The 112,649-nt window shown below is 45.7% G+C and overlaps 9 protein-coding genes across 20 annotated transcripts; 5 read left to right on the forward strand and 4 right to left on the reverse strand.

Annotated features, from left to right (window-relative positions):
- Window positions 1-1,728: 1,728 nt before the first annotated feature.
- cxcl8a (chemokine (C-X-C motif) ligand 8a) lies at window positions 1,729-3,068 on the reverse strand. Of its 2 annotated transcripts, none has more exons than XM_061679063.1 (4): window positions 2,819-3,068; window positions 2,556-2,688; window positions 2,351-2,437; window positions 1,729-2,121 (listed from the first exon to the last, which is right to left on the reverse strand). In XM_061679063.1, exons 1-4 carry the CDS (start codon window positions 2,880-2,882, stop codon window positions 2,109-2,111), a joined length of 297 nt encoding a protein of 98 aa, XP_061535047.1. In that variant the 5' UTR covers window positions 2,883-3,068; the 3' UTR covers window positions 1,729-2,108. The 2 variants fall into 2 exon arrangements, with proteins under 2 accessions (XP_061535047.1, XP_061535046.1); XM_061679062.1 differs by having other exon boundaries at window positions 1,729-2,124.
- A 9,487-nt stretch (window positions 3,069-12,555) lies between these two features.
- fbxo10 (F-box protein 10) lies at window positions 12,556-21,552 on the forward strand. The gene is made up of 10 exons (XM_061679081.1): window positions 12,556-13,700; window positions 14,670-15,461; window positions 17,192-17,341; window positions 17,818-17,954; window positions 18,204-18,274; window positions 18,366-18,518; window positions 18,617-18,967; window positions 19,059-19,369; window positions 19,440-19,627; window positions 19,720-21,552. Exons 1-10 carry the CDS (start codon window positions 13,098-13,100, stop codon window positions 19,898-19,900), a joined length of 2,937 nt encoding a protein of 978 aa, XP_061535065.1. The 5' UTR covers window positions 12,556-13,097; the 3' UTR covers window positions 19,901-21,552.
- Window positions 21,044-25,812, reverse strand: polr1e (RNA polymerase I subunit E). Its single transcript, XM_061679082.1, has 12 exons — window positions 25,735-25,812; window positions 25,409-25,512; window positions 25,251-25,327; window positions 25,087-25,172; window positions 24,924-24,976; window positions 23,979-24,123; window positions 23,006-23,116; window positions 22,829-22,925; window positions 22,436-22,566; window positions 22,275-22,356; window positions 22,047-22,178; window positions 21,044-21,730 (listed from the first exon to the last, which is right to left on the reverse strand). The coding sequence occupies exons 1-12, from the start codon at window positions 25,796-25,798 to the stop codon at window positions 21,565-21,567; spliced, it is 1,248 nt and encodes a 415-aa protein (XP_061535066.1). The 5' UTR covers window positions 25,799-25,812; the 3' UTR covers window positions 21,044-21,564.
- A 741-nt stretch (window positions 25,813-26,553) lies between these two features.
- LOC133403806 (zinc finger and BTB domain-containing protein 5) lies at window positions 26,554-35,570 on the forward strand. 3 transcript variants are annotated; one of them, XM_061679090.1, is made up of 4 exons: window positions 26,554-27,463; window positions 27,651-27,867; window positions 28,256-29,050; window positions 32,647-35,570. In XM_061679090.1, the coding sequence occupies exons 2-4, from the start codon at window positions 27,658-27,660 to the stop codon at window positions 33,793-33,795; spliced, it is 2,154 nt and encodes a 717-aa protein (XP_061535074.1). In that variant the 5' UTR covers window positions 26,554-27,463; window positions 27,651-27,657; the 3' UTR covers window positions 33,796-35,570. The 3 variants fall into 3 exon arrangements, with proteins under 3 accessions (XP_061535074.1, XP_061535075.1, XP_061535076.1); XM_061679091.1 differs by having other exon boundaries at window positions 26,554-27,413; XM_061679092.1 differs by having other exon boundaries at window positions 26,554-27,287.
- A 117-nt stretch (window positions 35,571-35,687) lies between these two features.
- grhprb (glyoxylate reductase/hydroxypyruvate reductase b) lies at window positions 35,688-41,352 on the reverse strand. The gene is made up of 10 exons (XM_061679093.1): window positions 41,074-41,352; window positions 39,158-39,490; window positions 38,747-38,880; window positions 38,579-38,651; window positions 38,107-38,223; window positions 37,913-38,001; window positions 37,727-37,831; window positions 37,524-37,659; window positions 37,106-37,236; window positions 35,688-35,838 (listed from the first exon to the last, which is right to left on the reverse strand). Exons 2-10 carry the CDS (start codon window positions 39,328-39,330, stop codon window positions 35,717-35,719), a joined length of 1,080 nt encoding a protein of 359 aa, XP_061535077.1. The 5' UTR covers window positions 39,331-39,490; window positions 41,074-41,352; the 3' UTR covers window positions 35,688-35,716.
- On the forward strand, window positions 40,582-52,212 carry uba6 (ubiquitin like modifier activating enzyme 6). Of its 3 annotated transcripts, XM_061679089.1 has the most exons (31): window positions 40,582-41,162; window positions 41,312-41,406; window positions 41,868-41,896; window positions 41,977-42,071; window positions 42,170-42,281; window positions 42,430-42,510; window positions 42,599-42,721; window positions 42,859-42,982; window positions 43,085-43,188; window positions 43,280-43,342; window positions 44,001-44,077; window positions 44,180-44,246; window positions 44,387-44,530; window positions 44,624-44,770; window positions 44,862-44,942; window positions 45,043-45,120; window positions 45,497-45,678; window positions 45,743-45,848; window positions 45,953-46,042; window positions 46,123-46,203; window positions 46,271-46,399; window positions 47,143-47,194; window positions 47,269-47,332; window positions 47,413-47,482; window positions 47,569-47,640; window positions 47,723-47,846; window positions 48,852-49,045; window positions 49,197-49,324; window positions 50,084-50,171; window positions 50,260-50,354; window positions 51,143-52,212. In XM_061679089.1, exons 1-31 carry the CDS (start codon window positions 41,122-41,124, stop codon window positions 51,282-51,284), a joined length of 3,078 nt encoding a protein of 1,025 aa, XP_061535073.1. In that variant the 5' UTR covers window positions 40,582-41,121; the 3' UTR covers window positions 51,285-52,212. The 3 variants fall into 3 exon arrangements, 2 of the variants coding, with proteins under 2 accessions (XP_061535073.1, XP_061535071.1); XM_061679087.1 differs by having other exon boundaries at window positions 42,859-43,188; window positions 44,177-44,246; XR_009768733.1 differs by lacking the exons at window positions 50,084-50,171; window positions 50,260-50,354; window positions 51,143-52,212 and having other exon boundaries at window positions 42,859-43,188; window positions 44,177-44,246; window positions 48,856-49,045; window positions 49,197-49,286.
- On the reverse strand, window positions 51,961-68,545 carry polq (polymerase (DNA directed), theta). Of its 4 annotated transcripts, XM_061679084.1 has the most exons (35): window positions 68,293-68,545; window positions 68,130-68,208; window positions 67,824-68,056; window positions 67,071-67,264; window positions 66,631-66,810; window positions 66,420-66,550; window positions 66,182-66,338; window positions 65,993-66,104; window positions 65,719-65,920; window positions 65,504-65,645; window positions 64,756-64,902; window positions 64,155-64,367; window positions 63,926-64,068; window positions 63,667-63,856; window positions 62,860-63,002; window positions 62,538-62,731; window positions 62,154-62,278; window positions 61,610-61,853; window positions 59,604-60,972; window positions 58,141-59,440; window positions 57,930-58,061; window positions 57,172-57,362; window positions 56,722-56,929; window positions 56,454-56,647; window positions 56,120-56,248; window positions 55,872-56,046; window positions 55,685-55,805; window positions 55,322-55,425; window positions 55,157-55,239; window positions 54,987-55,088; window positions 54,797-54,908; window positions 54,212-54,336; window positions 53,587-53,722; window positions 53,416-53,516; window positions 51,961-52,570 (listed from the first exon to the last, which is right to left on the reverse strand). In XM_061679084.1, the coding sequence occupies exons 1-35, from the start codon at window positions 68,361-68,363 to the stop codon at window positions 52,457-52,459; spliced, it is 7,596 nt and encodes a 2,531-aa protein (XP_061535068.1). In that variant the 5' UTR covers window positions 68,364-68,545; the 3' UTR covers window positions 51,961-52,456. The 4 variants fall into 4 exon arrangements, with proteins under 4 accessions (XP_061535068.1, XP_061535070.1, XP_061535069.1 ...); XM_061679086.1 differs by lacking the exon at window positions 51,961-52,570 and having other exon boundaries at window positions 53,092-53,516; window positions 67,209-67,264; XM_061679085.1 differs by lacking the exon at window positions 51,961-52,570 and having other exon boundaries at window positions 53,092-53,516; window positions 65,788-65,920.
- Window positions 68,546-70,007: 1,462 nt separating this feature from the next.
- On the forward strand, window positions 70,008-86,876 carry ptpn9b (protein tyrosine phosphatase non-receptor type 9b). Of its 3 annotated transcripts, none has more exons than XM_061680086.1 (13): window positions 70,008-70,057; window positions 75,148-75,313; window positions 75,453-75,542; window positions 75,662-75,786; window positions 75,883-75,988; window positions 76,368-76,478; window positions 76,715-77,595; window positions 79,313-79,409; window positions 79,516-79,585; window positions 79,684-79,762; window positions 79,859-80,009; window positions 80,429-80,636; window positions 83,551-86,876. In XM_061680086.1, the coding sequence occupies exons 2-13, from the start codon at window positions 75,260-75,262 to the stop codon at window positions 83,772-83,774; spliced, it is 2,196 nt and encodes a 731-aa protein (XP_061536070.1). In that variant the 5' UTR covers window positions 70,008-70,057; window positions 75,148-75,259; the 3' UTR covers window positions 83,775-86,876. The 3 variants fall into 3 exon arrangements, with proteins under 3 accessions (XP_061536070.1, XP_061536068.1, XP_061536069.1); XM_061680084.1 differs by having other exon boundaries at window positions 70,017-70,057; window positions 75,170-75,313; XM_061680085.1 differs by lacking the exon at window positions 76,368-76,478 and having other exon boundaries at window positions 70,017-70,057; window positions 75,170-75,313.
- Window positions 86,877-90,940: 4,064 nt separating this feature from the next.
- On the forward strand, window positions 90,941-99,131 carry melk (maternal embryonic leucine zipper kinase). Of its 2 annotated transcripts, none has more exons than XM_061679625.1 (18): window positions 90,941-91,072; window positions 91,260-91,371; window positions 91,460-91,545; window positions 92,449-92,565; window positions 92,632-92,775; window positions 92,882-92,950; window positions 93,188-93,280; window positions 93,436-93,534; window positions 94,366-94,434; window positions 94,535-94,633; window positions 94,770-94,856; window positions 95,937-96,068; window positions 96,153-96,314; window positions 96,393-96,666; window positions 98,050-98,146; window positions 98,230-98,386; window positions 98,466-98,569; window positions 98,655-99,131. In XM_061679625.1, the coding sequence occupies exons 2-18, from the start codon at window positions 91,272-91,274 to the stop codon at window positions 98,830-98,832; spliced, it is 2,067 nt and encodes a 688-aa protein (XP_061535609.1). In that variant the 5' UTR covers window positions 90,941-91,072; window positions 91,260-91,271; the 3' UTR covers window positions 98,833-99,131. The 2 variants fall into 2 exon arrangements, with proteins under 2 accessions (XP_061535609.1, XP_061535610.1); XM_061679626.1 differs by having other exon boundaries at window positions 98,053-98,146.
- The last annotated feature ends 13,518 nt before the right edge of the window (window positions 99,132-112,649 follow it).

The following is a 112,649-nucleotide window of genomic DNA, read 5'->3' on the forward strand; positions in this document are numbered from 1 at the left end:
CTTCATCTTTTTCCTTTCAGAATAACCTCTCTGTTACGTGAAACAACTTACATTCCTTTTTCTTTTCCACTTTGCCCACACCCTTCTTAATCCTGTTTGTTTCTTTTTCTGCCTTTCTCTTTCAATCCACAAATCCGACACTAATCCCATTCATTACCTCGACACTCGACTGTCCAATTCACAACCCCGAGTTTTGGTGGCACACTCATCTTATTCTAAATCGGTTTTTGGGGGTCCCAAAATCCCCAACGTCTACCGAAACGTTACCATTTGAAACCGCGTCCGATTTCAAGTCAGTCTACGGCGGGACAAGTAGGTACCTTGTTACCCTACTTCCAGGATTTTCTCTGATCCTGGTCTGTCAGGTCCCTTGTTACCCTGACGTCAGGTCCTCCGTTACCCTGACTTTTAATCATGCAATTTTAACAACACAACGTCTTATTAACTATAAACAACAAAACAACTGTACCACAAGTCTCCCAAATTTCGCCATTTCCAATGTGCAGAATTCGTGGACTGGATGCACTGGAAAGCAGAGGAATGAAGATTAGCCCAAGTAAGACAGAATATATGTGCATGAATGAGAGGAGTGGTGGGGGAAGAGTGAGGCTCCAGGGAGAAGAGATAGCGAGGGTGGAGGACTTTAAATACATGGGGTCAACCGTCCAGCGCAATGGTGAGTGTGGTCAAGAAGTGAAGAAACGGGTCCAAGCAGGTTGGAACGGGTGGAGGAAGGTGTCAGGTGGGTTATGTAATAGAAGAGTCTCTGCTACAAGGAAGGGCAAAGTTTATAAAACAGCGGTGAGGTCGGCCATGATGGACGGATTAGAGACAGTGGCACTGAAGAGACAACAGGAAGCAGAGCTGGAGGTGGCGGAAATCAAGATGTTGAGGTTCGCTCTCGGAGTGGCCAGGTTGGATAAAATTAGAAAGGAGCTCATCAGAGGGACAGCCAAGGTTCGATGTTTTGGAGACAAAGTTCGAGAGAGCGGACTTGGATGGTTTGGACACGTCCAGAGGAGAAATAGTGAGTATATTGGTAGAGGGATGATGAAGATGGAGCTGCCAGGCAAGAGAGCGAGAGGAAGACCAAAGAGAAGGTCGATGGATGTCGTGAGAGAAGACATGAGGGCAGTTGGTGTTCGAGAGGAGGATGCGTGGAAAAGGATGACGCGCTGTGGCGACCCCTCACGGGACGAGCCCAAAGGAAAGAAGAAGAAGAAGTGTGGCTCCGTACATGCGGCGAAAACTCTCACAACGCCTTTTATTGACCTTTCTTTATTGATCGATGAGAAGAAATGACAGGGTGACTGTATACTGCCTTAAAGTGAGACGTCTGATGTCCATTTTGACTTCAGCGTCAAAGAACAAATTGGGTCCCTTGCCGTATCAATACATCACAGCATATCGTATCAAACCCCGGATACAACGCTGACGTGTCCCAAGATGTGAGCAGTATCCAGATTACATCAGAGCTGACCGCATGCTTACAAATAGTAATTCGCTTGGGTTGAACTTCAATGAAATGATTCTATTGTGCGTGCCTGGGAGAAAACATTTGCAATAAAAGATGAATGTAGATGAATTGATTCTTTAGGGGTCCATCCACCCATCTACTTCCTACAAATGTTGTTGTGGCCAATGAATGGACATTATCGGGGTCATCTTCTCAAATACATTTTTGCACTAATTGCATATAACATGACAGATGACAAAAAAAGCATATAGTTTGACTTCATTGTTTTATTCATTGATAAGGTCTTGGGGAAAAAAATACAACAATTGCATTCAGATGGATAAAAACTTCATAAATACAATAAATATATTGAGCATAAGTTAAAACAATAAGAATAGTAACAGTTGATAGCCGCTCAGCTGGAGTGAAAAGGCAGACAGTGTGAATGACCAAACAAGTGCCTACTGGAAAATAAATAACATGTTTGATACAAACAATTTTGCCTGTCGATAGCTTCATACAGTTTTCAAGTAAGCTGTTCTCCTCTGTTTTCAAAGAAGGCGAGTCCTTGATCAAATGAACACTTTTGGGTACTTGTTCAAGTTTTCGTGAAAGCAGCAAGTGGAGAATTGGTCCCCCTTTGCACGGCCGCTCAGCGTCTTTTGCTGCTGGAAAGAGAGGAGGACATGCTCGTTTTAATTTTGGATTCAGTTGACACTGACTGGACAGTTTATTACGAGGTACACACGTGCAATGCAATGCGTTCCGAGTGTGAACTTTGTGAAGACGACATTTTTCACGCCCCTCTTAAATTGGAGCGCATCAGATTATGCGGGTGCAATGTATGCCTGTGTGATGCATGGTGTGAAAGTAGTCGAATAGACTTGAACTTACTTCTCGATGATCCTCTGAATGACTCTCGTCACCCAGGGAGCACGGGGGTCGAGGCACACCTCCTGGCCGGTCTTTTTAAGTGTAGCACTGCAAGCAAGGAACAGAGACGCTTTCAGAACGAGCACACTTGGCTCAACGGTGACGCCCGACAAGGCCGTTCAGTCCGGTCAGTCCGGTGTCACAACTGGGGGAAAAAAGCTCTTACATGATCTCGGTCTCCACGCAGTGGGAGTTGGCGGGAATCAGCTCCACCTTCTCGATGTGGCGGCCGATGGGTCTGCTCTCCGTCTGGATGCAGCGGCAGTGCAGCTCCACTCCCAAGCTTCTCAGAGCCATTCCTGCGAGGAAACAGCGGAGAATGTGGTTCAGTGAAACATTTCAGATGACCCGTCTGCGTGCAGTGACAAGTCGAAATATGCAACAACAACAATTTCACAGCTGCATGATACAATAACAATGTACGCGTACCTTCACTGATGGCCACAGAAGCCAGCAGGACCACCAAAGCACTGAGGATCACTTTGCTCATCATTTTGTCCTTCTCAAATTCTACAATGGATCAAACTTTTTTTTTTTTTTTTTTAAAAGAAGTTTCCCTTCAAAAAGCTCGCTGAAGAAGTGACAATGCGGTTTGTTGACTTGCCGTCCTTCCGTCTCACTATTTTCTCAGTCGCTTCTGAGCTCTCTGCTGTTCGAATGTAGTGCCGAAGAGGAGACTTCCTCCTTTTATAGAGCCTCGCGGTGAGTCGGCTCACATGCTGATTGCGCAAACTGGGGTTGTTGGCAGCCGAGTGGGAATTTACAACGGGGGGGAGCGTGGAAGGTAATTTCACTGACAGGTGATCTGCGTGTGGCACACTCATAGATCAGTATTTGTCACTGATAAAAAAATTATCATTTGGAAAACACGACTAGAATTGTGTCATCCAGCGGCATATGTGATCGGAATGTTTGGCATGATTTGATTCACAGGTGACATATGATTAAAGATGTGCTTGATATGCAAAAGAAAATGGTCATCAGGAAAAGTCAGTCGTGCTGACATAGTCCTCCGAAAAAATACACAGCCCGGCGCGCCAGACATAAACACACACAAGGGGGGTCACGGGGTCAAATAGATGGACGTCTCCCTTTGTTTGCTTGTCAAAGACAACAAAAACAACAACAACCCATAATCCCAGTTAGTAATTCACCGGTTTACCTGCAGAGACTTTAAAACCGCTGTTATTTGAGGCCCCTGTAACATTTCCAGTCTTTTGTCACCGTTGTCACACTTTCTTTGGAACGAGATGCAGGCATCAAATTCAGTATTATAGTTTCTTTACCACCAGAAAAAAAAAAAAACACCATAAAATATAAATGTCATACATGACTCCCTTTACTGTGCAAGTACCACATACAGGCAAACCTCTGAGGGTGAAGTTAACCACTTTACAGTGGTTAACTTAGTTCTGCTGTCATATGTCAGTCAAGAATGTTCAAATATTACCTTAAAAAAATTCTTGTAGAGGATTAATGATGGCGACACATTTTTCTGCACACAGTGGCACATGGAAACAGAAGTTCAGAACATTCAGATAGATTTTACCATCTCAAATATGTTTTTTCGTTTAAGTTAAATGGTTATAATTCATTGTAAATTCTCCCATAGTCAACCAAGGGAATTTTGTCAAACACCCAACAATTTCAAATATTTCCTATATTGCCATTTATTTTTAAATCTGTTTTTTTTTTTTTTTTTTTTAATTGAACTCGACCAGCATGCACTAAGATTGTGTTCAGCCTTTGCTGTTTGACTGAAAGGTTCCTTATATTGGGGTTAAAAGGAACCCATTGCACACACATGGAATAGAATATCATTTCGGGTAATGATATATTTTTGAAATGTCACAAAAGTACACTTCAATGAATTATCCTTAACGGGTTAAATTAAATTAAAATCTTAATTGAAACTCTTTGTGTTAACATAATTCTTTTTAACATGAAAATGTATCCACTTTACGTTGGTGAGTAAGGGAACATTTGTGACGCAACAGCTGAAGAGCTGTGGAAACAATAAAAAAAAAAGATTTTGAATGCACCATCATATTATTTGAACTGATACATTTCATTGTAATTCAACTTGATTGCAAATATTGGGAATAAAGTTGCATCAAAATCAAACTCATCACTGAATAATATGATGAAGCGGCACTTACTAATAAGTGCACTAAAATGTGAGAATTGACAAATGATCAAATGTGACGACTGATAACGACGGCTGGGCGAGTCAAAAAAAAAGTAAAACAAGTAAAAGCCTCCTCTCAAGTTCAACGAATGCAGTAATTGTAATTACCTGTACATGAGAAAGGTCATGACAAGCGTGCTGTGACGCAAACACAGCAAGCTGAGACGCGTCAAGCTGGCGGTCATCAAAGTCATCAGTTACGCTGCAACAGGAAGTATGGCGCAACCTTCGAAATTATTTGTGCTTGGCTGTGGCGCATACCCTTCATTTTGACTCATTGACAAAAGAATATAAGGGTAACAAAAAAAAGGAAGCGAAATGTTTGTTATTTCCTTATTGCATGGGGAAAAACTGATAGAGGAAGTAAATGTGAATGTCTCATGAATTTAAATGGAGTAGGGGATTAACTTTATTGGGACATAATGATTTCACTGATATTGTTATAGCTGATGTATTGTGTACTGTTATTCAACAATAGTCACATTCTAATGCTCTCCTGTAATATTTTGTAGTGTGCAGAGGGCATAGTATTGTTTACCTAAGTTACAGTGGATGTTTTGAAGCACCTTTGCGAGATGAATTTCATTTCACGAAGCAGAATCAACACACGTGTCCGTACGGTTGTGACATCCCATTTGGGAACATGATCCACACTGAAACTTTCTGTTGACCTCAGCCAAAACTTCCACATTACAGCAGATAGGCACTTAAATATAATAAACATGTGAGACTCACAGAGGCCCGGCCCCATAAACATGGCTCATTGTTTGAAAGTACTTTATTTCAATTCGACAGCATGACGGGAATTCAGGGGTAATGTTTGTCTGCTCGTTGGGCTTAATTATTGCACGACTGGATTGGTTGGGACTTTCGGCTGTGGAAGCCGCAGTCATTTCTAATGAAGCTTGTGACTCAGGATGGGCATAATAATGGATTAATTAATCATTAAGAATTTAGTCTGGTAATTTTTAGGTATCTTGCTGTCTAAAGAAGCCCGACACGATGTCAGCTAAGGGATGCCGAGTTGCATTCACACAGACGTCCATTTTGGGGCAGCATTACACTGGCACACAAACACGATATCCAACATTCGCAGACTCTGACTCTGTGCAAGAGGCGGGGTACACCCTGAACTGGTCGCCAGACAATCGCAGGGCACACATAAACAAACGACCATTCGCACTCACATTCACACCTACGGGTAATTTAGAGTCCAATCAACCTACCACGCATGTTTTTTTTTTAACCCGGGACCACAGAACTGTGTGGCAGATGTGCTAACCAGTCATCCAATGTGCTGCAGAAATATAAGGTAAAAATATATATTTTTTTTTATTTCATAAACCTAAACATTCTAACATACTTATTTTGTTTTGCATTTTAAAAATGGAAAAACCTATTGACTTTGACACCCCTGCCATAATTGATCGATCGACTACTGCCTCTTCATTTCTATAGCAAATATGACACAATTTGATTTTGGTTTAATTTTTAAAAGTTCACCCGATAGTACTACTTTTTTCATATTCCTTATCTTTGTTAAGGTTTTAGAATTTGCTTACTATTCATAACAAATTCAGATTGCTATGTCAGAAACTGCACTGGGGAGGGGACATTAGACAATACAAACTGTCCAAATATTGAAAACACAAATTATTATGCGAAAATCCATCCATCCATTTTCAACACCGCTTATCCCAGTTAGGGTCACGGGGCGCTGGAGCCTATCCCGGCTGACTTCGGTCGTCTGTCAGTCGCAGGGCACACACAGACACGGACAACCATTCGCACTCACATCCGCGCCGCCACTGAGTGGGACGTGAACCCACGCTGCCCGCACCAAAGTCACGCAAGTGTACCAGTGACTACACCATCAGTGATTTATGCTCAAATATACAATCAAATAGTAATATGTTCTACCTGCTCCTGTGCCACCATGGCCTCTACCTCTGCATGTGTCAACATGTCTGGACTGATGATGAAATAAAAATGTTGATTAAACCCATGCGGCCAGAATATCGTACAGTGTATCGGTGTGGTTTGTGCAGAGCAAGCGTTTGAGCTGCACGCAGCCATTGCATGTGGCTTCTAATCAAACTGCAATGTTTTGTTATGATTGTCAGCCCAGTGTGAGAATTGCACTTCTTTTGACTAATAATTAGCATTTTCGGCCTTTCGGGATAAAGACCATTTATTATCTGTATACATGCAATGAGAGGTAGCTGAAAATGACTATTCTTTACCTTACACATTTAACCAAAAACATCCCTTTGGATCAGAAAACCTTCTGACAGCTGGGTGCCAAATTCTGCGCCAGCAAATCGTCTGCAACACAGTCACCATTACTGTTTATTTATTATCTCAGGGTTAGAATTTTGAATTGTGGCTAAATTATTAGACCAGTGGAGTCCAAACAGTTTTGCTCGAGGAACAGAAAACAGAAACTCAAATACATAAAGATCAAAGGATCCACTTGGAAATTCTTCGACTTTAATGTATTAAACGTGCTTTGGGGGTTTAAAAATAGCCTCTTTTAAACATGCTATGTTCGATCAATCATGCAATTATACATTGTTTACATATTCTAGTTTTTTTTTGGGGGGGGGGGGGGGGGGGGTTTAAACACTGCTGAGTCACCGCTTTCGGTTTAAGATGATAAGGCAAATAGTTTAGAATTTTTCACGACTTTGGTGTGGCCGGCTACCCTCCATCCCACGAGAATAGATCCGCCCTACTGACCATTTAGAACCAAAACACGACAGAAACAAAAAACTGAAAGAAGAAAAAAAAGAGCAATCTGTAGTAAACTGACCATTTTTAGAGCAGTTACTTGAGGGATCATTGATGTGATTTGTTCCCAAATTGGACCTTGACACGGAGCAGAAAGTGGAGGAAAACATTTCTGCTACCAAAAATGAGTTATCTGTATTCAGTGTTATGAAGAGTAATTTTTTTTTTTACTATTTTAGTTGTAAATAGTGTATTTACATCTTTGCATATCTGGTAGAGCTCTACAGTTTAGTATTAAAACCACTTTATTAGTAAGTGTACCACCCATTTTTTCGACACCCACACTTCTCACGGTGCCCACCTCTACCCTTTTGTTATGGAACTTGCCTTGCGGATTATGTCATATTTCATTTTTAGTATACAGTATGCCGCAGTCCGCTGAAAAATGGACAGCAGGCGGCAAATGGCCCCCGAGCAGTAGTTTGGACACCCCTGCCATAGAGCCATGGACTATTGCGGCATTAACTTAAACAATTGAGACATATTGGGTGATTTTTTGTGCATGTGTGAGTGAGTGTGAAGGAAATGCATCATTCATCGTGAGACTTTTATTGGGATCTTTCCAATGTTACAAATTATGCTCATTTATTTTGTGGTCTTTAACAACATGTTAGTTCCAACATGCAAAATGAGGTTTGGAGCGCATCACATTTTAAATCACACTAAATCTCCCTTGGGACTCAAGTCACGTGTCCGGATGAACTTTTTGTGTATAATTCTATGCATTCGGTGTTTCCTACAAAGCTAACGCTAATGTACAGCATAAAATATCTTTGCAGCTGCGGTTGTTCCGGCTCGGCATGAATTCTCTTCAGCGCTTAGCACCATTGTAAATACCGCAACAGCCCACTGCGCACGAAGCATGCAGGGAAGAAGACTGTGAAACAACACTAAGTACAGATGATTTGTATAATTATTTGACTATGCAGCTTGAGCCTCTCTTTTGTGAAAGACAATCTACCAACAGGATTTAGACAACTGCATTGAAAAGAAGTCGATACTGCACACGAAGAGTTCATAAGGGTAAAACTAGATGCTGGGAAAATCAGATGTGATTCATCGAGTTCACATTGTTGAGTTTCCGGTCACGTTTTTTTTCCCTTCTTTATCTTTGAGGTGTAAACTGATAGGCATACTGGAGCTTTACTGTGAAGTGCGTGAGCTGATATACCTTTTTGAAGAAGAAGAAGAAAATAATACAATATCCACAGACTTACAATGTGTCAACTTTTGTTGTTGTTGTTTGATTTGATCCAAAGTGAGGCAACATAAGAAAGTCAGAACATGCTCAACAAAAGGCTGATGAGCTGCCGCTGGGGATTTCTGGAGATGACACCGAGCTTGTGGATTTGCAAACAGCTGGAGGAGGAGTCCAGCTCCTTTTATGGTCCGTCAAAGTTTTGAGGAAGGGGATCCAACTGGGCAGGCTGCCCTACTTGCATTCCACGTGAATAACACTTTTAAATGTGACGTCTGATTTCGTGCCTGGGCATGTTTGTTGGCTCAACATAAGTTAATCATATGCACTGAGTTTTAAGCATATTATACCCACTGTGAGTGAGTTCTGCACACTCTGGTGTTTATTATGAATTTGATCATAACCAACAAATGAAAATGATTACATCCGTGACAAATCAGTTATCTTATGTGAACATTGTGCTCAGTTATTATTGTCTTCTCTTAACACTTATTGTTGAGGCCTGTCCTTCTGTACACTGGCGGAATTATGACTTTTGCAATTTTATTATAGTATAGTGAATGGGTGTGTCTTCACTGGAAATGACATTGACACAAGGTGTGAAGACTAACATAGCAATTCAATTTTAATATACTGTGTATATAGACTGTACAAACTGTATATTCATAATATTTTTCAATATAGAGACATGTGGTGTTCCAAATGAATATTCAATTAGAATGTTCCATAGAAATAACCTGGATCCTTTAGAATAGTGGAAAAGATTGCATTCCATCAAAATTGTCCAATACGTTTTCAAATACTGCATAAAAATAATGAATATCATTTCAAAATTTGGCCAAGATATGATTCGTTTTAAACCTAACTACAGTATGTTGTGAAGTATGTTTGAGGGTTGCAAATGTTTAAAAAAAAAACAAAAACAAAAAAAAAACTAATATATTCAATAGAGTCTCCAGTGGAACAGGTCAACCAAACCATTCCAGGACTTTGGTTGACGTTCCAATTTTTTTTCAGACTTTGTCCAACATAACTCATGTGAATTAATCCAAACTTTTGCCATCACAAAACCTTGATGAAATGTTTTAAATACATTCTTTAACTGTCACTAGTGTAAAAAAAAAAAAGTTAACATCTATATTATTAATCAGTTTAAAAAAAAAAAAAAAAAAAAAAAAGCACTTGACAGATGAAGGGGAACTTGCGCATTGTTTTTACTGTCACAAAAGCGTGTGTAAAACACTCTACTAACGTTGGCTGACCTAGATAGTGGCTAAAATCAGCAGTCGACCGCACCGATTGGACTTCGGCCTCTCTTCCGGCTCACAAGCTTCGCTCGCTCCCGCTTATCTGTGCGGCTCGCAGCGTCGACTCCTGGCTCAGCGATCGTCAGCTCCAGCTGGCACGGCGTTGAAAACTGCTTTTGGGACAAGCTCTTGTCGTACTGCTTTCAATGCGCGTCCGCTAACTTCACAAAACCGCCAGTGACTGTTATTGTCTTCGCTTAACGCTTATTGTTGAGGCCAGTCCTTCTTTAGGAAATAAGTGTCGCCAAAAAGCTACTGAATGAAAGCCAAAGAAAAAGCAGAGCACACTTGCAGAGTTAACCCACAGATTAATGTCTGATGCGAAGACGTTTCTCGTTGGAGGGGAGCTTTTCTGCTCGTTTGTTGTTCCAGGAAGCTGGCTACTGATTAACAAGAAAAGAGAGAGGCATGATGGAGTGAAGGGAACCCGCAAGAGGAGTGTGGAGTGATTTTCACAAATTGAGCAATAGTTTTGGTAAAGTAAATACGAGCCGAGTTGGCCCCCACCATTCCAGCAATAATCGCTTCCTCTCTTCCAGGAAGACTTTGGAATGTGGGATTTTTTTTGTCTATTCATACAGATGTCACCAAAACACTTGAATAAAATAAAAATATATATACACCGTAGAACTCCAACTTCTGCGTCCCTAAAAATGTTATTAAAAACTAATATTTGGGATTGTTGTGAACATCACAAATACTTTATGGTGTATTAATAAATGGATGAGGAAGTAGTGTAGTGGCTAAAATAGTTAGACATTGCCACCTTCTGGTAAGAAAGTTCTCCTAAAATCCAACACAGTAATGTGCACTTGTTTCCTTGTTGTCATGCTTTTTTGTATTTCTTAAATACGGTGGGTATAAAAAGTTTACACACCCCTGTTCAAATGCCACATTTTCGTGAGTTTAAAAAAATTGACCAAGTTGAATCGTTTCAAATCATTTTCTGCCATTGACCTAAAACCTGAACTCAATTGGAAAAAGCAAATCAAGTAAAAATAAGCAACTGAGATATTGAGGTTGCACAAGTGTGCACACCCCCTTATTACTGGGGCTGTGTTCAGAATCCACCAATTGCATTTAAACTCATGTGAACTTGGATTCAGCACACACCTGCCACCATTTAAGGTACCTCCAATTAAACCAGAATAAAGTTCAGATACTAACACTGATGAGTATTTGGAACTGTTCATAATTCCCTCACTTTAACTAAGGTGCCGGTTCCATCTGGGGGGGGGGCAGCCAGAAAGCATGATGCTGCCACCACCATGCTTCACTGTGGGCAGGTTTGGGGAGTAATGGAATACATGCAAGTGGATTACGTAGTCAGATTACAAAAAAGGTACCTGTATTCCATTACAGTTATAGAAAAAGATTAGATTACAGGAATATTCATTAAAAATGTTAATTACTTTTCAGGATTACAATTTTAAAACAGGGTGAGGCCGGTGGTTGATTTTGAGCCGCAACCTTTTGCAGAGTTAGCAGCGCATCATTGAATCATAAAGTGGGAGGTGTGTGTGTGCGTGTGTGGACGCGCACGCGTGTCAGCGAGGGGAAGGGTTGATACCGCTAAGTGCAAAGGTTGCATTCATAAGTTTAATTACTCCTCTTTTGTTGTCTTTCACTCAGTATACAACACACCCTGAGTCATGGGGATAGGTTTTCAAAACTTTGTTATGAAGCTACGCAGCACGGTGAACAAGTGGTTAGCACATCTGACTCAAGGTTCTGAGGTTTTGGATTTGAACGCAGAGTGCTCCGTCCGTGTTCCTCCCGCTCCAGCATTCCAAAAACATGCATCTTTAACATTTAGAGAACAAGACACTTATTGATATTGAATTTCTTTTGTCATATTTGCTATTGGCACCTATGTGGAGTTTGCATGTTCTCCCCGTGCCTGCGTGGCTTTTCTCCGGGCACTTCGGTTTCCTCCCACATCCCAAAAACACGCGTGCTAGGTAGACTGAAGACTTTAAATTGCCCTGAGGTGTGAATGTGTGCGCGAATGGTTGTTTGTTTCTATGTGCCCTGCGATTGGCTGGGAGATCCAGTTCAGGGTGTACCCCGCCTCTCGCCCGAAGATTGCTGGGATAGGCTCCGGCACGCCCGCGACCCCAGTGAGGATAACCGGAACGGAAGATGGATGGATGGATGCTATTGGAGAAATCCAAAAGTAATTTTATATAATCTAGTTACATGACTTTAATATTGTGGTAGTTGGATTACATTACTGACTGCATTTTATTGTAAAGGTAACTAGTAACCGTATCGGAATACATTTTTAAAGTAACCCTGGTGTTCTTTAGGCGATGAGCCGCGTTGTGTCTGTGCCTTCATACCTTTTGTCCGCCAAGGTTGAGTCAAGGCAACTTGACTGTTCTTGTTTGTCTTCAACAACCAAGAACAAACAAGATCTTGTTTGTTGAAGACAAACAAGAACATTTCGCCTTTCATCCAAAATGCTTCGTCAGTTCTACATTTTCAGTGTGGAGTCCGTCTGTTTACGCCTCGGTGGGTGTGACAATAACAATAAGGTGTTGTTGCTGTTGTTGCCCAGTGTGGTTAGCGAAACAAACTTCCTGCGTACCAAAACAGCTCGTTAGGACCTTTTGAAAGAGGCCATTTGGGGGGGTGATGTCAGGACATTCTTAAACCTCCTCGTCTCTTTTGAGATGGCTTTTCCAGTTTTCACATACAGAATATTATATTGATGATACGTCCTCAGAGTCAGGTCCATTCTCAAGAAGGATTTTAAGGACTTCATCATATTGAGGATCTTGGCAGCACACGGATGAGGGGGGGGGCCGGCCGGCCGGCCCCCCCCCCCCCCCCCCACTCACTGCCTAAATACGCACGCCCCTGTTGGCGTCTTGGAAAAGCGAGCCCAATGAAATTGTGACCCGGGCTGCCTGCTGTGTTCCCGATTGCGCCGCTATGGCGCCCGAGCCCGTGAACACGTCGAAGCGGTGAACTAGATGGGTAGGATTTCCGTTTGTAACGGATCTCCGTCGGCCATGTTAACTCGCTAGTTAGCACGGTTGGCTCCCAAGTAGCTTGCTAGGCTACACGCTCCATCGGTAGAGTAGCGAGCGTCACACGCGCTTTGTTCGGTGTCTTTGGCGTGCTTAACATTCGCGAGGAACATCGTCGCTCCCGCCTCCGTTCGTTCGTGTTTCCGCGGCGGCGGTGTAACCGCTAACGGTTTGCCCGTCGTTCGTGTCCATGTGCAGCGCAGCCGTCATGGAGGCGGGCGGCCTCCCGGTGGAGCTGTGGCGGCTCGTCTTGGCCTACCTGCCCCTCGCCGAGCTGGGCCGCTGCTGCCAGGTGTGCCGCGCCTGGAGGGAGCTGGTCCTCTCTCTGGATAACACCCGCTGGAGGCAGCTGTGCCTCGGCCGCCCCGAGTGCCGGCACCCCAACTGGCCCGGCCAGCCTCACCTGGAGCCGCCGTCGTGGAGGGAGGCCCTGAAGCAGCACGCCCTGGCCACCCGCACCTGGGCGCAAAACGGACCCGAACACCAGTCCACGGCCTGCCTCCTTTTATTCAGGCGGCGGAAAGACCGCCGGGTGTGGCACGTGGGCGCCGGGTTGGAGTTGGAGACCCTGCGAGGCGCTCTCGGGGTGGCGGCGCCTTACGACCGGCTGCTTCTCCATCCGGGGGTGTACGAAGAGCAGGCGGAGGTGGCCCTCAAGGTGCCCGTGGAGCTGGTTGGACTGGGCGGGCTGGGTCAGGTGGCCCTCATGGTGTGCATGGAGCAGCAGTGCCCCACTGCCAGGCTGTGTAATCTGGTTTTCATGCCACCCTGGTTCTCCACCGTGGTGTACAAGGTCAGGTACTTTGGGATTGATCATATATCTTCTGACATGTTGCACTCACCACTGGGCTGATTGAGTCTCTTTAGGTGTGCTACGCAGGCACCCTCTAGTGGCGCATGAAAGAATCACTGCCTATGTACACTTGAGTTGTATTAACCTGATCACTACAATATATTTGCATTGAATCTTGAAATACTCTTGGTTTTAAACCTTTAAAGTTATGTGTAATACATTATGATTGAATTCATGTTCAAGTACAGTATTTTCATGTCCTTATTCAACGTTCAGTCTGTGCATAACGTAGCAGTGGCACACATATTAGATATACTTTTTAGGAATAAGACTTTCGAATTTAGGTTAAGCCATTTTTGTGGGGAAAACTGTTTATAAAATCTGGTAAAGTTAAAGAAAACTAGCAAATCTGGTGTGGATTATCATCCAAAATGAAAGGAACAAATCATCAAGAAACATGCAGTAGACTTTATTTGCTTTCGTGGGCCACATAAAATGATGTGGCGGGCCTGCTCTAGCCCACAGGCCTTGAGTTTGACACCTGTGATCAAACGTATCTTTAATGGTTGCTGCTGTTCTATTATTGGTGCTGAATTCATGCAAGATTGTTGGGCCTGTCCATCTTATTTCCCTCAAAAAGTAGGAAAGGTTACCCGGTACAGAATTTTGCATTGAAATCACTTTTGTTGACGTTGTAAAATACAGCGTTGTCCTTGAATTGTCAATGTCTTACTATATATATATATATATAGTATCTTTCGAGAGGTTGTTTTATTATTTCTGCTCATTTAATGTAGGAATGTTAGGCCTCGGCAAATGTCCGAATTGCTATTCTAGGTAAAATGTTGGTTTTAGTAGGCAGGACTTTTGTTGCAGCTGATGCACCGGATCAAGCCGGTGTTTCTCAAGAAACGGTCGACGATTGTGTTTTTCTCATTTGTGTTCTTTTTCCGCCCTTGTTTGCTGTAGGCGTCATGGGGTCATGTCCAACTGGATAACTGCAACTTTGAGGGGGCTCAGCTGCAAGTCCGCGGGCCCGGGACTTGCCAGGCACGTTTTTGCTCTTTCTCCAAGGGCAGCTCTGTGCATTTGCTTAGCGTGGCCCTCAGCTTACTGGACAGCTGTGACTTCTCCGGGAGCGATGCAGCTTCTGTCACAGTGGAAGGTTCGCCGGTGTCGGAAAAGAACTGGGCTTGTAAATATATGGCTGCCCTTGCCAGGACATTCTCTCCGTGCGGGAGCAATAATAGTAGCCCCCACAGGGCGAACTCCACTGGCGGATCTTGCTCTGATGCTACTGTTAAAAAAGAGCACACAAGTATGAAGGACAGGCAGCGGGGAAATGGATTGGAAGCAGCTGACCAGGGCACAGTGATTGAAGATGGGTGGAGTGATGGTGAGGATGATGGGAGCCGAGAGGGAGGAATCACCCAAAAACTATTTTCACTGGATTATAAAATCCCATGCGACAACCATGGACTGTCCCACTTACTGAAGCCCTGTGCGCATGACTCCTTGCCATTAGCCTCCTCCCCAAATCCCCCACGTGTGACTCCGGAGCTCCTCACCCTTCAGCAGGAGCTGGAACGGGACCCAGATGCTCAGATGTTTGTGTCGTCCACTCTTGGCTGCCTCGTTCAGCGTTGTCTCTTCAGGGAGGGGAAGGGAGGAGTCCATATATCTAATTACGGACAAGCTCGACTGGAGGCCAACATTTTTCGCTGTCTGAACTATGCCGTCAGATGCATCCAGAACTCCGTAGTAAATACAGTCATGATAGATACAAGGGAACCTTTGGAGTCAAACAATCCATTGCAGGCCAGATGGCGATCAACCTTCAATTTGATCAGATTTAAGAGACAAATTTCCCATAAGAAATAATATTTTTTTGGGTTGAACTGTCACCATCATAAAACCTTCCATTCATCCATTGGATTTACCGCTTCTCCTCACTAGGGTCGCAGGCGTGCCAATCCCAGCTATCTTCGGGCGAGAGGCGGGGTACACCCCGAACCGGTCGCCAGCCAATCGCAGGGCACATAGAAACAAACAACCATTCGCACTCACATTCACACCTACGGACAATTTCGAGTCGTCAATCAACCTACCACGCATTTTTTGGGGGATGTAGGAGGAAACCGGAGTACCCGGAGAAAACCCACGCAGGGACGGGGAGAACATGTAAACTCTACACTGGCGGGGCCGGGGATTGAACCCGGGTCCTCAGAACTGTGAGGCAGATGCTCTAACCAGTCGTCTACCGTGCCGCCTATAAAACCTTTTTACAGGCAATTTTCAAGTAGTGTCATGCAAGAGTGAAAACATGTTAACCACAACATTAAGATATAAGAAGTTATTAATTTTATTTTATTTTTTTAACAAAACTGTAAAAAAGAACTTAACCACTGTTAAACAGAAGAACAAAACGCTTCGTAATAACGAGAGGCGACATGCATAGTCAGACTGGAAACATGAAATGAGACACCACTGGAGTCTTATCACATTGAATGTTTTGCATATCTTCTGCTATTTCCAGGATTTCCCTAAAGTCACGATACTTTTTTTTCCTCCATTTTGTTTGCAGGTATCATTCGGACAAACGTGAGGCCATCAGCATTCGACAGCTTAGGCTTTGCGGTTTTTCCAAGCACATCGCTCCCTTTGCCATTGCTTGCCAATTGACAATAAAGTTGTGTTGCAAACGGCAGTTTCAGTAGCTTTATGTCCGTCACACTGCGCCAACGCAAAGTAGAATTTACGCCTACCTACTACTTTATCTGCTATCACTGATGAAAACACCCAACTCCTAGAGCTAGAAGCCAGGCCTGGGAAGTTTATCCAAAAAGGCTGCACTGGAACTCGGCATAAATAAAAGCTCGATTCAGCGGAGTTTAAGGCTTTACCCTTGCGCGAACGCCTGCTCTAGCAGTTCAGTGGTTTGGCAAGAACAGATCCTGTTTCCAGAAACTTAGCGTAAATTGTACTACGCGTTGGAGCAGCGTGACGGCCGTAGAGCTTGTCAAACTGGCACGGAACTGCAATCTGGGACGTCAACCATTTTGCCAGGAGGCAAATTTGCAGCGCTGCGCCAATGTGAATTGGCGAGCCACGGGCAAGGGAATTTTGCATGCTTGCAAAAACTGCAAAGCCGAAGATGTCAACTGCTGATAGCTTCACGTCTGTCCGAGTTATGCTTGAAACAAAATGGAAAAAGAGAAGTGTATCGTAACCTTTGGAACATCTTGTACTTAAATCTTCTCTTCTCATGTTCTTCCTCTTTTAACATCCATTGTTGATTTATACATGATTGAGGCAAAAAGCCAAAGAAAATCCAAAAATTCAACTCTGAAGTTTTGTGCAAGGAGTGTTCAACCTCAGAGGTTCCCCTGCATCGTTTTGACTAATTCATATTCCTATCGCGAGCAAAATTGAAGCTTTTTTTTAAAGATAACAACCCAATCAAGCGAGCTCTGTGTGAACTTCTTTTCTAGCTAGTGATGCTGCGAAACGAGGTGTGTGAGTGCAGAGCATCGGGCGTGTTCCTGCGGCTGTCGGCTCAGGGCCTCATCGCCGAAAATGACATCCACTCAAACGGGGAGGCGGGGCTGGACATCAGGAAAGGCGCTAACCCCATCGTTGTGGTAACTGTCACACAGATCCGATGTTCTGCAAAAAAAATGCCTGCGCTGTGAACACAATTTGCTGTGTGAATGCCGAACGCCTGTAATTGCATTATGAAACCCAAAGAACAACATTTGTGGCTTTTCTCATATATTGGGCTTTTTACAAAAGACATTTATAGACAAGCTCCCGGTTGTGAATGCAGAAGAAAGAGAGATTATGTGGCAACAATACCGTGCAGGTTCTTACTCGAGTCGCCTAATCGCATTGGTCTGATGTCATTCTGATATTCGCTTGCTATTTGTGAGTTGCGATGACATGCTGTGAGGATTTAACCATTGATCATTTTTGACAGATCATCATTCTTGTGTAATTTCTGAAGAACTTTATTTACATTTTTACGGAACCCTTTTTTTTTTTTTTTTTTTTTTTTAATGAATGAGAACTGATCTTTTACACCCTGCTCCCCCTTTTTTTTTTTTCTTCTATCCCTCAGTGTAACAGAATCCACAGCGGCTTGCGCTCTGGGGTTGTTGTGCTTGGCAATGGAAAGGGGTCACTTCGGAGCAACCGGATCTATAACAACGGGGAAGCGGGCGTGTACATCCTCTTCAGTGGGAACCCTGTGGTCCGGTAGGTGCAATCTCGCCTTGCCTTTAATGATTTGCTTTTTTCTCGCGTTGCGGTAAAGCATTTCTGCATGCAGACAATAGCGCACAAAGAAACGCACACATCAGGATCATAGTGAGTATTGGAGGTGTCAGAGTGAGCGGGCCGGGGTGCAGTGCCTCGTCGAGAACAAGGCGCCTTGCGTATTCCGTACCTATTGTGTGGTGTTCGTTTTTCACGAGTTCCTTGCTTCATGTTCACACTCTCTCTTAGTGGAAACCACATCTTCCAAGGGCAAGCAGCAGGGATTGCTGTAAATGAGAATGGCAGAGGGATTATAACAGGTAAATCCACCATTGTGTTTTTTGTTTTTTTAACAGTGTGGCACAGGTTAGCACACAGGAGCTCTCGACAGACATGTTTTTTCAATTCCAGAAAATGTCATCAAGGACAATCAGTGGGGAGGTGTGGACATCCGCAGAGGTGGTGACCCAATCTTGAGGCATAACTTCATCTGTCATGGAAACTCTGACGGCATTGTGGTGGGAGAGCGAGGCCGGGGACTCATTGAGGGAAACCATGTCTACTGTATGTTATTCCCTGATTTGATGTCAATATCAACAGGCACAGTCTTCTCCATGCAGATGTTTGGTTTTTGTTTTGTTTCCTTCCTTTTCACTCATTAGGCAACAAAGGTTGCGGTGTGTGGGTTATGTCATCCAGCCTCCCACAGCTTCTTGGAAACTACATCACCCATAACTGCATGTATGGCCTGGCCGTGTTCTGCAGGAAGGACCCAGACAACATCAAGGCCAGGGAGGGGAACTGGCCAGGGCACGACGGGATCGGCGGGGACGACGGCGGCGACAGGAGGGGCGTAGTTGAGGAAGACGGCAGGGAAGAGCAGGAAAACCTACATGAGGAGGGGGAAATGTTTGCATGGGAGAGCGACCTGGACAGTGAAGATGAGCGCCACTCGGCACGCCGCTCCATCAGTGTGGCGCTGGTGGAAAGCAACTGCATGAGCTTCAATGGAGGTAATTAGACAGCCATCATACGTTTGTTTTTTTGAATTCACATTCTCTATAGTCAATGTTTTTCCCCATATTTCTCTCCCCCTCTGCGTAGCCGTCGGTCTGTATGTTAAAACCAGTGAGCCACTCAACGTTTATGCCAACCTCGTCAACCGCAACAGGGGCGCTGGCGTTGCCGTGCTGCAGAGCAGTCAGCTAACCCGCTTGGTTGCCAACTGCATTGTTGCAAATGTACGAGGGGGCGTCACAGTGGAGAGAGACTCCCGTGCGGAGCTGCGCTGTAACGGTATATATGAAAACAACGACCACGGCGTCGACTTTGCTGGGATCGGACAAATGGTCGAGAATGACGTGGTTGGAAACTGTGGCTACGGGATCCAAGTGTCTGGAAGTGGTGATGTCAAGGTGTTACATTTTGACATTATCTCCAAAAGCATGTTCCGAAATTATATGAGCGTCAACTTGTCATTTACAGTTGCTGCGCAACCGTGTCCAACCGGCACTGGGTTGTGGCATCGCAATACTGGGACCAGTAAAAGCGGTGGTCACTGATAACCAGCTGTTCCAGGGCCACCCAGAAAGCAAAAAAAGCCTTTTACACTGGGACCCTGGCAATGAGAGCTGTGTGTTACGCAATAACAGTATTTCAAGACACAACAGCAGGTAACCCAGGCAACCCACGGTGTGCCAGAGTCTCTCCTACAATGCATGTGCACTGAGCCAATCTTTTTTTATCTTTTTGTTTTCTTTCATAGCTGTACGTCTGTCCCTCCTTGGATTCTGGAAAACCCTCCCCCCCGCCCGCCTGCCAGCTCACCTTCAGGCCTCTCCTCCTCCCAGTACCCCTCACGACTGGGAATCTCCATGACGACCAGGATCAGCGCCACCGTGGAGAGCGGTTGCCACAGTGGCAGCATGTTCTGCTCTATCCTGTGATAAAACTTAAAAGCACTGAAAAACAACATCGAGGGATGATTTTGCCAAGTTTGACTGTCGACATCATCGCTGCCTTCTGAAGTTGTGCTCTTTGGTTTGGATGTAGACAGGAAAAAAAAAAAAAAAAGAACAAAGTGGAATTTTTATCACACTGGTGGAAGATTGTCGGCCGCAAATTTAAAGGGATCGTCTTCAAGCTCTCTGGGATCATTTCTGCAGCAACAGAAGATTCCTGAGGATTTTGATTCATTTCCAGCATGGAATGGTCAATAGTTAGTGGAGGCTTAATGTCAACTGAATACTCGCAATTCTTATATGGTACCAAACAATCTGCAAACTCGCTGATTATTACTGTCGGAGGTTACATGAGCCAGCTTATGCCGGCATTTGGTTTAATTACAAAAAACGTCTGACAATTGGCACCGCCGGCCACAACGGCCATCGAAATATTTTATAGTCACTCATGTCTAGTGTTGTTAAAAGAGAATTTCATTTGCGTAATATCCGATTGGCATCATGTCTCCCTTCTCATTACTGACCTGTTCTTAAAGATTGCATGGCCAGCAGTCGCTAGATTTGGCGAACCTGACGTACAAAAAAAACAAAAACAAAAAAAACACAAAATTAGGGTAACCTCTGATTGCGTCATGTCAAAGCAAGAATCCTTTTCCTTTTCTCAGCGCTCTACAAATGGTAATCTAAGCTGACTTTTCTCACAAAGCGGTGGTTATCTTTGGCTTTATCACAAAAGATCAAAGCATTAAATCTGAACTCTTATTTGGTATTGACACTATCAACTGCTTGAACACTGTATGTAAATTCAATTTGGCACTACACGTAGTCATCAGGTGTTCAACTCTGCTTTGTCCACCAGTGGTCATCTTTGAAGTGTTTCCAAATATTATACTCACCGTTTATGGCTTTATTTATGTTGACTCCTTCAAAGCTTTGGGTTCTGCCCTGCATTCAGTCATGAAGTTTTTGGGAAGTAGCGTGCTATGTGTAGATGAAGTCTCTTCATTTTTATATTATTCAAAATCAATGTGAGGGTCGGTCCAGTTTTAAAATATTCTTTTTTTTTTTTTCCCATGCAAAGACGTGCTGTAACCATACGCGTTCTGTCAGTGTTTACAACATTGTACATTTTCAAAGCCAAACAAGTCAGAGATAATGTTGCCTTTAATGTTCTACAAGGTGAAAAGCTGTGCCTTGTTTGACCTTTTTATGTAACGGTAGCTTGAGCTTTATATGAAGAAAAAGCTCAGCTCTTGCGACAGCCTCTCTTAACACATCCACTGCCATTGACGGCTTTAGAAGTCAAATATCCATGTTAACTGGGAAGGCTGGCAGTGAATGAGTTGATAAATGTCGTATCTCCTTGTGAGTCTGTGCCACTGCAACCAAATCAAATTCTTTGAATTTTTGCCACAGACTTACCAGGTGATAATTACCTAAAGAGGGTAGGAGATGTTCAGTGTGCAATATGTAATGTCAACTAATGTGCCTACTCTACGTTTTCAAACGTCTTAGATGTAGTTATCGAAAACCCGTTTACATTTGTCTTTGCATCCATCAGAGCGACAACTGTATCATTTGAAATGATATTTCCACTTTATTTGTTCACGAAATGAATAAACAGTTCTTCTATTCGCCTCTGTGGGTCCTTAATGCATCTTCTTGCGTTTGCGTCTCTCCACAAATGCGTCATATTTGACAAGAGGGAGGATGAGGGAAGCCTTTTTGCGTTCATCATGCAGGCCAGCCACAACGTTCTTTCCACGGGGGGGCTTCGCCAGGGTCAACCCCATCGACTTTGCAACTTCAACTATCCTGTAGAGCCACAGAAAAGTCACTTACTGCCTCCTACAGAGTTACATTAGGTACACCTGCACAATATAAAATGGTCCAATATAAACAACAGCTGTATCATTAAATATGCCTTTTTTTAATTAAAGAACGTTTTTCCTGTGATTGTTAGAAATGTTTCTAAAGTGTGATAAGCCAATGTGCATATTCACCAAATCAGGAGGCGGCTCACATAATTTGTAATGTTGATTCAGCTCACATTGGGAAGGTGAATCTAACGTTTCGCCCAGTAGGTCAATACTTTTTGTAATATTTCCCATCGAAAGACCCCCAACCTTACCTGGCCTCGCTGAGTGCCATGTCCTGATGCAGTAATGTGAGGTCAGCAGTCATGTCACCCATATGGAGCAGCAGAGCCAGGCAGTATGCTGCTAATTTGACACGCATTGAAGTAGACACCATGTTCTGGAGCCTGAAAGGTGACATAAAATCCCACTTTGATTACATTTAACATGGAGGTGAATTAAAAGTGTTGATAACGCCAACTAGGGAACGATCAACATCATACCTGCCATTGGTGAAAGTCTCCACTGTGAATGTCCTGAATAGTGTGTTTTGCACAATGCGAGGGCAGCCTTCCTTCATGCCAACTGCAAACCCAAACGCATTAATTTTAGAGGAAGGAACAAAGTGCAGCTTTTGGGGATAGCGAACGGCAAGTTGACTGACACTTGTGGCTGAGGCTCTTCTGGCGCGACAGTTTGAGAAGCATGGAAAGGTAGAAAGCGCAGCGCGCCATCTTCTCTCGGGCTTCGTCGTCACCGGGCAGGTTCTCCAGGTGCTTCACTACGCACAGAACCCTGAACCCAAGGAAATTACCGACAAACGTTTAGAATACTCAATGAAGTTGGCCTTTTTGCTTCAGTTCCACCGAGAAGTACAGCCGGTCCAATTCACCAGTGAGCAATTTTGTTTCTGACGTGAAATATGTAATCGTTCGGAAACATTCGTGTGTCCATCTATAATGATGTCGTCGCACGATTTACATCTGAATCTTACTGTGGCGTGCTAAATTGAACCGCAGCACTTGGTGGAAATGGGACTTTTGTCATGTCACCCTACCCTCCGCTCTCTCTCATCGTCTGCAGCTCTTCAGCAGTGAGCGCCGCCATCTTGGAACCGGCCTCCTCCAAGGCCTTGAAGTCCACTGGACTGAGTACTGCGAGTACTCATAAGGAAGAGAAAAAAAAGAAAAGAAGACTCGAACACTGTTGTGGTTTGGAGCTGAATGAAGGATACGGTTCTCCAACGGGTAGACATTCTCAAGCGTGTCTGCATGCGCGTCACACGGAGGAAGGTGGCGAGCAAAATCTGCCTGCGACTCCATCTCGGCAGCTTCCTGTTGCAGAGCTGTGGAGAGAAAGAAGTCTAGCGTCTCGCTAATCGACTTGATTCGATTCATAAAGGTATCGCAGTCACTCCTGTGTGTTTTTATTTATGTACTATGTCGTACCTCTCTTTGCAAGGATCGTATTGACGTTAATTGGCTTTTTATTTGAATGTTTACTTAATCATCATCATTTCAGTCAAACTTTTACCCAATGTATTTCTTGTTTTTTTGTATTTGTAATTGAACTTGGGGATCATGGGAGCTGGTACACTAAATGGGATGTTGTTTTTGTTTTCCTTTAATACCTGCAATTAAATCACTGTGAAGCGCTTTTTTGCTTTTAATCATAAAAAGGAAAATTGATAGTTTCGTTGAATCTGATCAGTCAAATGTATTTATCAGTATGTTCATGAATCTGTCGCTTATTTTGTCCATCAATCAATGAATCGGATTTGTATTCGTTTTTCAAAAATGTTGCAATTAGTATTTCAAATTGACAGTGCAGAAAATGCACAAACATAGAATGATTATGATTCGGTTACTGGTTTGGTCCGTAACATCTGACAGAAAATGGCCAACCATTCTGATAACGGTTTTCCAAAGTGAAAGAAAATGTTTGCAAATGTCTTATTTTGATGAAACACAAAGATAATCAATCGGATTTATTATTATAACAAGTAAAATGCTTAATATCTACGTCTTTATTATTTGAATAAACATACTTTTGTAATGTTTACTGTATGTAGAGAGGCTGAAATTTTGACCATTTGAAGTTAAAAAATGTTCTCCAAACCATGAATCGATGATCAAAAATGGTCATTGATTAATTTGATAAGGGACTAGTTGTTGACTAACGGTTGCCCCTGCCCTCCTTCTGCTTACCATGCAGACCCTTCTCATCGATGACCGTGTTGGCAGCCTTCACGACCGCCTGGTGCAACATGTGGTGGTCCACCATGTTCAGCCTGCGAGAGTTCAGAGCTTTCTTCTGTTTGTTGGTACCAAACGCCTCAATCAGAGAGTCAACCTGAACAGAGGACACATTGACTTTCAAATCGTTTGCGAAAGTGTGTTTTATAATTTTTCAGGCCTCATTTGATGAGTTGAGTTTACATCCAGTCGGTGTTCCGGTCGATTGTGCCGGATGCATCTTCAAGGTGTAGTGCATAGGATCTGAAAATCTATATTTTAGGTTTAAAATGAGCCAATCTTTCTTTTTTTTTTTTTTTTTTTTTTTTCCCCCTCTCAAAGTAGAATCGATCCCATTGAGCTTGAAATGTCTGGTCACATCACAAACTAGTCCAAGCGGGAACCAATTGACCCCCTAAATTGAACTGCTTAAATGTATAATGGCGTTTCGCTTGTAGTTCTTTTAATGATTGTGTGTTATTTAAGAATACAGTATAACCCACTCAAATGTGGGGCTTATGTTCCAGACACCCCACCCCCGGGAAATTCCTCATAAAAATAGAAATGCCTTATTTAAATACACCGTAACCATGTTTTTATAGCATTTACGGTACTTAATTTTTTTCTTCTTTAGGTGTTCAAAAACACTTTTAAAACAATACAAACATAATATATTGAGAGAGGGCAAGAACAATGGAAAACAAAAAATATTTTCTAAGTTTAAAAAAAAAAAAAAAAAAAAAGTAAGATCTGTGATAACGTTTAACACCACAAAACTGGGACAGTGAAAACTGAATCACGATACAACAGGGGTTTACTGTACTGCTTATTATTTAGCATATGGAACAGAAGTTTGTTTTACCACCAGATCCCAAACACGATTTCTTAGGTAAATAAGAACATGACAAACTGAGGTACCTTTTCTCTGTATGTTTCAGTTGTCTCGTTATTATCCACCACTGTGTTTTCTCCTGGTGTAAAGATTCATTTTGTTAGGCAAAATGCGCATAATCTTCATAAAGCCAAGTACTGCTTCTAATACTTCCGGATCCACTTGTTACAATATATGTTTTCATCTTACCTGGTATAACGGGTTGCAAGTTGAAAAGCTGGGCACTGTGCAGTTCCATTTGCATGGTCTGCTTGTTCAATACGCCAACATAATAGCTAAACAAGAAAAACATGATACTCTGTAAACAACGACAAATAGTGATTTTCGCGTATGAATAACTGCATTCAACCTACTTGCAAAGACTGTTGCATTTAAGGGCTTCTGTTCCGAAATTTTGTCCAACATAGGACAACCTTTTTGATTCGGCCACCTAGACCAAATGAAAAGACGTCATGCAAATTCTCCACCTTGACACGAAAAAGGGACGAGATCGAGCTCACGAATGGCGCACCAGTATCCGCCTCGTTTTTTTCCTCGGGTTGACCTTATCTGCACTCGTGTACATCGTGAAGTCCAGTTTCTCGGCATTTCGGACGCTGCCGTTGGAAAATCGAACTAGAGTAGAAAAATTAGGGGGGGACATATCATCGATTCCATTAGTAGGAGGAGGCTTATCAATAATAACTCATTTGGAAAAGTGTCGACTGTTGTACAAGAATGGAGTTTTGACAAATCTTTGCAAAGAAAAGAACATTTACAATGAAGACACAACACAACGCACTCCTATATATCTATAGTTAACAAACTCTGGTCATTAAAACTAAGAATAATAATTACATATAACTGCTTTTTCTGAGTCTTTATCTTCCTCGCAGCACACTATCGAACAGGAGGCCGCCATGTTGGTTATCTTGTGTTGATATTTTTTTTTTTGTATTATTTTATTTTGGGACCAAGTGGCAGATAGGACACGCCTCCTTTCAGCTGCGTGCCTACGGCGACGCTAAGCTAGGAGGGTCAAAGTCGTCGGCGCATTCCATGTGTGTGGACGGCAAGAAACCCACACGGTTTCGTCAAACAGCGTATAATTATGACAACTGCACAAGGAATAACCCTTCATAGGTTTTATTTTTTGTTTGTTTATTTTCAAATGAATGTGTTGCTAGCACACGCTTTAGCGTTGACAACAAAATAAACCTCATTACAATCAGTTGAGAAATGAGCAAGTTCCGATCAATGTCATTGCCTTCGATGGGAACGACGACCTCTCCAACATGGCCGCCACGTAGGCACGTTGGTTAGCCGGGCTGCTACAGGACCCTGGCTAATCTAGACTTCATACCTTTGGGCGAGAGGTTTCCGGGTGACGAATTCTCGGCTTTTTGCCACCTCTGCAAATTACCGTGCTGATATTTGGGTTAAAATATATTTTTTTACATCAATGTAATTGTATGAATAATACATATATTAAAACAATACAGTCCCCGAATGTGTTTCAATTAAATGGTGGAACATTTCTTGCTCACGCCTGTCATCTTTGTGCCCATTCCTGTGGTTGTGTGCGACAGTAGTGACACCTAGCGGTCGATCGCTGAAGTGCGGCTGCAGACAGACACAATTGCCTCAGCGAGGTCAATGAGCACAGCGCCGCCCTGCGAGTCTGGTTGGGAAAATCCGTCTGAGTAGGACAATGAAGTAGAATGAGTGCATACTTGATTTTAGAATACACAGGTCCGTAGCGATCTGTTTTAAGAGTAGCTGGTTTGTGTAAGAGTCCGCCTGGGCGAAACTACGAGCCGCCGAGGACGTAATCGTGAACAAGAGCCACTTGGCTCTCTCGCCCCCACAAGGCAGGAAGGCAGGCTGCCTTTTCGCTACGAGCCAAATCAAATCCCGGGGGGGGGGGGGGACGTGGATCGCGGCGGACCGGCAAAGATCTTGGAAGCAGCTTGGGCGACATTGAACTCTCCGAGACGCATCGAGGCGGCTGACTGAATGCTTCTCCTCCCGTCATTGTGTTGACAATTAGCCGGGCAATTAGCCAGCTAACTTTAGCCTCGCCAGGGCCCCAATTGTGCTGCTGCTGTTTCATCCAGCCTTTGACTGTGCCAGCCGGTACTTGAAAATATACCTCGCGTCACATGCAATGTTCGCTGTGTCTGTCGCTAAACTGAGCAGTTCTCTCTCTCTCTCTCTCTCTCTCTCTCTCTCTCTCTCTCTCTCTCTCTCTCTCTCTCTCTCTCTCTCTCTCTCTCTCTCTCTCTCTCTCTCTCTCTCCCCCCCCCCCTGTGCGTGTGCGTGCGCGCGCACCACAACGGACTCGCTAGCTGTCGCGCCTTTAAAGCATCGGCACTCCTGCGACAAAGCTGTCGTCCAACTGATGCTGTCAGGTGCAGTTTATACCGAATAAGACTCATCTGGAATGGCCACGTGCCTTTTGTGGGTTATATTGCCATATATGAGGACAAGTATCGGGGCGCTTGGCCGTCACACTTGAGGAGATTGAACTGCAAATGGTCAAGTCGTCTTTTTGAGTATTCATCCACTGGTGCATTTTACATTTTGAGTGCGTATAGGTACAGCATGTATGAATGTAATCATCAAATATGTAACTCTGGGCTTGAAAGTGATGGGGAAAAAAAGTGCCTCCCATTTGCATTTGACAAATGGTGACTGACTTTCAAACAAGACAACACTAAATTAAGCTGACCGGATTGGCTCACTCCATTAACCTGTTGATATCTTATCGTCAGGAGGACTATGGACTTTCCGAGCCACTTTGAGCAGATCTTCCGGCAGCTCAACTATCAGAGGATGCACGGTCAGCTGTGCGATTGTGTCATCGCGGTGGGCGCCCGACATTTCAAGGCCCATCGCTCCGTGCTGGCAGCCTGCAGCACCCACTTCAGAGCCTTGTTCACGGTCGCAGACGGGGACGGCGGCATGAATATGATCCAGCTGGACAGCGAGGTGAGAACCCCCGTGGTACGTACTGCGGTAGCGCCGCGTTCCATCGCAAGGCTGTCGACCGAGTTCACTTTCAACGACGCTGGTCACAGAATATCCAAAATTCAAGTCCTTTTCCCACAAAAAGTAAACCCATAGAAATGGTTGACAGTCCTATCAGCGGGGATGGACGCAGAAAGTAGAAACCTACTGCACATTCCTCAGCATAAAGCAAAACGTGCCGAATTCTTCCTTTCAAGATTGCTAAATTGAGGTCTACTTAGGTTACGGTAACAGTTTTATGTCCAACATTTGGATGACGTTGAAGGCGTATTTCTCTTGAGAATTTGAGCTTTCAGGCATCCGACTTTGCCGGTTCCAGGCAAGCCAACGACATGTCGTGCGTTTGCAGGTGGTGACAGCGGAGGCGTTTGCCGCCCTGGTGGACATGATGTACACGTCCACGCTAATGCTGGGGGAGAGCAACGTGATGGACGTCCTGCTGGCCGCCTCCCATCTGCACCTCAACAATGTGGTCAAAGCCTGCAAACACTACCTGACCACACGAACCCTGCCCATGTCCCCTTCGGGTGACAGAGCCCCGCCTCACCGCCAGCAAGAGCAGCAGAGGCACAGGCAGCACGCGGCAGCTTTGGTGAACCCCGCTTTAGCCGCCGATGCTAACCTGGCCGCAACTGCCGCCACCTCAAAGTTGCAGCGCTCCTTCTTGCTGCAGCAGCTCGGCCTTAGCTTGGTGAGCTCCGCTTTAGGCGGCATGGAGGACGACGGCTTGGGCGGCAGAGCGGCGGAACAGAGAGACTCGTTCCCTATTCGCCGCTTCCACAAGCGCAAAGCCTCACCGGGCCTATCGGAGGAGAGGCCCAGACAGAGGCAGCGGCCGTCTGCCCCGAACTTGGGATTACTTTCGGAAGAGGGGGGGAACGCAGACCGAGTGGAAGGAGCGCTCCTCTCGCCGGACTCCCACAAGATGGGGGACGACTCCAAACTGGACGCGAGCATGCTACGCGCCCCTCAGGACGATCCTCAGATGCCGAGCCAGTCGGACGGCGGGCGGTGTGAGGGGGACGCCGCGGGGATGACGCAGGGAGGGGTGGGCAAGGAGGAGGACATGGAGGATGACGACCGCAAGACCAACAGAGTCAAGATCAAATCGGGAAGCGAGGAAGAGGAGGAGGCAGAACAGAAGGTACGTTTTGTGGTCGAGTGCAGAGGATTGTTCAGATCAAGACTCTGATTAAAAACGTAGTTCCTAACCACGACCTAAACTTACCGTGAATTGCGATTGCAGTGAGATAGGAAGGAATCATAATGAACCAAGCAGACATTGACGACAAAGCCTCTATAAAATGTGTGCTTGCGTGATGATAAAGTCCACAGCGTTTTAATTGGACAATCAATTCCGTGGTAAATTGTTCTAATTTGGATCAAGAGCATAATTTGAATTGCAGTCCCTTGTGACGCGTGAACTTGTGATTGAGAAGGCCTAAGAACTCAACCGAGTACTTCAATAACGCCGAACGTATCATGTGGTACATGAGTTTTTGAGCCTTCCTCGTGAGCAGTGTGACAATTTTTTCCATGAAAACCCCGATGTATACAATTTAGGTACATGCAGTGCACGGATAATCCACCGGGGGCAGTAATTTGCCCACGAGAGGGGTTTCCAGCGATGCTACAAGATCGCCGTTACGAAGGAACGAGACACGGGTGGTTTCTCCAGAAGAACTTTGTCAATTCTGAAAAAATTAAGGTAAGAAAAACATTCACATTTTTGGTGAAACATCAATAGGAACAATTACCGGGTCGATGCAATAATGTATCAAATTTGATATTGTCATTTTATTGTATTTCATGCATTATACATAACACCAAGCAATAAACATTAATTTATTTTTTTTTCAAGTCAACTAATTAAATGTTGAAATGACATTTGGTACATTTTGAACATCTTGCTGTATCACGAAGATTGATGACTAGTTGGGTGTTGTACGACTGCTAGTAACTTTCTTTTGCTTACTGATTTTCACCCAAAAAAAAACAGACCAGTTCAAGGAAAAAATACACAATCTTTTTTTTGTGTGTGTTTTTAGATGGCCAAAAAAATACAGTGCTGAAGATGCTCTGAAGAGGATTCTGGATGGGAATATAAGTGACGTAGAGCCAGTTCGGTGAAGATGATGATGATGATGAGGAGGAAGGGACTCCTACTGCAAGGATTGGGGAAAACCCAGATAGTGATGATGACCAAGGCCCAGAAGTTCCAGAAGAGGACACAATAAAACAAAAGGACAAAAACCCAAAGCAGTCGGCAAGGGGCAAAGTGAAAAGGAAGGAGTATCGGTGGAAAAGAAAACAGTTTGAACCTCCATCTGTTGCGTTTGTGGAATGTATTGAGAAAGACTCCGAAGAGAGGCTTGACTGGACATCATATAAGTATTTCAAAGATTTTGTGACTGAGGAAATGCTACAGGAAATTGCAGAAGAAACAAACTTGGGCAGAAAAATGGAAAGTCAGTGAACACAAATGCCCAAGAAATGGAGCAAGTTCTGGGTATGTACATGCACATGAGGTTAGTACAGATGCCCAACGCACGAGCTTACTGGGAGATGGAGACGAGGTACCCCCGAGTTTGTGACGTGATGTCACTGGGTCGATTCCTGAATTTGGTGGTGCTGATTCACTTTCAGGACAACCTCAACGTGTGTGAAGATGCAAAAAAAGATAAAGTGTGGAAACTCAGGCCATGGTTAGAGAAACTACGCCAACGCTTTCTTTGCATACCTCCTGAAGAATGTCACGCTGTTGACGAAAACCCCCACAAAGAGAAATGTGATCTTGGTGCTACAGGAGATGTTGTCCTGAAAATGACCTCAACCCTTCCAGCAGGAAAAAAATCAAAAATCTTTCCATCAGTTCCATTGGTGGAGCACTTGAAACAAAGAGGAATCTACTTCATAGGCACAGTCAGAATGAACAGGGTGAAGAACTGTCAACTGATGGATGAGAAGGAACTGAAGACAAAGGGAAGAGGGTCTCTGGATTTCAGAGTAAACCAGGAAGATAACAGTATCGTGAGATGGTATGACAACAAAGCAGTGAAACTGCTCTCTTCTTTTGTTGGCATTGAACCACTGGGCAGTGTGAAGCGTTGGGATCGGAAAGCCAAAACCTACGTCATGGTTCCCAGACCAGACATCGTTGACACATACAAAGAGGTTCATGGGAGGCGTTGACCTTCTTGAGATGCTATCTGCACTGTACAAGTTCAGCTTCAGATCCCGAAGATGGTACGTCTACATTTGGTGGCACACCGTTACAGTGGCCGTAATCAATGGATGCATCCGCTACAGAAGAGACCTGGAGAAACTGCAGCCCAGGCAGAAACCCCTGTCCCTGCGAAGGTTTCAGGCTTCTGTTGGCACCGCCCTCACGAGCGCAGGAAAGGTCAAAAAGTGTGGCAGACCACTGTCCTCTCCAGAAGCACCGCCAACCCCTCCCCGCAAGAGGAAAATCACAGAAGCGGCCTTGATCATTTCCCAACATGGGAAACCCGACAGAGACACTGCCTAGGCCACTTTGCCCACGTGTACTGTGAGAGATGCAGAGTGCATCTTTGTGTGAACAAGGGCAGAAACTGTTTTCAGGCCTACCGCCATGCAAAATAAAAAGCTTGTGAACTGCAAAATGACTAAAAAGAACTGAAATGTTATGTCTTCCAGACTTCCACCCTGATTTTCTCATTGCCTTTTTATGTTTGGAATTAGGCGGCACGGTGGGCGACTGGTTAGCACATCTGCCTCACAGTTCTCAGGACCGGGGTTCAAATCCCAGCCTCGCCTGTGTGGCATTTGCATGTTCTCCCCGTGCCTGCGTGGCTTTTCTCCGGGCACTCCGCTTGCCTCCCACATCCCAGAAACATGCGAGCCAGGTTGATTGGAGACTCCAAATTGCCCGTAGGTGTGAATGTGAGTGCGAATGGTCGTTTGGTTCGATGTGCCCTGCGATTGTCTGGCGACCATTTCAGGGTGTACCCCGCCTCTCGCCCGAAGTTAGCTGGGATCGGCTCCAGGATCAAGCGGTACAGAAAATGGATGGATGGATGGATGTTTGGAATTACCAATTCGTTGGATTTGTTTGTGTTTTATGTTGTTGGCTGTTCAAGAAAAAAGAATCTTCGAGCATTGTTACCCGATGTATCAAATATGGTACAAATTGAAACTCATGTATGGGAATTGATATTTGAAAAAAATATTTTGTTTGTTTGTTCAGAAGGACCAATAAAGGCTCCCGTTTCAAAGAATTGGAATTTTCTGTCAATTTACAGGGCCACCAGGGACCTTTAAAAACAATACTTAAAATTAGCAATGAATAGATTTTTGTTTTCTTTTCACTTCAATCAGATGTACAGTATTCAAATCGTAAATGCATGTGCACACACATTTGTCTTTTTAAATTCTTTTAATCGTGTAAAGCACATTGAGTTACCTTGTGTAGAAAATGTGCAATATATATAAATATGTAAGTATATATAAATAAATTTGCTTCACTTTACTTTTTTTTTTTGACAGACGACCAGGTCTCATTTTCAGAAATTTCCACTCCAAAAAAAAAAAAAAAAAAAAGTTTTTAACTCTGATAAAAGTCTTAAGGTACGCTGTATCTATGTATGTATGTATGTGCTATAGCTACATCACTGACATATATTTGTAATAAGCTGTAAAATGGTGATTGAGAAGATTTCCTTTCACGTGAATGTCCACTGCTCGTCTGGTCTCCCTCAGGTTCTGGTCAAACAAGAGCCGCTGAGCTCGCCCGAGCCCGCGGACGAAATCAGCGACGTGACGTCGCAGGCTGAAGGCAGCGACCCGGCCGAGCCGGCGAGCCAGGAGGAAGAGGAGAAAGTGGAGCCGAGTCCCGAGAGCAGCGACCGCAGCTTCGCCTCGGAACCGCAGCCCAGCTCCGACTCGCTGCTGCGGTCCGGCTCCCAGCTTCTGCTCAAGAGCGGCATGGGAGGAGGCGGGGGAGGCTTTGCTTGTAGTAACGCCTTAAACGGCAAACCTGATTTTACTATTTCCAGCTTCGTCGGCCCAAAGAATTTTGGGAGCGGCACCGGGGTCTTGATGGGTGGAGAGGATGATCTTCCCAACACCACCACTGGTGATGCTGTTGCTCATAACTTCCTGTTGAGGCAAGAGGCTTCTGGACCGTCCGGTTCTGCCCCATCCACTTTGCTACAGTCCAGTCCAGGCAGCAGTGAAGGCCGCACCCGTTTCGGAAACAACTTACAGGCTGATTCCCTCTTCCTTCATCCCCTTCGTGACACTTATGGGAACGCCGGAGGAAGTAGGGGTAGTGGAGGGTGTGGAGGAGTTGATCCATTTGGTTTGGACTTCCAGCGCTCCAACCTGGGGTTCCACTCCGTGGAGCGACCTCCACGGGGTGCCAGTGGAGCCACGCCCACCGTCCTGAGCTACCCCGGCTTCAGGCGCATGGCCCCAAAGATCAGCGACAGCGTGGGGCGGGACGAGGGCGGCGCCCCCCAGGACTCCGCCTCTTCCTCGTCCAGCCTGGTGCGCCCCATGCTCCTCAGCGAGTCTTCGGGGTACGACGTGGCGGGCGGTAGGCCCACCTCCCTCCCGCCTCAGCTGACTCGAGCCTCTGCGGACGTGCTGTCCAAGTGCAAGAAGGCTTTGTCGGAGCACAACGTCTTGGTGGTGGAGGGCGCGCGCAAATACGCCTGCAAGATCTGCTGTAAAACCTTCCTGACGCTGACCGACTGCAAGAAACACATCCGAGTGCACACGGGAGAGAAGCCCTACGCGTGCCTCAAGTGCGGCAAACGTTTCAGCCAATCGTCACACCTCTACAAGCATTCAAAGACCACCTGTCTTCGCTGGCAGAACAGCAACATGTCCAACGCCCTCCTCTAATAGCGTGTGTCGTTCCCACGAAGGATGCTCGAAGCCAGTCTTAATCCCGGAGCACCGAGAATGGTGGTGGCCAGTTTTGTCTTCAACTAAGTTAGCTAAGGACATGATAATGTCAAAGCATGTCTGGTGAAATGTCATGTTTATTGGCCTATTAAGTTACACGGTGTTGATACGTAGTGGAGCTTTACGTGCAACCCAGAGACTTGAGCAAACGGTGAATTACGTCATCGATTAAATCAACTGAACCCCAACTCGAGGGCCGAGGGGATGGATTTGCGCCTTTGACTTTTGAATTTGCTGATGGGACTTTAACCCTTGGCTACCACAGAAGTGCACCTGTCCGGTAAAAAGTGTGGTATCTTGCATCCAGCCTTTAGTTTAGGAAATATTATCACAGTTCACTGGAAAAGGCAAAATGCCCTTTATTTTGCATTTCGAAGGATGACTAGACTCTCTAGCCTTAATTGTTACTGACGGGGAATGAAAGTAAAGCGAGGTCAGCGTTGCGTGAAAGAAAACTGCCATCCGGCAAGATTTCAGAAATTTAAATATCGAGCATTTGTGGATCAAGATAGCAATTTTGTTTGTTTCTTTGTTTTTCCTCTCGCCGATAAAGTCAGCGTATTCGTTTAGTGTACTTCATTCAGCGCTTTTAAACGTGTCTTATGCGACTCACATTGTGCATGTGTTACACTGACAAATCATTGCTTTTCTAGCAAATAAGAGTGATTCGCTTTTTAAATTATATAACTTTTAAGGTGGGCGATTTGAAGTGTTCTATTCAGCCCACTTTTGTGACCTTTAAAAAAAAAAAGAGAGAGAGAAACATTGACCTTTCGTGCTTTTGCGCCAATTATGTGTTAATGAATGTGACCGATTGACTAATCATCCAAGGCTGCTTGTTGCTTGTCCAACGTTCAAATCACGGAACCTTATTAAAGATGCCAGAAGTCTGGCAGGTTGTAAATAGGAGCGGACTTGTTTGGTCGAAATCATATTCGTGCAGTGTTACGTAAGTGAACTGAAATGGGGGTGGAACTTTATTTGAAAAAAGCTGTTGTTCTTTTTTGTATCACTGAACACTGTGAGAATCACACAATTATTCCTGTTCAGCACCTTATTTGTACTGGAGTCATTATCATGAATGTGTTCCTACGAGAACTGAATTTGAAACATCAAAAGCGCTCTAAAAAGTATCTGAAACACACTCTAAAACAGTTAGAAAACATGAAAGTGCTATATTCAGCCACAAAATGTTTTAATATAATATTTCCCTATATTTTTTACTGATTTTTAAGTTTTTTTTTTTTTTTTTTTTTTTTTTTTTAAAATAGCAAAACTCATGGGAACAAATGTGAATTTTAGTTCACAACAATTGTTGAATGAATTGTGTGAACCAGCTCCAGTTGAACTGTTTACCAACATAAGTCACATAATGAATAACTTTTCATGCTTGTTTGTGTGATGCTCTTCTTGTAAACATGGGCTATTCTCTTGATTTCTTTGGATTCTTATTGTCTACAATCAAAAATAACTGGTTAGTAGTGATAGACCTCTTTGTTTGTGTCGCTCATGTTGAACTTCTTCATTCAAGCGCCAAAGTAGTGATGTCTGTTACGTAAGAAAATGTATTCTTAGCTTTAGCATCAACAGAAAAAGGCCAAAATTGATTATTCCTGTTGCTGCCTTATGCATTTTTTTGCAAACTGTCAGGGTTTTTTGTGTTAAGAGGACCAAGTTTTTGTTGAATGTATTGTCCATTCAGTTGTACATGCACAGGGAATTAAAAAAAAAAAAAAAAAAAAGAAATTTAGTCGTATGTGATATTTTCCCATGAACAACTTTTCGATAAAAAAAATACTAATATGGGCTGCTGCTTCATTTAGGTTTGATTTTATTGCAAGTTCTCCTGAGCAGAAGCTCACAGTTTGAGCTCTTTGATCATTGGTTGACCGCGAAGGCCGAGCAGGAGGTTGTTTGCCGCCAGGCTGGACATGGCGTTGCGGGTGCTGTAGGAGGCACTGGCGATGTGTGGCAGAATCACTGTGGGAGGAGCGAACATTAGGCACGTGATTATGGGTAGGGATGCAATATGTTGACAGACATTGAGGCTTCTGGGCATTATTTTGAGTGTGTCTGGGAATTTTCGTCCATCTGTGATGTCACTGATGCTGGAACTGATCGAGGGCCGAGCTCACCATCACAGTGAGGGCTCCAGTTTTTCTCAACCAAACTCAGCCAAGCCTGTCTGGACCTTGCTTTAGTTTAAATTAGTCAAATGAGCGATCCAATCAAAGCAAAGCTCATTTACACATGTCACATATTCATGAGAAATCCAGCCGTCTCATCTGCCAGGCGTAAAAAGACAAACTAGATAGAATAACTTGAAAAAGGACTGAGCATTTTCGACCCAAATTATCTCGCAAACCCGATAAAATGACGTCAAAGATGATCAAAAATCTGATGGCACGGGACCTTTAAGATTAAAGGTAAACTAACGGGCCGAGCTCAAGCCTTGCTTGATTCCGAAATGTTGTCCCACCAGGTTTTTTACCCAGCAGTTACAAGATAGATCATCTCATACTGAAGTAATGATGATCTTGTCTCCTGTTGAGTTGAACACAACGCTACGATTCTGTTTCTCTCTGAATAGATTTGGTGTTGACCATTGTAATAGCAGTATCAGCTTCCCAATGGTGATGTCCATCGTCACGCAGCATTGCAGTGCTATTGACATTTTCTTCACCCATCCATTTTCAACAGCGCTTATCCTGGTAAGGGTCTCGGGGCGCCGGAGCCTATCTCAGCCGACTTCGGGCGAAAGGCGGACTACCGCCTGAACTGGTCGCCCTCACTGAGTGGGAACGGAGCCCACGCTGCCCGCACCAAAGTCAGGCGAGTGTACCACTACACCATCAGCGACCACATTTTTCTTCAAACGTTTCCAATTTTTAACAATGCCAATGTCATACGTTTGTCCAAAAGTAAAATCTTTCAAATTAAAGAGGCAACTAATGGGTTGAGTCCAACACCTCATTGATAATAAGTGTGTCTTACGCCTCTTGTTCATGCGAACGGCAACAGGTGGATCCACAGTTTAATTGTACCTTCTGACATCAAGTGGAAGAGCATTTAATTGTTCTGCACGTCGCTGGCATGGATAGATGAACAAAGATAATTATTTGTAATAAATGCACCTTTTCTGAGCGATTAAGTGAAATTGGATCATTTCCTGTGGCACACCTGATGATCCTTCACGGCGCGGCACAAAAGCCGGAATCACCACTCTGAGCAGCGATGAGGAACGTACCACAGTTTTTGAGGGTAAGCAGTGGATGGTCAGTGGGTAGAGGCTCAGGGACGGTCACGTCTAATCCCGCGCCCGCAATCAGATTAGTGGCCAGTGCCTCGTACAGGTCCTCTTGATTCACCACACCGCCTCTGAAAAATCAATATATGATTATTAATATCTGCTACTGCGCATTGCTGTTTTATCAATATTTGAATTGTTTATTGTTTTTATATCTGCCATGTTGCTCTTTTACGTATTTGTTTTATGTGATGAGGACCAGAATGGGAAACAAGCCCTCTGAGTTTGTGTTTTTATCCTCGGTGATGATGCTCGACTGTATGTGGGGAAGTGCTAATGTGTGCTCCCAATCGGTGTTTAGAGTGAGGTGGCTGACTGACGGCGAAACAAGCTGAAGGCGTGTTCTTATTTCAGTTACCTGCTTGTGTTGATGAAGATGGAGTTTGTTTTCATCTTGGAGAAAAGGTTCTTGTTGCAGATCAGATGCGTTTCAGGTGTTAAAGCGCAACACGCCAACAGGAAATCGGACCGCTTCGCCAGCTCATCAAACGAGACTAGGGCAAGGAGGTGCCACTTTAGTATTTGGAATTCCAAGTTTAAAAGCACCAGACTGGTTCTTACCGTACTCTGCATTAATGTCACTGGCCAGGTCGGGGCGAGGAGCCGTGTCTGTGTAGATGAACTTTTTCACTTTGAAAGGAGCCAGGCGTTCAGCGATAGCCACACCTCAATAACCAAACAGACACCGAGTCAGACGCGTGGAAATATTTGCCATCGTTTGACGTGTTTGTCGTCCGGAGCTCTCACCAATCCTCCCCAGGCCTAAAACACCCACAGTGCTGTTGGCCAACTCATGTCCACACAGCCACAGAGTTCTCCAAGTCCCCCAGCCTCCACTGAATCCAGGGTTAAAAGGATCTCAAGTGTTAGAAAACAGGTTACAATGTGCGCGTGGTGGATTTTGGGGACCCACAAGAGCACGCGTGTGTGTGCAAAATTACGTCTTGGCTTCGTGTGTGGCCTCGATGAGCCTCCTGGAAGTTGCTAACAGCAGAGCCACAGTCAGTTCAGCGACAGCGTCTGTCAGAACGTCAGGTGTGTAACCAACACGGATTCCTCTGCGGGGACACACAAGCGTATTGATCTCAGCTGACTTTGGGCGCCGATATCTGGGGTACGCCATGGAGCGCTTGCCAGCCAATTTACAGGGCACATAAAAAAAGAACCTTTTCAACATTCGGCCTTCTGGTCCCAAAGCCAAGTCTCGACAGACTGACACACGATTGCCAAGACTTGAAACCAGAAAAGAAGAAAGTTCGTTGACTTCAATATTCCATAAGTAGACCGTATTGGTTTGGGCTATCAACTGTATATCTGCACTGACTTTACTGCCAGTAAGTAGTCGGGTTCAAATGGCTCAGCTCTCTGAATCCGAACTTTATGGCTTCGAGGAATGTGTGACATGAGAATCACCTTCTCTTCAGCTCCTCCAGAGAGAGGTGGTCAAAGCCCACAGACATGGTGCTGAGGACCTTCAGGTTGGGACCTGCAGGAGCACAAGCAGCACGTTCATTCTTGCGCGGATATGAGAGGCTGCGAGATCATTTCACGGACTGGACGTCGAGCGGGCGGTCCTCAAACCTGCAGCGTCCAGCAGTTCGGCATCAATCTTCTCGGTCAGTACACAGAGGAGGGCATCGACACCTTTGACCTTCTGAAGAAGCTCCGCCCTCGGCACTGGGACGTCATCGGAGTCCCACAGCTCAAACTGCACTCTGGTGAAATCATTTTTGCAAATCAAAAATATACAAAGTGAAATCAAACCAATCAAGTCAAAATATTACTTTGAATTGTAAATTGTAACTTTTTAGTTCAGTCACTCTCACGTGGCGACACCCTTTAGTCTACGTCTTACTTAACCCCGCCCCCAACCTCCCAGTTTACGCAACTTTGCACTTTGTGTTTGAATTCTTAAAAGAACTACGTGGTATCAAAAACTGACCATTTGGGCTATTTCTTACAAATACACTATCAGTAATTTAGGTCACTCACTGTCCAGATTCGTGGAGGATCCTCAGGCCCTCTGGTGGGATGTGGCGGGTGACATACACCCGAGGTGGAGTTGACATGTCCCTCTGTGTGAAGCCTGCCGGAGCCCCAGTGAGAGTCAGCGGCTTGACGGACGCCCGCTGGAGCTGACGCAGTGCCACGCGACTGCACCACATTGCCAACAGAAAGTAAAGCAGAGGGGAAGTGACAGTCCGAGAGACGGCGGCGGTACTTTGGGGTTGTGAACCTGCTGTGTCCAGAAGTTGGCCTCCGGCTGAGTGGGAGGGGCCTGAAGGTCACTGGCCAATATGATTAGAGGGAGGGCGTCTCGAAAGTCTGAAGGTGAAGGGGATTGTGCCATGTTTTCAGGATTAAGCAATGTTATAGACTCATTGTATTTGACACACACATAACGCTATTAAAGCTTCCGAGGACAACATTAGGCTTGTTTCATCAACAGTCTGAATGAGGGTCAGGGCAATGTAAATGTTTCACTTGGTTCTTGAACTTTGCTCCTTCAAACAGGAAACAGCCCAAACTCCAAACATCTGGTCGCAATTAGTTGTGCAATATTACTTGATCCAACAGGAGTGGACACACACGCACAAAAACAAAAACACGAATCTGCTTGAAGCATGTTTGTGGCCATTGTTAATATGCTATTGCGTCATCACTCAACAAACCACAACTTTGGGTACTGCTGCACAATCTAATGAGCTCCAATCCAAAACCCGTGCCGAACGTTTCTCTCGTCGAGCTCAATAATACAACAATGCTCAGTTTTGATTGACGCTGTCATGAAGATATGATTGAATTAATTAACAATATGCATATTGTTGATGTAGCACACTGTTATGCAATAGAGTTTTCGTAACCTATTTGCTTTAAGCAACATTTTAAAAATGGTCAACAGGCATGACTATATTTTCACTCTATTAAAAAAATGCAAATCCGATTTAGAAAATGTGATGCGATACTATTAACAAGTGCATATCCTAATCAAATAATTATGGTAAATAAAAACCGAAGTTTAAAAAAGATACAATTGGAAGCATTTTAAATAATGGATGGGTAATCAAAATGAACAAAGTTGTCGAAAACTGAGAACGTGTATTTCCAACGTAATTGTTTATGTTTTGATGATGTTCGGGAAGTTCTTTTTTTTTTTTTTTTTTTTTGCAACAAGACGAACGTTGCTGTTGTCGAACAATTTTTTGAATTGAGGTGCATTCAATGTCAGTAGGTCTTTGAAAAACGAGCACCATAATAGGCGTGAAACGTACGCCAACGCCAGAAGAATTTTACACTGGAGAGCTCATTCGACGATGTCGATCACGTGAGCTCGGTAACCCGGAAACGTTCCAAATGTCTGACCAATCACAAGCTTTCATTTCACCACCGTTCCTCGCTCACACTGACAGGTCTACGTATGAAAGATTTCTTCATTTCAGTTTGAGCAACGACTTCTAGCTCGTCGTTTACAAACAATCGTTCATTTATCAGCTGCCTCTTTCGGCAGTGAGTCTCGATAGGAATTCTCGATATGTGATCAGGCGCAACGAAATTGCGCATGCGCCGTCTCCTCGCCACCGGCACCAGGCGGGCACCGACTGGCACTTGGCTCGCTCGCTAGCTAGCTAGCTGCAGCTACTCACATGGAGCTTTCCTAAACGACATTCTTCAGTACATATTCTGCGTTGTTCTCTTTGCTAGCAAAGAATAGCCGTTTTCATAGTCTGCTAAGTAAGTCAATAATTGTTAAATGACACTTGAACGACAACTACCGTGGGCTGGCATGTAGTTAGCCATTCCGCTACAACCACGGGGCGTTTTATTATTATTATTATGATGATGATTTCAATTTGTTAGAAATAGCAATAGCATTGTGTCAGTTAAGCCGCTGTGTTTTGATATGTCACCTCGATATCTCTGTAGCAGTTGATTTGCCAGCCTGTTCCCCTCTCAGCATGGCTGAAGACTCGATGGAAATCGATGACTCTCTTTACAGGCAAGTCTTGTCATTTGGCCAGCAGAGGCCCAGCGACTCAGCGCCGACGGGGACTCCGTGACCCCAAAGCTAGCAGTCGGGCACGAACGCATTGACGACTGTGGTGTAAAAACGGATGGCCTCCCCTTTCCTTTCCCCCTTCTGTGCAGTCGCCAGCGTTATGTGTTGGGAGACAGTGCAATGCACCAGATGGCCCAGTCCGCAGTGTTTCTCAGCGGAATGGGAGGGCTGGGAATAGAGATAGGTAGACTATCGCGCCGTTGTAATATGCACTCGCTGACCACAACATTAGGTACACTTGCACAATTGCGATATTGTACTGCTTAGCACAAACACAATAGCCGTGTTAAAGATTGTGCCTCACAATGATGATGCTCGTTATTATCAATGTGGCGGTTATTTACAGTGGTGTACAACAGCACTGCATCCTCCTGATAGGTGTTCCGATATTTAGTTTGCCATTTTGAGCTACCTGTGTGAGGAAAATATCAAAGAGCGATTCCATATCATGTAGTTCTACTGCACTCCTAAAATAATAACCATTGTTAAACGAATGGCTTTTTGTCATGAAAGTTTTTTTACTTTGTTTTAATTGGATATAATGAAATGATGCAAGCGTACCCGATGAAGTGGCCATTGTGTCTACTACATACATGCGTGTCCAAGGAAATGGTGTCTTGACAATAAGTGTCTTTGTTTTCACAGCAAAGAATATTGTCCTGGCTGGCGTGAAGGTATGTGCTCGCTTAACATTTAATTTGGGTAGTCTTGTGAATATGGCAGCCTGGTGGTAGTACGTGTTCTGTATGTACAGGCTGTCACCCTTCATGACATAAAGCAGTGTGAGACCTTTGACCTTGGCTCCAACTTTTTTATTCACAAAGAGGATGTGTTGAGCCAGCGGAAAAGGTAACGAGCATCAGCGACTTCCAATCTGTCTTTTCTCACACGTCACAGAGTTGTACATTCGTGCCGATCTCGTTTATTCTTTTACATCCTTTCTTAAGGGCAGAGGCGGTTTGTCCTCGAGTTGCGGAGTTGAACCCCTATGTCCATGTTGACACATCCACCTCTCCTCTGGATGACAACACCGATCTCAGCTTTCTCCTAAAATATCAGGTATGTTAGATTAGATTTGCTGGTGCACCTAATGGAATGAGTAAAATGGCCACTGGACAAGACTGGGATTTTCACTAAAGGATATAACTCAAGACCGCATCTGCTGAAATCGCTATGTTTAATGTCCGACAACTCTCTTTTTTTCTAGTGTGTGGTTCTGACGGAAGCAAGACTGAGCCTTCAGAAGAAAGTGAACGAGTTCTGCCACTCGCAGCGCCCCCCCATCAGAGTAGGCCTTAAACACATTAGAACAACAACAGAAGTCTCACCTACACACGGTCTGTGAAATGTTAATACGGACGACTCTGTCTCGGCAGTTCATTGGCTCTGACACGTATGGCATCTGTGCGCGGGTGTTCTGTGATTTCGGAGACGGGTTTGAAGTGTCCGACCCCACAGGGGAAGAGCCCAAAGACATTTTCATCCAAAGCATCACTCGTGTGAGCACTTAAAAGTTTTCCACCCAATATTTAGAGTGGCTTTGGAGGAGCAAGCTGGATTTTGAGCATTATTGCTCAATAGTAGCCAATTGTGGCTCTAAACAGTTGGAGACGCCTTCATTTGTTTTTCTGCTCAGGATAATCCTGGTGTGGTAACCTGTCTGGACAACCAGCCTCACGGGCTCCAGAATAGCCAGAGCGTCGTCTTCAGAGAAGTCAATGGCATGGTGGAACTCAACGGCACCTCACGAAAGGTTTCAGGTATTTGGAATATTTCTGGCAAGATTTCTTTTTCTGCACAAGCTGTCATGATAATGAAGGTAAGTGAGAATTGTATGTTCTTGTATTTGTTTCTATGGTTAGTCCTTTCCCCTCACAGTTTTGCAATAGGAGACACATCCCATCTACAAGCATATGCACACGGAGGTTTCTTTGTCCTTGTGAAAACCCCCAAAATGTACACATTTGTAAGTCAAAAGCCTCCATTCATGAAAAATGGTTATTACTTGAGAAAAATCCATTTTGTTTTTGGCTCTGAACATATCCAAAACATTTCAGGAAACACTCGAGAGACAGTTGTGGGATCCTCAGGTCTTGACTCCAGACTTCAGTAAACCAGAGGTGACTTTAACAGCAAGGGTTGGGGTTTTACTGTAGTGTCACAGAGAAGCACCACACCCTTTCTGTTATGCTGCAAAATATCAGTATACAGTATTCCCCCGCGCTTCGCAGGGGATGGGGACCGAGCCCTGGTGCACAGAAATCCACGTGTAATTGGAAGAAGAAGAAAGAAAAAAGAAAAAAAAAGCTTCATAATTGGCTCGAGTTACCACGAGATGACGACAAAGCATTAGTTTTGTCAACTCATTTCAAGATGGTTCCTTGGGACCGAGTTGCAACAACATTGCAGCAAAGCACTACTTTTGTCTGATTGCAGCTTGCCAACTCATTTCAGCAGAATTCCTTCGCACCAAGATGAGCAGAAAAACAGCGACCGGGAGAATTTTTCAGCGAACGTTCAATTGCGAATATGCGGGGGCCCACTGTAGTTTGAAGTAAAAGTAACCTGAACCATTTACTTCTTGCTGCTGTTGATCCTTTTCCTTATTTTGTCTTTGCAGAAAGACTGAGATATTCAAAGGACATATATATAAATATTTTTTAGTTTTCAGATTTTCATGAGACCAAAATGACCAAATTAGAAAGACAAATGTTGAATTTATTGTGAGACAAAAATATCAATTGCCTCATCATAATTTCCCTGCCATCTTTCCATCAGGCACCACTACAGATCCATGCTGCCATGTTTGCTCTGGAAACCTTTCAGGAACAGCACAATAGATTTCCCAACGCTGGGTAATCAAACCTTTTCACTGTCCAATCTCCATTTTGTATGGAACACATTTTTGTCGCGCTGTGTCACATTCATCTATGAAAGATTTTCCTTTATGCCAGCAGCTGTTTACAGGACGCTGAGACGTTACTGAAGTTAACCGAGGAGGTGAATGCAACACTCAGGAACAAAGTGAGTTCTTTTATCCCAACCTTCTTGTCCTCAAAGAAATACTTAGTGAGTTTCATGTCACTCGTGTGAGCAAAAAAGCTTTTAAAATGTTAGTTAATCTCACATTGGGCGTGTTGCTATTCCCGCCTTTCTACCTTTAGGCTGCTGTGAATGCAGAGTTGGTGCAATGGCTGGCGAGGACGGCGAGGGGGACCCTTCCTCCATTAGCGGCTGCCGTAGGAGGCCTTGCCAGTCAGGAGGTTCTTAAAGCCATCACAGGGAAGTTTGCACCCCTGCAGCAATGGGTAGGTCATACCTCGCCGAGGTTTGACACTGTGACGTGATGTTTGATATTTTGTTGGCACTGCATATAGTAAATTTGTTTGTCTGCGGTGTAGTTTTATTTTGATGCCATTGAGGTAGTGAAGCCACTTCAGTCTGTCTCTGCTGATGAGTTTCTTCCTCGGGGAGATCGTTATGATGGACTGCGAGCCTGTATTGGTGAATCGTTGTGTGGGGAGCTGCACAAGCTCAGGGTCTTCATGGTAAGTTTTGTTCAGCTCCTCAATAAAATGTAAGATCATTATTCACTATTCAGAGTCATTCAAGATATATGCTGTATTTCCTCCCCTGCAGGTGGGCTGCGGTGCCATAGGCTGTGAAATGCTGAAAAACTTTGCCCTGCTTGGAGTGGGATTGGCTCAAACCTCGGGAGAGGTGCGCACTTAAGTTTCCCCTGCTCGGTTTTGAACACATCTCTGTCGTGCAATGATTTGTATTTGTGTCGGAAAACGTATTGCGTCACATTTGTCTTCAGGTGTGTATCACAGATCCGGACCTCATCGAAAAGTCCAACCTGAATAGACAGTTTCTTTTCAGACCACAGCATATACAGGTGTGAGGATCATTACGTTTGCTTAATTCTTTCAATTTTAAAGTCTTGTTTGAGTTGCATTAATGATTTATTTCAGACTTTTTTTGTATTCATAAATATCGACATATTTGTCATTATTTCACGTTTTTATTTATATTAGTGCTTTATTTAAGTACAATGAGTAATGAGCATTGGCTTCACTGTATTAAACTAATCGTTTAGTTGGAGCCCTAGTTCACATGCTTTTTCCTCCCACTGTAAGTCAAGGTACCACTGTAATTCAAATATATTCATCTTAAATGTACACACCATATTACAATGGAGATGTTCCACTTACTGTCCTCAAGCTCAATATTGTGGGCCTATCCGTAGTGTTTGTTGTTCCTCTTCGTCTCAGAAGCCAAAGAGTACGACAGCGGCAAAAGCCACTCTGCAGATTAACCCAGACCTGCAGCTGGACGCTCACCTCAACAAGGTGTGTCCCGCTACGGAGAGCATCTACAGTGACTCCTTCTACGCACGCCTGAACCTGGTGGTCACCGCACTGGACAATGTGGAGGCCCGCAGATACGTGGACAGGTGGGTCAAAAACAGGCTGCGTCCTCAAGCAGAGCGTGAATTGTGCCGTGCTTGTTTTCTCCAGCCGCTGTGTATCCAATCAGAGAGCACTCCTCGACTCTGGGACCATGGGAACTAAAGGACACACCGAAATCATTGTGCCAAATTTGACTGAGTCCTACAATAGCCATGTGAGTATACTTGCAGACGCACACTTCCTGGTGTTAGCGAATATTTACTCTCCTTGAAGATACAGAATACATCCGTTCTTAACTCCCCTAACTTTGTTCAACAGAGGGACCCCCCAGAAGAGGAAATCCCCTTCTGCACCCTCAAGTCTTTTCCTTCTGTCATAGAGCACACCATCCAGTGGGCCAGGGACAAGGTGGACCCCGCAAAGCCCCCTTATACCAAACATGGTGATTGTTAATGCTATTTTCCTAATTTTTTTTCTTTCCCACCTAGTTTGAGAATGCATTTGCCCAGAAGCCCTCCATGTACAACTCTTTCTGGCAGACCCACACATCGGCTGAATGCGTGCTACAGGTGCAAAAACAATGCAACGCAATGAAGTGCTTGCTTTTCATAATGATTCCTTTACATTTGTGTACAGAGGATGCAGGCGGGTGAAAGTTTGGAGGGCTCATTTGAAGTCATTAAACTGCTTAACAGGCGGCCGCATTGTTGGGAACAGTGCATAACCTTGGCTCGGCTTAAATTTGAAAAGTATTTCAAGAGAAAGGTAAGGACTCCTCTGCGGTCCTTCAAAATTGTTGTGCAAATCATTTGGTGCACCTGCTTCACTTACACTGAAATCCTATATTGAAAATGTTGACGTCACAAGGAGTAACATTTTCCCATATGCTTTTTATTATGGTGGTTATATTTTGCAGTGCTGTAGAAATATACTCCACAATGTGCGTATGAGTATTACAAACACCTCTCAATAATGTAACATTCAGAAAGGTGTTTCAAATACTCGGCCCCCATTTGTGTACAGTAGCTAAAGTACACTATTAGGACAGAAGTATTCGGAGATGGCTCTTACAATACCTGGGGGGAAAAAAAAAAAAAAAAGCCATCTCTGACACACGTTAAATTCCTACCTACGGCTATGGTGTCCCTGAGAAAAAGACCCTGTACCGCTAAGTGGATCCCTGCTCCTGGTTTTGCCACCAACTGCCGTGTTCGCTACTGTGGGGGGGGGGGGTTACATGCAGAGGACACATTTTGTGATTCGACAAGTATTCGTGACCATAAAGGTGGGGGGAAAAAAACCGATGACCCGGGAGATGGAATCTATTTAACTGCGAATAATTTAGTCCACATTGTGCAGTAGGAACACCTCCTCATTTAAAATGAGCATTATCTTTGCAAAGGTGGATTGGACTTTCCGGCACTGCTCTTGTATTTGATTTCGTTAGGGATCGTGCAGGTGTACCTTACCTCTTTTAAGATTTTGAATGAAATGATCTCTTCATGTAGGCCTTGCAACTTCTGCATGCTTTCCCACTGGACACGAGGTTAAAAGATGGAAGTAAGTTATCAACAAATTCCCTTAGGAGCATATTACGGACTGCAGCAAAACACATCTCTATCTGCGTTTATCAGGTTTATTTTGGCAGTCCCCCAAAAGACCACCAGCTCCCATCGATTTTGACTTAAAAGACCCCCTGTGAGTGAACTGCTTCCACATCACTGCACTTGTGTACTGGGCAACTCATCTTACCTCCCCGTTGCCCTCTTTCCCGTCAGGCACTTCACCTTTATTGTCAGCACGGCCCGGCTCTTTGCTGGCATTTACAACATTCCTTACTCAGAGAAGGTCGGTCGCCAACGTGTGCACGTTCAGAGCATATGTAGCACGATGTCCGCAGACTGCGTCATGGTTGTGTTTTCACTCCCCTTCAGGATCTTTGTGAACAGGCGGTGGCTGAAATCCTCTCCCATCTGAAGATCCCCGAATATCAACCCTCGGTCAAAGTACGCTTCAATGTCACTGATACGGATTTTACTAGAACGCTGAATGAGCCCAATTAATCTTTGTTCAACACCACCTTCACAGAGTATTGAGACAGATGAGGCGGCAAAGAAACCTGATCAGTTGAAGATGCCTCTTAGCAGCGAAGAGGAGAGAGCGGCCATCAGGCAACTGCAGCACGCCATTGCTGGCGACGTTGTCAAAGCAGGTAAACTGAGGAAAACCGCTCATTTCCTCTGTCTTCAGATATTTATAATGTACCTACAGGGGCTGGGCGACTCATTGATTTTATCGATCAGTGATAAATAGATCATTTTTTTGTTGAGTGGGTTTCATATTTCAAAGCGCATCCCCACGGACGTGTACTGCTGACGCAAAGAACAGACAGGAGCTGGTTTACAAAAGTAAATTGGCAGTTTTGCCACTGTATACACTGTGGTCGCTGTATTCCGTGACTTCTCTGACCTCTCGAGTGACTATTTTTCAAAAGAGCGCCTAGCAAGTTGCAATCGACATCATGGGTGGAACCATCTTCACGTATTCTTCTGTTTGACCTGAAAGGAGACCCGACGCAAGGCAAATCAGTTTCAATAGTGCTGATTTGCCAAAGGCATCCCACCCATTTACGTGTTGCAAAATAAGTGATTTAGCCGCAACCTTTGACCTGGGGTGTGTGCTTTCAAGTAGCAAACATTTTGCCAAGGTCTCACCTGTACAACTCTGCATGAGAACATACTTTGAGAGCTAGCGACAGATATATATACACCAGCAAAGCAGTGCAATTTGTTGGCTCGTTTTATAATGTTAAATTATTGAACAAAAAAATCTGTTACTTCTGTGGCGGTTGATGCAAGTTAATGCAAAACTTACTGTCATACAATATTTAATTACAGCGTCCCCTGTGATTTGCTAAGAGCTGTTTCAATTAGTATCTTTAGGAATCTATCCTCCATTATTTGCTGTTTTTGTGCTCAGCCCAAAGCACTGTATAATGTAAAAGTATTGCTTGGGGGCCATTATTACCAAAAATTTGGAGCCAAGGAACTATGTTAAAGTGAGTTAAGTAACTTCTTGCAGTGCTTTGGCACCATCTTCAAAACTTGTTTTTGAATATTGTCATGTGCCTTTTCTATCAGCAAAGTGGAAAAATTTGAATGAAATTTTCAGGCAAGCTAACGAACAATGTGTGACGGCGTTCTCACGCGACGTGTAGCCAGGTTGCGGATGTCGCCGCTGGAGTTCGAGAAGGACGACGACCGCAACGGCCACGTGGATTTCGTCGCGTCCGCGTCCGCCCTCAGAGCCAAGATGTACTCCATCGAGCCCGCCGACAGGTTGAAGACCAAACGCATCGCCGGCAAGATCATCCCCGCCATCGCCACGGCGACGGCCGCTGTGGCCGGACTGGTGAGAAGGACCGCTCGACGCAGCGCATCTGATTTTTTGAAGTTGTGTTTAGGATGCTCATGCCTTGGTAGCAATCGTGCAACAATCATTACAGTGGACCGCAGTTTGATTTGCTTGATTGTGATTTATTGGAGCACTTGTCACGCCTTAGGTGGCCCTGGAGCTGATCAAGATAGTTGGGGGCTTTGGCTTTGAATCTTTGAAAAACTGCTTTTTCAACTTGGCCCTCCCCGTAGTGGTCTTCACTGAGCCGGCGGCTGTCAAACGGGCTCTCATCAGGTACCGCCGTGTGTGTTTTTTTTTTTTTTCCACATGCATGTTCATTTTCTGTATATTATTACTGCTCCCTGAAAACCATGCAACTCTTAAATTTTGAGATTATTTGTTCATTTTTCATATAATAAACAAAAACTCACAATTGAGAGGTAAATGATTTCCATTGGACAGCAACGTTGTGTGCCACTTGATTAGGATTCGGTAAACCTGAACAGTCTAATGAGAGCAAATATAAGAGCTGAATCAAAAGTTTGCGTTTAAAAGATCATTTTAAATGCACAGTCGGTCATAGATGACCACAATGCATCCCAACGGCCAACATTTCCTCACAAAAACAGTTGAAAGTGCAGTTGTGGTATACAGCTCTTCTACGTTATGGTCAAGAAGGTAATGTTTCATTCCCCTTTTGACTAATTTAAAAACAAAGATAGAAATAGATTTTGTGATCCTAAGTAGTGTTCTTAACACAATTCCAAGTAATACTGTGACTTGCATGGATGGCCAAACCTAGGAACGCCTCTGTACAGTCTACCAGCTGGCTCCAAGACTGCTCAGTACGGATCGACATTGTCAGAAAGCTAGTCCCACATTTACTTCCAAAACGCCTGCTCGGTTCATGAAAGACTAAATTATGTGAGTGTCAAGGGTGTACCCCGCCTCTGGCCTCCAAAGTCAGCTGGGAGAGGCTCCAGCTGACCCGTGGTGACCCTAATGAGGACAAGCGCTGCAGAAAAGTGAGTTGTAATGTTGTGACGTCCTCAGGGAGAACATCTACTTTTCCATCTGGGACTGCTGGACTATCAGCGGCCACGAGGACTTCACCTTGTCCGACTTCATGAATGCAGTCAGGGTGAGACGCTCGGACTGGTAATGTGCTGTGTCGCTCCCTTTTCTTTGGCACTTTGTGCAATGTGCTGCTTTTATTGTTCCCGTTTCAGGAGAAGTACGGAATTGAACCCACGATGGTTGTCCACGGTGTGAAGATGCTCTATGTGCCTGTGATACCAGGACACACAAAGAGACTTAAACTGACGTGAGTGCTTCGCTGGGAACATTTCCTTTCTTTGTCCTGAGCACTTTTGGGTTCACTGATCGCTAATCAAGGGTTTGACTTCCTTTTGTAGAGAGGAATTTTTAAATAATGTAATTAGGGGCAGCAACTAACGGTTATTTTAATCATCGCTTATTCTGTTTTAGATTAATCGGATCCAAAAAAAAAAAAAAAAAAACCATCTTGGTAATTTTCATCCCTTTACTCAAAAACAAGACGTTTCAAATTGACAGTGCAGAAAATATATGAATTGATTATGATTCAGCTACTGGTTTGGTAGGTGACACGACAGAAAATTGGCAAAAATGTTGATCATTGTTTTCCAAAGTAAAAACATTTTCTCTTATTTTGATTCAAAATAAAGATCATCAGTCTGCTTTCATGCAGGATTAGAGAAATATGAAAAGATTGACCAATTGAAATTCTGAGGAGCTGGACAATTTTAAATTGAACAATGTCTCTGAACGATGAATTGATTATCAAAATAGCTGTAAGTTAATTTGATAATCGATTAATTCTTTCATTGTTGCACCTCTGAATGTAATATTCTCCACAATTGTCTTAACACTCAAACATAAATTGCCTCATGTTAACAAAATAAATACATGGAGGTAGTCAACTCTGATGACGGGACTTGACCATCTCACAAACGGTCGAGTTAATAAATATGATTGATATGAGTCAGGAAATCAGGCCACTGATGCAAACATTTGAGTGTTCCAAATGGTCGGAAGTGCCCAAATCCACAACAATCCAAAACGTCCGCGCAGGATGCAGAAGCTGATCAAGCCGTCGGCGGGCCGCCGATACGTGGACCTCACGGTTTCGTTTGCTGCGGAGAGAGCCGAAGAGGAAGACCTGGCCGGTCCTCCCGTCAGGTACTTCTTCAGCCGCGACGAACACGCGCCCTGACGTGGTACCGCGTCCTGTCTCCTTCATGTACGCCGTCGGAATGACCAGGAAGCCGTGCCGGGCGGCGCACGCCGCCACTTCGGCCTTGGTTCCTGTTTTTTTTTTTTTTTTCCCCCTCTGATCCAAGCAGACGAACATGAAGGTTCCTGGGTAGCACTTAACTGTACATACAGTGTGTTCTCTCCTGGTTTTTTTCTTTTTTTTCTTTTTACTCTGATGATGAAGTGGACAGCGCCCCCTGTGCTGATGCCTTAATCAAGACCCCTTTTTGTTTGTGGTACTAAAGCCTGTTTAAAAAAAAACAAGTGTTTACAGAATCATGTGCACTCCATACACAGCCCCAGTTTTCTCATTCGTGACCAGTCGTTGGCGATTGCCCCATTTAAGGACGGTCAAGTTTGGTTTCGAGGTGGAGATGCCGCCGAAGATGCCCGTTATTTCCCCCCGTTCAACAAAAAGCCTTTACCCACACTTGCAAATGAAGTCATTGGGCGTTACTGTTGTTTCATCCTCCTCTCATCTATGCATACTTCGTAGTTGTAGTTGGACTTCAACGAACACATCTTCAGCAACATTTTCTAGATTTTTTTTAATTTTTCCCTCCCCCCAGGGTTTCTGTTTTTCTGGGTGTGCCAATGTTGCGTTCCTGACTCGGTGTCTGTTTTTGTCGTGAGGACGGACTATCAGGTTAAAGACGTTGGTAGTGTTGCACCTCCGTTGGAAGATTTCCGAGAAATATTTTGAAGAAAAATAACCTGGTGCTGAGTTCCACCTCCACACACCAACATGCGTTTCCTTACACGTTTTATTGAAAAATGTCTGTTCCACATGATGATTTGCAGTCGACGTCCACAATCTCAAAACAAAACACAATGAGTAATGTTGATGCTATTATCAGTAGTTCAATAAAAATGTGAGTTTTCAGGCTGTTAAACCTGCTATTCTGTTTTGTCTGAAAGCACATACACTTAATGTCAAAATGAGTTAATTACATTGCTCAGTGTCATGAATACAGGTGTGAAGACACTATTCGATAGTTTAAAACAATTTTAAGTAGCCAGTGTACACATGTGTTCATGCAGTTCATTTGCCTTTTAAAAATGCTATTTCATTCTTTATGCTGCAATTCAAAATATTGTAGTTAAATATGGCAATCTACACATAACAGTCCATTAAATATCCAAGTCCTGCAAATTCCCCCAGCTGGGTCCCGCTTTTACTTTGGCTTTTAGCTTCACATAAAGTTTAACTGCTGACTCCATCTCCCTCTTCACTATCTGAGCCACCTGGCAGGAAACACAAACAGGACATGGTTTTGGCAAAACACAATCGTTCCCTTGCCAGCCACATCATCTGGGTGCTACATAGCTCTTGTGCATGATACTATTAATGCAAATGTATCCATACCACTCGAACGGAGCATATCTTGGTGAAGGCGGAATGTTTGATACCCGCACTTGTACTATGAGGGGCAGTCAAAAAGTAAGGAGCCCAATTTAACCTACTACTAATAGATTTTTTTTTTTTTTTCAGAAATATGCACATCCATCCATCCATCCATTTTCTGAGCCGCTTCTCCTCAGTAGGGTCGCGGGCGTGCTGGAGCCTATCCCAGCTGTCGTCGGGCAGGCGGCGGGGTACGCCCCGAACGGGTTGCCAGCCAATCGCAGGGCACATACAAACAGACAACCATTCGCACTCACAGTCACACCTACGGGCAATTTAGAGTCTCCAATTTATGCATGTTTTTGGGATGTGGGAGGAAACCGGAGTGCCCGGAGAAAAGGCAGGCACGGGGAGAACACGCAAACTCCACACAGGCGGGGCCGGGGATTGAACCCGGGTCCTCGGAACTGCGAGGCTGACGCTCTAACCGGTCGGCCGCCGAAATATGCACAGTTCGTAGTTAAAAAAAACCAAAACGTTTGTTTTCAAAAAGCCTACCCTCTTCCTGTCTTGAAACAAGTATTCAAACTATAAACCGTGAACATTTCAGATTTTCTTTTCTCCAATTATTAGCAGCAGTGTGACTTTTTAACCGTCCCTCGCAGATCTCGTTCGATCGCGCAGCTGCACCTAACGTTGTGGCCAGCGAGTGTACATGATGCCGTCGACGCCATCGCTGTCCTACCTGTATGAGGTTCTCCTCAGCAGTTTCGTAGAAGAGTTCATCGTGGAGCTGCAGGACAAAGTAGGCTCCTCTCAAGTGTGCGCCTCTCCGAGGGTGCCCGTCTGTACGGCGGACAGTTGGACATCACACAGACGTGACGTGCGGCCCTGCCCGCGAGCGCGTGCGCGTTACCTGCGTGTGTGTGCTGGTGAGAGAGCGGCGCTTTCGGGTACGCTTTTCTCAGTCGCCTGTGGATGTTGACGGTGGCGCGTTTGACGATGTCTGCCGCAGAGCCCTGGACGGTTGTGTTGACCGCCTGACGCTCCGCCTGGACAAGACAAATTATTGGGCTGTAAATTCATCATTATATCTTTCTACATTACTGTCAATCGTATCCATCTCCATGTTAAGTCCATATATTTCAATACTCATACATTATATAGATGCAACTTTTGGTTAAAAACACATTTAAAATCATTTTCATTCTTTCCTGATTGTTTTTGATGGAATAGTCTAGTTTCTAGAGATGGTGAATTTGGAGTTTTTGTTTGCTGTAAGCTATAATCATCAAAATGATACATATTTAAAAGAATCGTGAAATATTTCACTGAGTGTGTGTGTGTGTGTAGTGCATCTCTGTAAATAGGAGTTTCCTTTTTGAAGTGAACTACCAGTACCTAACTAAATTAACCTTTTGACATTCTAATTTATTGAGATGTACCTGGAGCTAGCTAACTCGCAAGACGGTTAGAAGGGCTTCATCACATGAATGAGGATTTTCACACCCATTTTTTTTCAACGTGACTCGAATGCATACCTTTGCTTTGACGTGCGGGTTTGTGTCGGTGATGCCACGAAGGTATCTGCGACGCCCCATCAGCGTCTGAACGTAACCGTCCTTGATGCACTTCTTCACCGTTTCTCGGAGGAAACAGTTGATCCCTACAAACACACGCGACAGTCTCGTGAGATCCAATACGAGATTGACAAATTCTGCCTGTACAAAGAGAACAGTGCTCATTTTTGATTGACAATGCCGAGCGGTGCTCGTTTTGCAATATGTTTCTTAGTGTGGTTGCATCATACTGAGAATTTTCTGTTTTTCTAGGTTACCCCATTCAGCTACATGAAGACAAAATATTAGAAACACGACACAGTATACCCGTGCAATACAAACCACAATACTTGGCAAATAGATATCAGCGCTTATCTTGAATTTTTGGAAGAAAAAAAACCTAATCTCAAAAAACTCATGCCAGGTTATTTGGATCTCAAGTCAGCAGAGTACATTGTTTGCAGAAAAGGCAAAAAAATCACCAGACCAATGTAGTGAAATTGTGTAATTTCCCGCAGCACACCTGATGACCTCTCATGTCGTGTAAGGAGACCAAGCGGTTCCTACCTTTGTATCTGGCCTTGAAAGTCTGAATATAGCGGGCCGCGTCGTTCTCCTCCACGCCCATCTGCTCCCCTAAAGACTTGGCTCCCATCCCGTAAATGATGCCGTAGCAAATCTGGAAAAGCAGATCAAACAGACTTGACGGCTAAGTGACTTTGAGCGTCCGCGTTGTCACACGTGAGCCTCGGCGGACCTGTTTGGCCTGCTGTCGGAGGTCGTCGTCGACCGCGTCCGGGTCGACGCGTTTCCATTCGGCGGCGATGGAGCGAAAGACGTCGGCGCCCCCGTTCAGCACCTGGCACGCACATTCATTTATATTTTTATGATATTTCTCTCACGTTGACACTGTGCGTCGGTCGGGACCTTCAGCAGACGTTGATCTTTGGACAGGTGAGCCAGCACCCTCAACTCCAGCTGGGAGTAATCGACCGCCAATATCATCCCGCCTGCAGCAAGACGAGGGAGACGCGGGAACAAATGTGAGGGATGGGAAAATCGCAGGCGGAGACACCGAAGCGCATCCGGCACCTGAGAAGGGTACGAAGGCGTGTCTCAGGCTGACGCAGAAAGACGGCCCCGGATTGGCAGCCTCGCTCACGGGAACCGCCGGGGCCACAGAGCGCCTCTTCTTTCTGCAACATCAAAACGCTAAATGTACTCACAAAGCACGTACCACGGTATAATACAAGCATCGTTGTTTTGCTGACGACTGCAAATATGTCTTTTTTTAATCTTGCTTGATGGTATTTTATTATTCAATTTGTATTTCGCAGTCTTGAGACTCACTGGGCTAATCTGGGACCTCGGGTATCGAATTTGGTGCCAAATCGACGTGTTAACGGCTGACAATCCAATTCCTCGACTCCTTGAATGAGCGCAACGTTGACGTACCCGTGTTTGCTCTCGTAGTGGCCGTCTTGTGAAGGCGGGCTCTCTCCCGCCGCCGCGGGCATGTAAATGTCAAAGTCTTTGGGCACATTCTGAATGTTGGGCTCGGTGAAGCTCACTCGGCCTAAATCCAAACACAAACGAAGTCCACGAGCGTCTCAACGCAGTGGCGTAAATGCGATGCGTGTACCTGTAGCTGTGTGCGTCTGAGCTATAGGATAGATTCTATGCATGGCCAATGTGGCGTGGTACTTCTTTTCCGTCTGCAGCGGGAACACCACTTTAGTCAAAGCGTTGGTGACCTTCCTCCACTCCAGTATCACAGCCGGGAGCGGATGCAGAGGACGGAGCTTCTCCAGAACGTCCTGACGACAGCATTTTAGTGTAAAGGGCCTATTTGACACCTTTTTTTTGTGTGCGTAGAAATAAGCGGCTCACCTTAGTTGTGCTGAACTGCTTCCCGAGCCGAACTCTGCCTCCGCCTCTGCGGGTGTACCCGAGGGTCTTCTTGCTTTTTGATGCTCCCACGTCACCGTTTGGAGGCAGATGGAGCTCGAAGAACAAAACCTGCAAAAGGGTTTTGCGCACCGCTGACACAAACTTTTGTCGTTCACATGATGTACTCCCTCAAGTCTCCTCTACACAAACCGATGACAACCTCGAACGCCAGCAGTAGAGCGCCGACGTAGAAGACCCATCCCATTTCTCTGAGGTGAAACGCGGGTATGCGGGGGTCAACAACTTCCTTGGCAGGGGTGACAAAATATCTGACCTGCGCTACGTCGTCGATGCAGGTGAGTGAGAAGCTGTGCCCCGCCAGCCCGTACGCTTGAGATTCCAGCGCCGCCAGTTTGGCTCGCATCACGTGCTTCTGTCTCTCACACTCGTCTAGACTGAAGCCCACGCCGTTGAGTTCCAGCAGCGCCAGACACACCTGCGAGGGCATCTCCACGCTCCTGAAGGAATCTGCGCAGGCCGCGACAAGACACCAAACGTCACAGTCGCTCATCGTCACGCTTCGTACGTCTTTCGAATCCTACCGAGCATGCCGTCTTCGTCTAGTCGAGTTGTGAGATGGTTCATGACGGCGCGTACGAGCACGCTCGTGGTCGCCGCCCTCACGCGAGGACAGTGGGCGTGTGCGTTCCCGAGGCCGTCCAACAGAGGGAGATCTTCCGGACAGTAGGCGGTGATCATGTTGGCCAGAGTCCTCTCCTCGGCGCCGGGGTCCATCAGCCAGCACGCCACCTCGGGGACATTAAGGAAGACGGCAAATAGTTCGCTAGAGATTCCGATGACGGGCAGCAACAATTGAAATCGATGCCGAATGCCTCAGGGGCACGTCATTTCTCACAGCCAATCAGCCAAGGAAGTTCGTGATCATCAGGAAAATGATAATAACGATAGAGCGGGGGAGGGAGGAACAACGCTGAAGCTATCTGAGCCCGCTGCGGCTTTGTGCGAATGACGCCGTGTCGGAGTCCACTTACCTTGGGGTCTTCGCAGTTTCCCTCCAAGCTGATGCCGCAGCTTAGTAGCAGCTTCTTGTACACCCGGATGATGTCATACGCGACGACCGTGCCAGCTGACGGCCCGCTGAGACGGGCCTTCACGTGCTCCAGCCTCTCGCCCACCGGCAAAGCCTCGTCCAGGTCCGGAGGGGCGAGACTTAAACTCAAACCTGAGAAGCAAGCAAAACTGGACGAACTCATTCCTGTATTAATAAATGGACATTGTTTTTCCGTTTTGGGGAACATTTCCCCATTTTCCATTTTTTTTTTTCCAACCTCTACAAGTTCACCACCATACCACTTAGCTTAGCTTGGACCATTTCAAGCTATTCATTGGACTTGAAGTACTTGACTTTGAATTATTGGGCGTGTTCTAAAGGTTTTTGACTGGTCAAAAGGCAAAGTTTGCAAACGAGTGAAAGCAACACAACCCGCAAGTGCCACACAGTTATGGGAACTTCCACAACAGAGTTTTCGGAAGAATATTTGATTTCCATTTTGGAGATAATGCCACAAGTGTGTTGAGCCGTTCTGTCTGCCCGAGGTGGCGGCTTGAATGAGTCAAATGTTTTCTTTGGGAATTGATTCCGTGACTCCTTTTGGAACTTGAACAGTTTATTTGTTCAGTGCTTTCATTCCAGAGTGAAATGAGAAACTGAACTGCATACGTTTCATTCAAAAATGGACATTTTGACATTTAGCGTAGATACAGTACATACGCGTGCGCGCGCGAGTACCTTTGTTCTGCTTTTGCTGAAAGGAAATGTAGAAAGCATCTCTCGCTCCCCAGCAGACAGCCAGCCCGATCAGCAGCAGTCCGTCGCCGCCTCTTACGGGAAAACCATCGGCCCGGCGGAGCTTCTGGTGTGCTGCTCACACAAATGGCATCCGCACTGTAGCCTGACGGAACACACACTCATCGCATTCTCACGCAACTGCACGGATTACCCGGCTCCTGTTCCCCTCCTGGCTCGTGCTGGTGTTCGAGCGTTTCACAGGCCAAAGCCAGAGAGTAGCGCTCTCTCGTTTGCCACTCCTTGACGAACGTCCGGAAGAGGCGCTTGTCGCTCGAAACGTCGATGATGGAGAACGCGCTCGAGTTGCTGGAGGAGAGCGACGCATCCTGGGAGAGCTGAAGAGAGAAGCCCTCGTACGAGTCCGGCGACGCGCTGCGGCGGGGAGCGGAGTGCGGCGGGGTGCGGTCGGGAGAAGCGCTTCGCTTCTGGTCTCCGGGAGGCTGGCGTGGGCAAGCGGACGTTACATCGGTGTGCTGCTTTGATTCGTGCGTCACCTTTTTAGAGTTACAAAAAGCGCCTGGCAGCATAGTCGTGGGGCATTTCGCAGGTTTCCCAGGCAGGACGCCCGAGGGCGCGGACCGACTGAGCGGCGAGCGGACGGACGTTGTGGTGAGTTTGATTCTGTGCGTCACAGGTGCGGTCTCCTGAGTGGGGGGTACCGAGTCTGCGGCAGAGCCCGGCCTCTGTGTTCCGCGCTCTCTTGCCTCTCTCGGTGGTTGTGGCTGAACAGAATTGACAGGCTTTCTCCTCTGCTGCATGGACGGAGGAGACTTTTTCGGAGCCTGTCGATGGTTTGAAGGCGGGGTTTGCTCATTGTTGTCCACGTGGCCCAATGCACCGTTTTGCACAGGCTGATCAGACATGCTAGGCCAGCAATCGAAGATTTCCTGCAGACCAGGGCTGCAATAAAAGCCGCTCTGAGGCGCAGCATCGGCGTGCCGTTGTTTGGAAACGACGCCGTGTGACGGTACGTAGGGGAGCTCACCTTCCCGTTCCTTCTCGTTCCGTCCCTCACTCAGCCTTCCTGGGCTCTCTGGGGGAAGCGGAGATCGTGGCGAGGTTAGCGGCTCCTCGGGAAGAACGAGGCCTCGCAGTTGACCGGCCTCCCGCCGCTCCAGAAAATGCTCGCCCACCAGCAAAGAGTCGCCCCACTCTGACAGGTTGAACAAAGACTCGCCCCACTGGACGGCTTCGTGCTTCTCCGCCTCCCGGTTGACGAGGAGCTCGCTGCGCCGTTTCTCCCGGGGCGACGGGAGGGGGCGGCCGCCTCTCGCCTCTCGCTCCTCGTAGGCTGACCCGTCCGAGTCCGTTCCGTGCGGGCTCACCGAGTTCTCGTACAGGCTGTCGAACAAGAAGCTGCCGCTTCTGTTGGGATCGTCCGCAACAGCGGCGGCGGCGGCCGCTTTACGGTCGCCGTCATCCACGTGACGGTCGGCATCGACGGCGGAATTCTGCGGAAACATCAGACCACCCCAAATCTATCATTAATAACCATTTTATTTCTCCTGAGAGCATGCAAGCGTTACGCTTCTACGATGTCACTCAGGATTTCCTGTTCGAAAGCGTATTAGCGAAGTGAACCCAAGGAGCAATGTTGTGCTGATCGTCACTCACCTGATGACTGCTGTCAAGGATGAGCTCCATCTGGCTGTCTGTCAGAGAAATATTGAACACGGGGCATTTGTCGTTCGGAACGTCATGTCCGCCACGTCGTCCGTCTCGGTCACCCTGCCCCGCGGTAGCTTCTACGATCGCTTCATCTTGTATACGACCTCCGTCATTGAAATCTCGCTGACGTCTATCAAGTCCGTCGCCGGGGTCGAATCCTGGCTGGACAATTATCCGTTCCGTCTGCGTGTCCAATTCAAAACTGTCACCGAACGTCTCCTCTCCGCGTTTGGCCTCCGGCTGCGCTTCTTCCTTTCGATCCTCTCCCGTGTAGAGCTCTGGAGAGGAAAACACGTCCACCTCTGGAGCCTCCACCCTTCTTCGCTCGGTCTCGGGCGAGAATAGCGCGCAGTCGCACGTGTCGACTTGTTTGTGCGGCGGAGGGGCGGTTAGAGTTTCTCGAGCAAGGCCGGGAGCGACCTCGGCGCCGTGTGAAGTCAGCCCGGTCGAGTCTCGTGGCCGTTTGTCACTTTGTATGGACCGAAGGACTTTGTTTAGGATCCTCGAACGCTTGAGTTTCCCCGGCTGTCCGGGCGATACGCCAAGCCTCGGAGCATCATCGATGTCTGATGTCTCGGCGCAAACACCCGGGAGTTCTTCTAACCCGGAACTCGGCGCTCTCGACCGAGGAAGAGACATTAAGGGGAGATCCGGTTCCGGAGGTTGTTGGACTTGAAGCATCGGGCTGGTCACAATCTCAGCCAATTCTTGTGTCACACTTCTTAGGGGACCATTGGGCTGTCTGCATGAAACCTGACTTGTGACTCCTTCCTGCACTAAAACGTTCACCTCCTGGCTTCCGGGCTCTCTCTTTTCCAGCTTATCTTCACTTTGTCTTTCACCCGCTTTGGACTCCTTCCTCTGTTTATTCTTCTCTTCGTTCAGGCCGTGGCGAGTGACTTCACGGCCTGCCTTTTCACTGGTTCTCAAGTCTTTCTTGCTCAACTCCTTCAATTTCGTCTCGCTATCGATCATCTTGGGTTTGCATTTCCCATCATCTCCTCCAGGTTCTCCTTTGTCCTTCTGTGAAATTGTGTCGTCATCATCCGCCTTGTTTTTCTGAACGGCATTTCCCTCTCGCTGGCCTTTATCGCCACCGTTCGTAGGGACAGCGCGGGCACCGGAGGGAAGCGCCGCCGGGTCCCACCGAATGCCCAGCCGTGCCAAGTCTCCCCGAAGAAGGAGCTTGGCCTCCGATACGACGGCGACGGCGGCTTCCTGCTCGGTCAGCGCCCGCCCGCCGCTCGCCCACACGCAGCGCAGCTTCCGTCGCTCCGCAGCCTCCCCTTCGCTCTCATCCACCGCACGCTTACAGCTGAGGAAGAACACAAGACTTACAGCTGTGGAATCCGCAAACTTTTCTTTGTATAACCTCACCAAAGTTGCAACTTTTGGGAGCGTTTTGTAATGCAATTTGATGGAAGTTAAAGCTCATCAGCTCAATTTGTAATTTGTTGGCAGTACAGCGACGCCCCCCCCCTTCATCACAGGATTGACGGCCCGAACCGCCCACGATTGGTGAAAAGCTGCAAGGTTTTTTTGGGTGCTTATTTTGATAGTTTAAGCCTTAAAATGCACCTCCCCACACGCGTGACACACATTTCGAACTTAAGACACTTTTCAACACATTTGAAACATAGTTGAACACAAACGTGTGGGAAATGCATAATAATGGGATAAAAAAGACAAAAAAAAGTCAAATATCGCTCCCATATGTTAAAAATGTATTGAAACTCACATTGTAAACACGCATTTGTGAAAACTGTTTCACAGAAAAATTCACCATCTGGCGGCAATGCGCTCGGCGAACGGCGATGTTGCGCGGGAGTTACGCAGATTGTGTCGTTCTGTCGACTTTCAATAACTCCGAGCAAAAACTGTCTCATAAAAGTTCGTCGAGTGCGTTGCGGAGGAACCTTGTGACGATTGGAAGCGGACTCAAAGCCTCGCACCTCTTAAACGGGACGGCGTTCCTCAGAGCTTTCTCCACATCGGCCACCGTAGCCCTGGCCAGTTCAGCGACAGTGCGCAGGCCTCGCTCGTAGAGAGCCCGGGCCCTCGTCGCGGTCAGAAGGGAAACCCTGACCAGGTCCACGAGCTCACGTCGGACGCCGAAGCTCAGCCGGGTCTGGTACTGCGACAGCAGCAGCTCCATGTTGCCCCAGCCCAGACGCCCGCAGAACACCGTCACCATGCCTGCGGGACGAACGAAGCCATCGTTCCATCGTAACGTTGTACTTACAAGAACGTCGACGCTGACCGACAGGAAACAACGTTACACACGCCCGCACTGTCGAATGAGATCCAGTACAATAAGACGCAGCAAAATGTCATTCTTTTTTCTACACTACTTGCCCTTATTATGTTCACTGCTGACGTGGAACCGATCCCAGCTGACTTTTGGGCATTTGACATTCAAACTCCGCCTCGTCAGAAAAGAATAATGCCGAGTTTTCATCGACGTGATCACATTTTGCGACGGCTTCCCGTGAGTACCTGCGTACGTGGCCGCGGACTGCTGGAGAGACTGCAACTGCCCCCGGTTGCATTGGTATTTGGACGCCACTGCCCCCAAGGGAACCTCTTTCACCAGATCCTGCAGTACGAGAGTGGCGAAGAACCTGTGAAGGCGTACCGAAAGATGGACGGGTTTTTTTATTTAGAGAAGCATTTTGAATGGAAATTGGGAGTTTGACCATCAAGTGAAAAAAAAGAATCCAATAATCATCCACAATTCCAGGAATACCTCAAACGTGTAATCGAATATAAAACTTGCATTAGCATTAAGTCAACTCTCTTGACTTCTGCATTCAGTCATGAAGTGCATACAAATCCATACTGTAATTATCGCTTGCGTCTTCACATCAATGCGTGCGTGACCTTTTATGAATTGCCATTTGTCTGCGCTGCCTCTCCGTCTTGGCGACGGGTTCCCCCCCGACCGAGCGAGCCAGGAAACCCTCCTGGACGCCCACCAACTCAGCCACTCTCTTCATGGATGACGGCAGCTGCCCCCACAGATAGAAGAACTGATACCAGTCGACCGTCGTCCACTCTGCGTACAATGGCGTGATCTGGCAGGGAAAGTTTTCAATAACATTTACGCATTTCGCACTTGTATTACCCCGCTCGAAAAGGCTAATACAAGGGTAATCCTCGATGCCGCAACTGAAAATGGTAGAACTTCTATTCCAACCAATACCAGATAGAGAAGGTGCAGGTCGTTTTCCAGCACAAAGGCCTTCGTAGCCCGCTGCAGATCTGCAAATATTCCCAGTGCCTCGGGAGGAGAGAGGGAGGACGACAGAGTGGCGGCACCGAGTTGGGTGGGACAGTATTGCGCCTCTGAAAATCCAAACGCATCACAGACAGTGGACAAGGAGGATTTATTAGAATGGAAACAAGGTGGATGGCAAGCTTGAACTCCCCCCCGCCAAGAGTTAAATTCATACATGAATAGCAATCATGAGATTGAGTGACTGGGGAGGACGATGAAAAATTCTTTTCCCAGGCGAAAATCTCGACTTAGTTGTCGTCTGGCTTGTGTTCACCTGGGAAATTAGTTTTTGTTTTTTTTTTGGGGGGGGGGGGGTGGGGGGGGGCTTTCAGAGCGGCTGCTGCGTCCGTTTCAGCATCTCTGCCGACGATGATGCCTTTTATTTCAAGTTTGATGTTTGTGTCATCTTATTAGATACATATTGTCGGGAACTGCTATATTGTAGCGTGTACACGACAACCTCTGTTGCGGTTTCGAGGTGATGCATCAGAAGAGAAAGGTCACCGTGTTTCTTCCTTCAGTAAGGACGCTTTTCATCCAAATACGCAAAATGTCTCCGTCTCGTCTTTAATGCCACACGTAGTTATGTATCGTTTTTGTACATCATTTTGCGACGCGGTGCTGTCGGATCGGGTCAGTGATGGCCCAGGTCTGAAACTCAACGCCCGTGACTGAGAAAAGGTCAATAAAATAAAAGAATCGAGCCAGCGATGGCCTTTGCGCACGACTTGCCTTGTCCGTCTTTTTGGACACGGATGAATTCGTTGTCCATCAGCCATTCAACGCAGGCCTCGATTGCCCCCTCGTTGCGCTCTTCCGTAGACTCGCCTTTGCTGTCCCATTTGGCGCCGGCAGCCAAAAGCGAACACGAGGCGTACGACCGCACGTCCTGCGGCGTGCCGGCTACTCCTCCCGCAATGATCTGCAGGTAGGGGTGACGTAAAGTACGACTCCGAGTGACGCAAACGTGGTCGGCGGGTGACAATCGGACCTCCAGAATGGCTCGCAGCATGCCGGCGGTGACGCCTTCGCCTTCCCGTCTCACCAAGCAGCTGCCGATAGGCCGAAGCTCGCCCGTGAGGAGGCTGATACCTTTTTGCCGCTCCGCCTCCTTGCACACCAGCACGCTCTCGCCTGCGATGATGAAAAACTCATCATCGTTCAACAATCGCCGTTTTCTGCCCGTTGCTCGTTGTCGTCTCCTTCAACTTCTTCTGTACCTGCGGTGTCCACTCCTTTCCTCCCCGCTCGTCCAGCCATCTGTTTGTACGTGAGCGGGTCCAGCAGGTGACCGTTGAAGGTCGGGGTTCGAACGATGACCCTGCGGGCGGGGAGATTGACCCCCGACGAGAGGGTGGAGGTGGCGCACAGGACCCTGACCGTGCCCTGACGGAAGGCTCCCTCCAACACGTCCCGTTCGTCAAACGTCAGACCTGCAAAGTGAAGACCTTTTGATGCTTACGCCACTCGGCAGAGGAGATTACAATTTCATGTGTCGTTTCATTGTTCATTCGCTCACGCGCTCCAATTCTGCCGCCTACATTTCATGGGAAAAAAATGGACTTTTGAAAGCATGCACACAAATAGTTTGCTCTCTGGAGTGCCTGCCCGCCTATCACGTGTGAAAACAACACCCAAGTCAATGTTTTAGGGTCACGCGTTGTGCACTTCTGCCATGTTGACGTAATGAGCGCGCCCACGACGCCATCAGCGAGATCCAGAGCCTCTTTTACAAATGTGGGTTCCGTCGCTTTGGGAGGATGCGTTGTGTACGATTCCAAAAGGAGCGCAGATTTGTTTTTGGCGTGGTTGTGTGCTCACCGGCATGGTGGAAGGCCACCCCCCACGGCACGGCGCGCTGCAGAACGGGATCCAAACCCGCCGGAGTCCGACTCAACTGGGCTATGACGTCCACTCGTCCTTCCTGATCCGAGCACACCGCTTGGGGTTCCGAGTCACCCTCACGTTCTGAAATATATTTAGACAAGAAATACAGCCAACTTCCGCGTATTTTTTGTTTTTTTATCTATCCTCCATTATTTGCTGACAAAAAAAAATCTACTGTACTCCCTGTTTTTATGCCCAGGCCAACTCAATAAAAGTATGACTTTGGCCCCATCTTGTGGTATTTAGGGCTACAAAAACATGTTGGAGCTTCATTTTGACAAAAGAAGTGCTTTGCCACCATTTTGTGGCAAAGGACGGGTGCCAAATAGCCGCTGGTATTCGCTATTGACGGCAGGGCTCGGTCCCTGTGTCTCTTGTGTAGAATAAGAAATATTTTTTTTTTACATTGATGAAGTGTAACATGACAAACAAGAAAATTCAATGACCACAGAGCTCTGCCAAGGCTTACCGCTAAATGTTTGTTTGCAAATAAAATCGGAATACTTGGGAATGGGACCCCAAAAAAAATGGAACATTTCTGTCAAATATGCCAAGTCAACCGCAGCTGATAAAGAAGATATGACATGGTCTGACATCTTGGATTTAGCTCTCCTTCAATAGTAATGAATTCGTAAGCGGAAAATAGCCGCGTATCGCTCGAACGTGCGAGACGGGAACATACCGGTATGTCTGAGGTTGTAGAACTCTCTGGCAATGCTGTCGGCCAGTTTCTCGCACCAGTTCTTGGAGGGGCAGAACAGCAAGACGGAATGGCCTTCCCGCACCGTCTCGTAACACAAACCGACGACGTGCTCGTCATCGCCCTGAACGAACGTAGCGGCGATTAAAAAGGAACTTGCTAGTGATCACTTCCCGCGTGCATGAAGTATCGTTGACCTTTATCGGGAGCGCCGGCGTAAACTGTCGAACCACAGACAGGCTCTTGTCGTAGATGCTGCAGCCCACCTTCAGATGCTCCTGCAGGGGCACCGGTCTGAAGTCGGTCTGGTAGAGCTCTGCGCCGAGCCAGTTGGCCAGGAGGGACAAGTTGGGCAAAGTGGCACTTATGCCTACGATCTGCACACCCTCAGAAAGAGACCTGGCGGAACACGAAATCCCACATTCGAACCCCGAACCTCAGAACTGTGAGGCAGACGCGCCAGACACAAACCCGGCGGTGTTGCGCTTCTGTTCGACGTAGCGGATTTTGGTCAGGAGAAGTTCAAGCAGATATCCTCTTGCGGAATCTCCGACCATGTGCAACTCATCCACCACCACCATGCCTAGAGCCGCGAACGTCAGCGTGGGAAAGTCACACGTGAGCAACACTCGCGAGCGGACTTTTTTGCAGGCGTGTTACCGAGTAAGGCCATGTTGCCTTCCTCTATTAGTCTGTTGACGAGAGAGTTGGCTTTCTCTATGGTGCAAACAGCCACATCCACAGCGGCAAAACCACCGGCGGCCGATGCGCTTCCCATGAAGCCGTCCACACGCGCTCCGGCCTCTTCGAACACGCTCTGCGGGGCCACAGAAGCGTAGCGACGACACCGGTTACGAGAAGCCGTAACGTTTACCGTAACCTGCCTCCCGCTCGGCACCTGAAGGTGGTGCATCTTCTCTTTGGCCAAGGAAACAAACGGCAAAATCAAGAGCGCTTTTCTTTTCGTCTCCAACACGCGCTTCAGCATCAGCAACTCAGACACCAGAGTCTTCCCGGCGCTCGTCGGAGCTAGAAAAGAAGAAGAATAAAAGAGAGAGATTGACTTCAAATGACTTGCTGGGACTCAATGCAGATGTTCAGCGCCTTACCAGAGTAGACCAGGTTACCTCCCTGCAGGACCCGCCCAAGGCCGAGGCACTGAGCCTGCCAGTCAAACATGCGGGTGAGTCCGAGTTGGCGGTAACGCGCCAGGACCGGGGCGGGTAAACCCCAACTGGATAACAACAGCTTGTCCGATTGCGCGTCGTCGGGGGCGCACAGAGCCGAGCCTGCGCAGAGGAGAGCGCACGCTGAAATGTCAGGACGACGAGTCAAATCTCATACAGAGAGACACGCGATGTTAAACGGCACATGTGAAACAGCGGTCTCAATTTCTTCTTCTTCTTCTTCTTCTTCTTTTCATCCGGGATCAACATTTGGCTACATATTGGTCGTGGATCACGGGGGGGGGATGAACGATCCATTGAATTTAGTGCACAGAAAACAAAGACTCCGTGAACGTAGTCATATTGCGATTGAACTGGTTTACCCGGCTGACGTAAGCTGTCACTGAGCGTAAAGGGCTCGGAGCCGCTGGGAACCGTCGGCACGGAGGCGGAATGATGCTGCGGCGACGTGCGCGTGCCGCCGAACAAAATGTAGTCCCCGGAAACATCGTGACAAGCACCTGCATTCGCATTGCCATCTCCGTTTTCCTCCTCGTCACAGGAAAACTTCTGCCGACTGAAATACAAACAATAGCACGGTATCAGCAGGAAAAAAAAATACAAATTAAAAAAAAAGGAAAAAAGCACCCGCCCACTTTCCCCACTGAAATCAATGCAAACACCAATAATCCCGTCAAGCCTCCTCACCGAAAAACACCCAAAACTGTTTTTCATTCGGAAACATAGAAAGATATAATATTGGACTTTAGAAATACATAAGAGTCATAACACAATTTAATAGAATGTAAAGAATTCAACAGTTTGGGCGTCACGATTTAATGCTTCAATTCAAATCATTGTGCTGCTCCTTCTCTTGGCCAAAAATCTAAATCGAACAACAAATCAAATCGAAATTGTCCGTAAGTGCGAACGTTTATGAACAACTTGGATTTTAGTCTTCAATGAACTGAAATGCTTTGTTTTGGGATATGGGAGGAAGCCAGACAAGCAAGGGGGAGAATATGTCCAATCCACACGGGGAGGCCTGAGCCGAGATTCAAACCCAGAACCTCCGCACTGTGAAGCAAACGTGCTACACGTGCTGTGTGACACCCAAAGTAGGTGTTAAGACTCACGAAGTGGCCGTTTCTGCCTTTTGCTCCCTGATTGCTTCTTTGCTGATGACTGCCGAAGCCGAATCGTCGTCGTCGTCGTTGCTGAAGAGGAGCCGCTGAGCGAGGTCTCGGCACTCGGCGCCCCTCCGTGCCGTCCTGCGAGTTTCCTGGATGCCGTGCGCCTTCTTCTGCGCGGATGCAGGGTGGACCCGCCGGGCGTCTTCCTCAAGACTCCACTCTCCCAGCGCGACACCCTAAAGGACAAAATCAAGTCACTTCTTGTGTGACAACGTGCGACTGGAGACATCGAACTCATGTTCAACTCGCCGTCGTGCCGGCGTCTGCGTCTGCGTCTGCCAGGTAATGGGTTGTCCTTGGCAACGTCTCGCTGTCAGTTGGCTCATCACTGCCACGACGGAGAGCAAAAAGGTTGCCGCATTCCTCCGTCGACAAGCAGCATACATTTAAAGTGGATAAAAGAGCACTTTACCACTTTTTCTTCTTGATCTTGTGCTGCCCCATGTAGCATTTCCTTTTCAGAGGCAGACCGGGAGCACTCATATTGTGCTCCTGTTGACACGCGTGTTCGGTGCACGTTGCCCTCACTTAACATGACATCGCTTTGTTTCCAGTCAGCGGTTTGGAGATCTTTTTGGAAGGAAGGTAGAAAACAACCAGTTAAAAAGAAAAACAACAAGGCATCGTTATGATTTGTGATGTGAAGAAACTTATTCACGCTGCTTGCGCCTAGGGACGAAATCAAAAGTTCCGCCCACAGATCTGGATTGTCGGTAGGACACGCCCAGTCGGAGTTGCGTGCCGACGGCGACGCTGAGCTAGGAAGGTCAAAGTCGTCCGCGCATCTCACGTGTGTGGACGGCAAGAAAGCCAAAAGACCGAGGATCCCGGAACATTGTGCTGCACACGGTTGCGTAAAACGGAAAACGGCATACAATTACGACAAGGGAACTTGCAGTCCCTTTCAGATATTTAAAACAATATTTATTTCAAATGTTGTTTATTGATAGGATACGCTTTGGTGTTGACAAAACAGGACACCTAATGAAAAAAATGGCTGCAAAATGAGCAAGTTACGACTTAATTTCAGTGTGCCTGCATTACCTTTTCAGGGGGAACTCGACCTTCCTGACATGGCCGCCACGTAAGCACGTCTTTTCATCGGGTGGCTACATTTCGCTGGTGTCTCCACCTACTCATATCGATGGCTCCCGGTGTTACAAAGAAAACAGTCCGACGAGGAAAGGGATTGAAAAGTAACTCCCTATTTTAAAATACTTTAAAAATATTTTATTCATATGTTGTAATATTTTTCTCAATTTTTGGTGCATGTTCCATGACTAAAGGAGCAAGTCTATTCTCCAAAACCAACGACGTTGGAAGAACTTGAAGGTCGAATACGAGAAGTTATGTCTTCCATCCCATCAGACTTCCTTGTGGAATCTGTTAATGCGGTTCCCAGGCGGCTTAAGAAACTGGTGGTAATGCTGGCGCCCAAATCCAATTTGAAATAAAACTCCATGCGATACACTTTCTTCTCATGTAACTTTTCTTGTAAGAATTAGAGTTCGGAAATAAATTTCAAGTACTTAAAAATAGGGAGTTAGCTTTCAATCACCCCTGTGTATATATAGAGAGAGAGCGAGAGAAATATGCGTGTACGTATTTTACACACGGCGTCTATAGACCATGTGACTTGCATTCAACCAATGCAGCACAGTGCGCTGAGTTTAAAAAGTGTCCGGACAACGGCTTCGTATGCGTGACTCGCTCCGCTCCTGAGTATGCAGGTATGGGCGGGGCCTGTCTGTCGTCTTTATTTTATGTATTTATTTATTTGTTTATTTTGTCTGTCTGTCTTGGTGAGTAGGGCGTGTGGAGGCCGCTTTACTTTAATTATTTATTTGTTTAATTCAGAAAATGGAGGGAGTTTTTTTCTGTCTGTCTTGGCAAGTAGGGCGTGTGGATGCAGCTTTATTTTATTTTATTTTTATTTTTATTCAGAAAATGGATGGATGGATGGAATTTTTTTTTCTGTCTGTCTTGGTGAGTATTGCGTGTGGAAGCAGCTTTATTTTTATTTTTATTCAGAAAATGGATGGATGGATTGTTTTTTTTTGTTTGTTTGTTTCTGCGTGTGGAAGCAGCTGTTGGGTGGGCGTGGCCATGGGCTCCGCCCTCTGCGACGTTGCTGAGGATTCAAGATGGCGGAAGCCCTGACAACTCAGGAGCACCTGGTAAGCGTCTTGTCACGGAGTTTTCTCCAGTTTCGATCCAGTGTGTACCGTCCAACACGGTACAGTTAACTGAGGCCACAACCGACGAGTATGTGCTGCGGGCTGTTCCCGGGAACGATTAGCTTCCTTGTCCCGAGGGCGACGGACTCCGTCCGGTGTGGCTGACTGACAGCGGTTAGCATGTGCTAGCAGAGCAACGTCTACTGATTCTGTTTTTGCTTGGCAACCCGCTACCTTCTCCTATACTCTACATTTCCCATCGAGTCTTACAAGTGTCGTTCGTGTTTAAAGGTATTTTTTTTGGAAATATTGTTTCGATCGACGTGGCGACCGTACAGTTGCCCGTGCAGCTAGCTACCACATGCAACTTCTCGCAAATGCTAACAGCTACTTTCAACCAGCACGCGAATTCATCTAAAGTGTTCTTTCTTAAAATAATTAGGTGGCTGTTTGTATTGCGATGTTCGTTTTGGTATATCGCCATGCAAATAAACGCCACAGATGTTAGTTTTTCGCTGACTGTTAGCCAACAGTCAAGTAGTGCTATAATTTACCTACGGGAATTGTCAGAAGTGACGCTTCGGATTCTCAGCATCGATGCCGCTTTGCTTTCAGTAGAGTATTGCAAAGTGCAACACGGCCTGCCAATAAACCGGATGACTTGGTATTCATTTTTCGTCCTGGCGGGTTTGCTCTTCATCGAACAATATTACATCGGTGCAGTAGATGGATACTTTATTAGCCCATAAATGGAAATTCACACTTGTAGTAGCCTCCGCAGTGAAAACTATCCCATGGAATGTCAAATATCTAATAATATATATATAGTAGTATCTATCTAAAGATGTGAAGAATATACATGTATTAGGAAGTTGTTGTTTTTTTTTCTCTCCCCTTTTAAAATTCAAAAATGAAATTCAAGTCGTCATTTAAGTGAGGTCGAAAGGTGCATGCCGATCAGTGTGCCAAATGTTAACAATAAGTCACAGTACAGCGTTGAGGGAATGTGACATTGGCGTTTCCCTCCCAGGGTGGCATAGTGGCATTAAAAAGCCGCACGGCGGAGGAAGTTCTTCCTCCGCCGTGCGGCCACTGAAGCTGCTCCTCTGCCTGGACAAGGTGCTGTGCTGTGGATGTGTCCACGATGGACAGACGTTGGCTGGACATCCTCCTTTTTGCCGTAGATGTCAGGCTGTCCGATCCATGCCGTGGCCTGGCTCTGAATTCACTTATCCAGTGGATTTAATGAATCACTGATATTTGTGAGGACACCTATTAAATTAATTGATCGAGGTGATCATTTATGCTGCCCATTGCCCTCACAATCGCTTCTTGTGACTCAAGCACATGCACTGAAAAAAAAGTCTTTCGAATTTGCTTAATTTGAACATGTACATCGGTGGCACATGATTAAAATGTGTTCAAATGATGTTTATTTTATTTCATTTTTTTAGAAGATAAATTGTCATATGAACACGTTAATCACGTGCAACCGATGTACATGTACAAATGAAGTAAATTCAAAGGACTCTTTTAATCAGTCTGCAAAGGTGCAGCAGCAGCCGGTTGGAGCGTAATTGCGTCGGAGACCCTGGGGCTGCCGGAGGAGACGCCGGGGACGGTGGACGAATCCCCCGAACATGTTGCGCGTGGCTGCGACTGCACTGAAAAAAAAGAGTCCTTTTGACTTTACTTCATTTGAACATGTACCAGGCGGCACGGTGGGCGACTGGTTAGAGCGTCTGCCTCACAGTTCAAATCCCGGCCCCGCCTGTGTGGAGTTTGCATGTTCTCCCCGTGCCTGCGTGGCTTTTCTCCGGGCACTCCGGTTTCTTCCCTCATCCCAAAAACATGCAGGGTAGGTTGATTGAAGACTCTAAATTGCCCGTAGGTGTGAATGTGAGTGCGGATAGTTGTTTGTTTATATGTGCCCTGCGAGTCTAAAAAAAAAAAAAAAACGTGATTTCCCCCCCCCCCCCCCAGTGTGCGCGTCCTCTCGTGTATTAAAATAATAAATTGGGTCATCAAAAAGGAGTCAAAGTTTTTGATATCCTGTTTGATATGCTGAGTGCTTCTGTTTGAATTCAATTACAAATACCATGCATACATTTATGCATGAACCTTTATCTCACAGGGCTGAGTGCAGGGCTGATTGATGATCATCATTCCCAATGAGACATTCAACAAATACATGGTATTAACCTTGTGGGGGTGGTCAGAGTCAGCCACATGTGCTCCCAGCACCCCCGAGAGAGCAGCGTCACCCATGATCGCAGCGACTCTCTCCTCGAACGGGGTGAGGCCCTCGGCGCCGATTCCTCCGCCTGTTTTGGCCACGCTTTGGCGGTGGGCAGCTGTCCTCCGCTTCACGTCCACCTTAATGTCTGACCACTTCTTTTTTAGTTCAGCATATGTGTGCGCTGTTCCGACCCCACAGCATTGACAGTCGCACACGCGCTGTCCCATTCGCTCCTCTTTCGCGCGTTGTTAACGCCGGAGGACAGCGTGCCCAGGAGGATTTTCTTGCGCGCCTCCACTTCATTGAGCAAATTCGCATGCAGAAAAAAAACATTTCTTCATTACCTTGCTCATTTTCCTTTTTTTCTGAACACGCAGAGATCGGGGGTTCATTTAAATATGATTTGCATATTTAAATGTGGGCGTGGACAGGGAGGGGTCGGCTAGTCCAACATGTGCGCTCGTTTCCACGTTGATTGGGATTTACAAAGGAAATGTGCTTGGATTCATGCGTACGCAGAGATTCATACACCTGGATATTTTTGTGCCTACGACGTTTTCTGGATTTGAGCGTACGCCATGTTACAGTAGGAAATCCACGCAAGCCTTTGTACATGAGGCCCCTGGAGCATCTTTTTCCAGATGTTCAGGGAAGACGCAAGGTCAAATAGGAAATAATTTCATGGACATGAATACGAGGCAAATGTACATTCAACAATCGATGTCATATTTCCCAACTGGTAATTGTCACGTATGAGGAAATCCCACCATCAACATAAATTCTTCAGACCAATTGAAGATGAAGACCAAACTACTCTCTTTACACTACGGCGTGTACAACATGAATCATGATTATATTGTTGTGACTTTCGGCTCATCTCATCAGCGTGATTTGTTTGGCGCAGTTTTTATTGTCGGATGCTCTTCCTGATGCAATTCACCTATTTATCCGGGCTTGGGGCTGGTGGCGGCTGGGTGTATGAGCGCCGGCCGGCAATCGGACTGTGAAAGGCACTGGAAAAGCAGTGCTGACTTGTAATGATCATACACAGTATTATTTTAGCCTCGTGAATGTGACATAGGATTATATGGGCCGGTTGGAGGTTACTTCCACTTTAAATCCCTTCAATACCTGGTTAAATTGTCTCTAAAAATAAACATTTGCCTACGTTCACTCCAAAATGTCTAAAGAGTGACGTGTTGACACACACTTTCAAATTGACTGGTGCTTGGCCCCAGGTAATGTTAATATTGATCTTCTATATTGATATCGCAATGGCGTCTCATGACCGCACACTCGGATGATGTTTTTGTTTGTATCTGTGTGTGTTTTCGCTTGGAAAGGCCACTCAATGTTGGGAAAAGCCTACATACAGTCGTCAGGATTTTCTGAGTTTAGGATTATGGCCCGAAAAGACTTTTACAGGAAGTGAACCAAAGCTGCAGCGGCGAGGGGGGGGAGAACATGCAAATTCCACACAGGCGGGGCCGGATTTGAACCCAGGTCCTCAGAACTGTGAGGCAGATGTGCTAACCAGTCGTCCACCGTGCCGCAATGTTTCCATGGTTTGTCAAGTTATATAAAAGAAATGACCGGTTTAGTCAGCCATTGCTTGTTGCTGACAAACTTTATATTGACAGTACTGTCAGTCTTTATTATATACAAAGCTACGCTAGTTACATAAGACAACATCATGCATGGTCTAGTGCAACTGTGGAGCCCTGTTCGTGTTTGAGTTTACATATTAAATTAACTTCATTGTATTTATTTATGCATATACGCATGTGTTTAAGAGATGGTATTTTTAAAATTAAAATATTGTAAGTCATTCGGTAAGACTTCATTGAACTTTAATCCTGTTTCTACGTTCAACTCTCGCAAGAGTCTCTTTGCCACCCCTCTCTATCTACAGTCCCCTCCAAAAATATTGGAACGGCAAGGTCAATTCCTTTGTTTTTGTTGTATACTGAAGACATTTTTGTTTCAGATCAAAAGATGAATATGAGACAAAAGTTCAGAATTCCAACTTACATTTCATGGTATTTACATCGAGATGTGTTAAACAACTCAGGACTAAGCACCTTTTGTTTGAAGCCACCCCCTTTTCAAGTGAGCAAAGGTTTTGGAACAGAGATGATTAAATTAACTTAAAGTGAAGAACATTTAATATTTGGTGACTAACTGCATCAAGCCTGCGACCCATTGACTACACCAGACTGTTGCATTCTTCATTTGAAATGCTTTTCCAAGCCTTTACTGCAGCCACTTTTAGTTCTTATTTGTTTCTGAGGGTTTCTCCCTTCAGTCTCCTCTTCAGGAGGTAAAATGCGTGCTCTATTGGGTTAAGGTCAGCCTTTACTGCAGCCTGCAGTTAAGGCTGGCGAAGCCCTTTGCACAATGGTCATTGCACCGGACTATTGCAATATTAGTCGTTCGAACTGCTCTAAGTGCTAGAGGACTCTGCATCTTTTTGCACAATTGTTTTTTGTCAATGTCTTTATGTCCCCAAAGTGTTCTGTAAATTGACTGTTTGTTGTACTAGAGCGGCTCCAACGACCGGAGACAAATTCCTTGTGTGTTTTGGACATACTTGGCAAATAAAGATGATTCTGATTTCAAATGAAGAATGCAGCAGTCTGGTGAAGTCAACGGGTCGCAGGCTTGATGCAGTTATTGCAAAAGGTGCTCTGTCCTGAGTTTTTTTTTTAACACATCTAGATGAAAATCCCATGAAATAAAAACTGGAACTCTGAACTTTTGTCTCATATTCATCTTTTGATCTGCAACAAAAATGTCTTCAGTATACAACAAAAACAAAGGAATTGACCTTGCCGTTCCAATACTTTTGGAGGGGACTGTATGTGGTGTTCCAGGCTGTGGAGGAGTTCCTGAGTGAGGTGCGTTGCAGGGAGCAGCCTCACTGCGTCGGGCTCGTCTCCCAAGCCACAGCTGTTAAGTTTCTTATGGCCCGCAAGTTTGACGTCTCCCGAGCCGTCGACCTCCTCCAAGCATACAAGGTATAGCTGAGTGGGGACACCAATGAAATGACCCTTTTCAACTACCAGCGAGAGACCACAGAGCCTCTCAAATATTTACTACTGTACTAGTGCAAACTAATGACACTCTGCTTCTACCCCGCCACAAACATAATATCAGAACACAAGAATCAAAGAGGGGATCATCAATATAGACCCCGACGAGGAGCCCCTGCGTTCTGAGCTGCTGAGTGGCAAATTCACCATCCTGGTGAGTGGTGGAGGCTGTACTCAATATCTTAACTGCACCGAGATTTGAATACCTGCCGTCTTTGTACGAGAGTATTTCAAGGCATGGATCCTTGCCTTGACACATCATGTTCCCTCCAGCCTGGACGTGACGCAAATGGTGCTGCGCTCGCGCTCTTCACAGCTCGCCTCCATCGGCCAGACGTGACCACTCACAAAGATGTGCTGCAGGCCATCATTTATCAGCTGGATAAAGCCATAGACAGGTGAACCCCCCCTGCCCCCCAACACATTTTATTTGCAGTTGGTAGGCCATCTTGAAGCCATTTTTTATTTCGAAATGGTCTTTTGTGTCTTTCCAGTGTTCAAACCCAGAGAGACGGACTTTTATTTATATATGACATGACCAACTCCAGTTATGGGAATTTCGACTATGATCTCTGTGTCAAGATCCTCAATTTGCTCAAGGTAAATCTAATGAATATGGTTTTGTAGTGTGTCTGGATCAGTGATTCCCAACCGCTGTGCTGCGGCACATTAGATCGCAGGAAATTACCTAATTGAAATTTATTGGTCCAAAAATTAAGATCTCAGTGTGTCTTTCTTCAGTTCATGCAAATAAATATCAGCGTTGTGTTCATCTAAACAGGCCCATATTTCACAGTATGTAAATTGAGATCCTCATTATTTCACTATATATACCTTTTGTAACATTTTTGTTTGGTGGTGTGCTGTGAGATTTTCCCAAAGTAAAATATGTGCCATGGCTCGGTACAGGTTTGGAAACACTAGACTCTAGATTTTCAGAAAGCTCACTCATAAGCTACCTGCTGTTTGGTTCCCCTAGGGGGCGTTTCCTGCTCGTTTAAAATGTGTCTTTATCGTGTCTTCGCCTCTCTGGTTTCGAGCACCTTTTGCCGTTCTACGCCTCTTTGTGCGTGAGAAGCTGAGAGAACGGGTACGTCTGTATTCACCAAGGAGGCCACAGTGCACCTTTTGAATAGCTCACCATCTTTTGCTATACAATGAACCCCCGTTTATCGCAGGTGATGCATTCTCGAACGATTCGCAAGAATTGAAAATCTCCAACATATAGATATATAGAACAGAGGCGTGAATGCTGAACCGCGAAACACTGTGGGGTTCACCGTAAAGGTCACTTGAACTGTATTTCCTATCTTTTCCATCTTTTAGGTGTGCACAGTGAAGGCTCACAAGCTGGCCAATCACATCCCAGTCTCCTCCCTCCCTGAGCACCTTGGCGGGACATCCCAGTATAGCCACGTGGCCTGGATCCAGTCCTGCATCAACGCAAACACTGTAGAGGGTGACGCGCAAGTACACCACACGCACGACTGCGTGGGAAGCCTTCTGCGTTCTTACACCCTCGAGTGCGGCGACCAGAGCGTCGGCGCCGCGCTGACCCACGGCCATTTAAGTACTCAGCTTGGCTCGGAGCAAGCCGCGGCTAACTCTAATTTCTATGACGATAGCAATGCGAGCCAACGCAACCACTGTGGTGTGGACGAGGGCAGGACTCTGGGTCATTCTCAGCTGAGCCCGCATTCTGCTGCAAACAGTCTACCGGGGAATCACCAACACTGGAACGGCTCAGCTGGGAGCGGAAACAACAGGAGCCCCAATTCTAACATGAACGGTCGTGGACGTCCGGCTCCCCCCCAGTCGGACACACCCCCTGACACGCCGCTCCCTCACAAAGGCGATGGGGACGCGGTGGATGGCGGGACAGCAGACTCGGTTCGCGGATCTCTGAGTGAGCATATTAAAGAGGTGGATGACGAGGGTGAGGGAGATGAGGGCGTGCCGCCGCTGCCCCAGAAAGCTTTGCCCAGACCGCTCCACCAGCCCACCTCCCAGACGTCGCCCTTGTCCTCATCGTGGGGTCCTGATGACGAGGACTGCCGCGTGGAGGAGTCCGTTCACATGCCGGAACAGGGAGGAATGGCGATGCACGAGTTGGTGGATCATGTCAAGAGGAAAAAGAAGAAAGGGATCTATCGGGAGTATGAGGAGATTCGCAAGGAGCCACCCGCAGGCACCTTCGACTACTCCAAGTAAGATAGTCTGATGACGCTAATTTTAAAAGATAACCTTTGGAGATAACTTTTACTTTGTTCTTGGGCTTAATGCCGGCATTTGTACTGTGTTCCCCGCTTTTCGCAGTTGTAGTTGACTGGCCAGTCAAAAAGGTCTCTACTTGTCTCTAGTTAATTCATTTTTTAAACAAGGCTATGGCCTGATTAAAGGATGCTGCTCCACTCACTTCAACATAGATTCTTGACCCCAACATGCCGGAAGCGCCAATGCAAACAGCAAATAAGGGATTTTTTTTTAAAGGAAATAACAGAGGATAGTTTCCCCAATAAATCAGAACCCCTGGAACCTATCAAGGTGTAAAGCGAGAATGTCCAAACACACCCTTGAAGATATTATTAATAGCTCACTCTTTCGCTCACATAGTTTTCCAAATAAGAGGCCAAGCGTGCTTGCTTCAAGCTGTGTACTATAAAAATGGCACATCAAAAATGAAAAAGTATTCTTAAACTCCAAAATGTTCAACCAAACCATATAATGTTGTCAAATGAAAGTCCACTAACAAATGATGTTCAACCCTACAGACCCGCTAACGGAAATTAGCATATATGTTACAGTAATGGTAAACCTTTGAACAACTACTTCTTTAACACACAGAGCAGCAATACATACAAACAGAGTATAAAACAATAATCTCAGGCATATTACAGCAACATCTCAATAAACTAGAATATGGCAGAAAAGTCCATTTAGTGCAGTAGCCTACTCATACATTACATAGATTAATTTAACCATTGGGGAAAATACTTTTCAGACGGCAAATTCCTGCCTAATTTCGACATTAAAAAAAGAAAGACTTTTGTTTTTGTTGTTTTTTAATATTGTAGTTTCTAGAGATGGTGAATGTTGGGTTTTTTAGTTTGCTGTAATCAAAATCGTGAAAGTGCATCCTTATAAGTTTCACTTTTTCAATTGAACTACCTACCTAAATTAGTAAGCTTTTGACACTCTTCTGGTTTATTCAGGTGTACTTGTATTTCTGCGCTGCTATCTGTTATTATTATTATTATCTTATTCTTGCTGCTTAATTATGCTGCATCTCTTCCAGTCGGCCTCACAGTGAGACTGCTGAAAGCATGCAACTCTAAAATCGGATATAGTGGGCGCACGCACAATGAAGCGCCATAGAATGGGGCAACACTATTGGAAAATATTAGAGTTTTTCTGTGACTCATGAACATTCCACTCTAGGAGTAGGAAGCTGTTTCGCAGTTCCACGTATCCCCCACACAAGTAGAAGAGTTGTCTTCAACAGTTCAGGCGGTACAGAAAATGGATGGATGGATAGTTTCTTCGACAGCTTGCGCTGTTTCAGTACATTTCTCAAGGTGTCCTGTACAGATGCTTGACAACATGCAGTAGTGATATGTGGCAGCAGGGCATTAAAGAGATGAGCGTGACTCTATACAGTGTATAGAAGATCGAGATTTATATTGTTAGTCACGTGTTTATGTCAAGTATTCACGTGTTTATGTTAAGGTTGTTTGAGATAATGTTTCGCTAATCAAGCCTTATCTGCTAAAAGCTATGCGCTGGCAAATGTAAGCCCTGCATTTTGTCACTCAATATTTGTATATATCTCTACAGTACTATTATTTGTCCTCGTTATCCCATGTGTGCAGGCTAAGGTCACCAAAGTTGATATTTGACATTTGGCGTTTGTATGTTTCCTTCCAGGAAACTCTCCAATCAGCTCAAGAATCGGTACAGCGATGTTCTGTGTCTGGACCAATCCGGAGTGCGACTCTGCCAGCTCTGTGACGACGAGGATGAAGTAATGTTAAATCCATCAAAACTGACTGTCGCAAAGTGTGTACGTGCGTGCGCATGTGCTAGCTAAACGTCACTTGCGCGCACTTCTTCTGATGTGTGTCTTGCAGACTTCAGATTACATTAATGCTAGCTTCATGGATGGCTACAAGAGGAGAAAGGCATACATTGCTACTCAGGGTAAAACACAATCCCACTCTTGAATATTTTAAATTAGATTATCCGCACTGGCTGCCACATCACTATTTCAGATAAAACGGATGCTATTTGTGTCTCAGGTCCTTTGCCCAAAACATTCGGGGACTTTTGGCGCATGGTGTGGGAGCAGATGGTACTTATCATTGTCATGACAACGAGGTAAATTCTTCTCAAGTGGCAGATGCACAAAGCGTGTTTATGGCGGTGTTGTGGCATTCATTCACAACCAGTGCTCATACATGTTTTGTGTATCAGAGTGGTGGAGCGGGGGCGTGTAAAATGCGGTCAGTACTGGCCGCTGGAGGAAGATAGAACAGAGCAACACGGATGTTTCCTGGTCAGGAACACCCACATCCAGGTCTTCCGCGACTTCAAACTCTCACATCTGGAGCTCTGTAATACTCAGGTGAGTTATTACCACCTGCAGGATGAGCAGTCCTCCACTACCTTTTTCAATGGACCGATTCACCAATTCCGGTGGAAAGGTCAGATGCTATAAGTTTCCGACGTCCGTATGTTTCAAGCGAGTGGGACGCCATCTAACTGAAAAATAACGTGTCAGAATCAAAAACACATAAGGAATTTGTGTCCGGTGGTTGGAGCCGCTCTAGTACGACAACAAACAGTCAGTTGACAGTCAATACTTTTGAGACATAAAAATATAAAATCACAGTCACTGAACAATACAAGGATACCAGTAATGTGGTAATGCTGATACTTTATTTTTTTTTTTTTTTTTTTTTCATCTCTCCTATTAAGTGTGCAAGTGTACCGCTACCCGATGTTGTAGCCCATGAACGTAATTGCCCTCTTTGTTTTGTCAAGTCTGGGGAGAGACGGGACGTGTGCCACTACCTCTACGTCAGCTGGCCGGACTTCGGGGTGCCCAAGAGTGCGTCGGCCATGTTGGACTTTCGCGAGGACGTTCTTCAGAGGCGGGACGTCGCAGTCCAGAGTCTGGGCTCCAGTTGGAAGGGGCCTCCAGGGGGCCCTCCCGTGGTGGTACACTGCAGCGCTGGCATCGGCCGGACAGGTAATGCAAATGCAATATGTTTGCAGAAAGGAATGTCAAATTCTAGTGGTTTCATTAAGGGGTTAATTGTTTTAATAAATTTGGAGCGTTCTTGTTTTGTCTTGCAATATTATAAATACTATAATGTATGCAATGATTATCTCCAAGTTAAAGCACCTGTGTGGCGGCTATAAGTATTCTAGAATCCGCTGTAGGTGGTCACATGACCAAACCCGTAAAACAAGTCGGCGTACTTCCTGTGTGTGCTTCATCCATCCATCCATTGTCTGTACCGCTTTTCCTCCCTTCGGCCGCGGGCATGCTGGAGCCTGTCCCAGCTATCTCCTGGCGAGAGGCGGGGTGCACCCTGAACTGGTCGCCGGCCAATTGCAGGGCACATATAAACAAACAACCTTTCGCACTCACATTCACACCTATGGACAATTTAGAGTCGTCAATTAACCTACCGTGTGTGCTTCAATAAGTAGCATATCTACAGGTTGACAGCGTGATGGTTTGAAGCCGAACTCGGTGCAATTTTGTTTGTTTTTCTTTATGGCTGGTGTCTTCGGACAAAAGTTAAATACATGTATATCCACAAATATATGATATAAGTAACACAAACGAAGCCTAAACATGGGATATTGTCGTTTTTGTTGGCTCCGTGGTGACATCTTGTTAAACAAAAGACATTGTAGATGGTTGAAGTTCCTACGGGTGCTTTAACCTGGTCCACTGCTGTGCTAGTATTACCAATGATTATGTATTTAATGGGGAGATAAAAGTGCAATCATTTTGCAGCCAGTTTAAAGAGGATTTTCTGTAAATGCACTCAGTCGGCCTCTATTCAAAATCGAATGTACTTAAACCCTCTGCTAATGCATTGTTTTATGCAATTTAAAGATAATAGTAAAGTTATACACTATATTTTTTTGCCTCTTCTGGGAAAACTTGTTGGACTGATATTTCAACCGTGTATTCCATTATACCATATTTTAAATTTAGAGAACAAAATACCCTGATGATAGACCTGCATAAATATGTATACAAGATCAAGTGACCAGTCCAATTTAACGTTCAAAATGGCCATGAAAGAACTAACCGTAATTATGGGTAAGAAATAACAGTATGTACAACCCCAATTCCAATGAAGTTGCGACGTTGTGTTAAACATACATAAAAACAGAATACAATGATTTGCAAATTATGTTCAACCTGTATTGAATTGAATACACTACAAAGACAAGACATTTAATGTTCAAACTGATAAACTTGATTGTTTTTAGCAAATAATCATTACGTTCCAAAAAAGCTGGGACAGGTGGCGAGAAAGTTGAGGAATGCTCATCAAACACCTGTTTGGAACATCCCACAGGTGAACAGGCTCATTGGGAACAGGTGGGTGCCATGATCGGGTAGAAAAGGAGCGTCCCTGAATTGCTCAGTCATTCACAAGCAAAGATGGGGCGAGCTTCACCTCTTTGTGAACAAGTGCGGGAGAAAATAGTCCAACAGTTTAAGGACAATGTTCCTCAACGTACAATTGCAAGGAATTTAGGGATTTCATCTACACTCCATAATATCATCAAAAGGTTCAGAGAATCTGGAGAAATCACTGCATGTAAGCGGCAAGGCCGAAAACCGACATTGAATGCCCGTGACCTTCGATCCCTCAGGCGGCACTGCATCCAAAACCGACATCGATGTGTAAAGGATATCACCGCACGGGCTCGGGAACACTTCAGAAAACCAATGTCAGTCAATACAGTTCGGCGCTACGTCCGTAAGTGCAACTTGAAAGTCTACTATGCAAAGCAAAAGCCATTTATCAACAACACCCAGAAACTCCGCCGCCGGCTTCTCTGGGCCCGAGCTCATCTAAGATGGATTGACGCAAAGCGGAAAAGTGTTCTGTGGTCCGACGAGTCCACATTTCAAATCGTTTTTGGAAATTGTGGACGTCGTGTCCTCCGGGCCAAAGAGGAAAAGAACCATCCTGACTGTTATGGACGCAAAGTTCAAAAGCCAGCATATGTGATGGTATGGGGCTGTGTTAGTGCCAATGGCATGGGTCACTTACACATCTGTGAAGGCACCATTCATGCTGAACGGTACATACAGGTTTTGGCGAAACATATGCTGCCATCCAAGCGACGTCTTTTTCTTGGACGCCCCTGCATATTTCAGCAAGACAATGCCAAACCACATTCTGCATGCGTTACAATATCGTGGCTTTGTAGTAAAAGAGTGCTTGACTGGCCTGCCTGGAGTCCAGACCTGTCTCCCATTGAAAATGTGCGGCGCATTATGAAGCGTAAAATACGACAACGGAGACCCCGGACTGTTAAACACCTGAAGCTGTACATCAAGCAAGAATGGGAAAGAATCCCACCTACAAAGCTTCAACAATTAGTGTCCTCAGTTCCCAAACGTTTATTGAATGTTGTTAAAAGAAAAGGTGATGTAACACAGTGGTAAACATGACCCCGTCGTCCCAGCTTTTTTGGAACGTGTTGCATCCATAAAATTCTAAGTTAATGATTATTTGCTAAAAACAATCAAGTTTATCAGTTTGAACATGAAATATCTTGTCTTTGTAGTGTATTCAATGAAATATAGGTTGCAAATGATTTGCAAATCATTGTATTCTGTTTTTATTTGTTTAACACAACGTCCCAACTCCATTGGAATTGGGGTTGTACATACAAATGCATGATCCGTGAAGGTCATGGAAATGTGATCGTTTGGAGAAATGAACGTCAAATTCTACTGGTTTTGATAATGTTGAACATATTTTGAGGCAGTCTTGTTTTGTGTTGCAATGTTGATGAGCTAACGGAATATCTCCTTTCTCCTCGCTGTGTCTGGCAGCCAGCTGGCCTTTGTATGAACAATATTGATTTGCTCCTGATCCCTGCTTCCTCCCTGGCTTCAGGCACATTCTGCACGCTGGACATCTGCCTGTCCCGGCTGGAGGACATCGGCACGGTAGACGTCCACCAGACAGTGCGGCGCATGCGTACGCAGAGGGCTTTCAGCATTCAGACCTGGGAGCAGTACTACTTCTGCTACACGGCGGTCATCGAGTACGCCGTGCGCCGCGGCAAGCTGAGCCCGGTGCAGTGGTCCGACTCGGAAATCGAGACGGACAGCGAGTGAGAGACGCGCGCAGGGGCGGGAAGTCGGCCTGAACCCACGTCGGCGTGGAAGGTTTTGGAGTAGAAAGAGGACGGAGACGTCTCCGATGCCGTCTCGGTGATGATGCTCCGATCCGCGTCGGTCCCCCTTGTGAACGGACGCGCAGGGTGACCTGAAGAGCTTTGGAGTCCTGCCAATTTCAGAGCAAATGGCAGGGGAGCTCGGCCTGCCCTGCACTTATCCTCTTGACAAGAACCATGTAGCATTTTTCTATTGTCTTGCACATGAGGAATGGCAAACTTGAACCTTTATCTTCTTCACCCTCAAACTGTTCTGCCATTTTCTTTCTGAGAGGGGATGCAGCTTTTGAGTGAGACACGTTGTGACAGATTAGTGTGTGAGCCTTTTTTTTTTTTGTCGTCCCATGACATTTTTCTATGTCTGTCATATTGTGTGCATATGTAGACTAACTTGCCAAAGTCATCACCTCGAATGCTTGTACTCCTTACTAAGATGATATCGACTGAAAGCGTGTATATTCTTGTAACATGCAGCTACATTTATATATGGTTGTGCATATTTACCTCTTGATTAAGTGTAAAAATGCCTAGTTTTAAAGCTGGACAGGTAAATCCATGTCGCGAGCCAAGCTATAAAAATAACAATTACAGTCCCGTATTGGAACGGCAAGGTCAGTGTCTTTGTTTTTGTTGTATGTGGAAGACATTTGCATTTCAGATCAAAAGATGAATATGATACAAAAGTTCAAGATTCCAACTTTTATTTCATCGTATTTACATCTAGATGTGTTAAACGCCGCAGGACAGAGCACCTTTTGTTGGAAGCCACCCACTTTTCAATTGAGCAAAAGTATTGGAACCAATATGATTAACTTCATGTAAATAACATTTATTTGGTGGCGTAACCCTTACTTGCAATAACTGCATCAATCCTGTGACCCATTGACTTCGCCAGACTGTTGCATTCTTCATTTGAAATGCTTTTCCAGGCCTTTACTGCAGCCTCTTTCAGTTCTTGTTTCTGGGGGTTTCTCCCTTCAGTCTCCTCTTCAGGAGGTAAAATGCATGCTCTATTGGGTTAAGGTCCTGTGATTGACTTGGCCAGTCGAAGACCTTCCGCTTTCCCCCCCCCTGATGAAGTCCTTTGTTGTGTTGGCAGTGTGTTTTAGGTCATTGTCTTGTTGCATGATGCAGCTTCTCCCGATTAGTTTGGATGCATTTTTCTGCAAATTGCCAGACAAAATGGTGTTGTAGACTTCAGAATTCATTCTGCTGCTACCATCATGAGTTACATCATCAATAAAGACTGGTGAGCCCATTCCAGAAGCAGCCATGCAAGCCCAAGCCATGACATGACCTCCACCATGCTTCCCAGATGAGCTTGCGTGTTTTGGATCATAAGCAGATCCTGTTTCTCCATACTTTGGCCTTTCCACAACTTTTATGGCGCATCTCTGTACCGGGTCAGCCGTGGCCCAATGGTGAAGATCATCGCTTGCCACCATGAGGGACCTAGGTTCAAGAAGCCCGACTGGACTACCCACCAACATCCCCCTGACTCACGGCTGTGGTGTCCTTGAGCAAGACACTGTTCCCCCAAACTGCTACAGCAATCAATCTAAAAGGCAACGCCTGAGCAACGAGAAACACTCATCAGTCATGTTCAATATTTTTGCTCACTTGTAAAGTGGGTGGTGTCAAACAAAAGGTGCTCTGTCCTGAGTTGTTTCGCACATCGAGATGTGAATAGTACCATGAAATAAAAGCTAGAATTCTGAATGTTTGTCTCATATTCGTCTTCTGAGCTGAAACCCAAATGTCTTCAGTTTACAACAAAAACAAAGGAATTGACTTTGCTGTTCCAATACATTTGGAGGGGACTGTATATTAAAAGTGATCCCATGCTCAGGCTGAAATTTGTGCTCTTCTTTGATTGGATGATTTTAAAGCAGTTTGGCCTTCAAACTGTTTCATCTTCCCGTATTCCATAATCCTTTCCAGTATTACTCTTGAGACTCTCTCAGATAATTGTGCCTTCAGGTTGTCCTTTTTGTTTTACGTCACAGTGCAGCAGATAGAGTAATAAAAACGGCTTGCGCACTTGCAAAGGACACGGCACACACTTTTTTTTTGCCTTTAGTGCTGCCACTTCGGAGTAATATGAAAAGTCATATGAATGGACAAAGTTCTGGTTCCTCTTATCGTTTGACCTCAGGGGCAAATTTTTTTTGCGGGGGGGGGGGGGTTTCTTTTCAGATCTCTTACTGCGTTTTGCATCTAAATTATCATCCAACCAATGTCTTTATTTTGTATTGTCACTGTATTTTATCCAACTATATTTATGTCTTTGTATAAAAAAATTTTTTTTTTTAAAAAGTACAGGTTGAAACTCGTTTAATGTTGGTACGACACCACAGCAGAATCATGTAATAAGCTGAACAAATCAGATGGGAGTTGAACTATATATTTCTGTTGTTAAAAAGTGGTGTGTGTTGGAGAAAATCCTACCATAATATTTTCAGAACTGACTTGTATAATTGCTGATTGTTCCATTGCTTTGGGGTTTTGTTTAGGAGGAGGGCCGAGGAATGAGCTGGAATGGAACAAAACAAAACAAAAAGTGAGGTCCTGCCGTGTGCTGGTCTATTGATTGATTGGTTTGTTTGCATGATCACAAGAGTCTTGAATGTTTTAAGGGAACTGCTATTCGGTTGATATCGGTGTATTTGGACCCCTGGGTGCCAAAGGCCGAGCCTCCCCTTTTCATGAACCCTCGGCATGGAGCTCCCAATGCAGCCTCACCCCACCGACACACGCGGAGAGTCTGAGGAGCACGTCGTATGACAAACGCCACGCTAGACGTAGAAAGTGCAAGAGTACGCAAGTCTCTCGATTCTCCATGTTCTTAATTTGTTATATGAAGAGAGAATAAAAACAAGGTCACGTGTCATCCTGGTTGTTTGACTGTTCCCGTGTATATCTTGAGCTTGAATGTTGACGTTTTTACACTCTGTTTGCCCAGCCGGCCCATTAAAGCAATGCTCTCACTGTCTGGGTAGTGTACAAAACTTACTGACCTCATACCGCTTTAAAAACAAATTAAAAACACTAACCTTTTAAACACACGTTTTCCAAGTTTTTTTATTTTCAGTTGAAGGCCGATGATCACATACTGTGGAAATGTCATTGATACTGCTCCACAATTTAAAGCTCATTTGTGGCTGGCATAACTTTTAGAGAGTGGCACATATCAGAAGTGTCGACTATCACAGATGATGTATCTTTGTCATTATGAGATGCAACAATTGATTAACAAATCAATGATCAAATTGACAACTATTTTGAAAATCGATGAAATGGTTTAGGGAGGTTTAACTTAAAATGGTCCAAATCCTTAAAATATCAGCCTCTCATCAGTAAATATTCTCAAGATTGCTGTAGTCCTCCATGAAAGCAGACTGATTATCCTTGTGTTGAATCCAAATAAGACCTTTGTAAACACTGCTTTTATTTTGGAAAACAATGGTCCGCATTAAAACAAATTCTGATATGCTACAGATCAAACCAGCAACTGAATAGTAATCCATTTCTGCATTTTATGACAAATATCAAATATCTTCTGTGCCATTCCACTCCCCAAAGCCGCATCACCTGCGTATGTTCTTCTTCTTTTGAAAGGAGTTGGGATATGTTCGCTGGGCTCGGTTACACGAGGCACAGCAGACGCTTGTGTAGTAGGAATAGATGCAGAGGCGGGCTTGAACCACCACCGTGCAGTTGGGATACCGGTCACTGCAGGATGGCCCTGCAAAAAAGAAAAGAGAACAAATAAGAATCTAGTAGAAAGAGAGTGGAGCGGTTGAACAGGCTTACTTATGTCAGCTCCACAGGGCTGTGAGTTGCATTCTTCTCGACTCTCTGGGGTCAAAGCGGGCGGGGTCACACCGCTCACTCGGCGCCACGTTGTCGGTGAGACAACGCGCCTCACGCGCACGAAAGCCGCCGTTGCAGGAGCGCGAGAACTGGTGACGCACAGCGGCAGCAATTCAGTTTACAACAGAATACTGACAGGTGTTTGTAATCCACTATGGCTGTCGTTGGCATCACTCCCGACTCACAAAATAGTGCTCTATACAGTGAGTGAGTTCGCCATTTTGGAGGGTTGTTCAAATGTATAGTTACTATAGGTTATCTCCTATATAGTGACCTTTTCCAACACACCTTGAAAAGTAGTGAACAAATAAACTGGTTACTACACGAGAAAAGCAATATATCTCAAAATAAAGGAATCTGGTAAGACCGTTGTATTGTATCGTGGCTCATGTTCCAGCTGTGATCACTTGGACAATGACAACATTTCCTCTCCGTCGCACTTGTCCTCATTTGGGTCACGGGCGAGCTCAAACTTATCCCAGCTGACTTCGGACAAGGGACGGGGTACACTGTACTTCCCTACCCAGGAAAGAGCTATGGAAAAGTATGTATGTGCAGATATACTTAAATCAGATCCACCACACTAAATTGCCACCATTGTGTACATTCTATAAATTATGTTTGTTATAGGCCTACACCCTTTTTGAAAAAGATAAAAAGAAATAACTTATTGACCAAAGGGAAACTCATGACAAATTCAAGTCGGCCTGGAAACGTACCGTGCTCCACGCCGTGACATACCAGCGGACACCACAAAGTTTCAGCCTGCAGGGCTGAGCTGTGATCGGCTGAGGCGTAGCGGAACATTTCACCGGGGCCGCCACCTCCGTGCGACCTTTGTTTTGAAGAATGCAAGCCAGTTGCCTATGAAAATGACCTCAAGAGCACAGCGATGACTCAGCTAGGAGGTCACAAAGTAACCCAGGACAACATCTAAAGAACTGCAGGTCTCCCTTGCCTCAGTTTGGGGCCGGTGCTCATGACACAACAATGAGGAAGAGACTGGGCAAAAATGGCCTCCATGGCAGAGTTCCAAGGCGAAAACCACTGAAGACCAATGAGAACATAAAGGCTCATCTTACTTTTGCACACCAAAAACAAAACAAAACTGAAGGATTCCCAAGACTTTTGGGACTTCTATGGAATGACGCGATGAAAGTCGAACTTTTTAGACGGTGTGTCTCGTTACATCTGGCGTAAATGTAACAGCATTTCAGAAAAAGCAAATCATACCAACAGTGAAACATGGTGGTGGTCGTGTGATGGTCTCGGGCTGCTTTGCCCATTCAGGACCTGGACGATTTGCTGTGGTTGATGAACCCATGGACTAACTTGACAACAATAAGACTTGGCCTCTTTTTTTAAAGAGTTGTTCACTATCTGCCAAACTGCAGCTTGTTGGGAATTTCCCTGCCACCACCTAGCACACGAAACTCAAAGCTTTTCTCGCAACGACAGACAAAAAAAATTGTCCGGGCGAGGGAGGGGCTGCTAATTGTAAGCCATCCACTGTAACACTGAACTGTAACAGTGATAAAAAGATATTTTACTTGCGACAGATGGCACTATGGTAGAGGCGGTAGAAGGCTCTGGAGTTGTGTTTATGTTTTTTAGCGGTGAAACATACTCATAGTGCACACTGGGAGATGGTTGCTGGTAAATTAACTACAAAGAAAAACAAGTATATATTGCAGCGTTATGATGTAAATATGCAAACACCGTGCTGTTTCTGGTTTGCAGTATCTGAGTGTGCGTCTCACGTAAACGTACATGTTTTCTGTGCCGCTATGTTAGTGCTTTGTGCGTGTGTTTGGTCATGTACCCAAGTCGTTGCGGCTCTTTTTTGTCTCTTGTATGCTGATGTTGTACGCTCCCGAGGGAATCTCTGCTATCTTATGACAGCCGATGCGGAGGAACATCCGAGAGAAGTTGCCCTTTCACCGCCTCGAACGCCTGTTAACACAAACATTCGCACACTTTCATGACCAAAATCTTCTTGGATCGTATGGACTGCACACGCCGTTATGTTTGGGTTTCAACAACAACGTTATTATTAGAATGAAATCAAATCATTCCTGCTCACTTCTTTTATTTGTTATCAAAGAATCGATTGCAAAATTTTGCTGTTGCTGTGAAAAGCAGTGCACATTTTTTTTAAATTATTAAATAGAAATGTTTATTGTTACAAGACATCATGATTAAAAAAAAAAAAAAAAAGTATGTTGGACTCTGTGTCAAACCTAAGGCCCGGGGGCCCCATCTGGCTCATCACATCGTTTTATATGACCCAAGAAGGCAAATCATTTGCGTCAACTTCCATGATTCTTGCTCAAATCTGTACCAAAATTTCATATCATCATATGTATTAAATAAAAAAAAAGTGGAGTTTTTTTGTTGCCAAACTCCTTTTTACAGTTACTTGAATAATAGTTGAACAAACTATTATCGTTGACTTCTGCTTTCAAAACTACTTATCCATCAATTTGTTGTGTGTATGTAAAACTATGATGAGGCGATGAAACATTTGCAGTTTCACGGTCACGAGGGCCCTCTGAGGGCAATCGTAACTATAATGTGGCCCGCGACCGAAATGACTTTGACAATCTAAAAGCCATCACGCTACCTTTAATTCAACATTTTTTTTTTTAAAGTTGAATGTTACAAGATACAGTATTGGATATTTTTAAGTTGTACGTTATGAGATATCACACATTTTATTGATTGATTTTTTGAGATAAAATTGCGTACCGCCCCCCCTTGTTTACTAAAAGAACTGAAGAACAGTGAGAGTGGCTGCATAATAATTACTTAACCGGGCTTGCCTGTCACCTTTACCTAATTGCAGGTTTGAAGTGTTGAACCAGGTGCAAACACACACACACACACACACACACACAATTTCTCCCACAGTCCAAAAACATGCACGTTTGGTTCATCAGAGACTCAAAAAGGGTGTCCGTGAGCCCTAACTTGGAATAATTTGTAATAAATGATTATGTTTTATCAAATGATGTCTTATAAAACCTTTAAAAACCTGTACGAAGTGCAAAGAGTAAAGTCGAGATTCAAACACCAAACTTCAGAACTGTGAGGCAGAAGTGGTAACCACTTGCGCACCATGTCGCCTTTGAGAGAATGATATCCATCCATGCGTTCTCTGTCAGTCCCGATCTTGGCCACTCGGAGGCGTTGGAGAGCCAAAGCGCCGGAAGCCGGAAGTTGAGATTTAACGTGCGAAATTCAAATTGCTCCAACAAAACATCGGCAGCTGACAGTGACTTTTCTGGGCTTCCGCAGTTTTTGGACGGCTTCACTATTCTCAATTGACGCATTCGGGCAACCGAGAGAACCGTCATCTGTACACACGTGAGCTTTATTTTATTGTTTTTTTTAAATTTTATTTTGCTTTTGCTAGTCGCAACCGTCACACTTAGCAAGCGTTTTGCTGTTAGCGGCCGTGTAACTTGAACGACTCGTATGATGTCGGACTTTTCCCGTTTCCCGTTTGACCGGATGTCTTGTTGGCCGCTTCGGCCGCTGTCGTCTCCGCCAGGCCGCTGGCGCGATGCCCGTGGAGAGGACGGAGAGGACGGAGAGGAGGACGGAGCCCCGCGGGGCGGAAGAGCTTCACAAATGCTACCAGGTTTATGACACTATCGGTTCAGGTAATTTGGCGAAAGAACAAACTTGTTGTGTCCAATTCTGGTATTTTAAACCTGTGTTTTTTTGTTGTTGTTATTTTTATATATAAAGGTGGGTTCGCTAAAGTGAAGCTGGGTCGGCACATCCCGACAGGAGAGAAGGTGGCCATTAAGATCATGAACAAGAAAGACCTTGGGGTGAGTCTGTTCCATGCAAAAACTAATTCATTCATCATTTAGGTGACTGACTTTTTTTTTTTTTTTTTTGGGGGGGGGGGTATTTTTGATTTCATCCAGAACGTCTTTATGTAAAAGTGTAAACTGTAAAAGTCTTGATTGATTTCATGAACATAATGTTTACAGTGGATGAAATGAGTTTTATTTATTTAACCTTAAACTTACCCAGGTGAGGCAATGGAAAACAAATTCTCTTATGCAATCCCGAGCTGACTACAAACAGCAGAGTAAAACAAGGTAAAGATAAATTGAGATTTTTAATTGGTCCCCAGTTGGAAATTTAAAGTGTTACAACAGTACAGGGGGAAGCAGTACACAGCGGAATTAAAAAAAACCACATAAATAACAATGTGTAATCATTTAAAGATACTTTTATTGACTTTTTAAATCTAAGATAAAACGAGCGGTGGGTGTCACAGCAGACTGAAAACAGGCTTTGAGTCAACTTAGTCAATGGATGGCAGGCGTTGTTTGGTGGAGATTGTTGGTGAGGGGGGGCTGCACTAAATAGTTCAGTTGGTTTTCTTACACTCATTGAGGTAGTTCTTTTCGCTTGCTGTAGGTACGTAATGAGATGCATACAGAGCTGGATTTGTATTCTTATTTTTTTAACTTCAAGAAAAGCTTAGAAGGTAATCTGGTTCTAATGCACATTGCAGATGGAAATGATACATTTCAATTGACCGCGTAGTCAGAATAGACAGTGCGCACATTCCTGGTCAAATGAAAGTTTTGTCACGAGACCACATGAATCGGTTTCAATTTCCTCATAAGCGTCAGCTTTCTAGCAAACAAATCCGAAGGTCTATATGACACTGTAAAGATGCAAATGTCAACTCAAAGCGCTTTTCATAATCTTCCAAGGATGATCTTCCACGCGTGAAAGTGGAGATGGAGGCAATGAAGAACTTAAGTCATCAGCACATCTGCCGTCTCTACCAAGTCATCGAGTCCGCCACACAGATCTTCATGATACTTGAGGTAAGCAAATGGAAGAAGTCCGGACCGTCTCCTTCGGTTTGGCGACTCCTCTCCTGTTTCTTGCAGTACTGTCCAGGAGGGGAGTTGTTTGACTACATTATAGCAAAGGACCGGCTTTCAGAAGAGGAGACGCGAGTGTTTTTCAGACAGATTATGTCTGCCATGGCCTACGTCCACAGCCAGGGTTACGCACACAGGGACCTCAAACCGGTAAAAGCAGCCTGCATGACTGGATGCTCCTCAAGTGTTTAATGTGCCTACTTATGGGCCTTTTCAAATGCAAGACTCCTACCTGCTGTCTGTCTCTAAACATTAGGAGAACCTGTTGATAGATGGAGACCACAACTTGAAGCTCATAGATTTCGGTTTATGTGCCAAACCCAAGGTACATCAACGACACGTTGACACTATTGCGCGTGAGATCCGATACATGATCGATAGCGACGCTCAATTTTGATTGACACGGTCGGAGAGGTGAGTTGGGTCACTTGTTCACTGAAGACCTCTCAGACTGCGTCAATCCAAAAGGTGCAAAGGCAGAATATTTGTATCGGATGTTATTCCATAGCGCAAGCGGTCATAATGTTGCGGCTGTTCCGTTTAATGCGGTCATGTCTCACAGGGAGGCCTTGGGTACGAGTTGATGACGTGTTGCGGAAGTCCCGCTTATGCTGCGCCTGAGCTCATCCAGGGAAAAGCTTACATTGGCTCAGAGGTGAGTCGTTTACAGTTTTGTTTGTTAGCCTAAATCTCCGGCGGTCTTCCGCTGATCCTAAAAAGCCCGCTTTTCCTGTAGCTCTGCCTTGTCTTGGTGCCCCCAGGCAGGACATAAAGATTTCTTATTTTATTTGCAACATTGCTGTGTTCCAGGCCGACGTGTGGAGTATGGGCGTGCTGCTGTTCGCGCTGCTCTGCGGCTATTTGCCCTTTGATGACGACAACTGTGTGGTCCTCTACAGGAAAATTACTGTAAGAGCTGACCTTACGTTCTCGTTGTTTGTTCACTTTTGTTTTCCTGCAAACGGTGGACTACGAATGAAAGAATTCCTTGTTAGTTGGGTGAGCGCAGTGGGTCTGGCGTACTATTCCCCAGCGGACTCCAGGGCGCGAGGAAATTTATAGCGGGCCCGGACCGATCACCAGTCAGTCGGGCGCTTCTTGAGAACGGTGCTCCGAGCGCAAGTTGCGTGAACGTCACCTACACGAACCGCTAAAAACGGCTACTCGGACTACAAGAGTGCCTCGCGTGTGTTATGCACGCTCAGGACTTGAAAAGCCTCATGCAGAGCAAAAGTCAACTTGTTCGATCTGTTTTTGATGATATTAGACTCACCGGTGAGTTAAGTCATGTGAATTGGAATTTTTAAATCCAAACTTTGACCTTGCTAGACTTCATTGACGTGCGCCGATTGGCGACACTTTGTACTTTTCTACGGATCCCGTAACAAACGAGCACCAATTGTGTCAAACTTCTGACCTACTTATATTCCAAATCTTACTCGTATCGCTGTCTTTGACAGACGCTTGAACAGCGAGCGCGTGCAGAATATGCACGTTGGTAAATGTCAGAAGAGTTTTTCGGTGTCAAAGTGGTGCTCATTCATCATCCTGTTAAGCGAAGACATCAGGCAAGAAGAAAAACACAAAAAGAGCCACTTCAAATAGTTTTGCATCCTTTCTAATGGGGTCACTTGCCTGGCCATGACCCATAAACCTTATCCCAAAAAAACAAAAACAGACACAACAGATGTTAGTTCGTATTTCGAGTTTATTACTGCGCTCGAACGTATGTACTTTCAGAGAGGAAAGTATGACAACCCTCCGTGGCTATCCCCCGGAAGCATCCTCCTGCTCAACCAAATGATGCAGGTATGTACGAATGGTAACATGTATTTATTTTTTATTTTTAAAGCCATATAATGTCAGTGAAGCCATACGTATTTGTAGTTACCATGTTTTTGTCCTGTAGGTGGACCCCAAGTTGCGTCCGGCAGTGCAGCAGCTGCTGGAGCACCCTTGGGTGATGCAAGACTACAACAGCCCTGTGGAGTGGCACAGCAGGCAGCCGGTACTCTCGCTAATAAATATGCCCGTATATTCAAAGATGCACGCTTAAACATACTGCACACGCACACCACACAGGTGTACTAAAGCTCAAGAAGTTAGAGTTGAAATTGTTTGTGCGGCGGTGTCCTATTTTGTAGCTGGGTCACATAGACGAGGACTGCATCACTGAGATGGCGGTCAACATGAAGCGGTCCAGAGAGAGCACCACGGCGCTGGTTAAGGAGGCAGGTGCCACTTGTTCACTCACTCAAAACCGTACCCGGAGGAAGCTTGACCCTTGTGCACATGGAAACACGATGGAAAACTCAATGAAAGGAGAAATTTGAAGGAAAAGAAAAAAGTGGCAACATTCTTCCATTTGTCTTCATCTGAGAAATGAATTGGACCACCATTGTTCTTAATTTTCCATTTGCCGTTGATCTACCATGCAGCTATGGGGGTTCATTTGCTCTGCTCTACTCATGATTTTTTTTTTTTTTTTTGAACAGATGTGGTGAAACTCTCAATTCAGAATTCCACCAAAACCAAAAAAGTGGTAATTTTGTCTCTAAAGTCAGCCAAGATGTCAGAAGTCATTATACCATCATTATACGACAGTTCACCACCAGTTGATCACAATTGCTCTTTTTGCTGTTTTGCTTTTTACATTATGGAGGTGCCTTGACTTACAATAGGAATTTGTTCCATGACCACACGCGTAACTCAAATCGTCTTTCCCAATTAAAATAAATAAAATTGGAAATGCAATTAATCTGAGTTCCCCATCGAACGGCTACGCAAATATTTATAAAACAATTTAATTAAAAAAAAAACAGGCACTCTACGGCATTGTACTTTATGAAAAGATACAGTAAGAGGCGGAGCATAAACAAATAGAATGTAAAGAAGAAAAGTTTGTGCATCATGGTATGTCCATGGCCACCAGAGGGCGTGGCAGCACCGTATACAATTGATGATGAAACAGAAGACGTTGCGTCCAAAATTCCGAGATGTAAAAAAAAAAAAATTATTATTATTTTTTTTTTTTTGCAGATGCTAAAGAGTATTTGCCTGTGAGGATTGTTGTATGCGGTCTGCATGTGTTGCTACCGCGGCTTGTGTTCAAATAACAGTTGCTGAACTCATTCACTGCCAGCCTCCCCGGTTAACATGGATATTTGACTTGTAAAGCCGTCAATGGCAGTGATTTAAAGGGTTATAATTAGTGCAATCTCGATACTGGTTCCGTTAGCCCTGACGTTGTCTGCCGTACAACAAATCCGAGCGCCGATGCGGTGATTTAAAACGCGCGCTCATGTGTGCAGTGGCGCTACGACCACGTCACAGCCACGTACTTGCTCCTGCTGTCGAAGAAGCAGAGAGGCAAGCCCGTGCGCCTCCACACCGAGCCCGACGCCATCGATGCCGCCTTCTCTCCACTACGTGGGCGAATGCAGGTCAAAGTGCAACTCCCAGCATGCCTTTCAAGCTCAATGTCCAGTCCTCAGCCACTCAAATATTTTAGTTTCCCCTTTTTCCAGACTACGGGAGATCTTCACTTCACTGCCGACGACGACGACGCTGTGATTCTGGATTCTTTGGATCTTTGCTCAGACTACATAGACGATTGTCCGTGGGTGTCCGTCGAACGTCACACGCCTCAAGCGGTTCACCAGAAGATGGAACGAATTACAGATGACAAGGTTGGTTCAAGAGGGGACAAATGTGTCTTGCGCACGCTTCACCGGAGAAACGCTGTAATACAACATTTATTTCTACAGAAGCCGGCAACACCATTAGAGAAAAGATGTGTGCGGAGCCCGCCGCCCGAGAGGGCTCAAGCGACGGCCCGCCACCGCCAGGAGAGGAGGCACAAAGAGCGCCAACCAGCCCGTGACGACAAGGAGAACGTTGGCCAGCAGGAGAAAGACGTGGAGATATTTGCACTGCCTCCGCCTCGCACTCCTCCTTCCAGCAAGAACAACACCCGCCACAAGAATGTGTTGACCACACCCAATCAAACCGCGGCCAATGGCATCAGAGGTACACCCAAAGGTAGGATGGCCGTTCGCCTATTTTGCCTGATGCGCTTCATGCTAATGGACGACGGACGTTTGGACTGTGTTGTGATACGCTGCCCAATTATTTTGGACACTTGCATGACTCGCAAAGATATTTGACTTTGGGGGTGAAAGTTCAGGATCCACCGAAAAGGCACTGTAATCTTCACGGGTGAACTTAATTTGACCAGCTTTGTGGGAAAAGTTTTTCATATCCCAGTGCACAAAAACAAGATCCGAAAGGCAGAGTTCGTGTGGAAGAACCTGAGGGCCCTGAACCCAATCACGAATCCCATCAAACCAAACTTTGGGATGAACTTTTTTTTTTTTTTTTTTTCTCTTCTTTTTAAATTGTCTCCGCCCGCAGTCAGAAATGCGCCAAGGATTGCTTCCTCCACCTATAGGGGGCAGCACTCATGTCAAGTGTCTTCTCTGCTCAGGCCAATCAGAATCATCTTGATTTGGTCAATCAGAATCAGATTCCTCTTTATTTGCCACGAACTATAGGTTAGTCCTCACACTGCAACAGACCCCTTTAGGCTTACATTAGCATCGTCAAGACTCTCCTCCATGCTCTGTGTGTGCGTCCATCCTTTATGTTTAGGAGCGAGTATGTCTGTTTTTTTTCTTTTCTTTTTCTTCCCCTCAATTTATGATTAAAGAAATGCGAGGTCGACCAGCAACCCAGACCAAATTATTTGATCTCGGAGATTCCTCCGCGATCTTCCTTGGCCCATGTCCACGAAGGAATTTCACAGGAAGTAGGTTTAGTAGCTTTTGCATATCGTAAACCGAGTGGAAAAACTGCAAGTGATTGTCTCCCTCTAAAAGTGTTCGTTTGCCTCGAGTAATGATTTAAATCATAAATATACTGCAAAACGTGGATCCCGAATTATTTTAGAATTTAGAAATGTAAACTCATAACATTGCCCTTTTTAAAAAATGGCTTACTGAATATTAGATTTTGAAAAGAATGCACCGGAAGTGCGCTTGTACATGTTGTGAACTCCCCTCAACTTCCACTAAGAACACAGGCTAATCTTACCTTCTCGCTCTCATACAAAGAATTTTGTCTCTCCGTCGAAATGTGTCACTTCAAATATACTTCTTTGGCACTAATTACTACAACAAGACAAGGTTTTGACGCCATCTAGTGGCGCCCTAGGGTATTACAGAAAAAGCGCAAAAATACACAAATTTGGCGATTAGGTGGGTACACTAATCCAGTTTGGTGCACACAAACTGTGATGAAAGCAGGGGCTCTTTGTCTGAATTATTAATACGTATTTAAACTATTATTATTGTTATTATGAAGGTGACGGCCTCACATTCAGGTCAGGTATGTGTGTGTGTGTGTGTGTGTGTGTGTGGGTGGCAGCAGAAGGCAGCGGTGCTAAAGATCCCATTAAGAGGAGAGCGGCAGAGAGCAAGGAGCCCAGAAACATCGAGATCCTAGCCTTTAGTCCTGAAAGAAGGCCAGTCTCACGGCAGCGCAGAAAAAAACCCAACGGCACCGACGGCATTTGTTCACGTTTCTTGTTTGCGTCTTCCTCCACAGGTCTCGCTCTTTGGACATGGCCGGTAGCGGAGACAGCGGAAAGAAGCGAAGGGCGGGGCGGGTGTTCGGCTCCCTGGAGAGGGGCCTGGACAAGGTGATCACCATGCTCACCCCCGGCAAGAGACGAGCGCCGCGAGACGGCCCGCGTAAGATCAAGGTGCGCGCCTCCCGCACCAGCTCGCCGCTCCGGCCGTGTGCGCGCGCCGCGTCTGACCGTGCGCTTCCCCTCCCTCCAGACTCAATACAACGTGACCCTGACGGGGCAAACCAACCCGGACCAGGTCCTCAACCAGATCCTCTCCGTCCTGCCAGAGAAAAATGTCGAGTTCATCCAGAAAGGGTGAGAAATCTCTCCACCCGCCTCCCTCTTCACCTTGAATGTCGGCGCAACGTTTCCCGTCCCCCCCCACCCCCCTTTTGTCCAGCTACACAGTGAAGTGCAAGACCTGGGATGACTTTGGCAAGGTGACCGTGGCCTTTGAGCTGGAGGTGTGTCTGCTGCACAGGCCAGAAGTGGTCGGCGTGCGTCGTCAGCGCCTAAAAGGAGACGCTTGGGTCTACAAGCACTTGGTGGAGGACATCCTCTCCTCGTCCAGCATCTGAGCATCGAGTCGCTGCTTTTCAATACCAGCAAGCCTCGAAAGACTTTACATTCATGTGCAACATGTACAGTCCATCCTTTTTTTCTCCCGCCACCTAATTTGCCACTTCACAAGAATAAATTATGACTTTTATTTTACTGAACAGCTCTGCATTGAAATTTATGGCTCTTTTTAACCTCTAAATCTACTTGATTTAATTGCAGTAAGCAATGCTTACTAATTTGATGTGTTTTTTTTTTTTTTTTTTAATGTTTCTATATCAGTGTTCGTTTTGTTTATCAATGTTTGTGACAATGTGAAGGGAGCAAAATAAAAGGTTTCAGCATGTAAATGGAAGTCATTTATTTGAATAAAACGACCCTCCTGTGATCCAAAAATTGATTTAGAGATCAGAAAAAAATGGTTTTAACAACTCTAAACGCACGACACTTTTTAAAAATATTTCTCAGTTCTGCGTTGTCAAGAAATGGGAGACATGTATAACATCACTTTGAGGAAATGAAGATTCGCTAGCATAGTTCCAAAAGGGGCAAGATGTTAATTAATTTGTCCCTCCCAGCTGAGGTTTACTGTAAAATTTACACAAAACATAAGAACTGACTGTATATTTAAGTGTTCAACCAAACCATATCATTTTGTCCAATGAAAATCTGGCTTAATCCTGACCTATAATGCCAAATGCCATAGACGGGCCAGTACAAATTTGCATAGATGTTATAGTATTTCTAAAGCTTTAAACAATGTGAATTTAACACACAGCTCAGCAGCAGATACAAATACAGCAGGCAAGGTCACGGGCATATTTCCTTGGCTCAATGGGAACAATGACGATTCCCGCCGCTTAGTCGGGGACCTCCTGTGCCTCGTCTCGTTCGCAGCTAAAGTTGGCCTACGAATGTGCGAGAAGCGTGCTTGTCGACCTGCTCCATATGTAGAGTGCCTGTAAAGACAACTTCTGTCGTGATTTGGGACACGCGTGCAAAACCCACTTCGTGGAAAAAGGCCCCCGCTGGGAGGAGGTCGCAGCAGACCGACCGGCCTTCCTCAAGAGCCGATAGACGGTCCGCGGCGCTGGATGTGCACCGTCTCCCGCGGCAGAAGATGCTCCCAAATATTTGGGCCAGACCGCTTTTACCGGGGCTTGTGTGAATGAGCCGTTCCGCGCCGGCTCATTCCAGATGTTCGCCGCTTCCGACGCTAATTTCATGAATTTGATCAACTATCGATGCTGCTTTGCTGTGCTACATTTATTTCTCACTATGTATTTCGACAACTCCCACCACATTGGCTGAGGTGCATCCAACAGAGTCCATTTATTCAGGATTTTAGCAACACAAAAACAAAATCTTGAGGTTGTCGGCCGACTATAAAAACAACAACGACAAAGGGTGAGTGTTATGTCGCTGTTCCGCCATTCCGACAGGGGGCGCTCTAACGCCAAGCCTGGAGCTGTTTTCCAACGTGTGAGTTAGTATTTTGCGACCTAAGAAGATTAATGTGAGGAATGTGAAGGGCCACAGCGAGACTTTGCGAGCACAGTCTGAGATGAAAGCTTTCCAAACGTGTTGATCTTGAGCTCCAAGTGGAGTCGTGTTGGAGAAAGATGAGGATCCTGCTGGCAGTCGCTCTGCTTGTGCTCTTCTCATGTAAGTTGCCAGTCTTTGACTTAAACGTGGTGGAACCTGCTGTTCTGAGACCTGTTTTGTGGCCGAGGTCAGGGCTTTACGGGGCCTGGATGTCCGACGGCGCCGTGCAGGCGACCCCGTGTGAGGTACGTTGAAAAACGACGTTGGCCTTCATGTCAAGTGATCCGGATTGGCGCGTTTGGCAGCAAACGTTGTCCCGTATGTTTGCATCGACGTGCTCTCTGGGGATTATTATGCTACGCTGTGCTTTCTAATCTTCAATGTGCACGGTAGTTAGTGTGGTGCGGCGGTGTCGCGGGCCAAATCGTAGTTAGGGCTTCCCCTCAGCCGGGGGGCCAGCAAGAGTTCGTGTGGAAGAACTTTCTCTGGCCTTCTCTGCTGGTCTAAACACTATCAGAAGAACCGACCTACATTCACAACTCAAAGTCTAACATTTGTTCCACAAAATTGTATGGATTTCTTCCCAGCAGTCTATTCTTTTCATTTCGTAGCATTCCTCTTGGCTGCACTGATTTTAGTATGTACATGTGGCCGTGAGATATTTCTTGTCCAATCAGATTTCATCCTCTTTGTGTTGCCACGTGACTCTAATCTGCCCAGGTCCTTTCGACTCAGTCCTGCTGGCTGATTTATCTTCAACTATATTCGCAATAGGACTTTTTCTTGAGCCGATCAGATTTCAAACTCATTCTCCCAAATGAAATGCAAGGGTTGCGCGACTTCACGCTTTTTAAGACGACACTAATATGAGGAAAGTCGACGTCTCTGATTACGTCATTGATATTTTTTGGGATACGGTGCTATAATTAACAAAAAAATAAATCACAGGAGAAGGGAATACTTTGAAATAATCCAACGATTCTCAAAGTGTGGTACAAGTGCACGGTGGTACGTGGGCACCCCCTAGTGGTTCGTGAAAGAATACCTGCCCAACTACAGTTTGTCCATCCATCCATTATTATTTTTTCCACAGTGTTAATGTTCAAACTGCATAATGTTACAGTGGCTTATGGTAATATTAAATATACTCTTTAGGAATAAAACCACATTTGGGATGGAAAAATTAGGCCTACTACACTGCTATTTTAATGTTGGTCATGAAAGTGGTACTTGGAGAGCGAAGTATATTTTTAGATGGCGCTTGATGTAAAAGAATTTAAGAACCGCTACAATAATCTATATTCAAAGGAATCCCCGAATCCGAGTTTTTGCATTACAATCAAAAGGAATCAAAGAATAACACAACTTCCTTTGTTGTGAAAAGAGCTGCAATGCACGCGGCATTCGCCTCCTGCTGACATTCGACATTCCCACCAAACGCAATGCATACACATTGAAATTAAGTCCTAACTTGCTTATTTCTCAACTGATTTTTATGACATTTTTATTATTATTATTTTTGTGTCAATGCCAAAGCATGTTCTACTAGTACATAATATATTTTTAAAAAAGTCCTCAAATGTTTGTTTTACCTGTGAAAGGTTGCTCCCAGTTCTCGCCGTAATTGTTACAGTGTCACAATGCGTGTGCCAGCATCCTTGGGTTTTTGGTTTTCTTGCCGCCCACGAACTTTGACCCTCCTAGCTTAGTGCCGCCATAGGCACGCGGCGCTAACAGAAGCGCGGAACGGGTGGCGATCAAGAAAGGAGACATTAGTGAGGACTTACGACGAGCTAAAACTTGAAAGAAAAATGGATTTAGCCAGGTTGGTCAATCGAGTAGCAGTTGTCATTTTCAACGACAGAGGTAGGAAAGCCCTGACACCCGCCAAGGTAAAGAACACGCTACAGTGAAATCCGCCACCATCGTTGTTGCAAATGTCGGGCAAATTCGCACGTGGTCACGCGAGCGGTGTGTTTGCTTTTCCCGCAGGCAGCGTCAGCGAGTGAGGCCCTGGTCTCCCTCCTCTTGTCTCCGCTGTCTCTCTACTCCGGCCTGACGTCGGCTCTGGTCAGACTGGTCGCGTCCGCCCCGCCGCTGGTCTTCAGCGCCCTCCGTCACTCGGTCTTGCTGCTGCTGGCGACGCCCGCGTGCGCGCTCGGCCTCTGCGCGTCCGTGCTGCTCACGTGCGTGCGGGCGGCCCTCTACCTGCTGCACGTGGCTTTGGTGGGCGGCGTGGCCGTTTGGACGCTCAGGCGGCAGCGCGCCGACGCCGCTCACGAGAAGGTCGAGCGCCGGGCCGAGAGGCGACTGAGAATGTTTGGTTGTGTGGAGCGAACCTGAGATGTTGTTGTTGTTTTTTAAAAATTGGCAATAAAAACACCTCACGCCTGCTTTGTCCTTCATTGACTTGACCAGCAAACAACTTGATTTATTAGCGCCATAGATTCTCAGTTGAAATTGGCTCTGCGCAGGCCTGACCTAAATGAGTTTGAAAATCTGAGCCGCTTGTGCCCGAAGCCGCCCGTTGCCCACTTATGGGTCTCTGTCTTTCTCCCTCTCCATCTTTCTTTCAAAGTGCGCCCCCCCAATTATATGCGGATTGTTTCCCTGCTCTCTCATCGTTAGCCTTGTCTGTCATATGGAGATGAACAGAGAAAATAAGAAGGGGACTTTAGTTTTGTATTTATTTTTTGTTGTTGCTTTGTTTTCGTGCGCGCGCGCACAACACGAGTCGAAAAAGTAATCGAGCGAGTTAACGGCCAGCCAAACGACTGCGGAGATGTTGCAAAGACAATTCGCTTACTGTAAGTCCAATTGGCAAAAACCTATTTGAGTTTCCGTATCCGTTTCCACCCACATCCAAAGTAACGAGTGAACTTTGCGTCTGATGGAAACGGACAGAGGGGGGAAATGAGGCGGGATCATCGAGATTTATGACGTGTCCGCGGCCTTCCAATTAGCATAAAGACCGGACCGGCCCACTCGAGCGGAGAATTAAAAAGCCTAATTGCGCCGTCAGCCTTCCCCTCTCGCTCGCTCGGTTCTGTTGACTCCATTTCATTCCCCTCGCGTCCGTCTCATCTTCATTTATGAAGGAGGCCCGCGCTGATGCAGATTCATCGCCGGCGATAAACGGCGGCCGGCTCGCTTGTAATCGTCTCTCGGTTGGGGAGAGTCGAGTGACGGCGTCGCTCGCTGAGCAGGGAAGGGCTCTCTTCGAACCGCGCAGGTGCGCCTCACGTCGTGGCCGTGAAGTCGATATTCTCGGTCCCTGGGATAACGTCTCGTGTGTCAAAATGCGTTGATGGTCAAACCCCCCCCGTTGGGTCGAGGTGGGACGGTGCGGGCTTAAGCGACAGTTCAGCATCGGTTTCGAAACGGAGATGAATCCGCTGCCTCGTTCTCGTCGGAACGCACGCAGATCGCGGAAAGGGCCGCTCGACGCCACGGTGCGTTTTTGCAATCTTGCGTGTCTCCCGCTGACCCCAAAGCCCCGACAAGCGCGGTCTACGGGAGATTGTCGTCACGCGGAGGACACGGCCGCTTGTCCTTGTCCTTGTCGTCGTTGCGACTTTGGGCTTGTCCCATCGGGCGTCGCCGGCCGCAACAAGACACTCGCCTGATTCGCTTGACACGGTTTTTACGCTGCCTTTTCTTGACGGAAGCCAGCGCTTTTTTTTATCCGTGGTATCTCATCCGTTGTGACTCGCTGTGTTTTTAGTTTCTTCGTTATTTGATACGGGCCGAAATTTGGAGGGCTTCTCCGAGTCGACTGTGCCAACGTTTGCCCTACAAACTTGACTCGGCGAGCACAGATGGAAGATTAGTGGTGAGAAGAGCCGTGCGGGCAGTAGAACAGGTCACGTACTTGAGTCATCGTTTGTTCTTCGGCCAATTTGATTTGTTCTGGAGGATTTTAGAGGGCGTTTGCGGTGCTCGTTGCATGTTTTTGTTTTTAGAAAATTGCACAGAGACGGACGGCCGCCACTTTTGGTTCGCCCTTGAGCTTCTAGCTTTTTTTCCCCGCGATTTCTCATGGAATGCGACGGCCCGGCAAACGCCAGCGGCTGCAGCCGTGCGCCTTCCCGAGAGCTTGTCCTGTTTGTGCGTCTCCCCCGTCGAAGCGTTAACACTTCGAGGCCTCACATCGCTTCTTCTTCTTCTTCGCCTTCGCCGCTGACAGCTTGCGCACACACACACACACACACACACACACACACGCACACTTGTAGACAACGCTCCTCCCTTCAACTTTCCACTTTGCCCCAATCCTGCTACCTGCTTTTGAACCTCTGCGCCCTTCCTCTCCATCCCACTTTATCTCTTCCTCCTCCTCTTCCTCCTCTTTTTTCTCCTCCCTCTAATTGGTCTCCGCTAGGTTAGCTCGGACAGGCCTATTCATCATCGCACCATCCTCAGAGACAAACCCTCAGGGAGCCCGCAGGGATGGACAGAATCGGACGGGAGGGCGAGAGGCTCTGCCGCTTGTCAACCACTTCCTCATCTTCTAGCTTTCCCTTCAAAAAATAAAACATCCAAAAAAAAACCCTCACCGCTTGGCGATCACGTCATAGCTGTCAATTTTGCAGTGGAAGAAAAAGTGGACGGTGGGTTGGGGGTGGACGTCGTGAACACATTAGTAAGGTTATTAGTTCAACAAGCCGCTACTCACGAATGACATTTGGTCCACGGGCTGTCTGTGCGATTACAGCAAGTCACATGGACCGAAGTGTGTGTGTGTGTGTGGGGGGCACATTGGCGCTCATTTTTACTATACTGTCACTTCTCACTCTGTTGTGTTTGTGTGGCTGTAAAGGGCAATGAGAAGCATGTAACGACTGATTCTGTGTGGTCCAAATGTCTGCAGTGATAAGGTCAAGATGGATGTTTTCCCACTTTGGTGTGTGTGTGTGTGTGTGTGTGTGTGTGTGTGAATTAGAGTAGAGTAGTAGTGGAGCAGAGGTTCTCTTCTTTTGACAGCACCAAAACACATCATCCATCCATCCATTTTCCGTAGCGCTTTTCCTCACGCGGGTCGCGGCCGTACTGGCGCCCAACCCAGCTGACTCCGGGCGAGAGGCGGGCTACACTCTGAACCGGTCGCCAGCCAATCGCAGGCCATTCGGTGCAATTCTTTTAGTTTGATGTTGAGTTTGACAGTAAAGCTTGGCAATAAACATCTTGACTTTTTTGGAAGAATTGTTCCCTCATCGTATCTGGCAAAATGCGGCTCGTTGCCGAGTGAGTTGAAAAACTGTCGCCGTGCGCTCGCAAGTCAAAGCGGAAAATCGCTCGTATCTCGAAAAACCCGATAAAAGTTGAGTCACTGGTACGTGAAGGCACCACTGCACTTGGATGAAAATCCCAGTATTTTTCTTGTCAGTGTGTAGCGCCCACCGAAATCACCAAAATGATGCCGAATCTCACATAAGTGAGTTCAACTCTCGCATTTTTGTAAAAGGAAAAAAAAATAGATCTTTTCATGGGGAAAAAACTAAATAAATGCTTTTCGTCCTGACTGTATAAAAAGACACATGATGCTTTTTTTTTTCCCTATCAGACATCAAATCTGACTAAACTTTTCCTGTTTGAAGTCAATGAGGATTACCCAAATGATTTATCTTTGCTAAATGCCAGAATAACGAACGAAGGATTTTGAAATCGTTTTTTTTTTTTTGGGACCAATACTGTATGTCTAACAGACAATACAGTCATGGCTGGAAAATTTGGCATTTTTGAGCATGACTGTACCTACAGTATGCAGCAGTCAGGAAGAAGTTTTCTTTCGCACGTTGTCGGTTTCTCCTGCTCTGCGCCTCCGCCTTCCCGGCCCGCGCGTTGGCTAATCAGCCGAGGGCCAATTATACTCCGCTGGCCCCCGCGCCTCCTCTCTTAACGGGGCTCAGGAGGGCCAAAAAGTACGCATGCCGATTGACGTTAATTTGCATGACTCCTTGGCCTCCGTGAGTACCACCGTTGGCTGTCTTCTCGTTTGTAGACGGAGAGCAGAGGAGGAGGAGATGGGGGGGGGGGGGGGGGGCTTCCAACGTCGTGTTATGTAATCTGGAGTGTTTAAAGTGGAGAGACTAAAAGTCAGAATGAAACTTCAACTTCGTAACTTTATGACTTGTAACAATGCGAATGGTTGACGTAACAAAAGCAAACTTTGAGTTCAAACGGTTGACGCCATCAGCATTTCCATTCAACAACATTAGCGTCACTGTTACACATGTGACAATAATCTGTTGATACGTTTTTATGAAATCGTATCTGTCGTTATTGTCAAAGTGCATGTCCTGCCCCTTGTCTGCCAAAGGCTTAACCTTTTCCCCTTCACAGACACATTTGAGGTCATTTGTAGATGAGGTAAAAAACATAAAAAATAAATCAATAAATAACAGAACAGAACATAAATAATCCATTATTTTCAAAAAGTAATTTATTTTCATTCATTCGTTTATAGTTTAAGTTGTATTAGTCTTAGTTAGCGGGAGCGCCGGCGCCAATCTCAGCTGACTTCGGGCGAGAGGCGGAGTGCAGCCAGACAAGCGCAGAATAATTATCATTAATTATTCAATGAGATCAAATAATGAAAAGTAGATTCACACAAACAAACCAATTTTAATTTCACAATTTTATATATATATATATATATATATATAACCCCGCCTCTCGCACGAAGATAGCTGGGATAAGCTCCTGCATGCCCGCGGCCCGTAGATATATATATATAGATATATATATAGAGAGAGAGAGAGAGAGATCAAGTCAATGCTTGTTGGGCCAGATGAGAAAAACGGAGCAGGCCATTTGTGGCCCGCAGGTCCCACTTTGCCCACCCGTCCGTCCAAAGGTTTCTCACCGCTTGCCAGCCTCACGTACACCAACCGGCGCCACTCGCGACAACTGCTGAATAGAGTCCAACTAAAAATTGGGCCGGCCGACTTGTGGCATGTAGGATGTGTTACGAGGCACGTGATTGGTCTGTGTCGTCGTTGTTGTTGTTGTTTTCTTGTGTGTATACTGTAACACTGTGCGCAGGTTGAAATCAGACGATTGTCCTCCCATAAATCCCATAATAGTTGCACTCAGTCAATTACAAGCGCTTGCCAAAATGATCTAATAATAAGCCACGGCGCATATAGAGAGGCGACTGGGTCCAGATCCGAGTCCGAGTCAACCTATAGGGCCCCCGCTAGACTATGTGAAGCCTAATGGATTGCCTTCAGCTGCCGAGGACCCAAAAGAAGACCGCACGCACGCACACCTGGGCAGACGCCCAAACTGCGGCCTTTGTCTCGAGCTGGCCGTGTGCTGTTTTTGGCGCGCGAGCCGTGTTGTCGCCGTGTCACGGCTCGTGTCCTATTATCGCCCCCCGACCCCCGACGCGCTCACACGGCCCCCGCCCCCGCCCCACCTCCTCGTTTCCGACCACGAGAGCCAAGACCGCGGCCGCGGGACGCTTCACCCTCCCCCCCTCCCTTCATTTTGGGATGCCACAATATGAGATCAAATGACAATCTGATGAAAGCAAACTGTGGGGCTCTTGTGTGTGTGTGTGTGGGGGGGGGGGTCTCACTGAGAGCAAAACAGAAACTCCCTCCATGTGTGAGGATGTCCACATTGAAGATTGAGGCTGGGAATGCGTCAAGCGATGTGACTTTGACTCCAGTATTCGTGTTGCACCAATGCACGCACACTTCCCCCAAAATTCTTTTTTTTTTATTCTGAAGGACCAATAAAATGATGGCAAATATTTACAAATAATGACTTCTTCGCTTCACATTACAGTTACATTAATGGAATAAATCACCAACGACAGTCACTCGGGTGGACGGATGGACAAGTACACAGACTAAAAAAAATGCACCAAGCAAACTTTCAGTGAATATTTCATGCCAGATTTTTTTGTAAAAAAGAAAGAAAATGATAATAATATTAGCAATATAAATGTACAAAAAAATATAACATCAAGTAGTTGTATCTAATTTTATGAACACAGTAAAGTAGGGCAGTAAAAAGCAAATGGCAAAGCAAAAGGCGAGGTCTCCAGTGATATATGATATCTTTGGCAAATTGGCACTGCAGTCAAATACATTCAAATATTCAGACAACGCACGACACACAAAAAAAACAAAACCAAAAAAGAGGAAAAAACACCCAGTTTTGTTTTGCAACTACTAAAAAAGTGAATAGAAAACATACACATTTTCTTGAAGACGCTCGTCTTTTACATCTTTTGGAAATTCTCAACCTTTCGAGGATACTTGAAGGCAGTTCTCATCTTCCAAAGTCTTTTCTGCACCATTTCGACTTTATTATTAGTATTTATTTATTTATTTATTTATTTTTCATTATTCATTTTTTTACAAGAGTTTCAAACAGGCATCACAGGCTTTGGTGAACGTTACAGATATGTCGTCTTTTGAGAATGCTGCAAAAGTACTTTGTGTTGTCCTCCTCACTGATGTCTCTTGGGGCATTTGAGTACGTTTCCGTTATCGTCTTCGACAATCAATCGATTCCACGCGATTGACGGTATTCTTAATGGCGAACGAATCGACTATTATGCCCATTTCTCATCTAAACATCTCTCTAACACCCCAGGTAGGAAGCCAGGAACTCAAATCAAGTCCAGATTGTTTTACGAAAGGCCACAGTAAGGTGAAAAAAAAAAAAAAAATTCTATTTTTCTCTTTCTTTATACTCATTTTATGTGAGCTGTGTCTTGTTTGTGAATAAATTTAAGATGCACGCAACACGGCTACACTTCAGCACGAGATGTGTCCAGAGCGCGGTTCACATCGGCGAGCAGCAAACAGATTGCGCCGCTAATTGCTGTCAAGATGTGATGCTGAAATCCCCTCAGGTTTAAGATGAAGGCAGCAGCCATCTTCGTGAATTCATAAGGTTGCACGCGCATGCTGAGAAATACCAATAAACAAAAACTCATTTGGCTTTTTTTTTTTTGAATGAAGAAAAAAAACATCATGTAAGCGGTTTTCATGGCGAGAGGAAAGATCACAAGACGCAACTTTTGCCATTGAAATGACCTCGCTTTGGCAAGTAAAGAAAGCTTGACTTTTAGTCCTCTTATGCGTTTCCGACAGGACGGCGACAGTGAGAGAAAAGGACGAGAAGGATTAATAGGCCGTCCGCACAAAGAGGAAGAAGGTCGCGGGGCTGCAATGCAACAGAACAGTTGAATATTCCTAATCGGTGCGGCGAGGGCGATGCGATGAGATTAGAGTCGGGACGAGCTTCTGAGGGCGCAGCGGCTTCGGCCTCCTCGAGGGGGGTACGGACAAAAGGAGGGCCGCCGGTCCCGCCCCCCCCCCCCCGCTCAATGCCACGGCCGCCGTTCGGGCGGGCCAATGGGAGGCCCCGCTGAGTCCGTGTAAGCCAGTTAGGTCATAGCGATGGCAAATTATTCGGTGCGGCAAATAATCCTGTTAATGTTTCCGTCGCGAGGCGTCCACAAGGAGAACGGCCTTCGATCGATAGGCTCGACGCGCGCGTGTGTTTGTGTGGGGGAAAAGATGAAACGACTCGATATGGATTTAGTTTGTGCCATTTTAGTGTCCCTCCTCACGAACACAGTGAGACCCGTTTAGCCCTAATGCAAATGTCGCCGGTGTTTTCCAGAGGCCGTATTTCCTATTTGGCAAATCGTGGCCGCACCAAGGACATCTCAGTCACCTTCTCAAATCAGATGGGTCATAATCGGTACATAGGATGCGTCGAGCGGTATATCGTCGGACATATCGTCAGTCGTGAATCGTCAGACGTTAGCCGATTGCGAGCGCTGAACGCACATGTGAATACATCGGATGCTACATACATCATAAACGATATTGTCATTGGTAAAGTGCAACACTACGGGGTATTGAGTACGGAACGTACGGTAGCAAATGGGATACAATATGGCATGGAATGGTATACCGTAGAAAATTGTGCACGGCGCGGCACTGATACCGGAGTGAATGACATATGATATGGTAATGTACAGCAGTAAGTTCTATATGGCAAGGTACACTACATGCAGCTATGTTTTATATATATATATATATTTATAGAGAGAGATTTTGGCAGCGTTCAGTCAGACCAGATTGACTTGGAAAGAAACCAACATTGAATCCTCGAGTTGAATGTGAAGAAGTGACTGAAATGCCCAAGTCGCGCCCGATGTCCACGGCGGAGCGGGAAACCCGGCCGAGCTCGTGTCGCTGGCGCGGAATGCAAACGAGCCTCTTTCCTGTTCTCGTTTCCAACTGTGTCTCGGCACGTCGAGACTTTTTTGTGCGTTTTTTCCTTCCGGGAGGCTTGTTTCCGGTGACAAGCGCTCGCTCACGTTGAAGGCACTGTCCTCGTTTTCGGCTGGTGTGGTTCAGGTTTAATAATGCCTCAGAAAGAGCTAGAAAGAAAGAGAGCACTGACGAAAGGCTTCTGCTGTGCGCTGGCAGCACAATAAGAGAGCTGACGGGAGATTTTTCTTCAGAGTTGCGCACACCCAACTTTCAAGGTCGACTCATACAAAAGAAAACGCTCGATTCCTGTTTCCGATGCAGGTCGAACAAAGGCCGAAAGGTTAACGCTGTTCGTATGTTTGGGGATTTGGTGCATCCACTCTATCGCAGTTTCTGGAAATTGCTACAAAAGTAACACCGCCGGCCTCTTTGCATTTTTAAGCTAAAGAAATAATCATCACCAAAATATACATTCCAAAGGCGATATGTATTGATATTTTCATGCGTCTCGTCACGGTAGATCATTTCGTATGACGTAAGACGGGACGTGGGAAGATTGCGCCCATTCCCACGGACCGCCGTTGTGGTCTTCAGTCTTCACGCACTCATCTGGTCCGGGACACTGGATATTGGTAAGGCCTCGACACCCGGCGTCGTAAATTGTCACAGCGCGGGAAGCTGAACTGACACGGGAAGATGAAACCAAAAAGAAATCCATTTCTCGTTTTGTCTTGTTTTTTCCCCCCCCCCCCCACAAATGCAATATTTTTTTACTGAAACTATTCCGGCATGTCAAACGGCAGAAGGCCGAGCAATTAAAAAAAGTCAAGGTTAAGAACAAGTCCGAGTTCAGTTCATAAGAAAGTCCCAACAAAATAAAATGGCCGTTTTAACAATGATTGAGTCTCTTTGTGCTTTTGTAGTTCGTCAGCCGCTCCACTGGGGGGGGGGGGGGGGGGGGGGGGCATCTTTGGGGAATTTCAAGAGCGAGTGCGAAAGAGAGAGAGAGAGAGAGAGAGAGAGAGCGTAAGAGTGCGAAATAGGGGTGCCGCCACTTCCTGATTTCCTGACTCTTCTTGATGAACAAGCAGGAAGTGGATAAAAAAAAAAAAAAAAAACTTTTCCAAACAAGAAAACCTCGGTCCGAACATGTTTATAAACAAACAACCGTTTTTTTTTTTTTTTTTTTTTTTTTTTTCCTCCTGCAAGATTTGACTGCATCATCGTCATCATCGTCATCGTCATCATGACTATTCCAGCACAACAGCGTGACACATTATAATTGGCTCCCGCGGCAGAGCGCGGCGCAGAAAAGCTTCTCAATATATTACTCTTTGTCCACTATTCTAAATAGCCGTCGATGACGACGACTGTAAATCTCGGCGGGGGAGGTGGGGTAGCACCTCAACACCCGCGCGCTAACACTCCCCGCTTGACTCGCTTCGAACACGTTTGACACTTGAGGTCTGCGCTTTGCCAGAAAGGTTCGCCCTCACAATAGGTTCGCCCTATTCTCGTCTTCGTTGTCACCCAGGGGCGGGGGAACCTCCGCAGCCAGTTCCGTTTTCGTCAGAGCGCCGTACTACGTCCGCGAACCCAAAAAAGCACGTCGGGACAATCCAACACATTTGGAGTGCGCACGAAGAGCGACGGCAGCGCGGCGAACGAGGGGATCGCACATCTGCCTGACGGTTCCGAGGTTTGCCGTTGGAATCGCAGCCGTTTTCATTTCCGCTTGTGGGAGTTTTGGGTTGGCGTCCCAGATGTCCGTCGGCGTCACTGAACGCTCGCCGTTGCCCTCGGGTGCGAATGTGAGCGTCGAGGTCGCAGGTGTCAGACCGAATGAAGTGAGTCGACCTCATCTTTCTAGCTACATGGATTTATTCTTTTCATTTTGCCAGAGTCTGTACTCAAAATTGCAATTTTCTCCACCTTATACAGGTACTCCATTACAAGCATTAGTTTTTCTTTGCATTTTGTTTACCTCAATCTCCTCTTCACAAAAATGTAACAATAGTTATACACTTGAATATTTGGCCGTC

This window comes from Phycodurus eques, chromosome 6 (genome assembly GCF_024500275.1).
Source record: "Phycodurus eques isolate BA_2022a chromosome 6, UOR_Pequ_1.1, whole genome shotgun sequence".
In the NCBI taxonomy this organism is placed as follows: domain Eukaryota; kingdom Metazoa; phylum Chordata; class Actinopteri; order Syngnathiformes; family Syngnathidae; genus Phycodurus; species Phycodurus eques.

Bases quoted from the DNA above. Each gene is read 5' to 3' on its own strand.
- cxcl8a (XM_061679062.1), bottom strand. From the start codon at position 2,882: ATGATGAGCAAAGTGATCCTCAGTGCTTTGGTGGTCCTGCTGGCTTCT. The intron at 2,689-2,818 runs GTACGCGTACAT...GTTTCCTCGCAG, and splicing joins TTCTGTGGCCATCAGTGAAG to GAATGGCTCTGAGAAGCTTG. The intron at 2,438-2,555 runs GTAAGAGCTTTT...CCTTGCTTGCAG, and splicing joins TGCGTGGAGACCGAGATCAT to TGCTACACTTAAAAAGACCG.
- fbxo10 (XM_061679081.1), top strand. From the start codon at position 13,098: ATGTGCAGCGCAGCCGTCATGGAGGCGGGCGGCCTCCCGGTGGAGCTG. The intron at 18,275-18,365 runs GTAAATCCACCA...TTTCAATTCCAG, and splicing joins TGGCAGAGGGATTATAACAG to AAAATGTCATCAAGGACAAT. The intron at 19,370-19,439 runs GTGTTACATTTT...TGTCATTTACAG, and splicing joins CTGGAAGTGGTGATGTCAAG to TTGCTGCGCAACCGTGTCCA.
- polr1e (XM_061679082.1), bottom strand. From the start codon at position 25,798: ATGGCGGCCTCCTGTTCGATAGTGTGCTGCGAGGAAGATAAAGACTCA. The intron at 24,124-24,923 runs GTACCTCAGTTT...TCCTCTGTTCAG, and splicing joins CTGAAACATACAGAGAAAAG to GTTGACTCTCTGATTGAGGC. The intron at 21,731-22,046 runs GTAAGGTTGGGG...GTGGCTCTACAG, and splicing joins ATGGCACTCAGCGAGGCCAG to GATAGTTGAAGTTGCAAAGT.
- LOC133403806 (XM_061679090.1), top strand. From the start codon at position 27,658: ATGGACTTTCCGAGCCACTTTGAGCAGATCTTCCGGCAGCTCAACTAT. The intron at 27,868-28,255 runs GTGAGAACCCCC...GTGCGTTTGCAG, and splicing joins TGATCCAGCTGGACAGCGAG to GTGGTGACAGCGGAGGCGTT. The intron at 29,051-32,646 runs GTACGTTTTGTG...GGTCTCCCTCAG, and splicing joins AGGAGGAGGCAGAACAGAAG to GTTCTGGTCAAACAAGAGCC.
- grhprb (XM_061679093.1), bottom strand. From the start codon at position 39,330: ATGTGGTGCAGTCGCGTGGCACTGCGTCAGCTCCAGCGGGCGTCCGTC. The intron at 38,652-38,746 runs GTTTGAGGACCG...GTGCTCCTGCAG, and splicing joins CGAACTGCTGGACGCTGCAG to GTCCCAACCTGAAGGTCCTC. The intron at 37,237-37,523 runs GTAACTGAAATA...TTGATTTTTCAG, and splicing joins ATCTTCATCAACACAAGCAG to AGGCGGTGTGGTGAATCAAG.
- uba6 (XM_061679087.1), top strand. From the start codon at position 41,122: ATGGCTGAAGACTCGATGGAAATCGATGACTCTCTTTACAG. The intron at 42,282-42,429 runs GTATGTTAGATT...CTTTTTTTCTAG, and splicing joins GCTTTCTCCTAAAATATCAG to TGTGTGGTTCTGACGGAAGC. The intron at 42,511-42,598 runs GTAGGCCTTAAA...CTGTCTCGGCAG, and splicing joins CGCAGCGCCCCCCCATCAGA to TTCATTGGCTCTGACACGTA.
- polq (XM_061679083.1), bottom strand. From the start codon at position 68,363: ATGAGTGCTCCCGGTCTGCCTCTGAAAAGGAAATGCTACATGGGGCAG. The intron at 68,057-68,129 runs GCGAGTTGAACA...TTTGTCCTTTAG, and splicing joins ACGCAGACGCCGGCACGACG to GGTGTCGCGCTGGGAGAGTG. The intron at 56,249-56,453 runs GTCAGATATTTT...ACCCTTTTGCAG, and splicing joins GCATCGACGACGTAGCGCAG to GTTTTGTTCTTCGAGCTCCA.
- ptpn9b (XM_061680084.1), top strand. From the start codon at position 70,025: ATGGCGGAAGCCCTGACAACTCAGGAGCACCTG. The intron at 75,543-75,661 runs GTGAGTGGTGGA...TGTTCCCTCCAG, and splicing joins GTGGCAAATTCACCATCCTG to CCTGGACGTGACGCAAATGG. The intron at 80,637-83,550 runs GTAATGCAAATG...CCCTGGCTTCAG, and splicing joins CGCTGGCATCGGCCGGACAG to GCACATTCTGCACGCTGGAC.
- melk (XM_061679625.1), top strand. From the start codon at position 91,272: ATGCCCGTGGAGAGGACGGAGAGGACGGAGAGGAGGACGGAGCCCCGC. The intron at 92,951-93,187 runs GTACATCAACGA...CATGTCTCACAG, and splicing joins GTTTATGTGCCAAACCCAAG to GGAGGCCTTGGGTACGAGTT. The intron at 98,387-98,465 runs GTGCGCGCCTCC...CCCTCCCTCCAG, and splicing joins ACGGCCCGCGTAAGATCAAG to ACTCAATACAACGTGACCCT.